Source organism: Petaurus breviceps, unplaced genomic scaffold (genome assembly GCF_028583685.1).
Source record: "Petaurus breviceps papuanus isolate PSGF00001 unplaced genomic scaffold, PetGlider_PUasm1.0 172, whole genome shotgun sequence".
In the NCBI taxonomy this organism is placed as follows: Eukaryota; Metazoa; Chordata; class Mammalia; order Diprotodontia; family Petauridae; genus Petaurus; species Petaurus breviceps.
The window spans coordinates 4,374,498-4,515,356 of record NW_027185755.1 but is presented as its reverse complement, the minus strand read 5'-3'; the positions used below and the strand labels follow the sequence as shown (position 1 = coordinate 4,515,356).

General features: G+C 47.5%; 4 protein-coding genes across 8 annotated transcripts; 1 reads left to right on the top strand and 3 right to left on the bottom strand.

Moving 5' to 3' along the window:
* Positions 1–13,874: 13,874 nt before the first annotated feature.
* On the bottom strand, positions 13,875–27,327 carry SPC24 (SPC24 component of NDC80 kinetochore complex). Its single transcript, XM_069083039.1, has 5 exons — positions 27,067–27,327; positions 16,077–16,221; positions 14,902–15,006; positions 14,305–14,381; positions 13,875–14,216 (listed from the first exon to the last, which is right to left on the bottom strand). The coding sequence occupies exons 1-5, from the start codon at positions 27,224–27,226 to the stop codon at positions 14,110–14,112; spliced, it is 594 nt and encodes a 197-aa protein (XP_068939140.1). The 5' UTR covers positions 27,227–27,327; the 3' UTR covers positions 13,875–14,109.
* A 10,172-nt stretch (positions 27,328–37,499) lies between these two features.
* On the bottom strand, positions 37,500–65,139 carry KANK2 (KN motif and ankyrin repeat domains 2). 5 transcript variants are annotated; one of them, XM_069083034.1, is made up of 13 exons: positions 64,989–65,139; positions 62,644–62,806; positions 60,136–60,246; positions 58,109–59,650; positions 52,478–52,648; positions 52,068–52,173; positions 49,836–50,072; positions 47,778–47,865; positions 46,435–46,654; positions 45,705–45,847; positions 41,715–41,915; positions 41,450–41,542; positions 37,500–39,900 (listed from the first exon to the last, which is right to left on the bottom strand). In XM_069083034.1, the coding sequence occupies exons 3-13, from the start codon at positions 60,170–60,172 to the stop codon at positions 39,841–39,843; spliced, it is 2,898 nt and encodes a 965-aa protein (XP_068939135.1). In that variant the 5' UTR covers positions 60,173–60,246; positions 62,644–62,806; positions 64,989–65,139; the 3' UTR covers positions 37,500–39,840. The 5 variants fall into 5 exon arrangements, with proteins under 5 accessions (XP_068939135.1, XP_068939139.1, XP_068939136.1 ...); XM_069083038.1 differs by having other exon boundaries at positions 52,068–52,170; XM_069083035.1 differs by having other exon boundaries at positions 64,940–65,137.
* A 784-nt stretch (positions 65,140–65,923) lies between these two features.
* On the bottom strand, positions 65,924–122,394 carry DOCK6 (dedicator of cytokinesis 6). Its single transcript, XM_069083031.1, has 50 exons — positions 122,230–122,394; positions 107,663–107,753; positions 105,407–105,582; positions 105,250–105,318; positions 104,458–104,587; positions 103,405–103,617; positions 103,020–103,105; positions 101,382–101,448; positions 100,148–100,297; positions 98,696–98,776; positions 98,222–98,378; positions 95,747–95,871; positions 95,376–95,469; positions 93,969–94,131; positions 88,138–88,255; positions 87,557–87,627; positions 87,141–87,279; positions 86,834–86,935; positions 86,369–86,455; positions 85,387–85,618; positions 85,069–85,230; positions 84,631–84,794; positions 83,820–83,924; positions 80,632–80,724; positions 80,053–80,148; positions 79,323–79,463; positions 78,352–78,465; positions 77,999–78,169; positions 77,714–77,853; positions 77,394–77,563; positions 76,446–76,600; positions 75,997–76,179; positions 74,208–74,334; positions 73,938–74,022; positions 73,541–73,637; positions 73,211–73,345; positions 72,741–72,893; positions 72,462–72,620; positions 72,267–72,367; positions 71,917–72,109; positions 71,665–71,808; positions 71,351–71,482; positions 70,965–70,979; positions 69,209–69,334; positions 68,479–68,568; positions 68,020–68,256; positions 67,735–67,878; positions 67,364–67,470; positions 67,056–67,223; positions 65,924–66,194 (listed from the first exon to the last, which is right to left on the bottom strand). Exons 1-50 carry the CDS (start codon positions 122,271–122,273, stop codon positions 66,152–66,154), a joined length of 6,345 nt encoding a protein of 2,114 aa, XP_068939132.1. The 5' UTR covers positions 122,274–122,394; the 3' UTR covers positions 65,924–66,151.
* ANGPTL8 (angiopoietin like 8) lies at positions 91,340–93,959 on the top strand. Its single transcript, XM_069083033.1, has 4 exons — positions 91,340–92,116; positions 92,322–92,483; positions 93,016–93,125; positions 93,246–93,959. Exons 1-4 carry the CDS (start codon positions 91,826–91,828, stop codon positions 93,271–93,273), a joined length of 591 nt encoding a protein of 196 aa, XP_068939134.1. The 5' UTR covers positions 91,340–91,825; the 3' UTR covers positions 93,274–93,959.
* Positions 122,395–140,859: the final 18,465 nt, after the last annotated feature.

Here is a 140,859-nt window from a genome sequence, read left to right as displayed (position 1 = left end):
AAAAAGGGGGTGGGGTAAAATATATCTTACCTAGCTCTAGAAGCTTCTTCCAAACCAACTTTGGGCATCAACTTGTTATTTCTCACTTAAGTGAGGCCTTTTGTCATTCTAGTCCTCTTGGGCTCCAGAGCTACTCACCTACCGTCCAGGTGTTTTCCCCACCACAGCCCTCAGCATTTGCATGATCTACATGATTATCAGCCTCTGGGGAAGTGCAAGATTATCTTGCTTAATAAAGAGTAGTATCTAAGAAAACTTGATTCTGGGTGCTGATAGAAACAGATCTGCCTCCAGTGGAGGAAGGAAGTGATGTCTGAGGCAGCTTGTTTGGGTTTTTGGCAGGAAGAACTGGGGGTGTAGACAGGCACTGATCTGACCTGTTGGGGTCCTACTGGGGCTTAGCTGTTCAACTTCTTGTGCCTTTTTCTGGTTGAGGGTGTGGGCCTGAATGGTTACTCAGTTCTTGGTCTCTCCTCATCTCAGATGGAAGAAGCCCAGATGAAAATCCAAGGAATGAAACTTGAAATGCAACTGGTTGCAGTGAAGGTGTTCAGATAAGGGATGATGTAAAGTTTCAAGAGGCCATGTAAGTGATTTTGAGTCTGAAGAATGACTTGGGAGTAGGGGGCCAAATGGGAGCCAGCTTCTACTTGTGCACCAGTTCTAAGCCGGGGCAGGACCTCCAGAAGTTAGAAGTGTTGGGAGCAGACTCCACCTCAGCCTCTTAGGCAGTAGGGGTCTCAGAAATGGAGGCCTAGGAAGAGTTATTGGGGGTGGGACTGCCTTACCTGCTTTGAAGCAGCTTTTATGTTTGGGAGGGGGCAAAGGGCATGAGAAGGTGGTAGACCCAAGTCCAGACAGCTGAAGATGAAACATATTACTTCCCTCTTGCCAGGGAAATGACTGACTGAAAATACAGAATGAGATCTATTTTTGGATGTGGCCTCTGAGGGAATTTGTTTTGCTAGATTTATGTGTATTTGTTTATGAGGATTTTTTTGTGGGGGGGCAGGGAAGGGACAGTAAGAGGAAGAGATAAAAAAAATTAAAAATATTTTTAAAATTATTACATTTTTAAAAGGTGGTAGATCTAAGAAAGGGATTGCCCATATGTCTGACACTGATTAGATGCACTTGAGTTTTCCCGAGCAGGTCCTCCAAAGACATTACCCTCTACCCTGGATTCTCTGTTCAAAGAACAGACTATATATAGGGGCAAACACATCCCCTCTAATCTCCCGAGCAATGTTGTCTCTTCTGTTGCTGTGCCCTGGGAATAGCAACAGAGAGCAGGCATTCTGGGGTGGGGCAAATCAGCCAAGGAAAGAGCACAGCATGGCTTTTGGCTCTAGCCCTAAACCCTCTCCACACTTCCTGGGGTCATTCATGTTAGTTTGCCAAGAGAGATGGAATGAATCGGGAGGTACTTCCCCCCGCCCCTTGCCAAATACCACTAACTCCACCACCACCACCACCACCACCCACCCAACCTCCCAGGGAGCCAGACATTCCTTCATGAGAGTCATTGCTTCTATTATTTTCTTAGTTGTAAATTTTTATTTTTTTGCTACTATGAACTTGATAAACATCAACAAATATGAATGGTTTCATATATGAAGAAGAGGAAAAAGAACCTTGTAAATGCAACTTTTAATCTCTACTTTGTAAAATCTGTTTTGTTTTCAAGTATAAAAGAAATTCAACATATTTGTTTCAAAGTTGGACTGCTCTACTGCTCCCTCCCTTCCTTTCTTATTCTCAGTGCCTTAAAAAACAAACCCACAAACTTTTCATGCAAAGATTTACATGGATGGGTCCAGAATCATGGGAAAAATACAACCTTTGACTTGAACAATACAAATAGAAAGAACAATCACAAAGCAAGCAAAAGCAAATGGGGCAAAATTGTAAAGAACAAGCCTGGCTTCAAAGAAGAGATATGAGGAGATAACCCCTTTGCAGAGGTAGGGAAGTCCATAGGTGTGGTACATTACACATATTTTCAGACATTTTCAAAGTATTATTAAGTTTCCTGATTTCTGTTCTCTTTTTCTTTTCCTTAAAAAATACAAGATGATTCTTTGGGGTGGGGTGGATGAGAGAAACTGGGGAAAATTTTAGTGATAAAAATAAAAGATATAAAAACTTAATTTTGACAATACTTAAATGACACTCCTTTTTTGGCATCACCATCACTAGTCTCCTTATGCTCTGCATCTTCCCTCTGAACAATTTTCTTTTCGTTTTTAAATTTAATTTTTTCCAATTACATGTAAAAATAAATTTTAACATTCGTTTTCTAAAATTATGGGTTCCAGATTCTCTTCCTCCCTCCTCTCCTCTTTGAGAAGACAAGTAATTTGACATAGATTATGAGTATAAAGTATTGCAAAACATATATACATATTAGCCATGTTGCAAAAGAAAATGCAGACCAACAAAAAGCCCCCAAAAGAAAAGTTTTTTAAAAAGTGTGCTTCAATCTACATTCAGACTTCATTGGGTCTTTCTCTGGAGGTGGATAGCATTTTGGATCATAAGTCCTTCAGAATTTTCTTGGATCATTGTATTGCTAAGAATAATTATATCATTTACAATTGATCACTGCACAATATTTCTGTTACTGTGTACAATGTTTTGGTTCTGCTCACTTCACTCAGCATCAGTTCATGTAAGTCTTTCCAGGTTTTTCTGAAATAATCCTGCTCATCATTTCTTTTTTTTTTTAATTAATCTTTTATTTATTTATTTTTAGTTTTCAACGTTCATTTCCACAAGATTTTGAGTTATAAATTTTCTCCTCTTTTTTCCCCTACCCCCATCCCAAGATAGTGAGCCTACTGAATCCCCTTTCCCTCAATCTGTTTCTCATATCCTCCCTATCCCCCCTATCCCCCCTAACTTTCTAGTAGGGCAAGATGGATTTTTCTATACCCCAGTGCCTATATATTTTATTTCCCAGTTGCATGTAAAAAACATTTTTTAACATTTGTGTTTAAAACATTGATTTCCAAATTCTTTCCCTTCTTCTCTCCTCACCCACCCCCACTGTGAAGACAAGCAGTTCAATATAGGTTGTACATGTGTAGTTATGCAAAACATTTCCATAGTAGTTATATTGTGAAAGACTAACTATATTTCCCTCCATCCTATCCTGCCCCCCCACTTATTCTATTTTCTCCTTTGACCCTGTCCCTTTCAAAATTATTTGCTTCTAACTACCCTCTCCCTCAGTCTGCCCTCCCTTCTGTCATACCCCCTCTTATCACCTTCCCCCCTACTTTCCTGTAGGGTAAGATACCCAATTGAGTTTGTACAATGACCCCTTCCCTTTCACCTTCCTGCTCTTCCCCTCCATTGTAACAGTTTTCTGTTACCTCTTTTATATGAGATAATTTACCCTATTCTATCCCTCCCTTTCTCCTCCCATTATATTCCTCTCACACCTCTTTATTTATTTATTTTGCCTTTTGGAGGGCAATTGGGGTTAAGTAACTTGCCCAAGGTTACATGGCTAGTTTTTTTTGTGTGTGGGTGTTAAGTGTCTGAGGCCACAACCAAACTAGGGTCCTCCTGACTCTGGGGCCAGTGCTTTACTCACTGAGCCACCTAGCCGCCCTCACCTCTTAATTTTATTTTTTAGATATCATCCCTTCCTATTCAACTGATAATGTCCCCTCTATATATACATGTACACATATACACATACTCACATATGTATTTACATACACATACACCCTCCCATACATACGTATATATGTATGTATACATATATACATATATTCCCTTCAACTATCCTCATACTGCTGCTCATCACTTCTTATAGCACAATAGTATTCCATTACATTCATATACGACAACTTGTTCAGCCATTCCCAAATCGATGGGCATCCCCTCAATGTCCAATTCTTTGCCACCACAAAAAGAGTTGCTATAAATATTTTTCTACACATAGATCCTTTTCCATTTAAAAAAAAAATCTCTGGGGTAGCCAGGTAGCACAGCGAGTAAGAGCACCGGCTCCAGTGTCGGGACGACCTGGGGATCGAATCCGGGCTCCAACACTTAGCACCCACCCAGAAACACCTGGCCATGTAACCTTGAGCAAGTTACTTAACCCCAATTGCTTTAAAAAAAAAAAATCTCTTTGGGATACAGACCTAGTAATGATACTGCTGGATCATAGGTTATATACAAAGTTTTATAGACATTTGAGGATAGTTCTAAATTGTTCTCCAGAAAGGTTGGATCAGTTCACAACTCTGCCAACAGTGCATTAGTGTCCCAATTTTTCCATATTCCCTTCAACATTTGTCATTTTCCTTTTCTGCAATATTAGCCACTCTGACAGGTGTGACATGGTACCTCAGAGTTATTTCAATTTGCATTTCTCTAAGCAGTTAGTGATTTAGAGCATTTTTTCATATGACTAGATAGATTTTTTTCTGAAAACTGTTCATATACTTTGGCCATTTATCAATTGGGAAATCATTCATATTCTTATAAATTTTACTGAATTCTCCACTTGAGAAATGAGGCCTTTATCAGAGAAACTTGCTACAAAATTTTTTCCTCAGTTTTTTTTTCTTCTGATCTTAGCCCTTTATTGAATGTAATTTTTATTGCATTATAGTCTGAAAAGGATGCATCTAATACTGGTTTTCCTGCATTTAGTTGTGAGGTATTTATGCCCTAATACAGTAATTTTTGGATAGGTACCATGTACCATTGAGAAAAAGATATATTTCTTTCTAGTCTCATTCAGTTTTCTCCAGAAGTCTATCATATCTAACTTTTCTAAAATTCTTTTCATATTCTTAACTTCTTTCTTGTTTATTTTTTTAAATTAGATTTACCTAGTTCTGAGAAGGGAAAGTTGAAGTCCCCCACTAGTACAGTTTTGTTATGTATTTCTTTTTTTTTCTCATTATTCGAGGTATCTTTTTTTAAAAAAAATTATTTACTTTTAGTTTACAACATTCAGTTCCACAATCCCTTGCATTCCAAATTTTCTCCCCCCTCTCTCCTTTCCCCTTTCTCCCCCCATGGTGGCCATGCAATCCGATATAGGTTCTAAAAATACCTTCACATTAAACATTAGGTTGTAAAGAAGAATTATAACCAATGGAATGAACAACAAGAAAGAAGGAACAAAACAAAACAAAAAAGAGAGAGAGCAAGTAGTTTGCTTCAAACTGCATTCAGACTCTAGTTCTTTCTCTGGATGTGGATAGCCCTTTCCATCATGAGTCTTTTGGAGTTGCCTTATAGCTTTGCATTGCTGAGAGGAGCCCAGTCTATCAGAGTTAGTCATTACAGATACAATGAGTCTGTAATTGTGTACAAAGTTCTCCTGGTTCTACTCCCCTCACTCAGCTTATATAAGTCTCTCCAGGTTATTATGAAGTCCATTTGCTCCTTATTTCTTTTTTGTTTTGTTTTGTTTTTTGAAGCAGTTAGGGTTAAGTAACTTGCCCAAGGTTACATGGACAGTTTTTTTGTGTGGGTGTTAAGTATCTGAGGCCGGAACTGATCCCGGTCCTCCTGACTCCGGGGCTAGCGCTCCACCTGGCTGCCTCTGCTCCTTATTTCTTATAGCACCATAGTATTCCATTCCATTCATATACCACAACTTGTTTAGCCATTACCCAATTGATGGGCAGCCCCTTGATTTCTAATTCTTTGCCACCACAAAAAGAGCTGCTATAAATATTTTTGTACATACAGGTCCTTTTCCTACTTGTATGATCTCTTTGGGATACAACCCTAGAAGTGGTATTGCTGAGTCAAAGGGTATATGTACATTTTTATAGCCCTTTGGGCATAGTTCCAAATTGCTCTCCAGAATGGTTGGATCACTTCACAACTCCACCAACAATGCATTAGTGTTCCAATTTTCTCACATCTTCTCCAGCATTTATCATTTTCCTGTTTTGTCATGTTAGCCAATCTGATAGGTATGATGTTACTTTGATAACCTCAGAGTTACTTTGATTTGCATTTCCCTAATCAATAGTGATCTAGAGCATTCTTTCATATGCTTATAGACATCTTTAATTTCTTCCTCTGAAAACTGCCTATTCATATCCTTTGACCATTTATCAATTAGGGATATTATCTATTTCTTCCTATAACTCATTTAATTTTTCCTTTAAGAATTTGGATGCTATATTGTTTGGTATTGATATTACTTCATTGTCTATGGTATTTTTTAGCAAAATTTAGTTTCTTTGCTTATGTCTTTTAGATTATTTTTGCTTTTGCTTTGTGGGAGATCATGATTGCTACACCTGCTTTTTTTTTTAACATCAGTTGATGATAATAGATTCTGTTCCAGCCCCTTACCCTTACACTGTGTGTCTCTCTACTTCAAGTGTGCTTCTTGTGAACAACATATTATCCGATTTTGTTTTTTAATCCACTTTGCTATCTGGCTCTATTTTATGAGTGAGTTCATCCCATTCACATTCATAGTTATGATTGCTAACTGTGTGTTTCTCTCCATTCTATTTCCCCCCATTTATTCTTTTCTTTCTCTCTCCTTTTACCCTATCCTTCCTCAAATGTCTGTTTTGCCTCTGATTCCTACCTCCCTCAATCCACTCTCCCTTTCCCCCCCCCTTCTCTTTTCCTTCTCCCCTCCTAATTCCCTGTAAGGCAAGATAGATTTCTATACCCAGCTGAGTATGTTATTCCTTTTTAAAGTCAGTTTTGATGAGAGTAAGGTTCTTCTCTTTCACTGTAAAAGTTTTTCCTTTTGTGTTTCTTTTACATGAGATAATTTACCCCATTCTCCCTTCTCCCATTGCATCTCTCTCATCCCTTAATTTTATTTTTTTTCTAGATAACATCCCATCCTATTCAACTCACACCCATGCCTTCTGTCTATACTCCTTCCAGCTGCCCTAATAATGATAAAGTTCTTAGGAGTTATAAGTATCATCTTCCTGTGTGGGCAACTAAACTTTAAGATTAACTTTATTGAATCATTTATTATTGTTATTTCCTGTTTACCTTTTTATTTTTTTCCTGAGTCTTGTATCTGAAAGTCAGATTTTCTAGTCAGCTCTGGTCTTTTCATCAGGAATGCTTGAAAGCCCTCTATTTCACTGAATATTCATTTTTCCCCCTAAAAGATTATACTCAGTTTTTTCTGGGTAGGTTATTCTAAGTTGTAATCCTAGTTCCTTTACTCTCTGGAATATCACATTCCAAGTCCTCCAATATTTTAATGTAAAAGCTACTAAATCTTGTTTTATCTTGATTGTAGCTCCCCAATATTTGAATTGTTTCTTTCTGGCTGCTTACAATATTTTTTCCTTGATCTGGGAGCTCTGGAATTTGATTAAAATATTCCTGGGAGTTTTCATTTTGGATCTCTTTCAGGAGATGATCAGTAGAGTCTTTCAATTTCTATTTTACCCTCTGGTTCAAGGATATCAGGGAAGTTTTCTATGATAACTTCTTAAAATATGATGTCTAAGCACTTGTTTTTTTGATTCTGGCTTCCAGGTAGCCCAATAATTCTTAAATTATCTTTCCTCAACCTATTTTCCAAGTTACTTGCTTTTTTCTAATGAGATTTTAAAATTTTTCTTCTATTTTTCATTCTTTTTTTTTTTTTTTTTGCTTTTCTTTTGGAGGGAGAAGGCAGGGCAATTGGGTTTAAATGACTTGCCCAAGGTCACATGGCTAGTAAGTGTTAAGTGTCTGAGGTCGGATTTGAACTCAGGTCCTCCTGAGTCCAGGGACGGTGTCCTATTCACTGTGCCACCTAGCCGACCTCTATTTTTCATTCTTTTGTCTTTTATTGTTTCTTGATATGTCATAGAGGCATTAACTTTATTTGCCCAATTCAAATTTTTGAGGAAATAATTCATTCATTAAGTTTTTGTATCTCCTTTTCCATTTGGCCAATTATACTTTTTAAGGAGTTCTTTTCTTTAGTGAATTTTTTTTTAAAAGCAATTGGGGTTAAGTAACTTGCTCAAGGTTACACGGCCAGTTATTTCTGGGTATGGTACTAAGTATCTGAGACCGGATTTGATCCCCAGGTCATCCTGACCCTGGAGCTGATGCTCTTACTTACTGAGCCACCTGGCCGCCCCTAAGCAATTGGGGTTAAGTAACTTGCTCAAGGTTACACAGCCAGGTGTTTCTGGGGTGGGTGCTAAGTGTCTGAGCCCGGATTCGATCCCCCAGGTCATCCAGACACTGGAGCTGGTGCTCTTACTCGCTGTGCTACCTGGCCGCCCCTGCATTGGGTTTTGTTGTGCTCATAATCCACATCAAAGAATCTCTTCAAAATTCCTGGCCGCCCCTCTTTAGTGAATTTTTGTGCCTCTTTTATCATTTAGCCAATTCTGTGTTAAGATGTTATTTTCTGCAGCATTTTTATTTCTGCAGGCACAGGGAAAGTAAATCCAGGACCTAAAGCAGCATGTGGAGAGCAGGATGTGATAGTAATGACAATTAAAGATTCCCCTGTATTGGCTTGGTTTTCAAATTGATTGTGTTAAAACCCAGAGCTTGTTAATCCCACCTGTGGGATGGACTTGTTGATGTGAAAAGAGAGTCCTGAACTGGGAGGAGCTGGTGACATAGATTTGCAGAGACACAAGAGAGAGGCAGAAGAACTTTTTGGAAGCAGCACCTTGTGGAGGCAGAGAGAGAATGAGAGAATTGCTGGGGGGGCCACTTTGAATTGCCCTGGACTTTTGAGACCTGCCCCCTGAGCTGCCAAGGACTGAGGAGACATGGCTGTTTTGCTGGTACTTTGTCTGTCTGTTTTGATGTTGTTTTGCCAGATTTGTCCACTGGTGAAAGACAGTCCTGTTGTTGAAGAAGTCCTGGAACCTGGCTTTTGGTTAAGAAGCCCTGAGACTGTCCTGCAGACAGAGAGTGAATACTGTCCACTGGTGAAGGACAGTGCTGTTGTTGCAGGGGTCTGGAGACTGTCCTGCAGACAGAGTGAATACTGTCCACTGGTGAAGGACAGTGCTGTTGTTGCAGGGGTCTGGGAAACTTTCTGTTGGTTCAGAAGCCCTGAAGAAGGATTTTCTTGTTGTATGTTTACAGAAATCCTGGGAGAGGGTTTTGCTAATGTTTTCAGGGGTTCTAGGACTGTTCTACAGACAGAGGATGAATTAATGAAGGGACTGGCAATGTATCTTGTGGCCTTGCTAAGCCTTGTCTCCCCAGGAACTAAGATTGTGAGAACTTGCCTCCTGTCAAGATGAAGAAAAGACCTCCATTTGGGTATTAAGTGCTGTGCTTAAACTTGATGTAACTCTGGGGTAGATTCAATTGTGATCCAGGGGTGGGGAACTTTTGACCTTTTTGTGCTTTGTGATGGACCAAATGAAGGTACAGCCTAGGTGTGGAGAAGTATTTAGAACAGAGACTTTGTAATTGATTGAATGAATGGAAGGTCCTGGGGTGGGGTTGTACTTGGAGATTATTTAATCACACTTAGTAAATGCTGTATTTGGAATGATGTCATGTTTTGATCTTCTCTGTTCTTGGTTGGTCACTGAATAAAATGGAGAGCACCTATGCTGGTATTCTGAACCTTGGGAAGTTGCCTTTCCTTGGTATTACATTACACAGGCCTAGATGGGTCATTCATAGGTAGTAGTAAGAGGGCTGCAGGGACTTGGAGGGAGGAAATTCCATGTACAGCAGGGCACCAGACAGCCCCCCTCAGTGTTGGAGAACACCTTGAGTCTCTGGCCTAATCCATCCTCACCCAATGGCAGGTTCTGAAGTACTTACCTCTTTGCAAGAGCAGCTTCTGTGAGCAGAGACTTTCTGATCATTAGCTATGTTGGCGACCCCAGGACAATGCTTTCTTGTGCTGAGCTCCAGATTCCTACTCTGCAGCCTTAATTCAGTAGCCTCCCTGTGACCTTGGAATGGGTTGGCAGGTGGAAAAGGAGGCAGCAAGACAGGAGGAGGGAAGAGGAAGCTATTAGCTACTTTCTTTCATCTCAGAACTCAGTGGTTCCAAGGCCCCCAGGAAGAAAAGGGCTCAGAATTTGCTTGTGACCTATTGTATCAGCAATGCCATATTCACAATGCCTATAGAGATTACAAATATGCTGATATAATTATCCATTACAAAATACGTCAGGTTTGCCATATGAGGAAATAAACTAGAAAATTTATTAAGATACCAAAAGACTGAGTCCCAAAACCAGAAAGTGAAAGCCATCAGAGTAGTTATGATATTGGCACAGGTAGATAAAGTAGAAAGCACCCACATTTTCAAGCCTTTAAAACAGAACAGGCTACCTCAGGCAAAGGTCCTCCTCTCCCCACACACAGCAACCACCCAGCGTCCTGGAAGCGCGCTCCCAGCAGCTCCGGCCCCTGGCAGTCCTCAGCAGGAGTCCTTAGCAGAAAGTCCTTAGCAGTCCTAACTCAAAAAGGGCTTCGCGCTGCCACTGCCTCTGCTGCTGCCGCCGTCACCACCACCGCCAGCCAACGCAGGAACGCTAGCTTGGCTTCCGCTTCCTCTTGCTCCGCCCCTTCCTGCTACATCAGCAAGTCCAACGGGGCATGGAAGATCTTTAAATCCCATAACCCTTACACCTATCAGTCTTTAAATGCTTTTTCTCTCCTTCTCTGAAACATCTTTTTGCCCTTGATCCTAATCATTTGTCTCTTCAGCCCAGGGTCTGTGCCCAGCCAGTCTCCCACCTTCATTAAAGCTTTGCCTTTCCATATTGCTGAGGCCATAGAAGGCCAAGTACCTAATGGGTGGCAGGAGAGGGTTTCATACCCCACCCTTCCTAGGGCTGGCCTAGGTAGGTCCTGGGTGGCACAAGGACCCCAGGTACTTTTCTTTTTTTGCTTTTTTTTTTGGAGGGAGGAGGGCAGGGCAATTGGGGTTGTGACTTGCCCAAGGTCACACAGCTAATGTGTTAAATGTCTGAGGACAGATTTGAACTCAGGTCCTCCTGACTCCGGGGCTGGTGCTCTATTCACTGTGCCACCTAGCCGCCTCAACACCAGGTACTTGAAGGGAGAAAATACCAGGCACCTTTCCTTCTCAGCTGGGCACAGTAGTGGCTGGTGCCACTGCTACCTAGGCCAAACTCCTATCTGGAGAGATGATATTATCAAGGTAGAGGGATGACCCCACTCATCCCCTCCAGTGGCCCCCTCTCCTGAGGGCCCGAGCAGGGTAGACAGATTTCAGATTGCACATTCCTGCTAGACTCTTCTCTTTCCCACCCACACTGGCAAAGTGAAGGGTTATCTCAGAGACGTCAGAGAGGCTGGCCCCTGGCCTGACACCAGGAGGTGATGGGAGGGACATCACCTCATTCTGAGGCGGGGCCCCTTAAGCTCCTGCTACACGCCCAAAAAGAGAGCTACCTCTGCCTTGACTCTGGCTCTAACCCTCAGTCTGGGGCAGCTCCCATCACAGCACCTTCCAAACACCTTAGCTAAGCCCCAGAGAAAAGGCCAACCGTGTCTTAGGAATGAGTGATGATCCAAAGACCAACCATCACCCACCCAGGCTGGGGGAGTGCAAGGTCAAAGGACCTGAGTTCAAAAACAGCTTTGTCAACTTCTTCTGTGGCTTGGGCCAAATCACTTTCCTCATCTGGCCCTGTTTCCTCACACACATGTAATCCACGCCCTCCATATAAAATGCAGGAATTGGATTGTACTGTTTCTAAGATCCCTTCCAGTCCTAAATCTGATTCTAAAAGCTTGAAGCCCCAGGGAAGCCAGCCCAGAACCCAGGAAGGGTGGGTTTAATGAAATATGTGGGTGGGGCCAGCCATTATCCCTGGGGGAAGAGGATGTGACTCATTCGTAATAAACATTAGTCATAGGTGGCTATTCAAAGCCGGGAACAGCTGGACAGGTTTAATTTGCATCCTAATACAGTGCCTCCCCAAGTAAGTTTACATCCCATTTCCATCTAGGAGGCTTTGGGGGTCTTTAACTATTAGACTCCTCAATTTCCTGAGGGAGGGTACAATAGCTTCCAGTCTCTCCCTTCCCTTAGAGTAGGCCCAGGTCCCAGGCTGTGGAGGAGGGGCAGGAGAAAGCCTTGTCTGGAGTGGTGGGGAGAGACAGGCTGGGCTGGGGTAACGAGACAGCCAGTACTAGCGTCCATAGCTCCCCTGTGAGTCAGACGCTGAGACATGCACATCTGTCCCTCCTCCCACCTAACCCTCAGTGAAGATATCCACCTCTCTTTTCACAATCGCCAACGCCAAGCAACTCCCAGAATGAGGCTGGGGGAATGACGCCCTTAGAGACCAAGCCTAGGTCACATTTCTCACCCATTTGTACATTCCTTGTCCCTCCCTGGCTTCTGCACGTCTGCAGAGTACTTGGACCCTGCCAGCCTCCTGCACATGTCCGATCACACTGACTTTAGTAAGGTGACATCTGAAGGGCATCCCGTTTCTCTTAGCTACTCTCCCACAGGAAAAAAAACTAGGCAGGTCCCTTTGGGAGAACAGAGGAGAGCAGGACCCAGCAGGGATATACAAGTTTGGAACTTCAGGTCTTTGGGTTCAGGTAATCCACAGTTATAATTTAATTAGGCTCCACAGGCCCATAATATTGAATATTTTTTTAAAACTCATTTCTTGGGAACCAGCCTAATGTCTCTTAGTTTGTATCCCCTACAGGACTCAGTCCCTTGGGTTAAATTTGATTCTTTGCATAATGTTACAGTGGAATAAAGAAACCAAATTTCATCCAGACAATTTATTTAGGAACATGTGCAGTTACAAAACAAATTGGGACCAAGGCTCTCTGTAGCCAATGGCCCTGAAGCTTGGTTTCTATACAGTTAATAAACAGTTTGGAGGGAGTGAAAAACAGGATTATAGGGATTGGGACATCTGGTTTCTCAGTGGTGGAGTGTTTTGGGAGACAGAGGTAAAAGGGTGAGGGGTAGTTTTGTGACATTCCTTAAGTTGGGTGAACTTTGGGAGGGGGAGTAATCTTGTGACTTCTCCAAAATTAGATGACTTATAAGTAGCAGAAACTTAGCCTCACAAAAAGGGAAAGGCAAAATGCTATTTTTAATATAACACCCAGTCCCCTGGGTTAGGCTTGAATTCTTTGCTTTCCCCTTAGGGTGAGAGCCATTTGGGAAATTAAATCATCACTATTCTCCCAGAACTCCAAGTCTCATGTTGTGGCTAGGAAATCCAATGGACTCCAGTGGTTTGCATGGCATCTGGCACATAGTTGGTGCTTAATAAGTGCTAGCTGACTGGTTTGCCTAAAGTCCCTGCAAAAACAAAGGGAGTGTGGGGCTCAGGGCCTTGTTCTTGGTGCCATCTCCTGGCAGCTATTAGATAGCAAGGCAGAAGCCAAGAGATGATTCTGCTCCTGCCCCTGCTCTTCGTCCTTCCTGACACTGGTGATGTATTTCTGACTGGGTGGTCAGTCCTCTCCTCGGGTAGTGAGCTATGTATGGCATTAGGAAAAATTATCAGGCACACATTTTTACTCTGCAGCCTAATCTCCCAGGGAGCTAATGGGCTGATTGATGGGTGTTATCTTGGATATAATGTGAAGGTGAAATCATGGATTCAAATCCTCCCTTAATCTCTCTGTGACACTGGTGAGGAGGGAAAGGGTAAAAGGAGAGAGGAAAGGATAAAAGGAAAAAAAAAACAGGATAGAGGGAAATATATGGTAATCATAACTATGAATGGGATGAATTCACCCATAAAATGAAAGCACATAGCAGAGAGGATTAAAAAATGTTGTTTATAAGAAACATACTTAAAGCAGAGAGAGAGACACATAGAGTAAAGGTAAGGGGCTAGAGCAGAATCTATCATGTTTTAGCTGAAGTAAAAAAAAAAGTAGGGGTAGCAATCATGATCTCAGACAAAGCAAAAGCAAAAACAGATTTAATGAAAAGACATAAGTAGGGAAAATACATTTTGCTAAAAGATACCAAAGACAATAAAATAATATCAATATTAAATACATATGCACCAAATTGTAGAGCATCCACATAAATGAACTTCCCTAAGATTACCCACCCTAAAGTAGCACCCCCTTCGGTTCAAACTTCACCCTACCCCCAAACATACACAAATGAGGCCAATGGACTGGTCACCACTGTGTGTCCACCAAGTTCCAGAGATAGTCACTGATAAACTTCTTAGAGTGCTGGGTACTGTCAAAATGGATAGGCTGGGCAATACTGGGACCATGATGAACTGAGGAGCCAAAGTAAAGGAAAACAAATTTCTATTTACAACCCCTTTTACTGGGACCCTTGCCCCCTTTACAGTCAGAGAAGGATACTGCCTTTGATCACAGTTGGTTCACATTCATAATCCCACTCAATTTTACTGACACGATGATAAAGTTGAGACATATATCTGCAAAAGAAAACACAAAAGGTCTAGTAATTGGAAGTATGTTAATATTCTAGTTGTCAATTATTATGAGTAGTATAGTTTCATCCACTGAAAGAAATTCTGATCCCTTTAACCTATTTGGGCCTCAGGTTTCCCATTTATAAAATGAGAGTGGCTGCACAGGATGATCTCTAAGGCTCCTTGCAGCTATAAATCCTGTGATACTTCCAAGTATTAATACAGTTTCCTGATTTGGGGTAGCCAGTCTTCTGGTGATTTCCGTACTGAATTTGGTTGCTCCTTGAATGATGATCAGTTGGGGGCCCAGCTTGGTATGACTTGATAGAGCTCATGCTTCACTGGCATAAATTTCAATAACCCACAGTCACTTCCATACCATGATGAGGCTTCAACACCAAAGAGGGACTTACTGGATGCTGTCAAGAATCTCTGCTGAAAACGGAGGCCATTTTACTAGGTCAAACACCTCACATCTAACATGAGCATGGCTTCCCGGTGATGTAAATTACGGGACACTTACACAGCTGAAGGGATCACAACAGTTGTATCTTCATCCACTTCTTCTTCTGTCTTTGTTAGGTCTCGCTCCATTTCCTGGAGTTCTTCCAGCTCTTTTGCCAACAGAGTACAATAGGAAGTTAAAGAGCCATTCATTTTTTAATATTCCCCTCTCAGTCCCATCAAAATCACAATATTGGTTTATTATATGAGAACCTTTCACCCAAACCCACACATTTATTCAACTCACAAGAAACTATAAGCACATTTCAAACGACAATTCTTTGCTGGAGGTTGGCTCTGAATTCAAGCTTGTAGAAAAGGATATTAGAAGCTATCCTAACAGATAAATGATTAGAGTTTGACTAGGTAGTTGTCAAAAGAAATATAAGCTATCAACAACTATATGAAAGAATCTTTCCAGTTACTAATTCTATTTCCAGTAATTCTATTTCAAGGAGGCCAAAGACAGAGGGAAAGGTCCCATTTATACAAAAATATTTTAGCAGGACTTTTTGAAGTATCAAAGAACTGGAAGGAAAGTAGATAACCATCATTTGGAGGCTGTTTGATGTTCCCATACTCCTGGGAAAACATGTATGAACTTAGGTAGAGCAAAGTAAGCATAATAAGAAGAGCCAACATGATGACCACAACCATGTAAAGGAAAATGGCACAGAAAATCTTAGAATTCTTGACTGATGCAGCAGCTAATCAAAACTTCTGAGGACTGATGATGAAAACTTTCTCTTGCCTCTCAGTAAAGAGGAAGCAGACTATATGTGTGGAATGAGGTAGATACTTTTAGACATGGTCAGTGGTTTGATTAGTTTCTCCATGACTGCATTTATGTGTAATGGATAAGAGTACTGGCCTTTGGGCCAGAAGACCTGGATCCTAGCCCTGCCTCTGACATGTATTGGCTATGTGATCCTGGACAGGTCACTTACCTCCCAGTACTATAGGCAGCTCTCCAAGACTAAAAGTTACAGAGAGGTGCTAACCTGCATTGGTAGAGGGAGTTTTCTCATTCAGGGGTTCCCTATATCAATAAAATTATAGGTCTGGTCCCTATCTCTACTTATTTGTTTTAACAAATAAAAAAGAAAGAATTCTCTAGATATGGGGGTAGTCATTGGAAAGCTATAGTGATATTAAAATCAATACAATATTTTAAAAGAAAAAAGACAAGGATATTGGAGATCAGCCTGTAGAGTGGCATCCTTCTCGCTGGTCTTCTGAAGCTCAGATTCAAATTTCTGTAACTTGGATTCAACATGTTGTGCTGTTTCTTTTTCATCAATTAGCTTCTGGGCCACGTCTTGCTCTATAGCAAGCATCTCTGCAGACAGACCAGAGAGGGTATATTCAACATTAGCTGCTTAGTTACGAAAAACAGTGAATAGTCAAGGTTCCCTTTCTTTCTGGGAAAACAAGCACCCAGCAAACTAGTTCGGGAAATGTACAGTACTAACAAGAGGCATTCTTCTTTTTTTTTAAAATTCAATTTTATTTTCAATTCCAAATTCTCTTCCTCCCCCATCCCCTCACTTAGAAGGCAAGATATGCAAAACCTATTATAAAATGAAGTCACACACAAAAAATTCTGCATTCACCACGTTCCAGGGAAAAAAAAGTGAGAAAAACACACTTCAATTTTCATTCTCAGTTATCAGTTCATTATTTCAAAGTGTATAGCATTTTATATCATGAATCCTCTGAAAATCTCTTGAATTACTGTACTGTTCAGAGGAGTTAAGTCTTTCAAAGTTACTTATCTTTACAATATTGCTGTTTCTGTACAATGTTCTCTTGGGTCTGCTCACTTCACTTGGCATCGTACAAGTCTTCCCAGGTTGTTCTGAAACCATCCCCTTCATTCTTTCTTTCTTTTTTTTTTTTGCTTTTTTGAAGGGCAATTGGGGTTAAGTGATTTGCCCAAAGTCACACGGCTAGTAAGTGTGTCAACTGAGGCTGGATTTGAACTCAGGTCCTCCTGACTCCAGGGCGGATGCTCTATTCACTGCACCACCTAGCTGCCCCTCCCCTTCATTTTTTCTTACAGCACAATGGTATTCCATCACAATCATATGCTACACCTTGTTCAGTCATTCCACAATTGATGAGTATCCCTTCTTTGCTTTTTTTTTTGGAGGGGGGAAGGCAGGGCAATTGGGGTTAAGTGACTTGCCCAAAGTCACACAGCTAGTAAGGTTAAGTGTCTAAGACTGGATTTGAACTCAGGTCCTCCTGACTCCAGGGCCACTGCTCTATTCACTGCACTGCCTAGCCACCCCAAGCATCCCTTCTTAGTCACCACAAAAAGATGTGCTATAAATATTTTTGTATATGTGAGTTGTTTTACTTTTTCTTTGGGGTTAGAGATGTAGTTATTTCTGGGTCAAAAGATATGCAAATTTTAGTAGTTTGTCTGGGCATAGTTCCAAATTACTTTCCAGAATGGTTACACTAGTTCATAGCTTCACCACAGTATATTAGCACACCTCTTTTCCCACATCCCTCTAGCATTTCTGACTTTCCTGTTCTGTCTTTTTAGCTAATCTGATGAGTATGATGTGGTACCTCAGTTGTTTTAATTTGCATTTCTCTAATTACTAGTGATTTAGAACATTTCTTTCATATGATTATTGGCAGCTTTGATTTTTCCTCTGAAAACTGCCTATTCATATCCTTTCACCATTTATCAATTGGAGAATGACTCTAATTCTTGTAAATTTGGCTCAGTCCCCTGTATATTTCAGAAATCAGACCTTTACCCAAGAAACTTGCTGCAAAGATTTTCCTCCCATTATCCTGCTCTTCTAATTTCATTTGCACTGGTTGTTAGTACAAATTTTTTTTTAAATTTTATGTAATCAAAATTATCTATTTTAACTCCTGTGAACTCTATCTCCTGTCTTGTCAGGCATTTTCAAATGCCTTTCCCCAAAGATATACTTTACCTTGCCTTTAAGAGACAGGCATGGTCTGGGGATATTCCTCTCTTGGTTGAGGGCCACAAATAGCCTGAACAGGTCTGGTACCAGGGACAAAGGAGTAGGGTAGGAGAAGGTGCAAGACTCAACACTCCTATCTACCCTCCCCACCCCAAAGGCAGTTAAAATGACTCATGGATGCCCCTCCTGTAAAGGCTCAGGAACAAGAAGATTAAGTTCAAGCCCTATACTCCCTACCTTGATAGTTGTCCATTTCCTACTCTCCCTTCAAGGTTCAGCTCAAGTACCACCTTCTTCATGAAGATTCTGATTATTTAAATCACAAATGATCCTCTCCTTTCTCTGAATTCTTGAAGTTTTCTTGTCCTATGTTTGCAATAGTCATTCATTTAAACGTTGAGTAAGCAGTAATATTTATTCCAATCCAAAATAAATTTATAAGTGCCTACTATGTGCCAGGCACTGTGCTAAGCGCTGGGAATACAATAAGTAAAAAGAAAGACAGTCCCTGCCCTCAAGGAGCTTACAATATATAGGGGGAGACAACACACAAAAGGAGACAGGAAAGTGTGGAAGGGAAGGTGGGGTTTAGGAGGAGAAGGACCGGGGGTCATTTTCTTCCATGGAGTTGAAACCAGGCAGAGCAGCAGAGGCAGAGTGGACAGCAGTGTGCCATGGTGCTAAGGGGAGTTATGGAGATAAATCAGACAGCCTTTGTTTTCATAGAGCTTAAAAACTAACAGGGAGATAGGAGAGAAGTGCTCCAGCCTTAGTACTTTGAGGGCCTCTGATCTCACTGGCTTGAGTGCTCCCTCCACTGTGCCAGACTTCAGGCTTCTATCTTTCAGGAGGTGATAGCCTGAGCTTCTGTAGCCAGAGGCAGGTTTAGACTCAACAAGCTTCTCTAAGATGAGATGCCCCTAGAGGCAATGAGATCCCCTACCTTGGAGGGCTTCAAGGAGAGACAACTGGTCTGGAATGCTGCAGAGGGAGCTCTTGGTTGCCTGTGGGTTGGGCTATATGGCTTCTCAAGACCCTTCCAACTCTTAGACTCTGGGATTCTGAAACAAATCATCTTGTGGCCAGCTTTCTAGTGAGAAGGATCTGTAAACCCTAGCTAGACTGGTCCTCAGGAGACATACATTGTCCACTAGAGCTCTACCTGAAGCTTTCTGCCATCTGGGTGGGACCTCTTACCCCAAGAGCTTTTAAGAACCCAGGGTCCCCTCCAGGCACAATAAGTGAGAACTAAATGCAGACATGAAGACAAGAGAGATCAATCTCATAAATGAATGAATGAAACATTTAATAAGCACTTACTATGTGCAAAGCATTGAGTTCAGTGCTAGGGATACAACTAGAAACATAGGACAATTTCTGCCCTCAAGGAGTTCACATTCTGAGGGGGAAGAGCACCCAGAGGGAAGGTTCCAGCTGTAAGTCAGTTGAAAAAGTTCCATGGTCCTGAGTAGAGCAGCAAAGCTGATGTTATTATTTAATGTCACTATTACCAGGGCTCTTTGGCTCAGGATCCTGGCTGTCTCCATCAGTGTCTGAGGGGAGATGGTGGACAAAGTGGTAGTGGTGGTGGTTTGAACTGCCTGGCACATGCTGTCTCTGGTCTAAGTAAGTCGGTGACACTGTGGACAGAGTGCTGGGCCTGGACTCAGAAAGACCTGAGTTCAAATCTAACCTTAGATATTTACTAGCTGTGTGACCCTTGGCAAGTAACTTAATCTCTGCCTCAGTTTTCTCAAGTGTAAAACAGGAATAATAATAGTATCTACCTCCCAGGGTTCTTGTGAGGATCAAATGAAATCATATTTGCAAACCTTAAAATGCTATAAAAAACTAAATATTAGTAAGAAATAACATTATACAACACTTAGTATAGTGCCTAGCTCATAGTAGGCACTTAATAAATGTATATTCTCATTCCTTCTTCCCTGACTTTCCCTTAGGGTGCCTTGCTGCTTTAGTGAGTTTGGCTTGCCTGCCTTTTGGGCAGAACTTGGTTGGCAGTATGCAAATTATGATATGGGTAAGCAGCATGTTATAGGAGAAAGAACATTGAGTTTGGAGTTAAAAGACCAGGATTTGAGACCATTTGGCTATGAGCAAGTGAATAGCTGTCTTCAAGTGTATGAAAGGCTAATGCTTGGGAGAGGAGTCGGACTACGTCTTGGCTGCTACTTGGAGAGCTGAACTAGTAACGATGACTGGAAACTGCAGAAACTTTGGCTGAAGAGAAGGAAAAATTTCCTAATTATTAGAGCTGTCCCAAAACAGGATAGGCTGCTTCATGAGAGAGCTGAGCTCTCCAACACTCAAGGTTTTCAAGAGGGAGGAGAATAGTAACAGCTGAGCTTGAACCACAGCTCTTAAGGTTTGCAAAATGTCTGTTAATTACCTGCTATTTCTTCTGTAGATAGCTTGCTTTGGATGTATGTGTTTGCATGTTGTTGTCTGCATTAGACTGTGAGCTCTCTGAGGACAGAGAGAATTTCTTGCCTCTTTTCCTATGTGTAGCACTTAGTGTAGTAAGGCACTTGATTTATTGATTAATATTACATAAATTTTCTTTCTTCAGCTTCCTAACAGTCCTGTGAAATTACTATACAAGGGTTATTATCTCCACTTTTAGAGAGAGGGAACCTGGGGGTTAAGTGACTTGGCTCTGGTCAATGGTAAGGAGCATCAGAACCAATAATTAAACCCAATTCTCTCCTAATTCCCAGTTTAGCACTCTGGCATCTCTCAGACCCCAACCCGATCCCCTCCTTCACCTATTCTGTGTTTCCTTCCCTTTAGTCATCTCTTATCTGTCAGATACTTCCATTTTCTAGGCTGTAATAATAATGTCATACTTCTATGGATCTTAGGAAGGAAGGAAAGAAAGGAAGGTGAATTGATAGCTAAGTGGCAGTTGGGCTGAGGCCCAACTTGCTTTACAGAATTGAATTATTTTATTGGATTCTTCTTATCTGGGTACTAGGCACTTTTGGGGAACACTCTGGAGATGGACCCATGTGCCAAAAACTTCTATATGGTGTACTAGAAAATGCTTTCTCTTTACTTCAAACTTCAGTCTCTTCCAATCTACTAGTTCCTTCCCTACAAATATACCCAGGTCTTCCTCCTACACTCTCTCTTCCCCCACCCCTTCTCATTATAGCCAAGCTCCTAGGGAAAAAAAGCCATACTGATTGCTTCTACTCACTTACCTTCCACTCAGTTCCCTGCATTTTGGCTTTCAACTGTACCAATTAACTGAAACTACTTTTCCCAAGTTTATCAGTGATTTCCTAATTGCTGGTTCCAGTGGCCTTTTTGTTCTAACTACCAAGTACCTCCTCCCCTGGACAATCTTTTCTGACTGAATTTTTCCTGTTTCTCCCCAAACTTCCTTCCCTGACAGCTCCTTCTCCTTTGTAGGATCACCATCCACATCCAACTTCCACTCTCTCTATTTGCATTTACTCAAGGGTTCTGTCTTACAGCCTCTTTAATTACCTTCTACACTCTCTTTCAACCAGCTCATCAGTTCCCAAATATTTAACTAGCATCTCTATGTGGATGGCAACCAAATCTACACCTCTCATCTCTCTCCTGAGTTCCAATTCCACATGGCAAATTGTCTACAGTACTTCTTTATCTAGATGACCCACAGGAATATCAAATGCAACCACTGAACTATTTTCTTTCTCTCTATGTATCTACTCCACTTCTTCACCTCCTCATTTCTACCAAAGGTACTATCCTTCCAGTCATTCAGATCTGCAATCCTTGAGACATCCTGGCCCCCTCACTACTCATATCTAATCAGCTGTCAAGTATTGGTGATTCTGCTTCCACAACACCTCTCAAATACATCCCAGTCTCTCAGGCTCTCATCACCTCTTTCCTGGACTACTGTAATAGCGGACAGCCTCCTAACACCAGTCAGGTATTCTCATTCCCAGTGTCTCTCCTCCCCAAACCATCCTATGCTCAGCGACCAAACTGATATTCCTTTATTTTTTTCCTTTTGTTATTCTGAATTTCAATCATTAACAAACATGAACGTTTCCATATACACAGAAAAATGGGAAAATAGGGTTCATTTCAAAGCTGCCCTTCTTGTCTGTCAAAGTGATGTTGCTAAAACACAGGCTTGACTATATTGAAGAAACTCCAGTGTGGGATGGAATAGAAAAGACAGCTACCTGAATAGAAACAGGCAGACAAGCTCTCACAGACCCATTCCAGCAAAACCTGAACAAAGCACTATGCCAAAAAATGATCAATAAATCTAATTAGGAGTTGCAATAAATTATTTTACCCACTCCAGAACTACACAAAAAGCCCGAAGCCTACAGGCAACAGAAAAGCCAGTGTCAGCAAAAAAGATGAAGTTTACACAGCACGACCAAAGATGGATTAGAGGGGCGGCCAGGTAGCACAGCAAGTAAGAGCACCGGCTCCAGTGTTGAGAAGACCTGGAGATCGAATCCTGGGCTCAGACACTTAGCACCCACCCAGAAACACCTGGCCGTGTAACCTTGAGCAAGTTACTTAACCCCAATTGCTTAGGGGCAGCCAGGTGGCTCTGCGAGTAAGAGCACCGGCTCCAGGGTTGGGACGACTTGGAGATCAAATCCCGGGCTCAGACACTCAGCACCACACCCAGAAATAACTGGCCGTGTAACCTTGAGCAAGTTACTTATCCCCGATTGCTTTAAAAAAAAAAAAAGATGGATTAGAGACACCTGTAGCCTGCACAGCTTTGTATTCTGACAATAAGAGCAAAGGCTTCCACAAGAAAGGTCCAGGATTATTGGAAATCTTCCTCAGTGTGGATCTTGGAAGACCACAGAGGTTTAACAGGGCTTGACAGGGCTTGACACTGACAAGATCCATAGTCCTCTGTCCTAAGAAACCAGAGTGCTCTGAAGATCTAGCCCTTTTTTAGCCCCAAAGACAGAGAAGTGTGTGTGGTGTATAGAGGGGCCCTAAAACCTACCAGTACTTTTACCCAGGGAGGTAGAGGTCAGTGCAGAAACACAAGTGACCCAGATTGAGACCAAGCAGGGTGGAACACCCCATTCAAAGCACAGTAGGGGCAAAATTTGGCCCTGGAACAATGTCCCAATTCAGGAAATAACACTAGATATATCACTAAATAGAAGACACCAACCACTACAAAGATTTATAGATCCAGAGATAACAAAAAATCCTAGAACCTAGAATAGAGTAACTCTATAACAACTGCAAGAAGAGACTCAAAAAGATGGATTATCTATAAGGACTGCATGAATACCTGGAAGAAATGAAAGAGATAAAAAATGAAATAAAAACCCTGCAGGAAAAAATTGGAATAAGTAGCTTAGAAAAGAAAGTGGTAAATCTTATTCAAGTAACAGATTCATTGAAAATTAGAACAAGCCAAACAGAAATCAGTGACTCTATAAGATGAGAAGTATTAGAACAAAAAGATTTTGAAAAAGCAAAATTAAAGCATCTAGCAGCAAAAACAACTACTCTGAGAAAAAGGTCAAGGAAAAATAACTTAAAAATCACTGAAGACCATGATTAAAAAACAACAACAAAACCCAAACCTGGGCACTGTTTCAAGAAATCATAAGCAAAAGCTGCTTAGACCTATTACAGCTAGGAGACAATGTAAAAATAGAAAGAGTCCACTGATCATCTCCTGAAAGAATGGTCCAAGAATGTCATAATCAAAATCCAGAGTTTCCAGGTCAAACAAAGATGACTACAACCAGTCTGAAAGAAAGAATTCAAGTACAATAGAACCAAAGTCAGGAACACACAAGTCCTTGCAGGTTCTACTCTAAATGAAAAATCTCAGAATGCAATATTCCAAAAAGCAAAAGAGGTAGGCTTGTAACTAAAACAAAATACCTTCCCTGAAAGTATGAATATAATGGCACAAGGGAAAAATGGATTTTTAATTGAATAGAGAACTTTCAAGCTTTCCTGATGAAAAGAAATTTCAGTGGCTCCCTAAAAGACCAACTCTCCACTTTAAAATCTTCAGTCTCACTACAACTCATCTTTGCAGTTTTTTTTTTAAGACATTACCTTCCTTCATATGCCTTTCTTTCCAGTTAAACTGTGTGCTACTTGTTATTTGATAAGCCAGGACATATTCAGCATTCATGCCTTTGAACAGGTTGCCTAGAGTTCTTTCTCTCCTCTCACTTTTGCCTCTTGGAATCTCAGAATCCCTCTGCGATAAGAGAATTTCTGTCCTGGGCCTCTTGCTATCACTGTGATAAGAGAAAGACAGGAGAAAGAAACTCTGATTCAGACTTGTCAACACTAAGATAAGAGGGTGCTGCCCCAGTCTCTATTTGCAGCTTCTAGACCTTGTTCCTGAAAGTTAGAAGGGCAGGAGACATGCACAATCAAACTGGGGAAACGAGCTATAGCTCCTATTTTGTGACCAGCTTCAGGTGTCCCTTTTTCCTCCCTTCTGTTACCTGTTATTCTTATCCCCCCCACCCCTGCTTTCTGTGAAATTCCATTTTTTTAATGTGCTTTTATCATCTCATTCTATATGAAGTTATTGAAGCAAATGCTCTGGGCTCACTGACTACTCAACTAAGCCTGCACACTGGCTGACAGAAGTGTTTAATCAATGGACCCTTCAGTAATTTTTATCTGACCTTCAAGGTTTAGCTCCAGTAACAACTTCTCCAGACTGCCCTTCCCTATATGGCTCCTAGTTATTGGTGATCTTCTCCCCAAATTACTTTATACATATTTATACTTACTTAACTGAATATACATATGTCACTCTGATCTGAAAGGGGTGGGGGGAGAGGGGAGGGCAAGAGAACCAAAGCTCCTTCGGGGAATGGATTGTTTCTGCTTTTGCTTCGGTATTTCCATTCCCTTGCACAGAGCAGGCACTTAAAACATCTTGCTGAATGAATGAGACACCTTGTTGAAGGACAGAGTTTAGGATGACATTTTGCCCCTCAACCCACCCTCCCACCCCCATCCCATGGAAGCTCCTTCAAGGAATGGATTGTCTCACTTTTGGTTTGGTACCCTCCCCCATTGCCTTGCATATAGTTGGCACCTCAAAACACTTGTTAAATGAATGAGACACCTTGTTGAAATAGAGCTTTTAGGATGGCATTTTGCTCTGCCAAACCAATATTTCATCAACAAACAAAAAGCACAGCAGAATTTGTATTTGTACAACCTTTAAATCAACTATGCAACTAAAGATCTAATCTGCTATAAACTATAATTTGCAAATTCAGCAAATATGCCCTTGATACATGTCTAGATTAGGCAGTTAGATAAATAGTGCAGAAGGTAAGAGCACTGGACTTGGGAGTCAAGAAGACCCAAGATCAAATGCCAACTAGGCATTTCCTAGCTGTGTGACTCTGGGCAAGACACTTAACCTGTCAGGTTCGGTTTCTCCATCTGTAAAATGGGGATGATAATATTAGCACCTGTCACAGGGTGAAATGAGATAACATATGTATGGCACTTTGCAAACCTTAAAATGATAGCTATTATTATTTTCAGATTTTGCAGAAATAGGAAAGCAGGTATTTGGATCATTTTTATGTGGTAGTAATAATATTGATGGGAAATAACTTCCCACAAGCCTTTGGAATTCTTCCCTCATAAAGTGTAAAAAGCCTTAGATTTGGAGTCAGAGCCTCCCAGCACAGCTCCTTATTGCCTGTGTGACCTTAATCAATTAACCTTCTGGGCCTCAGTATCCTCATTTGTAAAATAAGTTTGGACTAGAGGATTTAAAGTCTCATCTGGCTCTGAATACATAAGTCTATGATTCTCCCCAGCTCTGATACTTTATGACTCTATGGGAAAAAAACTTTTGTAATATGATAGGAAGAACCCTAGGATGAGAGTCAGGAGACCTAGGCACATATCCCAGTTTTACCAATAACTAACTGGCTTTGTGGTGACCATAAATAAGTCCCTTTTACAGATAACTTTCTCCCACTGTAAAGTCAGGGCTTTGAACTGAAAGGTACATAAAGGCAGCTGAGTGGTGTAGAGGGCCTGGAGTCTGGAGAAGCTGGGTTCAAATACAGTTTCATATGCGTATTACCCTGGGCAATCACTTAACCTGTTTACCCCAGTCTACCTAACTGTAAAATGAGAATAATAATGGCACCTAACTCACAAGGTTGTAGTGAAGATCCAATGAAACAATAAAGCATTTAGCACAGTGCCTAGTACTTAGCAGGTGCTAAACAAACGCTCATACCCTTCCCTTTCCCTGCCCCCAAGTTCTACAGCCTTATGACAAATCCAGCCCCAAAAGTATTTATCAACCAAATGTTCGGCACTTGGAGTACAGAGAAACACAAACAAACCAAACAACCATCCCAGCTCCTGCCCTCGAGGAGTTAATACTCTGCATGTAAACAGACAAGTGCGCCCAGAAGACAACGAGGACTAACACTTAATCCACAAGCATCTATTAAGCATTTGCTCTGTTTAACCAGAAGGGGGCGAGAGGGGCCTGGGGCTGCACAGAGGGGCAGGGGAAAGGAATATGCATTTGTATTGCACCTACTACCGGTATGTAGCAGGTGCTGTGCTCAGTTAGGTCGGGGAGAGAGGTTAGGGCCAGGATGTGTTTAAAAAAAAAAAGGTGTGGGGATCCTGAGGCCTAAAGCAATAGTCCAGGTAATAAGTGATATGGACGCGAACCAAGATGGTGGCATTTATTAGGCGCCTACTGTGTGCCAGGCATTGAGCAAAGCCCTCCACAAGTATTATCTCACATATCCCCATTTTACAGTTAAGTCAACTGAGGCAAACAGCGGTCAAGTGACTCGCCCAAGATCCGGGTTTCTTACACATTCACCGACACTGGCCATCCCCCTAACTTGGAATGAGCTCCCTCCTTAATTCTGCTTTAGAGAATCCTGCCTCTTCTTGAAGATGAAGCTCTGGGACCATCTTCTTCAGCATAAAGCCATTCCCACCTCCCACCACCACCACATGGCAAATCCTTCCGCCCAAATTAACCTTCTATTTAACTACTTTGCATATATTTGAATAGGGAAGGACAGGAGTGACTGGGTCAGGGCCCGCCCCCCCACGGGAGGGAGGGGGCCCTTGAGCCTGCGCCCTGCATCCTCCCTACTTCTCCCCACCCCCACTACCACCCCGGCTCCTCGCGCCTGCGTCCTCTGTACCCCGCCCCTCTGGCGCGGTTCCAGCACCTGAGAGGAGCCGATGAGTGTCCTTATTTGTGTTCAGCAGCCCCTCGATCATGCGCTCCTGCCGTCCCAGGAGCCGCCGCACCCGCGTCCCGGCTCGGTTGGGGTTGAGCAGACTAAGTAGTCCCTGGCTCACCTCCTCCATGTCCCGGAACACCGCCATGGCCAGGGCAGGAAAAATCGAAAGAACCCTGCGATTCCCAAGCCCGCCCAAACTCAAACGGCCGCCGACCCGGCCTCGTTTGTTTTCTTCGCTTTCTATTGGTTTCAGGTGCGACAGACGTACAAAATAGCCAATCATCGTTGAGGGGGAGGGGCTGTTCTAGATGCGCATGCGTGGTATGATCTCATCAGCTGAGATAGAATGGTAGCTGCCGCACTGCTTTAGTTCAAGGCACGTCCTTCTCCTTTGGCGTCCCTCCTGCACCCTGGGCCCCCCTGTGAGGGAAAATAAGCCTCTCTGCAGTTTGTCTCAATAAGTCTCTCTCGAGTTTGTCCAGAGCCAATGTAACCTAAACACTTGGCACATAGGTGCTTCACAAATGCTTGCTGATTGAAACCTTCCCATCCAACCTTAACCTACTGGTTTTTCACCTCTCCTCACTTCCCTTACAGAACTTCACCCTTCCTCTCTGCCCTGACCTCCTTGACCCCTCAGATCTCTCCCGGGTCGGCTCCCCGAACCAGCCATTCTTTTTTTTCCATCTTGACTTCTTGGTTAATCAATTCAATTCCACAGTTCCTAGCTCTCTCCCCACCCCCTTGTCTTAGCATGCATTATGCCCAGTCAACCCTCAGCCTTTGCTCCTACACATGTGCTGCTGAAGCAAGGTGGAGAAAATCATGCAACCATTCTGACTAGATCCATTACAAATATGTTACATAACCTCAGCTGGGTCCTCACTACTTCTAGGCAATCCTACTATGTATCTTCTTATCAACTCACTAGCCCACTCTCCATAGCAGCTCTTTAAAATCTTCTCATCCCTTTTCAAACTTAACATGGCTCAAATCTTGCCCTAACCTCTCTGCTGACCTCCAACTTTGCATCTCCAATTTCATTTCAGATATCTCCAACTGGATGTCCAGTAGACATCTTAAAATAAACATGTCCAAATAAAACTTCTTATTTTCCCCCCTAAACCTTATCTCCTAACTTCTCTATTATGACAGGAATTATTGAGTTAGGACTAAGATTTTTCTCCTTTCTATTTCTTCATTCAGAAATCAACCCCTGAAGAAGAGGGTTGATAATAAAGCTGGATTTAATATTCTCAATCTTGTTCAGATGCCACCCAACTTACTCAGGCTTGAGTGGGGGTTAGATCCTTTGTCTAGATTGCCCAGGTCTAGGGGTGGTCCGGGAGTAAGAGTTACATAATCAAAGTAATATTCTCCCCCACCCCCAGCCCTTCATTAGAATAGGTCCACCTCTCTTAATACTCATTCTTTTCATTAATTGTTAATCAGAGTTGATCATTCTCTGTTGGGAATACCCACTCTTCTAAGGACATGTAAGCATCAGTAGATCAGCATGATCTGTTTTTGGTTCATGAGAGAGAGACAAATGACCATCCTTTTATTATTTGCTATTCATAATTAATAAAATGATTCATTACCCAGAAATTATGTCTCTCAAACTTTTTATATGTCACAATTATAGAGGGCAACACCATCCTTCAGATTTTCAACCTAGGTGCCATCCTCACCCCTTTACTCTCTCTCACCCTATATGCAATCTGTTGCCAAGGTCTGTTAATTTCACCTTTGCAACATCTCTTGTATATGCTCCCTTCTCTTTTGACACTGCTACCCTTCTGATGTAGGTTCTTATCACCTCATGCCTTGGTTATTGCAATAGCTGCTGGTAGGTCTGCCTACCACAAGTCTCTCCCTGTTCTGATCATTCTCCATTCAACCACCAAAATGATTTTCCTAAAGTACAGGTGCTACTGTGTCACCCTCCTCCCTCCCCCACATCCCCTTCAGTAAACACCAGTGGCTCCCTGTCACCTCTAGGATCAAATACAAAATTCCTGTTTGGCATTCAAAACCTTTCTTAACCTTGCCTCCTCCTACCTTTCCAGTCTTCTTACACCATAGGCCCTGATGCTTTTTGATCTAGTGACACTTCCTGGAAGTTCCAAGAATTCCACTCCATCTTGTCTCTGAGCATTTTCTCATTGGCTCTGTCCCTTGCCTAGAATATTCTCCCTCTTCAACTCTGCCTATGGACTTCCCTATCTTCCTTTAAGTCCCAACTAAATTCCCATCTTTCACAGGAAGCCTTTCTCAACCTGTCTTAATTCTTGTGCCTTCCCTCAGTTAATTATTTCCTATTTATCCTATATATAAATTGTGTATTTCTTTGCATTTGATTGTAATTCTCCCCCATTTGATTGTAAGCTTCTTGAGGACAGGGACTGCCTTTTGTCTCTTTTTGTATCTCAGTACTTAATGCAAATGTGTTATATAGCCTCAACTGTGTCTGACACATAGTATGTGCTTATGTTTATCAAGTGACTGAATATTCTTTTTGGAGGGGGAAGGCAGGGCAATTGGGGGTAAGTGACTTGCCCAATGTCACACGGCTAGTAAGTGTTAAGTATCTGAGGCTGGATTTGAACTTAGGTCCTTCTGACTCCAGGGCCAGTGCTCTATTCACTGCGCTACCTAGCTACCCTGTGACTGAATATTCTTTTTTTTTTTTTTTAAAGCAATTGGGGTTAAGTAACTTGCTCAAGGTTACACGTTCAGGTGTTTCTGGATGGATGCTAAGTGTCTGAGCCCGGATTCGATCCCCAGGTCATCCCGACACTGGGGCCAGTGCTCTTACTCGATGTGCTACCTGGCTTCCCCCCCCCCCTTTATTTTTTAAGCAATCGGGGTTAAGTAACTTGCTCAAGGTTACACGGCCAGGTCTTTCTGGGTGGGTGCTAAGTATCTGAGCCCAGATTCGATCCCCAGGTCATCCTGACACTGGGGCTGATGCTCTTACTTGCTGTGCTACCTGGCTGCCCCAAGACTGAATATTCTTAAAGCACAAGTATGACTTAAATTGCTCTTTTCAAAATTATCAATGATATCTTTAATTGCCAAATCTAATGGCTCTTTTTTAGTCTTTATCCTTCTTGATTTCTCTTTAGCCTTTGACACTGTTGATTACTCTCTTCTCCTTGATGCTTTATTCTCTCTAGGTTTTCATGACATTGTTCTCTCCTGATTCTCTTCCCAACTCATTGCTCCTTCTTAGTCTCCTTTGCTGGATCTTCAGGTCGTGTCCATTAATCACTGGTATCTCCAAAGGCCCACTTCTCCTTCCACACTGTTTCATTTGGTAATCTCATCAGCTTCTGTGGATTCCATTATCATCTCTATATAGATGATTCTCAGACTTGTCCAGTCTAACCTCTCCAAACTTGCATGTAGGAGGTCTTGAACTTGGTTATTTGTTTATTGTTCTTCATAGTTGATTGGTTGTCCTTCATGCTCAAAGAATGATACCAAAATGATATCAATATGTTGGAGTCAAGGTACTGTATGTCTGACTGGCAGCTCAGAGGGCTGTACCAAGGTTGGGCACAAAAAGCCCACATGAACATTTGGAGTGGAAATGTCTCTAAATCTGCACATCTCATGTTTCTTTTGAGCTGCTACAATTCTACTTCTCTCTTAGAGCACAGTGCTTTCCTCAATGGACACACCACACTGGGTGGTCCTTTGCCAGTTGTCTCCAATGTCATTCAATCGATTTCAAAAGTTCTTCAGAGAGACCTTGACAGAGTCCTTGTCTTTATTCTTCTGACCTCCATGTGAGTGCTTGTGTTGCGCAAGTGCTCCATAAAATAGTCTCTTAGGTACATGTATGTCTGGCAGTCCAACAAAGTGGCCAGCCCATCAGAGTTGCCCTCTCTGCAGTAGAGTTTGGATATTTGGCAGTTCGGCTTGAGAAAGGACTTCAGTGTCTAGAACTTTATCTTGTCAGGTTATCTTCAGAATTTTCCTAAGACAATTCAATTGGAAGCAATTCAGTTTCCTGGCATGGCACTTGTTCAGGTTTCATAGGAATACAACAATGATGTCAGCACAGTGGCTCTGGAGACCTCCAGATTGGTAGACAGTCTAATACCTCTTCTCTCCCACACTTGCTTTCAGAGCCTCCAAAACACTGAGCTAGCTCAGGCAATGTGTGTATCAACCTCATTATCAATGTGCACATACTTGGAAAGTATACTGCCAAGGTAAATGAATTTATCCACAGCATTCACTATTTCTCCATTTGGTGTGTGTGGCATAAAGATCCCACAGACCCTTACCCAAATAAAACTCAGAGGTTTCTCCAGGTAGAAACAGAAGCTCTTTATTCTAAAGACAAGTCTTGCGAGAGTTGGGCATCACCTATTCCAGACAAACCTGGTACAGGGAGGCACCCAGCAAGAGTCAAGCAAGCATTTATATATACTCTTACACAAACAATTCTAGGAAATACTCTCAAAACCCCAAAATCCTCCTCCCACCACCCTCCCCTGCAGCTGGACCATCAATCCATTGGTGGGATTGTATGGCCTCACAGTCTATGTAAGAACCCAGAAAGTCCCTCTTACCCAATATTATATCCATATTCAGCAGCAAGGGGTTGTCATAAAAAGCACTGGGCAGGAAAAAGGGAGGGGGTGAAGGGGCATTAACCCATTGATTTACAAGAAAATGAAACTTAGGTCTAGGGAGATCGGGGAACTAGCTCGAGTTTGGTGACTGTCTCCTTCATTTTATGTGAATTCTTTAACTCATCTCACTCAGGTATAAATTGATGGTTCCATGTATGGATGGTATGGTGCTGACTAGCTGAGAACCTGTGTTTTTTTGGTGTTAACTATTAGGCCAAAATTAGTGCAAGAGTAGGGAATGAATTCATACTTTGTTGCATCTTGGCCTCAGAAGCTACATTGAGCGCACAATCATCTGCAAACAAAAAATCATGCACCAACTCTTCCCCCATTTTAGTCTTGGCTTGCCTTTTCAAGTTAAATAATTTACCATCAGTATGGTAGCTGACCTTGATGTCAGTTTTCATCCTTGTTGAAGGTGTCTGCCCTACTTTATTCCACTGGTGACTAGGAAAGCAGGAGACCATCATCCATTATCCAGAATCCATGCAAGCATGCCATTGCGAAACTGACATATAATACTGATGAACTTCTCTGGGCACCCAAATTTTGACATAATTTCTATAATTCCTCACAACTGACAGCCTCAAAGGCCCTGGTGAGATCAACAGATGTTCTGTACAGACCTCTATTCTGCTCCTGGCATTTCTCCTGGAGTTGTTGAACAGCAAATACCACGTCAATTGTTCCTTGGCCCATTCTGAAACCACATTGGCTCTTGGTTAGATGATCATCTTCCAGGTAAAGGATCAGCCCACTAAGGATTCTGGCAAGAATCTTGCCAGCAATGACTCAGAGAGAGATCCCCTTCTCCCCCCGCCACCCTGCATGATTGTCACAGGACAATCTACTTCTTTTACCTTATAGAGATGGACAATGGAGGCATCATTGAACTCCTGGGTGATAACTTCCTCTTGCCATATAACCTGGAAATTTTCAGTCAGCTTTTTATGAGCAGTGGACCCCCTGCCTTGTAAATGTCAGCTGTAATAGGATCAGCACCAGGCACTTTGCCACACCAGAGGAACCAAATGGCATTCAAAAACCTCTTCTTCAGTTGGAAGTTCAGCTAGAGAAGGACTGACTTCAACCTGAAGCATATGGTCAATGACTTCAGCATTGATTGATGACAGCCTCCATCAGTACTGAGTAGTTGAGATGCACCATTGTTCTTTGGCCCATAAATAGCCTCCAGGCCACCATAAAAACACTTTGGATTGTTACTATCAACATAAAACTGAATGTCATCTGCCTACTTAATGAACCAAGAATATTACATCTCTGTAAACTCTGCACTTAACTTTTGATGGAATTAAGTGCTCTTCTTAGAGCCAGATGAACTATCTTGTTGGTAAACCCAGTGGTGTTCTTGTTTTTGTTTAACAGTTTCTAAATTTCACCATCATTTCCACCAAACCAATCTTAATGTTCTGGTCCAGATGAGTAAATGCTGTATTGTACACCAAATCTCTGAAAGTTACCCACTCCTTTTCTGTTACATGGTTGCCAATCATATGTTGGCTCAGTTTCCCTTTCAAAGTTAGCAATAAACTGTTCCCACTGGGAGAGGTGCTCTAATCTAATCTAATCTGTTGGCATTAAGTCTTCTGGTAGTCATCTTGCCTTGGGACTGCTGCTTTTGTTGAATGTGAATGTTTAGCTTGGAGAGGATAAGTCTATGATCAGTACAGCACTTTGCAGCACACATTGTCTTAGTCATTCTTACATCTTATATGTCTCTTCTCCTTACGATGATATAGTCTATTAAATGCCAATATTTGTTGTGAGGGTGCATCCACAAAGTTTTATTACATTTAGATAAGTGAAAGATAATTGGTGATGAGAAGGCCATGAGATGTACAAGTCTTCAGTAGTAAGTGACCATTGCTGTTGCTCTTTCCGACTTCATTCCTCCCAAGGACTCCCTGCCATGTCTGGTAGTCTGTGTCTACTCTTGCATTAAAGTCACCCAGAATTATAAGCTTGTCCTCTTTTGGCACATGGATAATGAAGGTGTCTGGATCTTCGTAAAATTTTTCTTTGATTTCATCAGAGTTTGTCATGGTAGGAGTATGTGCATTGATGATGGTGGCATGGTGCTTTCCTACAAGTGGCAATCACATTGTTATGAGCCACTTGTTCACTTTTTGATGTCTGACCAAGTTCTAAATGCTACACAGCATCTGTTTCAGCTGCCTTCATGGCCTTGAGAACAAATTGTTCTCATCTGCCCATTTCATAGGGGAAATCTTCACATGCTTGGGGTAGACATCCCCCCTCCCTCCCTCCCATGGATCACTTGTTTGTTTACCCTCAACCTGGTTTAGCCTGTCTGCCCAAACAGTTTACCGGGGTGTGCCTGCTGCAGCTTCTTGGGGCCACAGTAAGAACTGGGTGAATCAGGTGTACACCAAAGGCTTGGCAGCCCTCAAACAAGAGGTACTAGTCTTCCTTGAACATATCCTTGAACTTGAAATTAAAAATTAATGTTGACAAATAGCAAAGGAGCTAGTGTGATACAGTGGAAATAAGGCTGATTTTTTGTCAGTACAGATTTGGGTTTACACATGTCTCTGTTACCCTGGAAAACTCACTTTATCCATTTTGAGCCTCAGTTTCCTCATCTGTAAAATGAGAATAATAATTATTATTATTATATAATACCTTTTTCACTGTTGTTGCAAGGATCAAAGGATATCCAAAGTACTTTGCAAAACTTTAAAGTCTCATTCAAAATGTCAGCAATTATTAATGTCATATTTGCACTTTTATCATGTGCACATTCTAATTCAGTGGTCAGAACAATGCATTCACTGATGTTTGTATCTCTTCTTAGATATGTTTCAGTTGGGTTTCCTGGGCCATACTGTTATTTATGAAATCAATATTCCAAAGGAAGGCATCACTAAGTTCATACTATGCATACTACTTGGGCCTCAGTTTTATTCTACATTTTTTTTTAACAATCTGGGAGGAAAGCATAATTTTTTTTCCTCATTGTGATACAAGAGCCTAAAATGGGGATGAAAGTATTGTTAATTTTCCCCATTTCTCTCTCTCTCAAAATTTTTAGGCAGAAGAGAATGGAAAAGACTGGGAACTGCCTTTGAGAAATATGATTAGGAGTCAACTATTATTGTTAATTTTTCAGTCTTGTCTGACTCTTTGTGATCCCATTTATGGTTTTCTTGGCAAAGACAGTGAAAGTGGCTTGCCATTTCCTTCTCTACCTTATTTTACAGATGAAAAAACTGAGGCAAAAAGAGTTAAGTGACTTGCCCAGCATCACACAATGGAACATTGCCACCCCCCCAGGCCCTCATGGCCTTACACCAATAGTCTGCTGGTTGATCTTTTTTTTGTGTGTGAAGAATTTAGATCACAGATTTTATTTAGACTACAGCAGAAAGAGAATTGAACTGTACAGCGGAGATATGTAACCTCACAGAGAATCAGACCAAAGAGTTCAAGGAGACCTTCCTGCTATTTAACCAAATGGGATGGGAAGATCTTAGACAACCAGTGTGGGAAGATGATGCATATCTGGGCCAGAACTCTACCAATGCAAGTACTCAGAGGCTTAGGGAACTCCAAAAGCAATCACAATTAAAGTGAAGGTGCTAGACTTGGAATGCTTTCTGCCAGTGCTGCAGGCAGTAGCCAAGATTAAGGACTAGGGCATATATGAAGACTTTGTAGAGGAAATTCTAAGTGTTTGATAAGGAAGAGAACAGCATAGCCATGGGGTCTGAAAAACATGTCCTCATCTCCCTGGGGGAGAAGATGACAGAGAAGAAGTGGAAGTGTTGGTGGCAGGGCATGAAGATAGCAACAGGTATATTGGCTGATGAAAAGCTAATCGGGATGGTGCTCAATGATAGAGAGCTCCCTTCACTTCTCATCTAGAAGCCCCTCCCTTCCTCAATACGAAAATCATCCTCTTGTCTCTTATGTGGCTACATTCTCAGTGGTACCAACATTATTCACACCATGTGTCTTCCTTGAACTCTTTGCTCCCAGTTTGCATTAAATAAAATTTCTTATCTGATTGCTGGACCTGCTGCTCCTCACTGGTCTGACATGGTGCATAGTTTCTTCAAGGCAGGCTGGTTTCCCACGGCTGTTACATTCTGACGCTTTCCAATCCCATGGTCATTGCTACTCATGGCCAGGTCTGGCAAGACACTGTGATTCTGGCTTCTAGTCTCAGCTAGAGTCCCCAGAGCCAGAGCACCCAGGCTATAAGGGAGAGGTCCAGGAGGAGCCGAGAGGGCTTCCAGATAACTGGATGTTTGTCATCACATAGACAAAAATTTCCCAATGGCTGGCTGAAAAGTGCCTTATAGAGACCATCCAGTCAGCCTGAGGATGCTGAGAAGGAGGATTTGCTGGTGGCCACACCAGGCACCAGGAAGTGAGCTCTGCTGGTTCATCTTGCTTCAGGTCTCTTACCCATTCCAATCCATCCTCCACTTAGAGTTGATCTTCCTCAAGTACAGGTCCAACCATTACTCCCCGTTTCAGTCAATTCCAACGTCTCCCTTTTACCTCCAGGATCAAGTATCAAATCTTCCACTTGACTTTGGAGGTCTTTCATGATCTGGCCCTTTCTGCTGCCCCAGTCTTCTTACACCTTATGACTGTCTTCCACATACGCTACACCCCAGCAACCTCCGCCTCCTGGTTGTTCTCCAGACTTGGTGCATTGTCATTGACTGTCCCTGTGCCTAGAATGAATGGTTTTCCTCTTCTTCTCTGTCTCTTTCCAGCTAAAATTCCACCTTCTACAAGAAACCTTTCCCATTTGCCCTTAATGCAAGTGCCTTCCCTCTAAGATCACCTACAAGCTACCCTGTAAAATTTTGTTTGTACATAGTTGTTCACATGTCTTCTCTCATTAGATGATAAGCTCCTTGAGGGCAGGGACTACTTTTGTCTGTTTTTTTTTTATCCCTTTAGACCCAGATAAGATACTCCCTTCTCATTTATCCTTATTAAAATCTCCACCTTCCTTCAAGGATCAGTTCAGTTGTCACCTTTTACAAGAGATCTTTCTTATTCCTCCAGTTTTAAAAGTCATTTCTCCCTCCCCAAATTGTCTTGCATTTATTAAACAAATCCACCCAGGAACCTCAGGACACAGGGACTTTCTTGGCTTTACATCTCATTCTTGTGCATAATAGACATTTATTGAATGAGTTGTTCGGTTCCTTCCTACTCTAAGATTCCAAGACCCTCATAGCTTGTGTATTTATTTACTAGTTACTTCCTTTCTTCCCTTGAGCAACTTTATCACCTCTCTGGGCCTTAATTTCTCCATGTCTAAAATGATTGACAAATTATCTTGCTACACCAAGAACTTGAAACAACATTGCAATTAAGTGACAGTAAACTCAAGGGAACAACGTCTTAGGGGTTCACCACATTCAGGCTCTTCCAGGGTAGAGGGTGAACCAAGCTAGAGGAGTGAGTGGTGTCCGGAAGCTGTATTTAGGGAACAAAATGCCCAAAGTGGTATACAACAAAGGATGCAGTTTCAGCCTTAATTAGTCTTCTGTGTTTGACCCTATGCAACAGGGAAGTGATTAAGTTGTTGGTCACCACACCCTGGATTTTGGAAAAAACCAGGAAAGGGAGGGTGGAGGCATTTAAAATAGCTCTGAAGTGTAAAACCCTAATTAACATCTCTACCTCACAGGCTCAGGCACTTTCAAAGCAGCTAAAAAAGTGCTTATGGATCAAGCTAAAAACACTGCATATACTCACATACACACAGAAACTTTAGATAGCTTTATTCATTTACTTTTTTAAGATTATAAAATGAATACTTTAAGTGTAATACTGTCTTATGGAAATACCAATGCAGGATAGTAAGAACAGACCCATGTATATAACTGAGTGCAGGAACAAAAAACCAAAATGCCAACCTCCACAGCATGCTGGGCCAAGCCAGTTTTATGGGACTGTACAAAACAGATAAATATGGACCTGTCCAGGGAATGGCACATGCCCCAAGGCAAGTGTCTGCCATCTCTAGGAGTTTGAAACAAACATGTGGGCACAAACACACACAAAGACACAAAAACACATGCATGCATTGACACGTACCATTTCTTAAGTGAGAACCAGGGTCCATCACCTTTGTTAGACATCCATCAAGGCATGACAACAGTAGGCCAGAGTCAGGTTCCCCACTACCCCACCCTTTCAGTTTTAATTCTAAAAGTCAAGCAAAGATCAAACCCTTTCCAAGCACCTCACACACAGAATTTATGTTACAGAGAATTTATGTTAACCTCTTACTTAACATGGTCAGTTTGAAATCCCAACAACCCAGGTTAAATCCAGCATAGAAACTCTGATCCTGGGAAAGGGGCCAACATCTCTAGGCAGTTTATTTTCTTTACTGTGCTGTATAAAAAAAAAAATCCAGACTGGCAGGATTTCTGTCTTCAGATCTCTCAATCCCAAGGCAGTGAAATGACTTAACACAAATTGGCTGTGGTGAATGGTAGGGCATATGCTTGGCTGGGGTTTCATCTGCTGTACACCAGGCACAATCATAGGTGAGGAATATGTTTCCTGGCTTAAGGCTTTTCTTCCTTGGGATCACCAAGGAAGAAAGGAAGGAGTAGCTTGTGGTTCCAGAGACAGGACAAGTGGTAGAGGAGCATGTACTTCTATAAACCTGATTTTCTCAAAGTTCTTTTACTCAAGTCACAAAGAATGGAGCAGGGGTATTAAAAAGCTAGCATCTTTTGTAAGCCTGTCTTTCCCAAAGGGCTAGCTGGTATGTAGGATTGCCAAACTGATGACCCTAGGAGCTTCCAAAACACTCTGCCACTGGGCCTTTGCACCTGAGAGAAGCCTGGGCTCACTGGTCACCCCCAAGCACTGACCAACAGACCTGAGTACAGCCTCTCTACCTTTAGGGCATCTACTATTATCTCACCTACTCTCATCTCTGCCTTTTCCATCAGGCAATGTGTCCAGTGAAGTATCTGTAACTTGGGCCTTGTCACTGGATCTAATTTCATCTTCCCATTTGTAAAACTTTCAGGTTGGACAAGCTGACCTTGAAGGTCCCTTGTCTAATGCTTTAAGGAAAAGAGTGCTGTGCTTAGATTCCCAGCTTGGTCAGTACCTTTCTCCTGCCTCTTTCTTGCTCCTCTGCTCAGCTGTGCCATATTGAGGTGGTCCTGAATGCAGAACTCCCTCTGTCCTAGTCTCTGGTGGGATCCTGGGCTTGTCTCCTGGGTCAGACAGGGAAAAGGCAGAAAGGACTGGGAGAAAAGGACTAAGTTCTCCTCCCAGTCTGATACAGACTGACTCCGCTATGCTTGGCATAAAAACATAGATACAAAAAAGAAGTTTGTAAAACACACTTCTGAAGACTGAGGAGAATGGTGTACAGGCCACAGGCATGCAGGCAGAGGGAATGCCAGCCAGATGTGCAAAATCCCATTCTAAACCATGCACAACTTCATAAAACCCTAATATAAAGCTCAAGCTTAATCCTTAATATAAAATTCAGGCTTTAACATAGTGCTTTTTTCTTATTTAAAAAACAAAAAAAAATCTTTCATAACTTCCTCAAAAATCTCACTATTTCAAGCTTATTTCTCTGAAAGAAGGCTCCCTCACAGTTTTCCATAAAACTCCAATGCCTCCTGTGCCCATGGGGCTGGTTGCTAGGCGTAACACCCTATGCCCAGGCACAGAGGGAGCAGAACTCAGTTTCCATCCACAGACATCTTTGCTTTGGCTTGGGTTTGCAAGTTTGGGGAAAAAAAGAAAAAAAGCATTAAGAAATTGCAAACCCTTCCACCTGACACCACGTTCTCCCTGGGTGGCTGAAGCAGGTCTCCAAAGAGTTCACCTGCCCTTTGGACATGGGGGTTATGGCATCAGGCCAAGGTGGCCAAGCAGTCAGGGACACGGGACAAGATAGGAAGATGTGGTATAGGGTTCTGTCACAGTGCTAGCTCTCCACCCTAAGGACAGATGAGCATTCCCAAGTACTTCCTCCTCCTCATCCCTTCTTTCCCTCTGATGGACAGGTGCTGTGGATGCTTTGTGTCCTCTGTCCTGCCAGCAGGTCCTATCACTTCTACTGAGCACTGCTGGATGAAATAGCTGCACTCTTGACTGTCGTTTGCTTTGGAGGACCCTGAAAGGAGAAGCCAGGGTTTGAGAGAGGTTTTTAACCTGTTCATTAGAAATCTTTTGGTTAAGCCTGGTAAGTATAAAGCAACAAAAGAATGATAGGAGCTTAGAGCTGGAAGGAATGACAGCAGCCTAATCTCAATATTGATTCACAAAAAAGCTTTAATCTATTCTATTTTTCCTGACCTCACTTGGATCATCCCTTCTTAGGCAGCTTAGTGGCTCTCCACTCCCAGGTACTCACCCTACTGGCATTGCATGCAGTACTGACACTTGATTGGTTTTAAGCTCTAATGCAGTTTAGCAGTCCTGAGTTTAAAGCATCCACGAGGCTCAGCATTCCAAGATGCTGAGATTATAGACATGCACCACACTATGCTTAGGTAACAACAGTTATCTTGTCTATTCTATATACCTGATCAGAAATTCCATCTAGAATATCCCTAAGCAATAGTCATCTAACCTTTCCTTGAAGACCTCTAATGATGATCTCAGTTACCCCCAAAGGTAGACTTTTATTTTATTTTTAAAGCAGTTGGGGTTAAGTAACTCACCCAAGGTTACATGGCCAGTTGGGTTTTTGTGTGTGTGTGTGGGTGTTAAGTATCTGAGGCCGAACTGATCCCAGGTCCTCCCGACTCTGGGGCCGGCGCTCTTACTCACTGCACCACCTAGCTGCCCCAAAGGTAGACTTTTAGACAGCTTGAATTATCAGGACTTCTTCTCTTACACTGCTTAAGTATGCCTCTTTGCAATTTCTTTCCTATGCTCCTGGTTCTGCCCTCTGGGGCCAAGTAGAAGTCTGGTCCCCTTTCTACAGGAAGACAGCTATCATGTCCTGCCCTTCCCTTTCACCCCCCACTAGCTTTTAAGAAGCTGAGAAATGTCATATATCTGAGTTACTTTCTAAAGACCTAAGCAATGCTATGTGGCACCTCATCAATACTGTATTCAGGCCTATACAGCCTCTGAAAGGGGTGTCAGGTCAGTCTGGGGGTGAATGTGGTTTCTGACCTCAACCCCATGACATAATTCTCATGGCTTTGGCATATATAAGCCTTACACTTCCCTTTAATTATTTACTTATCCATTAATTAATTGACATCCTTCTTAAACTGTCTCCTGTTTTTGCATGTTTCACTTTTTTGGGGGGGGAAGTGGGGTCTGGATCTGTTATTTCATCATTGTGGACAAACTCCATCCACCAATGCAGGCAATTCAAATGTAATTTATTGTCTTAGTTGCTTGAGAGCACTGAGAGTTAAGTGACTTGTCCAAGGTCACAAAGCCAGTATGTGTCAAGGACAGGACCTGAACCCAGGCCCTTCTCCTTTCAAGGCTGGCCTTCAATCCCTGATACCACACTGCCTTCTCCTACCATCTCCTAAGGCCATGTCTACTTCTCCTCCTTGATTTGTAAAGTATCTGACCTAAAGTCTAAATTCCAGGTTGTTTCAGGGTTTAGAATATCCATCCCTGACTAGACTTGAATCCATGGGCAGGAAAAGAAAAGTGAGGGAGAGGAAGACCAGGATCATGAACCTGGGACTTACCGAGGACTTGGCCAAGTTCATGTATGTGTATAGCATCTCAGCGATGTCATTTTGGCCATTGTCAAGGGCAATGGAGAGAGCTGTACTGCCATCCTGAAAGGCAAAAAGTTAAGCTGGGAGACTTGGCTGAGAAAGAAGCATGGCCTCACTCTCCTGCCTTGTGGCAGTCCTCTTAAGTTCACTCTCCATTACCCTAACCCCATGACCTTCCACCCCTCCCCTGGTGGTGTGGGCCCCCACCCCAACAATGTCTTCTCAAACTCACATGGTCCGTGAGTGCTATGTTACAGTCAGGGACAGCCAGAAGCAGGCGAGCAATTTCCACATGGCCATGCTCACAAGCACACATCAGGGCAGTAGAGCCATCATCATCTTGAAGGTTGATGTCAGCGGCACAGGCCAGCAGGGCTTTGACCATGTCAATCCGACCATGGCTGACAGCCAGCATTAGTGCTGTCTGCCCTGCCTGTAGGAGGGGCAGGGATAGAAGCTTTAGTCTCTGAGAAAGCCCTTTGATGATATATCTTTCTATAAAGGGCACAGATGATACATCTTTCTATAACCAACAGTGCCAGATAGAGTTAGGCATTTCCTGGCCCTCTCCCTAGGGAGATGGCTGGGTGAACAGGTGCCGGACTAAGAAAGGGTTTCTTAAGTAATGACATCATAGGATTGTGGAATTCAGAGCTGGAAGGAACCCAAGAAATCATCTAACTGTGGGATCATGGGATCGTCAATTTAGAATCGAGCATGTCTTACACATTACCTTGTCATCATGAGCCCAGGGAAGGGATGTGACTAGCTCCAGTTTATATAGGTAATTGGTGGCTGAGCTGGGATTCAAATCTGGGTCTTTGGACTCTATTTCCATTGTTTTTTCCACTATACCTCCTTGCATGCTCTCCTACCACAGTTAGTCAAACCCCATTCTAATAGGAGGGTACAGGAAAAGAACTCTTTGTCCTTCACGAGGCAGGAAGGATGAAGGGGAAGCAGTGTCTGCCCTGTATCCTGTTTGTCAGTACATTCCCTAGGAGGGTGAGGGTCTCTTTCTTGACCTGTTTGCTTTGCTTGCTCTACCTATTGTTAAAGAACCATAACTTAGAGGTCATCTAATCCATGGCACTCAGAGAAGTCAAGTAACTTGTCTAGGGTACAATACTATATGTTGTCTCTCAGGTGGACAACACTGAACCCTTCCCTGGAAGTAAGGTGAGGACTCAAGGTCAAAGAAGAGGGCTTTGGGGTACAGTCCCTCAGATGAATAAAAATGAGGTCAGTATATTCCTTATGTACATCCCTACCAAGTACTGCCTTAGGAAAATAAAACAAACCACAAAAAACTCCATGCTCTGAAGTTAAACCAATGAGATCAGGAGTACTTAACCTTTGAGTCACGGACCCTTTGGTGGTTGGCAGAAGCCTGTGGACCCCTTCTTAGAATAATGTTTCTAAATTCGTAAAATAAAGGATTACAAAGGAAGGCAGTTATATTGAAATAGTTATCAAAATATTAAAAAAAATTCAGTTTCCTTGAAATTTATCCAGATTCCTTCAGGATCTATGTACTCCAGGTTAAGAATCTCTGATTAGATGTCTTTGCATTTTGTCTGTTTCTACGTCTGAGTTTTCTGATAAAATTGCCAAGGCCAGATCACAAGAGACTCTCTGGCCACCCTTTCCAGTACTGGCTATACTTTCACTCATTTCCTTAAGTTTACTGATTGAGGGGAGTTGCTCCCCATTGCCACTTCCAGGTTCTCCTCCTACCTCCATTACTTAATAACTTCTCCTTGGAAGTATGTACAATCCACATTTTCCGCCCAATCAGAATCCTGGTAGTTGTCTACTGACCTTCAGGGCACTCCCCTGACCTCCTTAACAAGTTCAGTACCTGGCTCACAATCTTTCTCTCCTCCTCAACTCTTGATACTTCCTCAAATATCCTAATACCAGAGTTTCACAACGCATGACCTATGCTTCCACCCCACCTCGGCCACACACATCACTTCACAAATGTATCAGGTGCACATCAAGAATTTTGAAATTCCCTTATCTGACTGTAACCTATTGGCTTTTCAACCTTCCCTCTGCCTTCCCTTACAAAATTCTACCCTTTATCCCACTGTGACCTCCAATGCTTTGACCTCTCCATCCTAGGCCATCTCCCTATGCTAGCCACTCTCCTCTTTTCTCCATCTTGACTCCTTGATCACTCAATTAAACTCTATACCATCCTCCTGTCTTGTATCTTTAGCCTTATCATATCACCGATTATACCCAGCCAAGTCTCAGCCATGAATCACTTCCACCATTTGCCATCTTCCATCCTACTACACATGCTATTAAACAAAGATGGAGAAAATAATGAAGCCATTCTAACCGGATACACTACAAATTTATGTTATATAACCTCAAATGGGTCCTCATTGCTGCTAGGCAATCCTATTATGTCTCCCTTATCAACTCACTCTCCTACTTTCCACAGTGGCTCTTCCAAACTCTTTTCAAACTTCCCATGGCTCCTCCTTCATCCCCACTCTCTCAGCAGGCAATCTTGCCTTATACATAAATTTTTTTTGCTTTTTGGAGGGCATTTGGGGTTAAGTGACTTGCCCAAGGTCACACGACTAGTTTTTGTGTTAAGTGTCTGAGGTCATATTTGAACTCGGGTCCTCCAGACTCCAGGGCTGGTGCTCTATTTACTGCGCCACCTCGCCGCCCCTTGCTTTATAGTTTACAGAAAAAAACTGATGTAATTTGCTAAGACCTTCTTCTTCTCCTCCTCTCCTATCCCTCAGATGCCTTTTGTCACTATCTACTCCTTTACATTCATTTCACACAAAAAAGGTGGTCCTACTTCTTCTTGCCAAGGCAAACTCTTCTACCCACACAAGCCATCCCATTCAAATTGTCTCCTCCAGATTGCCCCCTTTCATCCCCATTCTCTTATCTTCAATCTCTGTCTACTGGTTCTTTCCTTATTGTACACACAAACATGCCCATATCTTAAAAAAAAAAACCTCACTTGATCCTTCTGTGCAACACCCCCCCCCCCATTATTCTATATCTTTTTTTTTGCCCCTTATGGCAAAATTCCTTGAGGAGGCCACCCACAATAGATGTGTCCACTTCCTCTCCTCTCATTCTCTTAAACCCTTTCAATCCTGCTCCCAAGCTTATCATTCCACTGAAGCTGCTCTCTCCAAAGTTAGCAGTGATCTCCTAATCGCCAAACCCAACGGCCTTTTCTTGTCCTCACTTTTCTCTGCAGCCCTTTTGACAATAACCAACCTTGTGTTTCAGCTGAACCAAAGCAAGAAAAGGGCATCAGGCTTGCCTGAACCTTGGTTGAGAGAACCAGAGAGAATGGGGACCCTGAAAGTTCTGGCCTAGGGGTCTGCAGGGGTATTTTCCTTAAAAGATTTGGGAAATGCTGAAAACTCAAGAGAGTGAAGGGCAGGTGGTAGTCACAGTGAAGGCTGATCTCTTTCTGCCTGGGGCGGGGGAAGAGGAGGGGGGGAATTTCCCCATGGGCCAGGCTAGAGAATATCAGCAGGCATTTACATAGCACCTTTAAGATTTGCAAAGTGCTTTAATGTGTTATTTCATTTGATGCTCACAACCACCACAAAGGTAGGTGTTATAGTTTTCCCTATTTTGCAGATGAGGAGACCTCTTGCTCAGGGTCCCATGGTTGGATTTGGACTCAGGTCTTCCTGAGTCCAAGTCTAGCACTCTATGCACTACCCCATCTAGATGAACCAGATGGGAGGGGTGGGGGGGTGGGGAAGTGGGAGTGGGGTGAGAAACAAATGGGAAATGAGAAGGACATGGATTTGAGTCCCAGCTGTGCCACTAACTCACTGTGAGGCTTCCCTTGCCTGGCCTCAGTTCCCTCTTTGTAAAATGAGGGACTTGAACAGGAGTGGGGAACCTGGGGCCTCAAGGCCATGTATGGTCTTCTAGGTCTTCAAGTGTGGCCCTTTGACAGAATCTAAACTTCACAGAACAAATCCCCTTAATAAAAGAATTTGTTCTGTCAAGTCTGGATTCAGTCAAAGAGCCACAGGTGGCCTCAAGGCCCCAGGTTCCCCACCCCTGGCCTTGGGTGGCTTCCAGCTCAGGCATTCTGTGATTTTGCCCAGCAGCCAGTCAGAGGGCCCAAAGGCTTCCATCTGGGTCCTGTCCACCCCCACCCACCCCCTGAAACCTCCCACCTCATCCTCTAGACTCCTGTAGGATGGCTGTGCACCTGGCTGGCTTTGAAGTTGACATTCCCAAGTCTGAGCAGCTGCAGGATGGTGTCCATGTCTCCCTCTGCCCGAAAAGCTGCCAGCGCAGTCAACATGATAGCCGTGTAGCCAGCTCGGTTCTGTTTGTCCACATTGCAGAGGCCTAGGGGGAGTAAAACATCAATGGACCTTGGGTCCTAGGCAGGCCACACAGATCCCCATCCCCTTCTCCAGGCCCCCAGGGCATCAGGGGCAGGCTTCCAGACCGGCCTGGCCTCCAAGAAACCCTTCTGTGTTTCATCTGCCTCATCCCAGGACTACAGAACAAAGAATGTAAAGTGTAAGCTCCCTTAGGGCAGAGGCCTTTCCTCACTAAATCTTAGCAGACTTAGCTTAATAAATTCTGGTTAAATTGTACTGAATGCACTCCCCTCTCCAGATGCCTTAGTAATCTGTAATGAACTATTTCTGAAGCATTTTCTACCTCCCATTTGTCTAGACCTTAGTGAACTGTGTCTCCCAAATACAAATAGCACCCACACTGAAGAGTTATTGTCAGGATCACATGAGATCCTATGTGTACAGTGCTTGGAGTTCGGAGCCTGGGCTGGGCTCTGTGGCTAATGACCACTTCTGAGTCTGTTTTTGAATCCCTCTCCTCCAACTGCCCCCCCCACCCCCACCCCAAAGGAAGCCTGGGACAAGACTGCTCAGAGCGTGCTCTTTCCTTCAGGGTGCTGATAGTCTCACCAGTGTCCAGCAGCTGCTTGACCACGGGGAAGTTGGAGTGGGACACGGTGTAATGCAGGGCAGTGTTGCCATTGCTGTCAGCCATGTTGACAATGAACTCCAGCAGCTGGGGCGACATGGCCCGGAAGGTCACCATGTGCCTGCGGACCACCTCTGGGTGTGCATCCTTATGGCAGGACAGCCTCAGCCACTCCTGAAGCACTGTGCCGTAGGCCACTTTCTGGGCATCATGGGGTGGGGGAGGGACAGAGGGTGGAATGTGACAGCATCAGACAAGGAACTCAGGCTCCCTCCCACCCCGCTTGGCTTGGGGCAGAGCTGTGCAGAGGAGCCAGGCCAGGGTAGGCTTTGCATGGGGGGAAAATCTCTTAAGGGCTCATGGGATTTAAAGGCAGGAGAGACCCTGGATGTCTTTTAGTTTATATTCTTCATATTTCACATGGTAAAACTGAGGCCCAGAAAATGGAGGGGACTTGACCAGGTAGTGAGTAGCAGGTGAGACCCAGTACTAGGCTAGGTCAGATTCCCTGGGTCCCTTCAACATTTAATAGTGCCATGCATGGTGCCTCCATGCCATGCCCCCCAGCATTTTCCCCTTCACAGGCCCAAGGAATATAGGATTCAGAGTTCTAGTCCACCCCTCTCATTTTATACATGAAGATAGAGGCCCATGGAGATAAGTGCGTGCCCAATGAAAAGAAACCACAAGACTTACGCCATCTTGGAGCCACCTTGACAGTTAGGACCACTGAATTAAAAGGAAGGGCCGCTAGGTGGCGCAGTGAATAGAGCACCGGCCCTGGAGTCAGGAGGACCCGAGTTCAAATATGGCCTTAGACACTTAACACAAAAACTAGTCATGTGACCTTGGACAAGGCACTTAAACCCAATTGCCCTCCGAAAAGCAAAATAAATAACTAAATCAAAAGGACACTCACAAGCAAAATTATTTTAGATATGTGCTTCTCACATAGTCCTAATTATCCAGGTTACTCCAAGATGAAGCCTTGTTCCTTGTTAACCATGCTCACACAGCTAGTAAACCTGACACCTGAGATGTAAGCCCAGGCCTCCTGATTTTAGGCCTAGGTCTCCTCCCACTGCACCACATGCCTCTCTCCTCAGCATCATAAAGCCTCGGAGCTGATAGGGATCTCAGAGGTTCCCAAGGCCAAATGCTTCATTCTACATAAGGTCAAACCAAGGCCCAGAGATAATGTGCCCAAGGTCACCCATCCTTGGCAGAGCCTTCACTGGGATCCAATCTCTACATCTGGGCATCTGTTCTCTGGTGCCACAGTCCCTTCCCCCACACCAACCCCTCTACATGTTGCCCTCCATACCATCTCTTTCTCGGTGAGGGCATCTGGACTCTCCAGGTATTTCTGTAGGGTCAGACAGGCAGAAATGAGATCTGCGCTAAGCTCCAATCTGGCAGGATTGAAAGATTGAGGCAGAGTCAGAGAAAGCCAGGACTATATTTCCCAGCTGGGCCTATCTAGGGACATCGTGACCCCTCCATCCCTTCAGAAGGAGAATTTAGGGGACAACTAGGTGGCAAAGTGAATAGAGCACTGGCCCTGGAGTCAGGAGGACCTGAGTTCAAATTTGGCCTCAGACACTTAACACTAGTTGTGTGACCTTGGGCAAGTCACTTAACCCCAACTGCCCTGCCCTCCCCCCTTCAAAAAGATGAGAAAAAAACCTGCAACAGAAAGAGAATCTAGGGATTTACATTTATATTGAGGGGTATGGGACTGAAAGAATGACAGTGGGATTGAGGGAAGGGGAAAAGATCACAAGGGACAGAAGAGCTCGGGAAATGGGATTTTGTTGTTGGGAAGTTGTTGTTTAGTTGTTTCAGTCACATCCAACTCTTAATGACCCCATTTGGGTTTTTTTGGCAGAAATAGTGGAGCAGTTTGCCATTTCTTTCTCAAGCTCATTCTTCTGATGAAGAAATTTAGGCCAACAGGGTTAAGTGACTTGTCCAGGGTCACACAGCTAGTAAGTATTAGAGGCCATATTTGAACTCAGGTCTTCCTGACTCTAGGCCTGGTACTCTATCCACTGTGTTACCTAGTTGTCCAAATGGGATCAGGAATTATAATAAACAAATAAATTTATTTATAGATACACACATGTAAATATATGTATATATGTACATATATGTTCACATGTAAATATATAGGTATATATAATATATTTAATATGTATATAATAAATTTCCATAGCACAACTATCCCATCAGGATGGTAGAACAGAACTAATTATCCTGTTTTGCAGAGAGGCTGCCCAGCCCCAGTCACACACAGCTAATAAGAGACAAAGCAGGTGTGGCCAGGTAGCACAGCGAGTAAGAGCACCGGCTCCAGTGTTGAGAAGACCTGGAGATCGAATCCTGGGCTCAGACACTTAGCACCTACCCAGAAACACCTGGCCGTGTAACCTTGAGCAAGTTACTTAACCCCAATTGCTTAGGGGCGGCCAGGTGGCTCAGCGAGTAAGAGCACCGGCTCCAGTGTCAGGATGGATGACCTGGATCAAATCCGGGCTCAGATACTCAGCACCATACCCAGAAATAACTGGCCGTGTAACCTTGAGCAAGTTACTTAACCCCGAAAAAAAAAAAAAGAGACAAAGCAGTCTTGAACTCAGGCCTTCTGCCAGCCAGATGACAAGCTGCCTATGGCTGACAGGAAACATCAGCTCCTGTACCTAAGCTCTGACTCCTACCCAGCCAAGGTGCCTTCTTAACGACCAGGAGGGACTGGCCTCCACAAGGTGGGAAAGTATGGGAAAGACTCCTGTAGGTCCTTGTCTCTCTCAGAATTGTCTCTGTCGGGGTGGCTAGGTGGTACAGTGAATAGAGCGCCAGCCCTGGAGTCAGAAGGACCTGAGTTCAAATCTAACCTCAGACACTTGACACATTTACTAGCTGTGTGACCTTGGGCAAGTCACTTAACCCCAACTGATCTGCCTGCCCCCTTCCAAAGAGACCAAAAAAAAAAAATTGTCTCTGTCCAGGGGTGAGGGGAGGGAAGGAGGGATTGAATTCAGAACTCAAAACTATAAAAAAAGAAAAAACCCCAAATGTTAAAAACTGTTTTTACATGTATTTGGGGGGAAAATAAAATATTATTTAAGTTTTAAAAAAAATTTATCTCTTCCAGAGACCAGGATCTGATCAACTAATTCCTGCTCAGGGGTAAGGCACTGGGCTTGGCTTGATGTTTACCTTCTGGAGTCTGAATTTTAAAAAACAAAGCTGCTTAGTGACTAACTCTTAGCTCCTGAATTTCCAATAGTGCTAACTGGGGCAGTTAAGTATGTCCATGGTGTGGTTATTATTTCCTGTACTCACCAGCCATGGCTGAACCCACTGGAGGTCCAGTACTTACCTAATTTCATCCTCTGCCTTTGGGCTGGGGGCAGCCTCAGCCACAGGCTCTTTCCTCTGTACAGTCCCAGCCTTGCCTCCCCATGTGGGTTCTGCCACTGAGCCCAGCCCTCTGGGCCGGCCTCCATCACTGGTCCCAGGCAGCCCCTCATTGGCCTCATGGTATTCACTCTCTGTACTCTCATTGTCTGAGAAATTCTCAGCCGTGCTGGAATCCTCAGATGATGTAGATTCATACCTGGAGAGAAGGGAACACAGGTCACGGTGGTCTGTGGAGAGATGGAATGAGAAGCCTCTGGCCCTGGGGCCGTTTGTCTTTGAAAGTTCCACTAGATCCTCTTGCATAGCTCTTGTTTCACCATCCCTCTGCTTCAAAATCTTCAAGGACTTACTACTGCCTGGTAATCACTCACTCACTCAATAAACATTTAGTAAGCACCTACTATGTGCTGAGCAACAGAAGTCAAATCCAGAGTCTTCCACCTGGCATTCTAAGCCCTCTAATCTGATGCCATGCTACCTATATGCCTGGCTTCCCCTCACGTTTCTCATCCCAATGCAGGTTATACCCCAGGCAAACTGGCCTATTCTGTCCTTAAAATGTGTGCCCAACTGGCTTACCTCAACCTTTTCCCTCCTTGTTCCTTATCCCTGGAATCCTTTTTTTTTTCTTTTTTGCTTTTTGGAGGGGGAAGGTAGGGCAATTGGGGTTAAGTGACTTGCCCAAGGTCACACAGCTAGTAAGTGTCAAGTGTCTTGAGTCCGGATTTGAACTCAGGTCTGCCTGACTCCAGGGCTGATGCTCTATTCACTGCACCACCTAGACTTCTCTTATCCCTGGAATCCTTTACCCACCCCATCTGAATACCTCCTGGTTCTTTAATACCGAATTTCTGGATAAGGAAGTCAATTGCTTTGTCCCTTACCAATGCAGCTCAGAAATTTCTGAGATTTTAAACTGAAATGAGTTGCTTAGGATAGAGGTGTCAAACCTATAGCCCACAGACTTTCAAGTATGGTCAGAACTAGATTAAAATGTAATTGGGAAATGTTTAACAAACTAAATAAAAATACAATACAACACAGATAATGTTAGTTGAGGCTTTCTAAGTCCAAAGAGACCAAGAGGGATCCATTTTCATTTGAATTTGACACCAATGGCCTAGGTTACTAAGAGATGAAGACAGTGAGAGATTTGCTACAGGTGGGACTCCAGCCCAGTGCTTCCTGGTTCTAGGGCTAACTCTATCCAGGCTAATTCTATCTGCCTCTCAATAACACTGGGGGTCAGAAATGCCCTGTGATTTTACTGGTACAGGAAGCCAACTCTTTCTACCAATTCAGGTCTGTACTTTCTCTGCCATTTATTGCCTTAGAGACTGCTTACTACCCTAAGAAATGAAATGATTTGCTGCCCAGGGTCTCAGGGCCAAAATCGGTTAGAGGTGAGGCTCGAAACTAGGCTTCCTGATTTCTAGGTAGGTTCTTTCTCAGCACTCCTGATAACTTTTTTCAAAGCCTGGCTCATATGCCACATCCTCCAGGAAGCCTTCCTTGGTCCCTCCTTAGCTTGGTAGTGACCTTCCCCCACCTGGGACCGTACCTCCCTAACATGCTTAAAATAGAATGTTATATATTACAGTGATCTGTGTTTGGGGCTTAATGTTTATTAGATCATAAGCTATATGAGGTCAGGGACTCTGTCTTACCTAAGTTTTATAGGTCTTACTTAAAAATTAGGTGTTTAATAAATGTTTAGTGCTTGAATGAAAAAATAAATGAAGCATCAAGCCAACTGAAGGTCATGGTCATCTCTGGGGACATTGTAGACAGTAAAAGACACTGCATAGGTTTTTCTTTGCTTAGTATGTGTGTCCAGGCAAACTACGGTAGAAATGTCTGCAAGGGGTAGCTTCAAAGAGGAAGGGAACTTCACAGATCAACAATGCTTAATATGGAGAATGTACCACACAGGAGAGACAGCCAGGGCATCACTATGGGCTGTCCATCTGCCTATAGGAGCACGAGGTCTTTGGGAACACCAGGTGTTCCCCTTTCCTTTCACCTGCTTGCTCCCCTCACACTGGTCACTTCTGTGCTCTAGTGATGACACTCCCAGGACAGCTTTGGTGGCGCCAGGACCAAGCCTCTGGAAGAAGGTGGTACTGCAGAGGTCAGGGAGGGAGCTGGGGGACCATCATCCTTAGCACTTAGAGCCCAGGGTCTTTCTTACCCGCCATTGACTCCTATGAACTGAAGGTTCTTCCTGTTGGATACAGGCTCTGTGCTCATCTCCTTCCTCTTCATGATGGACTTGATTCCTGCTTGCAGCAGGGCTGCTGGGGAGAGGGGAAGGGGGAAGGGTCAGAGTTGGATCCCTCCCTGCTCACACCCTGCCGTACTCTGTGCAATAGGGATGGGGATAGGAGGATGGAGAGTGTAGGGTGGGCCACAGTGAAGTCAGCTGGGAAGGGAGAAGGTATCATTCCCTCCACCTTCTGTCCCAAGATTCCTGGGGACCCCTACAATTCTACTTGGCAGGAATGGTGAGATTAAACAGGACAGAGAAACCTGGTACCTAAGCTTGGCCCTTCATCATGTCGGGGCCTCCCCCCTTCCCCAGGCCCTTCCTGTCCTCCTTACCTGAACCTTCCTCAGCTTCCTCCTTCCCACGCAGCACCACATTCCCACTCTGTTCCCTGGAGAAGCTGTGGTTGATGGATGTTCTTCTTGTCTCTCCCAGTGACTGAGTAGGAAGGGTGGCTGCTGGCCCTGGAGGCGCCTCTGAAGGCTTAGCAAGGACCCTAAAGGGGGCTGGAGAAGGGGGGGGGAGAGAGAAAGATAGTAAAGGAGGGTGTCAGGAAGGGTTAGAGATTGGGGCGGCCAGGTGGCTCAGCGAGTAAGAGCACTGGCTCCAGTGTTGGGATGACCTGGGGATCAAATCCAGGCTCAGATACTCAGCACTACACCCAGAAATAACTGGCCATGTAACCTTGAGCAAGTTACTTAACCCCGATTGCTTTAAAAAAAAAAAGAAGGGTTAAAGATTAAAGGAGGGTGGTATCCAAGCATCCAAGAAAAGCAAGGTCCTGTCCAGAGAAGAACCATCCAATTCTCTCTCAGATCTCCCTTTGAGAAGAAGCTAGTTTTCCCCTGGTCCTGAGACATCACTCTACAATGCTGCATCCTGGCTTCAAAACCTGCCTCTGATCAAATGAGATAATATTTGCAAAGTGCTTAGCATAGAGCTTGGCATACAGTAGGTGCTTAATAAATGCTTCCTTCCTTCTCCCTGATGTTTACTACTTGCATGACTGTGGACAAGTCACTTCATTTCTCTCATTCTCCATTTCCTCATCTATAAAATTAGGAGGCTGTTTCTCGAAATGTCATTTGTCGACCCCTGAAAGTCCCCAAGATTCTAGGGGCCAGAACAATTTTCAAAATAATACTAAGTCAAATATGTCTCCCTATTCCAACTGTATATCTGTGTGAGGCTGAATTTTCTTAATATATATCAAGCCAAACACCATGTCACAACAGACTGAATGACCAGCTGTTTTCTATTACGCCTTGCCATTAAAGATTTGCAAAAATATATACAACAATGCTATTCTCTTTTTTTTTTTGTTTTGGAAGATATAATTATTTTTCATAAAAATATCATTTATGTTAACATGTAATAGTTTGTTATTTTAAATGAATTAAGTTAATATGTAAAATATATAAAACATGGAGTTTTAATTTCTAACATGGTAAAATATTGACAGATATAATCCATGTGAACAAAAACTCTTTGGGGTCCTTGATCTTTTCTTTTCTTGGAGGGGGGAAGGTAGGGCAATTGGGGTTAAGTGACTTGCCCAAGGTCACACAGCTAGTACGTGTTAAATGTCTGAGGCTGGATTTGAACTTAGGTCCTCCTGACTCCAGGGCCAGTGCTCCATTCTTAGCTGCCCCATCCTTGATCATTTTTTAAGAATGGAGAAGAGTCCTCAATTTTTAAATGCATAAAGGGGTCATTAAGCCAGTAAGTTTGAGAATTAGGTGATTTCTAAGGGCCCTTTCAGTTACAGGTCTATGATCCTGTGCCTTTTCTCCTTTATAGAGGCAGCTGGTGGTGAAAGCTGGGCCTGAAGTCAGGAAGACCGGAGTTCAAATGTGACCTCAGACACTTACAAGCTGTGTGACCCTGGTCAAGTCACTTAACTTCTGTTTGCCTCAGTTTCTTTATCTGTGAAGTGAGGCCACTAATAGCACCTACCTCCCAGTCACTGTGAGGATAAAATTAAATAATACTACATGTAAAGTGCTTTGCAAACCTTAATACAGTATATAAATGTTAGCTAGTATTACTGCGTCTCCTGACATATACATTCCCTATACCACTAACTTCCTGTCCTGTCTGAACTTGGGGAAAATCCTTTCCCCCTTCTCTGGGCCTCAGACCAGTGGTCTCCAAGATCCCTCCCAGTTCTATGAAACTCTCTAATTATAGTGCAGTGGCTGGAGCATTGGGCTTGGAATCAGAAGGATCTGAATTCAAATGTGGTCTCAGAGTCTTACTAATGGTGTGACCCTGGACAAGTCACTTAACCCTGTTTGCCTCAGTTTCCTCATCTGTACAATGAGCTGGAGAAAGAATTGGCAAACCATTCCAATATCCTTATCAAGACAATCCCAAATGAGATCAGATGTGACTGAAAACATATGAACAGTAATACTTTTAAAACTTTAGTAACTGGTTATAAGTCATCTAGAAACAGTCTATAAGTCACATTTTAAAGAGAAGTCATTAAAGTTTCATAGCTATATTGCAAAACACAGTGAAAAGAACATTGGATTTAGAGTTTATTTCAAACCCTAGCCCTGCCACTTACTAACTACATGATGCTGGCTGCTAGTTCTATCTCTGTCCCCTAGCACTGGGGAGAGATCCTGGACAAGTCACCACCCCTCTTGGCCTTAGTTTCTTCCTCTGCAGAAGGAAGACTTTGGACTTTGTTGTTCAGTTGTGTCTGATTCTTCCTGACCTCATGTGGGATTTTCTTGGCAAAGATCCTGGAGTGGTTGGCCATTTCCTTCTCCAGCTCATTTTACAGATCAGGAAACTGAGGCAAACAGGGTTAAGTGACTTGCTCAGGGTCACATAGCTGGTAAGAGCCTGAAGCTAGATTTGAACTCAGGTCTTCCTGACTCTAGGCCTGGACACTGAGCTGCCCCTAAACAACTCTTGCTTATGACCCTAAATCATTTAACAAAGACCAAGTTTCCTCAGTCACAAAATGGGCAGAAGAGTATTTGTGTGGCCCCCCAGAACTGTTCTCAGGAAACAACTTAGAACACTGTAAAGTCATCTACAACAACAGAACCTAATTTTTTCTGATTACAGCTTGGGTGGGCTCCTCCTCCATACCCCCTGCCCCCAAATCCAGGCACATTAGCCACGAGAAAATTAATTTTGCCTTTAAATCTCTGCCATCTGCTGAGGGCAAGTGGCCTGGTGTTGTTTAGGCAATGAGATAATGAAATAAATCCTGAGTCTAGAGTTCAAGGACCAGAGTTCAAACCCTGACTTTTCGTGCCCCCTTCTCCTAGACTGCTAAATTTCCCTGTCTTCCTTTAAGACACAGCTTCAATCTCACCTGACATAGGCAGTCTTTCCTACACCTGCCCCAGTGGCTAGTGTCCTTCTGTCTCAGATTCACTTCCATCTATTCCACATATATTTTGTATGTCAATGTTGTATTTGCATGCATGTGGTTACATGTTGTCTCCCCTCATTAGAATGTCAACTCCTTATGGGCAGGGACCATGGGTACACTTGTGTTTGGGTCTTTCTTTGTATCCCCAGTGCTTAATCCCCACAGTGCCTGGCACATTTTTTGGGGGGGGAGGGGGAAGGCAGGGCAATTGGGGTTAAATGACTTGCCCAAAGTCACACAGCTAGTTAAGTGTCAAATATCTGAGGCCGAATTTGAACTCATGTCCTCCTGACTTCTGGGCCAATGCTCTGTTTAATAAGCCACCTAGCTACCCCAACCTGGCATATTCTAAATGATTAATGAATGTCTGTTGGTTGACTGACCCAGGGACTGTGGGAAAGTCTTCCATTTCCTCATCTGCAAAATGAGGGGGGTTAGATTTGTGAGGAAGCTTGAGAGCCAGAAACCCTGGCTTCAATTCTTGGGCTCTGTTACTCCCTGGGAGACCTGGGCTAAAGTTAGTGACCTCCTGGGCCCCCATCACTCCATCAGAAAAGGAAAGGTGGCTAACCAAAAGATGACCTCTGGGGTCTTTTCCAGGTGTGGCATTCAGAGGTTCTGGATTATTTCTGTTTTGTCCCTCTGCCCCATCGCATGCCTCTCCCCCTCATCTACCAGCAAAAATGAAGTGCTCACACTAGCAGGGTCCAAAGCACATTCACTAGGAGAGGGGACTGGTCCTCTCTGAACAAAAAGCTGGGCTCCGATTCTCCCTTCTGTCCAGCAGGAGGCAGAGGCCAGGGCTTAGGAGGGAGGGGACAGGGCTGGAACAGATCAGCCCTGGCCAGCTGCCTGCCTTTTCTGCCTGGCATTCTGGGAAAGCAGCCTAGTTTGGCCCAGCCCTCCCAGTGATGGTCCCCCCTTCTCCTCCTCCTCCTCCTCCTCCTCACCCTTCTTAGAGCCTAGCAAGGCTGCTGGCGCCAAGGAGACCCTGGGGAAAGCTGTAGCTCTTTGAGAACCCCCTGGCCCCCGACCTTCTACCCCCCACCCCTGGAAGCCTCAAGAACTCTGCACCCTTCCTCTATCCTCCAGACCACTGCCTGCTCCTATTAGTCATGGTGCATGAAGAAAGCAGTCAGGGGGAGGGTAAAATCACAAATTCATAGGAAGTTTGAGCCAAACCCAGCTGTTTGTGCTTGCCATCCCCTTTGGGCTCTGGGAGTGACCTTCCCTAATCCCTTTCCTCTAGGTAGTCAATCCTCTTGCCTCCCCCCAGGTTCCCGACCATTACTTCATTCTATCTTTACAGCCAGGACCCCTAATTTACAACCTTGGATCCTATCCAATGATGTCTGCCCTCTTCCTAACTGGGTCATCCCCTTTTGGGGGTATCCCCTCATCCTGCATGAAATGGGCTGAAGCTGAAATGGGATTCAAATTTCTTAGGAGGGGGACTTCCCCATTAGAGAGAAGCCTGGGCAGCTATCTCAGAATATGTTTCCATTTGCTTTCCTGCCTGGAAGCCAGGACAGGGACCGAATGACCTCTAGAAGCTGAGGGACAGAGTGTCCTTAATCCAAGGAACTGGTCAGCAGGAACTGTAACCTGAGATACCAGACTATGCTGGTCCTATTTGGGATGGACCTAGAACACAGCTGCCTGAGCCCTAGGTGGTGATCAGGAAAAATACTGGAATTGGGGGAGATGGGGATAAACACACATCTCTCCCTCCCAGAAGAAAGATAAATAAACACAGCTGTGGCTTCCTCCTCCCTCCTCCTCTTCCTCCCTATGCACTCCATCTTCAAAGTGTGGCTTGGTCCTTGCCTGAGACCTGGATCAGGGCAGGCAGGGGCCATGGCCCTTCCCATCCCAATGAGTATAAGATTCTGAGGATGGGATGGGAAGAATGAATGGAAGATGAGGGTCTGGGTGGGCTCCTTTTTCACTCTCCATAAATCCCCAACTATCCAAGGATGCCCCCTACACTCCTACCATCTACCAAGCCACTGCTGTCCTCCCTTTCAAAATGCAGGTCCATCACAGAAGTTCCAAGCTAAAATGGACCTCGGAGAACACCCGATCCAACCCATATCTGAAGGCACTCCCTAAGAAGTAATTGGCCAGCCTCTGCCTGAAGACCTCCAGAGATGGGCAGTTATTCCAGGCGACTTTTAGACAATTCTATGTTAAAAAAAAAAGGTTTTTTCTTATGCCAATTCTCAATGTGTCTCTGTGTACCTCTTAACACTTTTTTCCTAGTTCAAGCTTAGCAGAAGCTGTCCAGTACATGTGACATACAACAGCCCAAGATGTCAGCAATGCTTTTTTCCCTGCCCCATGGCCCCTGTACATCAATATCACCTACACCTACCCTTTCAGTATGGCATCTTGGGCTGACCCCAGGGGTACGTGTTTGGGCCAGGCAGACAGAAATCTGAGTCCATCCTGGTGGACCAAGCAGAGTTAGAAGTACTAAGGCAGTGCCAATCCAAGTGTTTTTTCCAGACTGACCACAGAAATATGACAGCTATGAAGGCTGCCCTTCCTCCACCTCCCCAGAGCTCACCTGCTAGTCCATTGCAGCCAGGACCCAGGCCAGGGCCAGTCTCCTGGTCCTTCTCCCCATCCCGGTAGGGCTCAGTGGTGATACTGATTTTCTTTACCACGTGGAAGGTGCTGGGTGGCAGGCTGGCAGGGACGACGGGAATGACGGGGCCTGGGAAGGTGGTCTCCACCACCTCCCGGGTGCAGTGCACAGCTGGGGAGGGTTGGTTCCAGGCATTCCCCTCAGGACTCCTGGTCACCAGAGCTCGAAGGCCTGCAGGGCCAGATGGCTCCAGGCTTTGGGCCCGTTGGGCTGGGGTCCCTGTGGCTGTGCTGGCAGCAATCTTAGGCTCCCCTTGCACCTGGACCACCTTCACCGTGTCTACTCTGATAGGCCCATCTGGTGGTGGCCAGATCCGGGAGTCACTAGGGGGATACTGGCTAGAGGGTGCTCCCATTGCCTCTGGAAGCTCAGAACCTTCCTGGATGACCCCTGACAGGCTCACTGAGGCAGGGGTGGGAGCAAGGGCTGGTGCTGATGCTGAAACTGACCGCTGCCCCTGGGCTGCCTGCAGTTCCTGCAGGGCTTTCTTCAGCTGTGTCTCCAGCACAGTGATCTTGGCAGTCAGGGCAGCCTGCCCCTCGGGAGCCCCCAGGTCCCTCTCCCGAACCCAAGTGCCTACACTTCTCTGGGTGCTGGCATCCTCTGGCCCCACGCCCACAGAGCGGCTTTCTTTCTTCTCCCTGTCTATGTCCAAATCTGAGAAGGACTCAGCAGCGTCGGACAGGTCCAGGTAGAGCTCACCTCGACCCCGGCTTCCGGCCCCAGCACGGGCGCCGGGGTGACCTAGGAACTTCTGGCTTTTAAGCTGGACGCTGAGCTGCCGCTTTTCCTCCTGCAGCACAGACACCTTGACTTGAAGTATGGGGATGAGTTTCACCTGTTCCTCCAGGTGCCTCAGCTTTCTCAGGGCAGCAGCCATCTGCTCTCGCACATGTTGCAGGTGGCCTGGCGTAGGTGACACGGGTGTGGACAGCCCTGAGGAGCTCAGTGGGGTGCCACCATTGTGGGTGGACAAGAGGCGTGGGGGGAGCCCGGCCCCAGCCAGGGAGCTCGTGGAGCCAGCTGCGCTGGGTGTCAGGCTGCCCAGCCCCCCAACCTGTGGCCGACCACACTCTCCACCTGCCTGGTCCTCCAGCTTTCGGCGGGCATCCAACAGGGTCCTCTCCACACGGGGGTTGAAGCCTCCTCGAGTCTCAAGGGCTCCATACTGTGGGTAAAAGCCTCTGCCGCAGTAGGAGTAGGCTGAGTGGCGACTGTCCACGCTGGCATTCGAACACAAGGACTCAGTCGAGGTCCACCAGGAGCCAGTCCCTCGGGGCAAAGAGCTGAGTCGGGGGCGCCGGTGCACAGCCACCCGTTTCATGGTGTGGCCCTTTTCGATGTCATCAACATATTTGAGAAAGTCCAGGTCTAGCCGGTAGCCATAGGGAGTCTCAACCGAGTAGGGGGGCTCGGGATCCTTCCCTGGGAAAACTGTAGGGGATGTGGGTCCATGCTTCCCTGAAGTGATACAAGATAAGGATACTGGGGTGTCATTTATTTCCTTTCCCTGGGGCTTAGAGATCCTAACATCTCAGATGTTCCACTCCCTCCTCTTCCCATTGAATCTTTCTCTCTTCTGAGAAGCCCTCCTTGGTCAGCCTCACTTAGTTCCAGAGCCCTCCTGGTGCTTATGGACATGGTTAGAACTAAATTCCTTTTCATGTGCTGGATAGGTGGCTTTGGGTCTCCTCCCTTGGACTTGGTCCCCTCCCTGGGACATGGGCTGTATTTCCTACTTAGAAGAGGTTTACTCTTGGTCAGTGTCTAGAGTTCTAAAGAGCTGATCCCAGGGAAAGTGGGGAAATAGCCACAGAGATAAAGGGACTGAGACATCCAGCTTAGGAACAAATGGTCTTCCCTTTCTTCTCTCCCCCTCACCCCAACCCTCTGCTTGAGTATACCAGAAAGTGAGAATGAGGGATGTGAGTGTGGTGGGTTCTGACCTGGGAAGGCAGATTCCATGTGCAGGATTTGGGCCATTTCCTCTCCTTCAGCCTCACTCTTCTTGGGATCACCAGGTTAATGTGGAGTTAGATTCTGGCACCAAGGGCCTCCTGGGGAAAGGAGAAACAGTAGGGAGTCAGAGACTATAAGTGTCCCTCAGGAACCCGGGCAGAGGACAGAAATTCAGGCTGGTAATACTCCCTCCTGCCGACAAGGGTCACTTGACATTCTTCCCATGCCTTTGATTCTCCTCTATCCTTTGAGGACAATCATGAGATGTGTGTGTGTGTGTGTGTGTGTGTGTGTGTGTGTGTGTGTGTTAAGGGGGATGGGCAGAGGGAAGATAGGGAGAATTGCTGGGTCCCTTTCTGGGCCTCTGCTCCTGGGGCTTAAGCAAGGCATCAGGGCACCTGGGCACACCCTGCCTCTAACCAGACCTGCTCAGTCCTGTGCCTGGTGCTGGGTGGGAGGAGGGAAGAAGCTCAGCATCATCCCCATTGGGCAGTAGGTCCATGTAGATATCCTGTATCTACATGTATGTATGTGGGGGGAAAAGCCTGGCAAGCGCTGATCCTGGGGCACCAAAGGCCGAAAATGGGAGCTTTTAGTGGTGTTCATGAAGACATGTCAAATGATCTGTGCCATGGGGGACAAGTGGTTTGAGCCATTTGTAGGGACAAAGAGAGGGGGAGGAGGGAGCCCTGGATAAAGCTGGGTGGTACAGTGGAGAGAGCAGAGGGCTTGGACTACAATTTAGCATTCCCTACTACTTGCTAGCTCTATGACTTTGGGCAAGTCACTTCCCTCCTCTGGGTCTCATTCCCTTTCAGTCAAAACGAGTAAGTTCAACCTGATCATTTCTAAAAATCCTCCCAAGGCCTAAATCCTATGATTTCAGGGGTTGTCTAGGAGTGTCTGGGTGGGGTGAGTGGGGGCTTGGCATGGAGGGGATACGAGTCCTCTGGGTATTGAAGGGTAGGGGGATGTCTCTGAGCCCATCTCTAGCCTGAGGAGGAACATTCCAACAGCTGGCCTGATAAGCTCTCCCAGTGGGGTTGGACCCAAAGCTTGTTTTCCATGGGACTCAGAATTAGTGTTTGTTCTGGCCCGAATGGGACAGATCAGGGTGGGCATGGGGAAATAAGAGGCAAACAAGAGGCGGGTGAATGACCAGATCTTGCTCCTTCCTCACTCTGAAACACACACACACATAGCCCATATTCCACAGGGATAGAAACGGGAACAAGAGGCCAGAAGGGGATGATAGGGCATCTTCCTAAGAAACATAAACTGCCCGGCTGGCCCGCTCTCCCTACTTCTACCTCCCTTAAATCTGTCCTGGACAGACTCCAGCTGCTCCCATAATGCCCATCCACCCCACTCTGTTCAGGCCCAGCCAACTCCCCCCTGCCCCCATTCCCCACGTAAGGGCCTCCTCCTCCTAGAGATGCCCATCTATGGGGAAGCACCTCACCCTGCCCTTCTCCCTGCCCAGCCCCACAAATACAACCCCTCACTTTGGTTGCTCTCACTCTGCCCCAACCTCCGCCATGCCCTGATCCTGCCCCTCCAGGGAAGGTTGAAGCCCCCAGCCTGTCCTTTGAGGGGGCCAGAAGACACCCTTGCTGCTTTCAGGGGACATCCTGGGAAGGAGGTGGTTGTGGAAGAGGGTGAATGGGCATCTGGATGGGGCATTTTTTATTCTTCCAGGAGGATGAGGAAAGACAGGAAGATAGAAAGAGAGGGTCGAGTTCACAGGGAGGCAAAGATACAGAAAGACATATCAGAGATGACAACCAGAGGCAGAAATGAAGAAGAGATGGTGGGTGAGGAGGACAGGCAGCATGCAGGGCCAGTGGGCAGGAGAGAAGTGAGGGAGTGAGGGTGAGAAGGAATGAAGCCTTTCCCCTATATGGAAACAATTTTCTCTAAAAATAAACAGTTTCGCTGCCTCGGCTACATGAGAACTTCCTGCCACCACAGAACAAATCTTGGCTCTGGGCTCAGCCACACCCACCCCAGGGGAAAGCAGGGACTGGGGGGCCTGGTGGGCGGGCAGCTGGGGCTGGGGGGGGGAGAGAAGAGACACAGATTGGGAGGAGGGGAGGAAAGGAAGGAGAAGGAAAAACTCCAGCCATGGGTGGGGAAGGGCCTTGTGAGGCTTTTCAGAAGCCTTTTCCTTGGCCCAAGACATTGTCCTTCCTGGCCAGTGGCAGTTCCTGGGACCCAAAGAAGTCCAAAGAAGCCCTGGAAGGTCACTGGGGGACCATCCCCTCCCAGCCCATGTGTGTGGGTCAGGCAGTCTGCTCAGTCCTGGCAGTGGGAGGCAGAGCTCCCTTGACCTTGCTCTGGGTTCTCGTGTCCCCTGCCTCAAGACTGATCTAAATGCCTGTGGCTGAGGGACAAGGCTCCAATGGACACCCCCCACCTCCCACCCCGCAAAGGTTTCCTCCAACTTTTTAATATCTAAGCCCCTCCTCCCCAGGTCTGCACATGCAGGCCCATACCTGGGACAGAAGGAAAAGGCAGATGGATGGGGCCTGGGCCGGGGCCGGGCGTCTTCTCTCCTTGGCCACACTTTCTGCAAGTCGATTTGTCTCTCCAGGTCTTTCTGTTGGTTTTTTTCTCTGACTCTTACTTTCTGTCTACATTCTCCAGTCCCTCTTGTTCCTGGAACATGGGGGAACAGACTGTTCCTGCTTCCACCAAATTTCCCACCATTTGGGGGCTAGAGAAGAATCGCTGGTCTGTGTCCCCAGCCTTACTACACTTCCTTCTCCCATCTCCTCAATGCCCACATGGGAAATCAGTCTGGGTTATGGGACAAGGGTAGAGAGGTACTCCAGGGTCCCAGTAACCAGACCAGGGGCCTCTGCAGCTTTCCCTTCCCCCACCTAGTGGCCAGTGACTCAGACCCCCAGATGTATGGTGTGATGGGAACAGAAACCAGATGTTGGAGGGGGAGGGGGCTTGTAGGAGCCAAAGGGAGGGGGCTTAAAGGCAAGGTCAGTCTTCTGATCTATAGGACCATGATTTCCTGCCCTGACTCAATGGGGTTTGGGAAGAAATTAAGCTGAGGGAAATGGGGAGAGGAGGGGGAGGGGAGTTGGAACTCTCCCAGAGTCCTCAGTCATTCTGGCACAGAGACATAGAGTGGCAAGGGGAGAAGAGAGACACTGGGGGAGAGAGACAAACAGAGAATTAAGGAAAGGAGGGACGGGGGCTAGGGGTTCAGGGGGAGGAAATTTCTTGCAGGGGCCTGAAAGCACCAATTGTCCAGTTCCTGGTCCTGCCCGCCCCCTCCCTCAATGGGGTCATTCAGTCTGAGCCGGACGGACACCCTGCCCCAGAACTGCTGGACACCCCCTGTCCAGGCTCTTTTTCCACTCCAATGTCCCTGCCAGGCCCCCACACTCCCCTTAACTGTGGCTCCCCCTCCCTAATACTGGATACTCCCTCTCTGGCCAGACACTTCTTCCTACTGGATGCCCCTTCCCTCATCAGAGCCCCTCCCTAGGAAATTGTTACTTTTCGATATTACCTGGACACCCCCTCTGAGCACCAAGATACTCCTTTCCCAGCTGGATACCCCTTCCCTGACCCCCACACTCTCCTCCTCCCTTTCCCAGACCCAAACACTACTCATTCAGCAGAATACCTCTTAGCCAAACACCCCATTCTTGGCCAGATGCCCCTGGTTACCTGGGCATGGATACCCTTTCCTGTTGGATAGCTTTTCCTTAGGTCTACATGTCACTTTCCCTCACTCTCAAACCCTCTCTTTGGCACAGATATTGGCTTTCCAGGTTTGATTCACCCTCCCAGGACATAGATATTCCGTCTTTGGCAAAACGTCCTCTCCCTAAGCCTGGACACCCCCCTCCCTCTGGCCTGAATCTTGCCCCATCCACCCTATACTAGAAATGGGTACAGGGACTCATTCTATCCCCCTACTTCCTGGCAGGATGCCATCTAAACTTTTCAGAGGGAGTGTCCTAGGTCCCCACCCTCTTGGTCTTCTGCTAAATTTGAGTGGAGAGATAAGGGGGAAAGGATAGATTGCAGGGTTGAAATTAGAATACTGCAGTTCAGTTCTCAGTCACGAGACAGTTTCTTCTTCCCTGTTTCCATTCCTTGGATGACAAGCCCGCTCTGGGTCTCAAGCTGGTTCTTTCTAGGGATCAGGCTGCTGAGGAGGGAGCCATGCATGTTCCTTCTTTGCCCTCTCAGCTCCCTGGGCCCTGGGGGACCCAACCTGACCAGGGACTAGAAATGGGACAGAAAGAAGGGAAGGGCTGGGCCTGACCCGTAGCATGAGGGGACTGGGCAGGGGGCAGATCAAGGTCTGAGTGGGGACAACCAGGGGGCTACCAGACAGGATGGGGTTTCAGGGCCTCCTAGCCAGCCTCAGCTAATAGCAAACAGCTGGATCTTACTCCCTCCCCAATTCCGGCCCCAGCCCAGGCCACAGGGAGGCCTCCGGCCTCATCATTGCCTCTTGGCCCCTCAATCGACCAATCTCTCTGCCCTGGACAGAGGGATTGGCCTTTGGAGCAACGTTCACATACCGAAGGTACTTAGAAACGGGGTGGAACAGAAAGTTGGAAAGGAGAGATGAACGGAGGCTTAGGGAGAAAAGACAGAGAAACAGGAGGGTCCTAGAGACGCTGAGGCCAAAGTGTGAGACGCACAATGCACGAGAAAGAGAAAGAAACTTAAGTAGCAGAGGAGAGAGGGAGAGCCAGGACAGAGAAGAAAGATGGAGAGAAGACAGTCGGACACACGAGATTTAGACGCTGGGACCTTGCTCTGAGCTCCAGATGTTTCCCGTTCCTTTCTCCCGCCCGGGTACCTGGCTCGGCCCCTCGCTTCCTTCTCCAGCCCCGACCCGTCCCGTCCCGTCCCGGCTCGTCTGCGCGGGCTTTGCTCTGCTCCCAGCCTCGGCAGCCACCTCCTCCTCCCCCTGCCCGGCTCCGGCCGCTGGAGGGGCGGTGCGAAGTCCACCCCCCTCCCGTCCCAGCCCGGCCCCGCCCCGCCTCCCGCTCCCCTCCCCATATAATACCGCCCTCCCAAAGCCCGAGTACGCTAACTTCGGCGTCCGAGGCTGGGGGAGTTGGAGGTGGCTTTGCCCAGGGGACAGGTGCGGACTCCACCTGCAGAACAGGTGTGTGTGGGAGGGGCTCCCTCAGCACCCTTCCGAAATGGAAAGGAACGACTCTGGGCTGGAGGGCTTCTCGGGTCCCTCCCGGCTCGGGGTGTCCCCCTGGAAGGAGTCAGCCCGACGGGGATAAAACTCGAGGGGCCTCCTCCACTTCTTGCGCCCCAGAAACCCTTCCTGGAGAAGGGGTGTGGGGCAAAATGTCGGGGCATCTTGGGGTTCTGCCAGAAGTTCCACCCTCTTCAAACTTCGATAAAACCCCCTGTACCAGGGTAGCTCCCTCCTTCCTTATCCACAGCAGGCCAGCTGTTGGGGGGGGGGGAGGGCGGTGTCGGCGACGAAGTTACCAAAACATCTCCAAACATCCCAACCCAAGCCGAGGGGGAGAGGGCGGGCCACGAGTGGGCGGAGTGCCCCCACTGTGCCCCCCTCTTCTTTTCCCCGGGTTAGGTCCAGCTGGCAGGAAGGGTTCACTGCCTCCCTAGCCACCCCAACCCAGTTTGGCCAAGCTCCCTGGCCGGGAGCATGTAGACGAGGTGTGACATACAAGTAGCCTCCCACAGAGAGACCGACCACAGGAAACCCGCCCCCAACCAGCCCCCTTCAAGGGAGAAATCATGCTCGGTGGGTGATTTTTTAAAAAGTCACTTTAAATTAAAAAAAGGAAAACGTAAACACAGGTGTAGACCCCTCCTCCCCCAAGTGGGCCCAGTGCCAGAGGGGGAAGGGGAAGCTGTAGAAGCCACAAAAGCACCAGAGCGGCCCAGTCCTGGCCGCCCCAGGCCAGGCCTCCATTGTGTGTGCAGGGGGGTTCCCAGCCCTCTGGGCTGGCCTCTGTCCTTTGGCATCCTTTTCAATCAGCCTTCAAATTTTCTGAAACTTGTTCTGTTCAAAGAGTTCCTGGGGTAGGGGGTGAAGGGAGAGGGAAGGAAGGACACATCAGAGTAACAGTTTATGTCCCCCCCATCCCCACCCCAAGGTTTCCTTTTAGAAAAACCTCTCCCTCCTCCAGAGAGCCCCCAACTATTATCCCCTTTCCACATCATTAGGGTTATTCCTTCACTGTCAGTCAGTCAATAAACATTTATTAAGCTCCTAACATTTACTTGCTGTGCTAAATTCTGGGCACACAAAGAAAAGCTAAAGACAGGCATCTAAGTAAGTGAATTTGCCCATTTAGCCTCCCTTCAGCCTCTATCTAAGCTTCATGTCCTCACACCAGGTTCCTCAAAGACCCCCAGACCATGTGTTGGAAGGCATCCTGGAAGATACTGGCCACTGTATCTGGTGGTCAGGATGATCTGGATTCAAATCCAATCTCAGGTACTTACCAGCTGTACAGCCCGAGGGAAGTAATGATAATAATAGCTAACAATTAAATAGGCTTTAAGGTTTGCAAAGCCCTTTATCTGTATCATTCCTCTTAATCCCTCATAAAAAGCTGGTGAGGTAGGTGTTATTATTCCTGTTTTACAAATGAGGAAAGTGGGGCTGCCCAGGCTCACACAGCTGATGAGGGCTGATGCCAATTCCAGCACTCTATGCACTATGATTGATACCTAGCTGCCTCTTATGGCCCTTAACCCTTCTGAGCTTCAGTCTCCTCATCTGTAATAATAGTGCCTAGGTTGTGGCCAGAATCAAATGAGCTAATGGACTCTAAGCACTTGTTAAACATTAAAACCCTATAGAAATGTGATGGAGCGTCACGATATCCAAAGATCATCATGTCTCCTTGGCTTGGGGACTCTGCTTCCTTACCTGGGGCTGGGACCTGAGGCAGCAGGGGCAAACAGCTGAGGGATGCGCTGAGTCAGCAGGGGCTGCAGCGCCTCCTTCAGGCGGCTGTAGTTCCGCTCCAGCTCTCGGTGATACTCCTTCTGGTCAGGGCCAATCAGGACCTTGTTCTTCCGCAGGGCATCCTCACACCTGGGGCCAGGAGAGGGGCTCAGGCTCTAGGAGGGGCTGGGGAGCTCATGAGATGGGGTGAGGTAGGAAGGCCCAGACGAGGGGTGGGGGGGCTGTGGGGCTGGAAGTCTGGGGAGGACGGGGGAGATAGGGAGACCTACTTCTTGCAAAAGTCCTTAAAGCAAAGACGAAGCTTGTTGTGGTGTCGGAAGAGCTTGGGGTCCTCAGGGATCTCAGCCAGAAACACTTGTGCCACTTCCAGGGGACCCTGTGTGTGGGTGATAAGAGAGTTCACATCTCCACTTTGAGCCTTGCCTGGGTAGCATTCCAGGCCTGCAATTACTACCCTGGAACATCAAACACCATGAAGCCTGGCCTTATTTCACTGTGGTGTCCTCCATCCTTGGCCTCCCACCTGGTTCACCCATCCTCCAGCTCATGCTTGGTTATCTGCCTTGGCCCAGCGATACCACCCATTTAGGTCGGTGTCTATGCCCAGCCAACCCAGGTTTCCACACTCTGAATGACGTGCCTGGTTCACTGTGGGCCCCACAGAGCCCTGGAGCACCATTTGGAGCATCTTGGCATCAGGAGGTTCCTGCTCTGTGGCAAAGGCGAGTTCCCGTGTTTTTTTCTGCATGTCCTCAATGGCTACCTCCACGGGTGTCAGCACAGTCTGGGGACACACAATTGGGATGGGTTTGGGAATGACAAGGGGGCCTGGGTGGGACTTAGGAAAGCTGGGGTATGTGGCCTCTGCCCTGCCCTGGCCGGGGGGGGGGTCCCATCTCAGCCCCTGGGATCGCAGCCCTGGCACCTCTTCCTTGTGGATGACATTGATTCGGGTCTTGATGTAGGGGAAGGCATGGGCTGTGCTCAGTATTGTCTTTCTCTTGTGCTGTTCCCGAAGCTCCCCATGGGCCCGGCCATCGGCCGTGAAGGGCGTACAGAACAGGAAAGTGCGGAGGTCATAGTTCTTGTCGAAGTATGTCACTCGGTCCTTCAGCTCATATGTGTCAAAGTAGGGCTCCACATAGGTGATCTGGATGTAGGCCTGGGAATGGCCCAGCAAGAAGGCTGTGAGGGCTCCTCAAATGCCCTAGGATTACCACCTCCCCCACATGACTCAATCATGTCAAGGCTCTCTCCCAAACATCCTCTAGATGCCTGCCAATCAGCCCCAGAGGCTACACCTTCTGGATGCCCCCTGCTTCATCCTTCAGAACTGCCGAAGGTGAAGGGATGCCAGGGACTATGTTTATGGGTCTCCTCTTACTTTGTGGGGCTCCAGCTTGGCTTTGTCCACAGGGTTAGAGTCTTTGATCATTTCAACCACATCATCCCCAAAGCGTTCCGAGTAGAATTCCTGAGGAGAGGAAGGTCAAGGGTTTGGGAGACACTTTGGGGAATGGGGCCAGATTGGGTCTCGGCAGGGCAGGGGGGTAAGGGGGACCCAGGATTTCTCCCCAACCCCTAATTTCCCCTTTCATGACTGGTCAGAAAGTTAATGAGCCCGGCTCCGGCCAGCCCAGCCGCAGCCCACAGCGTCCCCCCTACCCTGAGTCATTACACCAGCCCCCCTTTCCCTTACTCATCACGTGGGTAGCCCAGGCTTGCCTGGGTCCTGGAATCCACTGCTAAATTGATAACAAATGTCTAGGCTCTGCTCCCCCTCCATCCTCAGCTTTAGGAGTCTCCTCCTCCCAGCCATGAGCTGGCACCACCCCTTCCCTCTCCCCCTCCCTTTCTTGGGGAACAGAATACCAAGCTGTTGACTGGGGACCAGGGCCTGCCCAGGCCCTACCGGCCCCTGGATCTTATCACCAGCACCTTGTTAAGTCCCCTTACTAACGAGCAGGAGAGGATAGGGATAGGAGTGAGGGAAATTCAGAGAAGTAGGGCATGGAGAGAAACAGGGGCCTCTGGGATGGAGTCAGTCTGTCCATGCCCCTGCCTCTAGGAAGGGCAGGCCCTGGACATCGCCCCCCCCCCAAGCCCCAAGTCACCTCAAGCCGGTGGGAAATCTCAGCAAGTTTTGTGATTGATGGTTCCTTGTATACAAACTCCTGCTCATCCAAATCCCCAAAGCGGGAGCCATAGAATCCGACCCGGAAATATGTCCCAAACATGCGCTGGGGACCTGGGTTAGGGGTCAGGAGTTAGGCTCAGAAAAGCACACCTACCTTCAGGAAAGTCATTTCCTCCCGGTGTTTGGCTCAGGGCACTCTGGCCAGGGCCACCTTGGTCAGGTGGAAAAGGGGACCCGGGAATCCTCCCTTTCCCCAGGGTGCCAAGTTACATCAGGAGCCCTAGCTAAGGAGGCCCCCCTGGACTGGGATGGGGGAAACAACCCCCTAACTCCAGAGGAGATGGGAAAATTGCGGTTGATGGGATCTGAGGTGACCAGAAATTGAGACAGAGATGGGGAGACAGGGAGAAAGAGAAATGGATACAAAGAGAAATCCCTGAACTCCTTCCTTGTCCCATGGAGGCCTTCAAGGCTCCTCAAGACCATTCCCTGAAACCTAGCACCCGGGACTCCAGGTTCCTTGGCCTTCCCTCTCTCCAAGTCTGCACAACACATTCCCTAGCATAGAAGGGGGGAACAGAGGCACAGGAACAGAGAGGTAGCTGGTCTCTTTTTCTGGGAGGGGGCTGTTTAGGGTTGAAATTAATTCACTCACCAATGGCATGTCCAGACAGGGGATGAACCAGTCACAGGGAACATAGAGGAATGAGGAAGGAGAGAAAACACATTCACTTGTGACCTGAGGCATAGGTTCCTTTCCTTATGAACCTGGACTTAAATGCAGGGGACCCCAGAAGGTCAAGCAACCCCAAATCCAAGGGCCCTTGGAATCAACCCATTCCAACACATAACCTGAGGCAAGTAGCTCTGGGAAAGGAGAGGGTAGGGGAAGGCCTAGAGGTTCCAGGTGGCCCCCATGCCCAAACCACACCAAAACCATGTTAGGACTGAAACTCTCAGAACCCCAGAGGGGCCTAAAAATAGCCCTACCAAGGGGGTTGACAAGACTGGCTCTAATTAACAGAAGACACAGAGACAGGAGAAACAGCCTCAGGGCTGCTTGCTGGGTGGGGGGTTTCTGGGGGGCTGCTCAGAATTGGGTGGGGCAGGCTGGGTTCTGGGTTGGAGGTTGGGGAGGCTTTGGGGGGGGTTGTGCTGAATTGGGTGGGGGTTTCTACTCTGCGTTGGGGTTTCTGGAGGGCTGCTCTGGTTGGTGCCAGCAGCCTCAGCCCTGGTGAGGGAACTGCCAGGATGTTGGCATTGTCTTTTTTCACCCTCTCTGGACTATTCAACCACAGTTCCAGAACCAGGCCGGGAGTGGTATGTGTATGTGTGGGGGCATGACTGCCCACAGGAAGAGGGTGCCCAGGGAGGCCCTTCCCCTCCCCCTAGCACTCGGGGACTCCCCAGAGGCAGCAGCCACAGCTGGGTTGAGTCATCTGGGCTCAGGCGCTGCCCACGGGACTTGAGAGGGGAGGAGGGGGGATCATGACCCTGGCAATGGCCACCCCACAGCTGTGCCAGGCAGGGGGTGGAGACTGGACAGGGTTTAACACCTCCCCTCCCCCCTGCCAAGCCACAGCTGCTTCTGATCCTGGGGAATGGGGGTTGTGTGTGTGTGTGTGTGTGGGGGGCTGCTGAGTTCCTTGAGCTCCCCCTGGTGGTTGTAGGGCTATCCCAGCAGGCTCCATAGAGGGTGTCTAGCTCAGGCAGGAGACTGTAACTCAGCTTACCTCCCAACCAGAGCTCTGAAGGGAGAAACAAAGTGAGAGAGAAGGTGAAAGGTCCTGAGGTCCACTGCATTCCACCCCACCATCCACTGCCCACTCAAATCTCCCCCAAACCTCCCGGGGCTACTTTTCCACCTTCACCCTTTGTACTGACCCAGTCCCAGGATCCAGCCTGTATGTGGGGGTGGGGTGGAGGCAGAGAGTGGGGCTAGGGGTGTGTGTGGGAACCTAGTCTATCCAAGGGGCCAGTGTGGGGGAAGCCATTGGCCTGTGCAGAGGGGGCATGGTGACCTGGGGGACAAAATGTTGGCATGGACAGAGGGTCCTAGAGTCAGCTACTGATGTAGGGATGAAGGCTGGGGGTGAGAGGGCCAGGGCTTGGCTCTGACCTGATGGATAATCTTGGTAAAGGCCTCCTGCAGCTTCCCGTGAACGATGGCCAGCTTCTTATAGTCCCGATGGGCCTCCAAGATGGGGATGAGGATCTTGTAGACTTCATTCACAGCCTCGTACAGCCCACCCTGGAGCACAGGGAGTGGAACCACGGAGTTAAACTCATCCCTGGGTTTTCCTTGTTGGGTCTCTAGCCAGTCTAACCCCCTGGGCTTCCCTCTCCCTCTGACAGGGGCTCTTTGGGGGCCCCTCAATGATTTCTGCTCCCCTATTCCCTCCCATCAGCCCACTCCCCTGGACCCCAGCTGACCATGGTGAAGGAGGTGGCCGCCTGCTCCAGCAGCCCCACAAGTCCCAGTTCAGTGAAATGCTTGCCAGAGCAGATCCCCTCTTCATCAGGGGAAAGGATGTCATCTGAGATTGCCGACTCTTCTAGCACATTGGACGAGATGCTCTAGGCAAGAAGGCGACCCGGTGTCCATGGAGGGGTTCAGGCCGGGCACATCCTTCCTCACCATCCCCCCTGGTCATGACCCCTATACTCCCACTGCCTCCTGCCCACCTGGAAGGTGACACAGCCCACAGGCAGGTGGCGACTGTCCTCCAGCAGGGCAAGATACTCAGCCACCAAGGCTGCCGCATGGACAAAGCACTGGGCTGCCTCAGCATGGTTCCCCCGTTCTGCGTGCTTGCCGGCCATGTTCTGAAGCCATGTCAGCCGAAGGTCTGGGGAGCCCTGGTACCCACGGGCAATCCTAGTATCAAGCAGGAGGTTGATACATCCCCCTCATCTGACCATGCCCTCACCAGCCCCCTGCCTGCCCACCCGTCCCCCCCCCCCGCTCCAGCCTCCTGACCACCTGCCTGTCCCCCCCCCAGCCGCCCCCTGACTGCCTGCCCATCCCCCCTCACCTATACATTAGATCAATGAGCATCTCTGGGTCTTCCTGATGCTCTTTCATCTTCACTGTGTCTGTCAGGATCATGTGCAAGTTGAACATGAGATCTTGGACCTGGGGGGCAATTGCAGGCATTGGAGGGAGGCCAGGAGGGTGGCTGGAGGGGGAGGAGGCTGGGGGGGGGGGGGCCAGGCCAGGCCTCAGGCACCTGCTCAGCAAAGGTGCTGTCCCGTAGCTCCAGGTCCTCCTCGGCATAGGTCAGGATGGTCTTGAGTGAACGCCGCAGATGTTCCTCGTTGAAATTCTGTGTTGTCCCCACGAGAGACGACAGGGACATGGTCACCTGCATCTTCACCCGGGCAAAGTTCTGTGGGGGAGGAGCCCCATGAGAGCTGGGGAGGGCTGAGCCCCTCCTTCCTTCTTGCCTTCCTTTGCTCCTGCCCCCACCCTCTCTGAGCCCCTGCAGTCCCCACCCACCCCTACTCACATTTCCAATCTCATAGTTCTGGCGCATAAGGAGGTAGAGGGAGGCGCTGGCATGGGTGCGGATGGTGGTGACTCGACTGCTGCAGTGGCGAAGAAGCCTCAGGCAGAGGTCTGCACACAGCTCTGTGTCCTCTTCAAACAGAAGCTCAGGGAACTGCCGCCCCCACCCCCCAACACACGTTAGGCACACACGTACACATAGGCACTCGTGTGTGCATCCTCTCCCTGGGAGCTGACATAGCCTGGGCTCCTTTCCAGAACACAGCGGGTGTAGAGGGCCTCACCCCGTGATCTGGGAGTGTCCAGGGAGAAAGGCTGGGCACTGGACTCTGGGCAAATTCTGCAGCCCCTTTCCTATACCTAGTAAAAGGTCCTGGCTGGAGAGCAGGGGCAAAGACTCTGGTCTAGGGGTCACGGGGACACCAAGTTGGGGGACAGGAGATGTGTGACACCTGCCTGGGCCCCTCTCACCTTGGACACGAGGGCCCTCTGTGTGGCCAGGCCATGTTGCAGGAAGAGGGCGCTCTGGGTACAGCCCAGACTGTGCAGCAAAACCTTCAATACGGCCCCTAGAAGGCCCTCCTTAGCTTCTGACAGAATCACTGTCTGGGGAAAAAGATGGATGGAGGAGAAAAAAGTGGACAGACTGCATGCAGATTTATGGACGGGTGAATGAAGGAGGAAAGAAGGATGTATGGATGGAGAGGGGAGGCTGGGACAAGGGAATCTTGGTGTCAAGGGTCATCGTCAGCCCCAGGCCCAGAAGGCATATCCTTGGGGTCACTGCCCAAGGATCCCTACCTGCACAATGACCTCCAGCGTATCCAGTACTATGAGGTTGGCTTCTGTGGCCAGGTTCCCGTCCACGAGGGCTTCATGTTCCATCTCATCCTTGGTTCTGCAGAGAAGCGTGTGTATGTGTGTGTGTATGGCGGAGGGGGGCAGTGTTCGACCATGTGTGTGTATGGGGGGGGGGGGGGCAGTGTTGGACCATGTGTGTGTACAGCGAAAGGCATCAACCGGACCCACCTTGCCATGCTATGGCTGGTTCTGTCTCTGGTTCCTGGATGTGTTTGTGGAGGGATGCCTCAGGTCCAGTTTCTGAACTCCTAACTACCTCCACCCCTTGCCCAGTTGTTTCTTGTCCCCCTCCCCCCATCCCCCAAGCCCAGTCCAATTCTCTTTCTGCCCCACCCACTTGTCCACTCTGTCCGAGGTTTGCTTCCAGTGTGTGACATTCTTCCTCCATCTCACGTTCTCCTGGTTCCCAAATGGGCTTCTCTCTGAGACACAGAAGTACAAGCAATCACACTGTCAATGGGAAACCTCGCCATCTGAGTGCGCTAGTGTGCACAGGGCTCAGTGGTCCCTTCCATGTGGGGCACAGCTGCCACTGGAGAGAAGCTGAGGGAAAGGGAAGGGGTCTGGCCGGCCCAGGGGGTAGGAATCTTTGGCAGCCATCGCTTACCCCGGCTGCGCCGCACCATCTCTTGCCGGGCCCCGATGGTTCCCAGGATAGCCTCCTCCAGTCGGGCTTTCATATCCAGTGACTTCTTGAAAGTGAGGCTGTTGATGCGTTCAAAGGCCTTCTTCCCCTGGTGGTGGTGGAGGGAGGTGTTTTAAGGGGTGGGGGTTGTGTGAAAGGGGGGGGTCTGGTAGGCCCCTTCCAATCCCCATTGCTAAACTCTTCCTGCCTGAGCCCTCCTCCCACTCCAGATCTCTTGTGAAGGTGTCTACGAGACAGATGCAATGCAGAAGTGGAGGGTCTGGGGTAGGGGAAGGGGGCATTCAGTTCCAAAGGTGCCAAGAACCTCTGTGCGTCCTCCACACTGTTGATCACTGTCCTCTCCAGGTTTCTGTGACACTGCTCTCTCTGACTGCCTGCCACAAGTCTACCATGCATGTAACGGGATATTCCATCCTCTTAATATTTTCATTCTATTCCACTGGGGATCACTTGGTGGTCTCATCAGCTGGGGTGGTGGGGGTTCAATGATCATCTGATCATCTCTATGCAAATGACTCCCAGATCTCTACATCTGCCCCTAATGTCCTGAGATCTAGTCTTATATCACCAACTGCCAGTGTTTATCTTGAACCGACTGTCCCATGGATATCTCAAACTCAACACGATCAAATCAGAACTCCCTGACTTCCCCAAACCTCCCCCTTCCTAACTTCCTTATCACTGTCCAGGACGTGACCATCCAGCCTCCCAGCCCTCCAGGCTCACAAGTCAGACCATCCTCACCTGCACTCACCCCACAAATCTCATCGAGTCTAGTCATTTCTGCTTCCATGGCTATCACCCTAGTTCAGGAAATTATCAGCTCCTATGTGGCCTATTGCAATGGTCTTCCAATGAGTCTCCCTGCCTCACTCCAAGCTGCCTAGTGATTTTCAGGTTGACCATATTGCTCGCCTGCTAGATAAGTGCCAATGGCCCTCTATGACCTCCAGAGTCAAACAAAGCCCTTTTGTGGCATCTCAAGCTCTCCACCACTTGGTCCCTTCCTACCTTTCATCTTTATTCCTTTCCACATACTCAGTGATCCAGCTACACTGGCCTATTTGCTGTTTCTAGCACCGCTCTCATCTCTGTGCTTTTGCCCTGGCTGTTCCTCATGTCTGGAATGCCCTCCCTTCCTGACTTATCCTCTTGGCTTCTCTTGACTCCTCCAAAAATTCAAGTCAAACTCCACCTTCTGCCTTTCCTGGTCTCATCTTAACTACCTGGTGCCTTTTCTCTGAAACTACCTCTCGTTTACACTAAATTCATCATGTAGTTGTTTGCATGCTGTCTCCCCACTGGATTGTGAGCCCTCTGAGAGCAGGGGGCATTATTATAGTCTTTCTTTGTATCCCCAGCGCCTGGAACATAGCAGGCACTTAGTAAAAGCTTTGCTGACTGACAGGGAGAAGCCAGGGGGCAGTGGGTAGCAGTGTCCAGTCCCCGGGGAGAACAGGAGATAGTACCCAGGGAACTATCAGAGGCCTACAATGCCTCAGAGTGGCCCTTGTCACACTGGTGATGGCAGAACCTTGGGTCGGTGTGGGTCTAAACCAGGACAGATTTGTCCCACAACTTTCTGTGGGTCTGGCCCCTTACGGGACAAGAGATGGGATCACAAGATCTAGGGCTGGAGGGGAGGGGTTAGAAGTCATTTAGTGTAACCTCTTCATTTTTGGGGTACAGAAACTGAAGGCCAGAGGGGAACTAATTTGTTTGGGGTCACAGAGGGATGAAGTGGACAGACCTTGTATTCAAAGCAGGATGTGCAGAGATGCAGCAGGTCTAACAGGCGGGCAAGCTGCCCGGGGCCCAGGTCACTGGTCCAGTGCTGCAGGAGCCCAGGCTCTGCATTCTTCAGCACCCACAGTGCACAGATCAGCAGGGTCCGGCTTGTATCTGCTGCCAAGGGGCTAACTGTGCGGGGGGGCTGAGAGCGAGAGAAGGCTGACCTACATACAGGGCCTGGCTGTTCCTGCTCCATCTGAGACAACCAGGCCATGGACTCTGGGCCATTACTTTATCCTGTACCCTCCATCCACCAGTCCCACCCTGCCCCCCCATCTCTTCTGAAGCTGTCTGTGGGACCCCACCCTGGGGGAGTCCCCTTCTCCGTGTTCTGAAAGCTGGGGTCTTGTCTTTCCCTACCCCTATATACACACTGGCATTTCAGACCCCTCCGCCCGCAGTACTCACAGGTGGAGGCCCCTGGGGAATGCTGGGCCGTAGACCTGGGGGTAGGGGGCTCCCTGCGATGGCCATAGCCACAGATGGGCTAATGGTACTGCCCCCATCCATGTCTATATCCACATCTGGCATGGAGGCCAGTCGGGAGCGCTGACCACTGCTCTCTGCAGAGGGAAGGACAGATTTTCCTGGGAGTTGGGAAGGAGCCAGATATTCTTTCTTAGGTGGGTAAGGGGCATCCAGAACAAACTTCTGTCTCCCCTTGCTGGGGCCCCCAAGAGAATCCCCCAAGCTCTATGGGTCTGGCACCCATCTCCCCCTCCTCCACCTGTGCAGGCTGGGCACTGCCAGGATGCATGTGGAGAGAGAGCCCAGGCCCAGGAAGAGGAGAGAGGGGCTCCCCCAGCTGGTGCACAGAAAGTGCTTGATGTGTTAAATTCATTTGATATACCTCTGTGAGGCAGGTGCTATTATTATCATCCCTACTTTACAGATAAGGAAGGTGAGGCACAGAGGTTTAGTGACTTGCCCAGGGTCATACAACTAGTGAGTGTGAGGCAGGATTTGAACTGAACTCCTCCTGACTCCAAGTCAGCTAGGTGGTGCAGTGGACGGAGCACTGGGCCTGGAGTCAGGAGGACCTGAGTTCAAATCCTGCCTCAGACACTTACTGGCTGTGTGACCCTGAACAAGTTGCTTAACCTTTGTTTGCCTGTTTCTTCCGCTGTAAAATGAGGATAAATAACAGCCCCTACCTGGAAGGGTGGTTGTGAGTAGCCAATGAGAGAGCATTTGTAAAGTGCTTTGCAGTGCCTGGTATGCAGCAGGTGCTAAATAAATGCTCATTCCCTCTGCATCTCCTCCCTCCTTCGTGGCCATCACTATCTATCCACTGTGCCGCCTGGTTGGAGTCTCCCCCTCGGGATCCCCGCCCCCGCTGAGAGCAGGCTGGCTGACCTGAGAAGTCGTGCAGCTGGGGAAGGGTGTCCAGGACGAGGGTGAGCAGCGGCAGGTAGAGCTGGGCCACGCGGGCCTTGACCTCAGGCTCTGCGTAGCGGGCGTCAGCATCGTGACTGCACAGGAGGCCATGCACGGCGCTGATTGCTTTCTTGTGCAGGAAGAACACCCTGGGGAGGTCTGGGGGGTTAGCAGGTACACGGGCCACGCTCTCCCACCCTTTTTTCCCTCTTGGCCCAGAGCCTGGCGCCCAGAGGAGATCAAGGAGCTTCTGTGGGCTGGGCTGGTGGTTCAGGAGAGGGAAAGGCCCCCTCACTCACCCCTCGGCCTCGGGTTCTAGGATCAGGGCCAGTTCAGTCAGCAGAAGGCCAGCTAGGAAGTGCTGCTGCCGGAAGGAGCCCGAAAGTTCAAACATGCTGATCACCTTGGGGTCCTGGACGTGGCTGGAGAAGGCTGAACTCTAAGGAGGACGTTGCAAGTTCAGGGCCTGGCACCCAGGAGACCCTGGATGAATGTGGATGCTGAGGGTTGGGGTGCACTTTGGACAGGTGGAGGAGGCGGAGGAGAGGAGTCAGGGTCAAGGTCAAGGTCAAGACTGGCCTTACCTGGGAGGTGGCAGAGGAGACAGAAGGTGAAGGGGAGGCCGGGGGAGAGATGGGGCTGCAGGGCAAGTTCAAAGTCACATAGTGCTCATGGCTGCAGAGAATCCGGGTAAAGTCCATACGCAGAGTTATCAGCCCGTTGGGGTTGGGCGATGACTGCAGGCGAGTGGTCACCTATCCAAGGCTGCAGTCAGTGGGGCTGGCAGGGGAACGGTGGCCCCATGGCCATCTCCTCCTTTCCTTCCTCCCAAATATGCCTCCTCCTTGTCCACCTGCGTGCCATCATGGTCCCCTCCCAGCTTCCTCCAGCATCCTCCCAGGGACACCCTCCCAGCCCATGACCCTCTCTTTTCTACCTGCTTATAGTAGGCCCTGATGAGACTGAAGACAAAGCCTCGATCCACCAGGGACAAGAGGTCACTGAGGAAGAAGGCTAGGCTGGTGTTGAGCCGCTCGGCCAGCTCCGAATCCTGCAGTTATCAGAGGGCAGGATATCAGTTTCAAGCCCCAGCAGGGCTGTGCAGAGGTCATCTGTACTAGCCATCGGGCCAAATCTCTCCCCACCACCCTTATTTCTTCCTTGATGGTCCCTTTGACCCCTAGAAGTAGGGAAGACAACCTTCCATTCTTTCTTGGCATCCCCTTTTACAACTTTATTTCTTCCCCTGCGTTGGTGACCCCAAACTATTTCCTCCAATCCTAGACTTAACTTTCTAGGTCCTAATCCCCTTCTCCAACTTTCTGCTGGAAATCTGACCGTGAACATCCTGCTGACCCCTGGAATTCATTATGTCCAAATGAGAGAGCCATCTCCTTGCTTTCCCCCCAAGAAACAAAAGCCTAGCTCACCTTGCTGACCTCCCTATTGTGGTCAATGATTCCATCTCCATGTTGGCCTAATGCCTACTCCCATCCTGACAAAATTTATCTCATCCTTCCCTCTCCAGGAAGCCATCCAGTATTGTGATCTACACTGATTTCTCCTCTGAGCTGAATCCTGTACACTGACTCTGAGTCATACACAGGCCTGTATCGCCATGTGGTATTACTTCATATTGAGATGTCTGTGATGGCAGAGCCTGGGTCAGCTTCTCCTATCTCTCCTCACTACCAGAGCATGGAGGTAGGTATATGAGGGTGCCAATCAACAGCTAACTGATAGACAAGGTCCCATGCAAGATCAAAACATCGTGTTTGTTCCTATGCCTTCCAGCCCATCCTGCCCCCAATCACATCCCCTAAAGTCAATCCACAGCCCTGCGTTGGCCTGGCTCTCCTAGTCACCCCGAGGATAGGTCAGCATTGCTCCCTAATGGCCAGCCCCTACCTTGTGGCTGCGGGCGGTGACCTCCAGCCCCACAGAGTTGACCAGGGCTGAGATGTCATCCATGAAACGGCCTGGAAAGCGCAGCTTCCTGGGAGTGTCCAGACGTTCACTCAGCACCAAGTGTAAGGCCATGCTTTTCACCTGGGGAAGGGAGAAGGATGCTAAAGGCCAGAGGTTTGGGGTGGGGGTGGGGAACATGGATGACACACGTCTGTGTAAATGGTTCCTCTAGAAGAACCACAGAATTTTGGAGTAAGGAGGGACCTCAGTGACCATCCAGTCCAACCTGCATCTCACAAGGCACCTCCACTAGAACACAGCTGGTGGGTGGGCTATCAGCTAACCTCTGCCTTGAAAACTTGGGGCAGCTCAGTTTAGGTTTTCCAAACTTCATCAAGCCTCTTTAGCTTCTTTCTAACTGCCTCCCATCATTCCTAGTTCTAAGTTAGAGGGCCTGGGTTTGAATCCTGGCTAGGTCACCTACACTCCATGTAACCAGGGACAAGTAACTGTACTTCTCTGAAATGGAGGTGGTGTGGGGGGAAGACTAGATGACCACGAAAGTCTCATCCTGCTTGAAGTCTCTGATCTGACGTCTAACCCCTCTTCCAAATCTGCAAGCCACCTATCAGGGCCCACCTGAGTCTTCTCCTCTCCAGTAGGACCCACCCCTAATTCTTCCAAGACAGATATCCTGGGAAATAGCTTTTCCTCTGGGCTAGAGGCTTACCATGAGCTGGAAGAAGAACCAGGCATGTTGCAGAACGGCCTCCCGAACAGCACTGCCGCTCACCACCCACTGAAGGGCCAGCTCCTCATGTAATAACTTCAGGGAGGGGGGTACAGAGGAGGGGTCACAGACAGAACAGGCTGCCTCCCCACCCTCCCCATACCACGCAGGGAGCACAATTCTAACCAAAGCATCCACCTCTTTGATCTCTTCCTGGGGGTAGAAGGGGAGCCTCTAGCCTCCTATTCTACCACTAATCCCAGAAACACAAGCCCTCCCCTCTGTGCTTTGTGACTCCAGTCAGCTCCTTGCCCTCTCTGGGGTCCTCGCCTAGGACTTCCTCACCCCAACTGCTACGTCTGGCCCCTTGACAGGTGGTATGATGGATAATACAGGAGACTGAATTCAAACAAAAGGGCTCAGGGATAGAATAAAGGCTGGAGAGTGAGATGGGATGAGACAGGCCTTCTTTAACCCCAGCCTCCCCCTGTGCCAGACCAGGCTGGGCCCTGGAGAGGGGGGAAGCCCCAACAACAGGAAGATCATGAGGATACATCAGGGCCCCCTTCACCAAGCTACCTTCCTCCCAGTAGGTCTTGGCTGGGAGGTTGCTGGGAGAGATGAGGAGTCCTCGAGATAGGAGGAAGCTCGGTTAGGGCCTCGATCCATGGCCTGTGAATGGGGTGGGATGGAGAGGAAGAGGAAGAGATGATGGAGGAGAGGGTTAGTGTGGATAGAACAAAGGGAGAAGGAAGGAGGAGTAGCATTGAGGAGAGAAACTGGATGGCATGATCCAATGGGGGAAACAAACAGCCTTACCTGGGGTCCTCTCCCTTTGCCCTTATCCATTCTGTGTCTACATGGCTGCTCTGCCATCCCCAAACCCGGTAACCTTGCTCTAAATACTCTCATGATTTCCCATTTCCTACAATGCTCAATTCGAACCTCAATCTGGCATTCAGTGCCTCCCTGCAATTTCTACTTCATCCTTTCTGATCAACAAAATGACCACTGCTACCCTCATCCACCTTTCCAGTCCCAGAGCTCCCACCCTAAAGTCCAAAACCTTGAACCAGTCTAATCTACAATTCACACACACACACCACACACACTGACAGCCCCAGTGTCCCCCCCAACCCCGACTTATCTTAAAATTCTAATTATCCTTTAAGGCCCAGCCAGAGTCCTAGCTTTCCCATAAATCCCTCACTACCTCCTTGAGCCCATGCTGGTCTCCCCGCTCTGACCTTCTGTACCTTCTACTGATGGAACCATATTCTATAGCCCATGGCAACAGATGAGAAAGACCCCAGGTTCTTCCAAAGACTGTGCTGGGTCTCACTGCCCTGTCTATCTCTAATGCAGGGGCCACTAGGGTCACCAGCTCTTCCTCTGGGACCTCCAGACAAGGTCCTCCCCATCTTCCCAGTGAATATGGAGATACAGATCAGCTTCTAGGCTGTGACTGGGAGATTCCATCTCCAGAGGAGAAAAAAGGAAGACATTTTAGAGTGAGGAAGGAATATTTGGGGTAAGCAAGTCTGTTTTTTTTTCTTTTTGGAGGGCAATTGGGGTTAAGTAACTTGCCCAAGGTCACACGGCTAGTTTTTTTGTGTGTCTGTGTGTTAAGTGTCTGAGTCCAGATCTGAACTCAGGTCCTCCTTACTCCAGGGTCGGTGCTGTACTCACTGTGCCTACTAGCCGCCCCCTGGGGTAAGCAAGTCTGAGGCAGCTGGTGAGAGAAGGCAGGAAATGATGTTGATATTAAGTAGCATTTATATAACACTAAGGTTTACAGAGTACTTTACAAATGTTATGATACTTTATTTTACAGATGGAGATTGAGGCCCAGGTAAGTTCATGACTTGCCCAGGGTCACTCTGCTAGTAAGCATCTGAGGCTGGATTTGAACTGAGGTCTTCCTAACTCCAGGTTCAAAACTACCCTAGTTGGGAGAATTAATCAGTGAGTATTGAGAGTGCCTACTGTACCTCAGATACTAAAGACAAAGATCAAACAGTTTCTGCCTTCAAGGAACATGCATCCTTTGGGGAGTGCTATGCGGGCTCCCTGAGGGCAGGCCCCATAACCAGCCAGACCAACCCCAGTGAAGGAATAGGAAGGAGGTGGGGGCCTGGCCCTAGGCAGAGCCTCAGATGACCACTAGGTGTCACTGTTCTCCCCAAAATGGAAGATGGGGCAAAGAGAGGGTCCCTCTTCTGGTCCTTCAAAGGAGTCAATCCTGAGCTGGACTGTGGACGCCACTCCCTGCTCCGTGGGGGGAAAGCCAAGAGGATGAGACTTGGGTCATTCCCCAGGGAACCAGCTTTCTGCTTTCTCATCTGCAAAATGAGCAGTCTGGCCCACTGATCCCTAAGGTCCCTTCCAGGTGTAAATCTATGACCCATGATTTGTGGTTTCTACCTCTGCATCTTTACACACAGGCCTGCATCGCCTATTTCTTGGACTACAGTCTACATATCATTTGTCTTCTCATTCCAAACTAGCCTCTATACAGCTACCAAAAATGATTTTCCTACAGCATAGGTCTGACCTTGTCACTCACTTCCTCAATAAACTCCCATGGTTCCCTATCACCTCTAGAATTAAACATAAACTCCTCTGTATGGACCTTTTGCGACCCAGGCCCAATATGCACTCTATGGTTCAATCAAACTGGCCCGCTTTACTGTTCTTCATACAGGAGAAACTCCACTGGAAGCTAGGTGTTTCAGTGGATAGAATGTGGGACTTGCACTCAGGAGTTCAAATCCTGACTCCTTAATTGTATTACCCTGGGCAAGTCATTTGACTGCCTCAGTTTCCACACCTGCAAAATGAGGATAATAACAGCACCTGCCTCGGAGTTGTCTTAAAGCACTTTGCCAAGCTTAAGTACTGTATAAAACGCTAGTTATCATTATCATCTCCCTCCTCCGAGCTTTTGCACTGGCTGGCCCCCCTGCTTGGAATTAACTTCTCACCTCCGTCTCTCAGATTCCCTGGTTTCCTTCAACAATCAGCTTCCCCAACCCCTTCACTTGGCATTATTCTACATTTTCCTCTATATGTATATGTCTTTCCTGATCGAAATAATAATCTCCTTGAGGACAGGTGGTGTTTCACTCTTGTCTTTGTAATCCCAATACCAAGCACGTTGTCTGGCACACAGTAGTAGCTGATTGGAGAGACAGAGCATGACCAAGGCCAGAGTGACGTTCAGGTTGTGAAAGCCCAGAGGAAGTTGGGAAGGCTTCAGAGAGGATATGGGAGGTGGTCCAGGCCTTGAATTACAGATAAGATTACGCATCTGGGGTGGGGTGGTATATGGCATTCCAGGTAAGTGAAAATAGTAAGAAAGATACAAAGAATCCCTGGTCACTTGAATCTGCTTAGATGCCAGCCTAGACACCCCAGGCTTGGCCCTCGGGCCTCTTGTCTGTCCCTCTAGCTGTTGTCACTGACCATGACTCCAGAGAGCCTGGGGAGGGCCCAAGCAGAGGCAGAAGACTGGCTCAGACGATCTGCCTAGCCCTAGGTCCCAAATCTTACCCTCACCAGGTCAGACAGTTAAATGTTTGTTCTCCTTTATGGAGAATTGCGCTCCTTTCCCCACCCCAACAGAAATGACCTAGAAATATAGATTCCCTTCCTTGCCTGCATTAGGCAGACCCTCATGTTAACGGGTAGCAGAGTTCATGCCAAAGCAGGGGTGGGGGCATGCACTGGGGCCCTGGGGATGGCAAGCTGCACGCAGGGTGGGGCACCTGTTTGAGGTCAGCGCTGTAGTTGGGGTGAATCCGCCTCAGGACGGCCTTGCTGCCCCCTGGGGCATAAGCAGAATTCACCCAGGAGTGAGAGCGGTCCACACCCTAGAGCCGGTCGGTGGGTGAGTAGGTGCAGGGAGAGGGGTGTGGGGAGGGGGCACCAGAGACATGGAAAAGAGGAAAACCAGGGTGAAACCAAGCACAGGCTTCCACAGCATCTTGGCACACACAGACCCACACACAAAAATGTGTGTGCAAACATGCATGCACATTGAACCTACACACCGACCCCCAAAACCTGCTTAGCTCAGGGAAGGTCTTTAGCTTTGGCTAGGGTCTATGTTTGTGGGTGGGGGAATGGGAAAGGTAACAGATGGTTTCCAGAACAAGAAGGAGCTCAGAGTTCATTTGGTCCTGACCCCTCATGTTACAGAGGAGGAAACTGAGGTCCACATTGGGGAAGGGACCTGCCCAAGGTTAGCAACACGTCATCAACAGAGCCAGGATTAGGACCTGGGGACTGCTGAATTCCAATCACCAGGCATCTCAATGAATCCATCCCTTGTCAGGTCTATGGATGTGAGAGCACTTCACATCCTATCCCCCCTGTGTCTTCCCACCCTCAACAAAAAGATGCTGAGGACCCAGTTCTCTTTACCTTTCCCAAGCCCCATCTTGCCCTCCCAACCCCTTGCAGTCCAACAGAGATGCATGACCTCTCCCTCCCCACCCCTTTCCCCAGGCCCCAACCCACACCTTGCAGGCCAGGATGTGGGTGCCCCTCCCCCTTTTCCCTGGCCCCAGCCCACACCTTGCAGGCCAGGATGCGGGTGACCTCCTCATCTGGGGAGCAAGGAGAGGAGGCTAAATCAGGGTTGCTGCTGCTGATGCTCTTGGAACGAGACAGGTGGAGGCTGGAGGGTCGGCCAGGGGCACGGGACAGTGTGGCACATTGCACAGGGGGTGGAGGAGGCACTGGGGAAAGGACGGGGTATGTGAGGGTTACAGGGGCTCTCAGACACGCTCCTTACACCCTCTGCCCTCTCTCAAAGACCAGTCAGATCCCAAAGGGTTCCTGCTCACTGCCCTGGGCATCTCTAACTCCCAGCACAGGGCTAGGCTCCAGAACCCTGTTCTTTGACTATCCAGTCTGGGAAGGGAGTGGTTAGGGACTCAGTGCTGCCAGGCTGGGGTGGTTAGTGTTGGTATAGACTGTGTCCCCACTGGGAGTGGGCAGTAGTTCACTTACCACCTGTGGGGCCAGGCTCAGGGCCAGGCAGTCTGAAGGCATAGTGGATATAGGCAGCCAGCAGCTGGTTGTGACCCCTCTGGTCCTGGGCTCCGTCTAGACTCTTGTGAATAAGGCTGACCACCAAGGCAATGGCTTCAAAGGCCCCACGGCCCAGGTTCACTACAGGGCAAGGGAGGATCACCACGTCAGCTTCTGTTACCCTCCCTCCTTGCACTGACCTGGGCACTCATCTTCCAACCTGGTAAGTGGAGGCCCAGAGAAGTAGCAGAACCCCCACCCATCCATCCTGGCCAACCTGCCACCCCCGGCCCTCACCAATCTGGCCGCCAATGACAGGGGGCCTGACAATGAGGTGGATGAGTTTGTCCAGCACGTGGTGGGAGAAGGCGACAAGGGGCTCAGGGCTGGCCAGTCGCAAGGCCCCCACGCTGCTTTTGAGTTCTGTCTCCACATTGTTCTCACTCAGGATAACGTCCTTCAGGCGGAAGGGGAAGGAAGCCTCCTCTAAGACGTGAACCAGCATGAAGAATTTGTCCAGGTGGGGGTCCTGGAGGTGGGAGGGTCAAGTCAGACAGGTTCTAGGGGCCTGATGTGTACAAAGAAACCTCCCTCCCCCCCAAGCAGCTAATTCACAGGGTCAGGCCATGCTTCCCGCTGGTTCTCACACTCTGTACTGTCTACCTAAATATCCATCTCCTCCAGGAAGTCTCCTTCTGACCAACCCAGCCCAGCTCAGCCCATGAGGACTCTGTTTCTTCTGGACTCATCTATCTCTAAGAGACTGAGCTCTATAAGTTCTCTCTCTCTTACATATGTCATGGTAGTAGGGGAGTTAGTGGTGGTATAGGCTGGTAAGCCAGTACCATCTTACCCACTGAATAAACCAGCTCTCCATGAATGGCCTTCTCAACGCTCACCTTGCTTGAGCCAAGGTCTGAGTCAGCAGCTGAGCCAAAAATAGCTCCTGGGGGTGGGGGTGACCCCGGCCTTCCTTCTACCCCCTGTCACTCACACTCTGCCATGGATGCCAGCCAGGTGCATTGGCCAGTTCTCCAATGCTAGGTCTGAAAGCCATGGGCCTCTGGGCCACGTGAGAGCTCACAGAGCTTCCTAGGTGCTTAGGACCTTAGGGCTGCCTTGAGAGGCTTTTTTTGGAGGGGGGAGGGGATGGTCCCTGTGGTTACTCCCAGCAAGAGCAGAGGGGGCAGCCTCCTGGTCTCCTCTGTATGTTTGCCCTTCTCTTCGGCCCTACACCAGGGCAGATGGCCCCACTGCCTGCTCTCCGCCAGTCGGGTACCTGCGGGTGTACTGAAGACACAGCTGTGAGTTCCACACTGAACACACTCTTGTGACCATCTACCCATCGCATGCCAGGGAGTGGAACCTAGAGGAAGGGAGAGATGGGCAGCCCTAGACCTCAGGAATCCAGCCAGCCTGCCAACTAGGGGAGGTAGGGATGGGCAAGAAACTGTCTTCCCTAGAACATCTGCTGCCAGCTCCTTGGGGCCTGATCACGCTCTGGGCAACCCCACCCCACCCCCTCCCACTTGCTGATGTTGCGACATCAGATGGGTCCAGCCCCACCTGGCTGGAGTCAGGGCCACAGTGGGATGGGGGTAGGGAGAAGGATGGAAGCATTATATTTTAGGGAGCTCCTCCCCATGCTGAGGCAGCTTGGAAAACTCCAGGCTAGTCTGGGATAGGGGGTCTCAAGTGTGCCAGACACTACCAAGGAACCTTGGGCCAGGGGATGGCCACTCACATCAGGTGTGAGCACCGAGTAGCTGGGGGGTGGCCGGTCCACAGACACAGGCAGACAGAAGGGGCCCGTCCTCAAGCGGCTATGCTGCAGGAGAGGAATCCACTGTGGGAGGGAGGGACATGAGTGAGAGCTGGTAAGCCCACTGAGAATAGGCCATTTCCCACACAAACCTCTACCATCTTGGAAGCCCAAAGGAAGAGGGAGGGTTGGGAACAGACAGGCAGTCAGAGTGGGGAGCTCCAGAGGCATGCATGGAGCTGGGAGGGCCCAGATGGTGGTAAGCAGGAGAAGGGGTCCTGGTTCTCACAGTATAGCCAACAGGTGTTTCCAGAGGTGTGCTAGGCCGTGGCTGGCAGCTAATGTGATAGAATGTGAACAGCAGGTGGTGGTTCTCCGTCACGTTGGCTGGGAGCTGCACCTTGAACTCCTCATAGAACTCTGGGCACCTGGCAGGCAGGGAGAGGTAGGCTGGTGAGCCCTGGGGGGTTCCAGACCCTGCCCTCCACCTCCACAGAACATTCTTTAGGTCCAGGGGCCCACCAGAGGGCAGCGAGAGCCTGACTCTCCAACCAGTTCTGACTGATGCTCTTAACCACCCTCTGACTGCCCCAAGTCCCTTAAGACCAGCTCGATCCCTTTGTGCCCACATCAGCTTTTTCGGCTTCCCAGCCCCACCAAAACCTCCCCACCACCCTACAGGTTTGACTCTTTGGGCCCCCATACTTGCTATGATACACCACGGCTGTGTAGGCCTCTCGGGAAAATTCACTGCAACTGGACTTCCCAAATATCACCTTAGGGATGAGGAGAATCAGGGTTTAGAGCAGCAACACCTCCCTCACATACCGCTCCTTCCGCCTTGGGCTGAGGAGGACAGATAAGGTGCTTCTGCCCATAGCCAGAGGTCAGAGGCTAGACTGGGGGACATCTACAGAGAAGCCACCCCTACCCCTACTGAGGACCCAACCTGCGGTGACAGGGATAGAGCTCGGGGCTAGAAGGGCCCAGAAAAAAGGGGAGGCCCCCAAGCATTTCCTACCCCCAGATACCCAAGTAACTATCCTCTGGCCCTCCCAAATGTAGCTTCTAGATTGAGACATGATTCACAGGATTATAACATATCAAATTTGGGAAGGCCCTTAGAGAGCGGGTGCAAGAAAGGGAGAGGGATTTCTCAATCTTACCCAGACCTATCTACAAAGAGCAAGGGTAGGGCTGGAAACCAGCTGCCCTGACTTTAGGTAGAGAGCTCTTTTCATGACAATGCTGTGTCCCATGAGGTATACACACACACACACACTGACCGGCAAAGCCTGGCTGGGGTCTTCTCCCGCCATGTACTGCACTTTGATGGCGATGTTCCTCACCGAGCCCTGACGGCTGCTAAAGTTGAGGTTGTGGGGATAGATGTATAGTAGGTTTCTGGAGGGGGGAGAGGAGAATTTAGGTAAGGGGTCAAAGCCAATTCCTTTGGTTCTTCACACTGCAGGACTCAACCCCATGGAATCAGGCAATAACCAATGGACAAACATTCATACTGTGCCCTATGACTGCCAGGCACCCCAGATGCCACATCTCATCTGGGTCTCACAATCCTGTAAGACGGGTAATGACAGGTCTAGTTGTCCCCGTTTTACAGATAAGAAGACCAAGGCTCCTTGAGGTTAAAATTGACTTGCCTGTGATCACGAACCTTGTTAAGTGCTGGGGAGACAATCTGAACCCAGATCTTTCTAACCCCAATTCCAATACTCACTTCAGGATGAGGGATGAGAGAGGATCATTAGAACTGGAGGTATCTTAGAAATGAGCCAATCCAGCTTTCTCATTTCACCGGTTCTTTTTTCAGTAGAAACTAAGGCAAGAGACGGCCTGCCCAAAGTAACCCAGTTCAAAAGTGTCCGTAGACATTTAAACTCAGTTGTGGTCTAAGTCTCACAGACAGAAAAGTGCTTGACTAAGACAGGCTTGTGGAAGGAAGGATTGGGGTCATTAGGGAGGGCTTCATGGCGGAGGTAGGATTTGAACTAGGCTTTGAAGGATGGGCAGGAGTTAGAAATCTGAATTCAAAGGAATTCTTCAATTTAGGGCTGGGAGAGTCATAGACTCAAGCTGAAGAATGAGACATCCACTTTTGGACAAGGCCAATGTGAGAATTTGTTTTGTTTGACTAGACACATTTGTTAGAAGGGTTTTTGGTTTTTGATGGCAGGGTAGGGGGAAGTGAGCTGGAAAGAAAAAAAAATGCTTAATTGGAAAATTTAGATTAAATTGAAAAAAAAAATTATACTGGACCCAGAACTGACAGGCCTCGAATGACAGATAGTTTTCCCATCACTGAATCACAAAGTTGGAAGGGACTTCAGAGGCCAAATAATCCACCCTTTACCCAACAGAAATCCCCACTATGACCCCAATAAGTAGCCACAGAGTCTCTACCTAACGACCTCCAGGGAAGAAGAAAGCACTTGGGCAACCCCTGAAGTATTCCAAGTCAGAATGGGACGTGACCAGATATAAGCTTTAAGGTTAACTGGCAACCAGGTCAGGATGAAATCAGAGTGGACTGATGGGGGCAGGGAGAAGGCTGTTGCAACAGTCCAGGCAAGAGGGAAAGAGGCCCTGGACTGGGTGAGGGTTGTGAGGGGTGGCCCTGGCCTGTGCCCAGCACTCAAAGACACAAAAGCCAGCTGGGAGTAGCTTAATGGGGCAAGATTCACGTCAGCAGCTGCCTCCTCCCAAAGTGCTTAAGCGGGGCCTGGGGGTCCATACCACATCACTTTGGTGACCCAGGGGGAGGGTCTTCGGCCTCTCACTGAAACCAGACTTTACTGGAACCTTCCACCACCTGTCCTTAGCCCCTCAGAGTTTCAAGCCACTCCACTAAGAAGGCAGCCTGGGGACTAGTATCTGCATCAGATACATGGGAAAACTGAGGCCCAGACTGATGGAAAGTCCTAACTAGTTGGTTAAGAAAACAAAACCCAGTTCTAGAAGGAGTTACAGGGGAATTTTAGGGAACTTTTAAAGAACAATACCTAGACCATACAAATTCTCAAAAGCTGGGAAAGAAATACCATCGATATTATAGATATGTTTTGCATGACTACACACGTAAAATCTATACTGAATTACTTGCTTTCTCAATGGACGGGGTGGGGAGGGAGGAAGGGAGAGAATTTGGTACTCAAAATTTTAAAAACGAATGTTCAAAATTATTTTTACATGTAACCAGAGAAAAATAAAAATACCAAATAGGAATTACATCAAACTCCTTTTACGAGCCAAATATAGTCCTAACACTTGAGCCAGGTGAGGACAAAACAGAGTCCAAGATTAAGAAAACTTTATTCCTTAAGGAATAAAAAAATGATCAAGGAATAAATTATTTAGGAATAGGGATAGAGGTAGGGACCGGACCTGTGATTTGATCAGTATGATGAACTGCTGAATGAGAAAACTCTCTGTACTGGTATATATCTGGAACTTCTCTGTAACTCATGGGCTCAGAGAGCTGTCTAGACCACTGTGAGCTTAAGTGACTGGGCCAGGGTCACAGAGCTAGGATATGTCCGAAGTAGGTTTTGATTAACGGCAGCTAGGTGGAGTGCTAGGCTTGGGGTCAGGAACATCTGAATTTGAATCCAGACTCTGACACTTATTAGCTGTGTAACCCTGGGCAAACCCTTTAACTTCTCCCTCAGTTTCCATAGCTGTAAAATGGGGATTGTAATAGTATCTACCCTATAGGGTTGTTGTGGGGATCAAATTAAGACAAGATTTGCTAAACTGTCTGACACACAGTAGGGGTTTAATAAATGCTTATTCACTTTCTCCCTCATCACTGCCCCTGCTCCACATCCCCCTTCAACCCCAGCTCCTTGAGGGAAGGGATATGTTTCTGCCTTTTAAATTTTTAAATCCCCAGTGCTTAGCATAGTGCCCTGCACACAGCAAGTGCTCAATAAATGCTTGTTAACTATCTGTTATGTCATGCTGCCTCTCTTATTGATGACTATAGAAGCAAAATTTTTAAATGAAATTCTTCCCCCTCCCCCCAAGGCCAATAATCCCATGGCACACGGTGGACAGGGGTCAGCTCCCTCTCAGCTGCCAATTCTGGGCTCGTTCCCCTGTATCCCAGGGCCTCAAGACTAGGCAGAACTTGTTCTTTTCCAATACCACTGCCTCCCCCACCCCCCCCGACCTAGCCCAGGGGGTAGGGCAGGGTGAGAGGATCCTGAGGAGCCTTCATCAGCAACTAGTTTTTCAAGACAATGAAACCCTGTCTAGTCTCGCTGGGGGCCTTGAAGGACAGGACCAGCCACAGCTATTGCCTGGGTCATTGTACTATAAGAGATGGATGGAAATGGGTTAGGATCTCAGTTTCCAGGACAGGAACATAATGACAAGGGGTGGCCACTAGGTCAGCCCATTCATCCTTCTCATTCACCATATACCAGGGTCTCCAAGGGAAGGGGGAGAGCATGGGAGGGTATGGGGTTCCACTCCCTCAACCTGAGTCCCATTGGGCTATAGGAATAGGGAGGAGGAGGAGGAGAATAATGGATGTCAGGCTCCCCAGGGCCCTGAAGAGGGAACTGAGACAGCTCAGTCCATGTTCCCCTGGTGAGCGGCGTGACTCCAGCATGGCTTGTCACTGCCTGACCTCCACCCCAGACCAGCTGTTACAGAAGGGTCCAGCTGGCACAGATCTCATGGCCCCCGGCCCCTGATGCAATTCTCCTCACCCCATGTTGGCCTTGCACAATTCTGGGCTTGCTTGAGGGGAGGAGAAGGCTGAGGATGGATCCACCTCCTCCCTATGCTACAAGTTAACTATTGATCTCTGGGGAAGAGAGGAAGGGGGAGCTGAAGCTGGAGGCCAGCCAGTGGGCAGTGCCCAAGGCATAAAAGGGAAAGGCTGGAGGCCCTGAGACAGCAATCCCTGGATTCAGCCTTCAGCCTCTGCCTTCCTCTCCTGGTGCAACCATGTCCCTTCTCTTGTGCCTGCTCATGATGCCCAGTCTGGTACTGCCTATGCCCACGTCCCCCAAGCCAAGTCAGGAGTTGGCACTGCAAGACGAAGTCAACATCCTTCTCCACGGCATCCTGCAGTTTGGCCAGACACTCAACCGCATTTATAGAGCCACTGAAGCCCAACTTGATGAGGCCAGGCGCAGCCTGGGTCTTTACGAACAGACCGTGGTCATGCTACAGCAGGATCTGGGCAATACCCGGGCACGGACGCAAGAGCTGGAGAGGAGTCTAGGGGAGATCCAGGTAGCTGAGGGCAGGGGGAGGTGGGCACCCTGGGAGACAGGGAGGGGCGATGCTGGCTGGGGAGCGGAGCTAGGAATGGTAGAGCCCCTTGCACCTGCACCATTTAGGGTGACCTGCATCCTCTGGAACCCTTGTTCCATCAGGGGGGCATCTCCCTCAGTTCAGCCTCTCCGGTCCCTTCCCAACACCTGCTCTGCTCCCACAGGCAGAAGAGAAGAGCTTGGAGTTACAAGCTCAGGGAGCTGGGATTGCACTTAACAGAGTGATGGAGGGGCACCAGGCTCTGCAGCAGAGAGTGGAGAAGCTCCAGGGGGCCCTAGCTTCCGTGGTGCCTAGTCACACCCAGGAGGAGCTTGAAGAGCTAAAGGTAAAAGCCCCTAAGAGTGCACTGGGGAATGGGAGGGGAGGGGAGCAGATGCCAGCTCCAGAACCCCATCTCTGGGGTCTTAGAGAGCTCCCTTTCCCTTGGGGTCAAAGGCAAGCAGAGGAACAGAGATGCCCAGGGAAATTGGGCCAGGGTCATCCCTGATGGCTACAAAAATCCTGCGGGGCTGCAGCGAGGGTCCTGAGCTGAACCCCAGTAGAACTGAATTCCTGCCCAACTCGGGGCAAGTCCCATAAATGCTCTCAGTTTTCCCATCTGTCAAGGAGGAACCCTGCCCTCTGTCTCTCATTAGAAGAAAGTGCCCAAGCACCAGAAGACAGGAGAAGGAGAATGAATTTATCTTCTCCCTCCAGTTCGGGCTGACTTCAGAGAAGGGGAGGTAGAGGCAGGATCCCAGTTTCTGAGACGCATCAAAAGGCAGCTGCTGGTTGAGTTCAGTTCGGGGCTGGAGGCAGGGTAGGTAGGTGCCAGGATGGGGGTTGCTTGGAGCTAATACCCAACCCTGCTCTCATAGCTCTATGCGGACAAACAAAGCCAGATCATCTGGTCCTTGATGGGTCATGTCCAGCGGCAGCAGCGAGAGCTTGACCTGCAGCGGAAGCAGCTGTCTCACATTCGGGAGAGGTGAGGAAGGGGCCCGGGTTGGGGAGGAGCCAGGACAGCTTGGTGCCCTCTCAGCCTGAATCCTAGAGGGTTGTGTCCTGAGATATCCAAATGTGACTGACAGTTCCTTCTCCCCTCTAGGCTCCAAGCTGGAACGCTCCCATCCTGAGCTAGCTGGGAAGGAAGACTGAGTCCAAGTAAGATTGCCCCTGGGCTAAGGGCCTCAGCATGGGAGAAGACGGGTCGTTCTGATCGTTGCTGATTCTGAACAACTGGAGAATGTGCTCTGCACTCAGAGGACCTGAGTTCAAAGGCTGGATATCACTTACTATCTGTGTGACTTTGGCCAAGTCATAACCTCCCTGGACCTCAGTTTGTCCATATGTAGAATGAGGGGAGTGGACCAGATGGCCCAAGGTTCCTACCAGCTCCAGAGCTCTGACCATAACCCTTGATCCTCATGTCCCTCCCCAAGGGACCTCTATGGCAGTGGCCCTGCCTAAGAGTTTGCGTGGCTGAGGGAAGCTGGCCAAGAGAGTCTGAGCATGCGGGGAAGCTGGCTAGAGGAGAGGTAGCCAGGGGGGCTGGAGCCTTCAGGCAGGCTGAAAAACTGACATTAAACCATTGTTTTGCTAGTAGATGCCTGTACCTGTTTCTTGGGGAGGGGGAACTGTGCGATCCTAAGACTTTCACTGGGATGTCTTAGCCCAGGCATACCCAATGCCCCAAGCCTGTCTCTGAGTCCTGTCCAAGAAACAGGAAAGAAGAAAAACTGAGAGCACAGGCCAGACAGCAAGGGGCCTGGGACCTTGAAATTCTACCCAGAAGAAAGCACAGCCCTCAGAACCCACTACTGGGACCCACCTGTAGCTGGTAAAGGGGGCATAGACCTCTCGGGTTGGAAACTCCAGGATCTCCTTGGTAGGACGACCCCGGGGGTCAGGGTACGGCTTCACGTGCAGCAGTTCCGGGGACAGGCAGAAGTGGGGGTTCTCAGGGGCTGGAGAGATGTCAATCTTAAGCTGGGCTGCAGGTAACAAGGGAGAGGGAATGTTTGTTTAGGTGTTTGCTAATATTTGCACCTCCATCCTGGAAGGCCCTCTCAGTCCCACCTGTGCCTTTCCTGACCACCTTGGCCCACACAGGGCTTTCTTCTGTCTCTGAACCCTGAGTCTACTCTCAGCTCTACCCAAGCTGGCTCAGACTGGTTGTGCAGGGCTGGGGCTGAGCTTGGGAACAGGGGGTCTGGATGTACCAATCCCTGGAGCTGAGGGCTCGGGGACAGAGGTATCTGAGGAGGAGGGCATTCAGGTTACTACTCCACATCTGGCATCATGAAGGATCCAGACCCTGCAGGTTCTGGCTAATAGTCCTTTTACTATAGTCATAAACATTGGCTTATCCGAAGGGAAAATGCTAAAAATCAGTCCAGAAAGATAAAAGTAAACAAGCACTCAGCAAGGAGGTTAAAAGCTGTCAGTGGAGGGAGGGAGTGAATCTAGAAATCAAAATTTAAAAGGAAAAGAACGTTAAAAATAAACAAATGATAAATATTTTTTTAAATAAAATTAATAGAATGGGGGGAAGCAGTCAGCAGAGGGGTAGTCAGCAGTAGTTCTCAGGACAAAATCTTTTTTGTTTGTTTGCTTTTTTGCCTTTTTGGAGGGAGGAAGGCAGGGCAATTGGGGTTAAGTGACTTGCCCAAGGTCACACAGCTAGTAAGTGTTAAGTGTCTTAGACCGATTTTGAACTCAGGTCCTCCTGATTCCAGGGCCGGTGCTCTATTCACTATGCCACCTAGCTGTCCTGACAAAATCTTAAAAAGTGCTTTTATACCCTTCTGGCCCAAAGAGGATATAGCTAGGTCCCAGGGCAATCTACCCTAGAGGAGTGGGGGGAATCAGAGTTAACCAGATTGCCCTGTGCCTGCATCACAAACAGCTTCTTTGCTTGTTGGTGTCCAGCTGGTGTTGTGGGAATGTAAGAATGTGTGTGTGTGTGGGGGGGGGGGGGGGTCCACAATAAAGAGCTAGGGACAAAAGTCACTGGGAATGAAAGATTGGTGGGGACCAGGATGTTGAAGGATGGAGAGATGGAGAAAGAGGAGCCCGTGAATAGGGGATTCTTAGGAAGAAAGGTATCTAGCAATGGGAAGATAAGGACAAGGATGTCTGAAGATGGGAAATCATTAGGGACAAGGTGGCGAGTGGTCTAGAGACAGGGAAAAGAGGTGGCAGGGGATAGTAGGGGAAATAATGAGGCAGGCAGTACCGGTGACAGGCCGTAGCCTCCGTAGCACTGAGGATGGTCTCCTCATGTCCGCCAGGAACTTGTATAAATCTTCATCACTCAGCCGGTCGCCCTCCTACAACGTGGATCAAGAATGTGCTGTTTTAGCTTCTGCCCTGCCGTGAGATCTCAGCCCCATCACCCAGCATTTTCTGGACCTTAGAGACCACGTTCTAGCCCTCCCCACAATAGCCCTCCCTCACTCAAATCAAAGGCAACTACAAGTCATGTCATTTTCCTGACCATGAGGTCCTCTTCAAAACCAAGGCCAAACACAACAGCATCTTCCCTACTAACCCCAGCATTTCTTCAGGAGGCTCCAGGCTTCACTTTGGCCCAAGGACCACCCCTACCTGTTTGAAGAAGTTAGTAACGGTCAGTGTAGCTGGGCGAAAGTTAGAGAAGCTACAGGCATCATCCCCAATGCTGGCCCGCTCAAAGGCCTTCCTCTTCCTCTCGTTCCAAGTGGACTTCCGCTCTGAAATGGAGTGCAGTGGGAAGTCAGAGGCTGGAAGTGGGAAGAGAGATTCAGGGGACAGTGAGATGGGGAGAGAGATAAGAGAGAGATGAGACGAGGAAAATGAGAAGGGAAGGAGAAAAAGAGATGGAGGGGAAAGAAAGTGATGGAATAGGGAACAAGAGGAGGAAAGGAGAGAGATGAGAGAGAAAACAAGATATGGGGAGAAAAGGAGAGACGAGAAGAAAAGAAAGAGAAATGGGGAAAACAAATGGGAATGAAAGAAAGATGAGAAGGAAGGATAGAAGAGAGAAAAAAAGGTGGGGAGAAAAAAGAAATGAGAAGAGATGGGGAGAGAGAAAGAAATAAGAGGAAAAGGAAGAACTGGGAAGGAGAGGTAGGAGAGAACAAGAAATAGGGAGAGAGAGATGGGAGGGAGATGAGGGGAAAGATGTGGAAATAGACAAGAGATGGAAATAGAGACACACACACATATGAGGAAACAGAAACAGAAATAGATGTAGTAAGAAAGAGAATTATTTGGCCACAGGTGTGCTTGTGGGTGGGGATAGGGATGGGGAGGTGGGTCAGACTGAATATGCTACTCTTTATACTCTACCCCAGTCCTGACCACACACCCCCACACACACCCCAAACAAGTGATGGGGTTAGAAACATTTGTGGAAAAAGCATAGAAATCCTAGATAAAACATCAAAGCTAGAAAGCTACTTGAGATAGTTACTGTTCCATTCTTATGTGGATATTTTATTTACTGAAAGGGGCAGAAAAGGCACATTTTTGTGAGAAATGTAGAAAAAGTCACTTGAAGAGAAACATAAACCATTCTGAGAGAAACTGAAGCACCTCAGACAAAAGTTCTGAAAGGGGCCAAGTAAAAGCATGCCCTCAGAGGGAAAGGTCGCCACAGACAGTAGAGATGGCTGCAATGAATTGTTTCCCAGTAGCTAATCTGAATTTGATTACTTTAAGGATTTCGAAGTTTAATGCTAGGAACCTCTAAATCAAAGAGGTGTTTGGGGATTATGGGAAAATTGTACTATTAACTATTTGTGTCCTACCAGACAGAAAAAGAGGTGAGTCACTCTAGCTGCGGAAGTTCTGATTTCATAAGCAGGTGAGTCAATGAGAAGTCATAGAATAAGAACGCAACCAAAAACACCAAGAGAATCTCAGAGGTGACAGAAACTGATGGAGAGCTGAGAAAGTGATGAGAGCTGAGCACGGCTGACTGGAAACAAGAGGGCTCTGTGCCAGTTAGGAGCTGACATGATGAGGCAAAGGTCTGAAGTTGGGAGCTGACTAGAGAAAGCAGCAGCATTCTATGGTGATGGGGAGAGGCTGCATTGCTCTCTGGCTCCTTCTACTGCTTGAGAGTAGGAAACTTCTCAAGTACTTGCCTAGCCCTCTGACTATGTACCCTCAAAGTCTATAGTGATGAAGATCTGGATGAAAAGCTTTACACATCCAAGGATTAAAGAAGAAAAGATATTGAAGAAGGGGTCATGAAAGCATCCCTCAACTTCAGCACCTAGCCAAGGGAACAGACATATGCAGCCCTGCTGGCCCCTGGATTGAAGCTGCTATTAGAGAGCTTAGTATGGCTTCAAAGCCTGCGAATACCAGAAGTGTCTGGGGGAACAGCTGAGAGGCTCCAAAAAGAGGGAGGAGTTATGTGGTGCAGTCTCTTCCCTAAGAGGAATCACAGTCCTCTGTGCCCGGAGCACAGACTCCAGAGTCAGAAAGAGCTGAATTCAAATCCAGGCTCAGACCCATGTAGGAGCTGTGTGACCCTGGGCAAGTCATTTCACTTCTGTTTGTTATCAGTTTATTCAACTGTAAAATGGGGATCATAACAGCACTTACCTCCCACAGTGGTTGTGAGGATCAAATGAGAGAATATTTGTAAAGAACTTAGTACAGTGCCTGGCATACAGTAGGAGCTATACAAATGTAAGCTATTATTATTATGCTACACTGTCAGTTTCTATAAGTTTGTGCCTGTTCAGTTATTTCAGCTGTATCCAACTCTTCTTTCTTGGAAAAGGTACTGGAGTAGTTCGTCATTTCCTTCTCCAGCTCATTTTACAGATGAGGAAACTGAGGCAAACAGGGTTAAGTGACTTGTCCAGGGTCACACGTGTAGCCCTTTGACCGAATCCAAATTTTACAGAACTAACTAGATTCAGTCAAAAGGCCCCATTTAAGGACCCAGAAGGGCACATGTAGCCTTAAGGCTCCAGGTTCTCCACCCCTGCCCTGGAGCCCGGAAGGGTATTCATACCACAGCTAAGCCCTCTCTCCTTCCCCCACCAATCACACCTTGTGCCCCAGTGGTCTTCCTCTGCTCACCGCTCTCAGAATCAGAGGAGTCTCGGTCCACGGAGCCAGCGCTGCTGATAATGTTGGCCAGGTGCACAGCGGTCCAGGCAAACGGCATGCGGTAGCGGCCCAGACGGCTACAGAACTGTTCTGCGGCATGACGTAATTTCTCCAGCTTCTCCTTGTTCTGTGCCCCGCCAGAGACATGGTTTCCCTTATAGCCCTGACACTGGCCCCCTCCTTCTTCACCCTGATGTAGCCCAGTAGGGCTGGGAGTTAGAAAGCTGAGTTTTCAGCTCTAGCTCCACTGGGGACCGGCTATGAAACCTTGGGTGGGTCATTCCGGGCCATCTATAAAATGGGGACATCCATGGATATCCAAGGATAGAACGTTGGCTATGGATACTTCAGGGCTGGGATGTTCTGGGGCGGATGGGGAGAGACAGGAACCTACAGGGATCTTCCCTACCCCCCACCTCCAGGCTCCACCTGCCAGGTTCCCACCTTCACAGCATCCGACTCCTTCATGACCATGTAAGGCTCACAACATTCCCCAATGTCACCTTGCTGCAGAACTTTTTCCAGCTGGTGGGAGAAGGGAGGGTTGAGAACAGAAAGATGAATTAGCTCAAGGAGTAGGAAGGCAGACCAAGAGATGAGGCTTCTTTGGTTCAGAAAGACAAGTAGGGGGAAAAGAAGGGACAAAGTCGGACTTTGTATACCAGGGTCAGAGAATTGGATCTGTCATGGGCAAGATCTCTCCTGCCCCACCTGGTCACTGCCAGCTTCTACCCAGGAGAGAGTGGAACAGTCCCAAGACAAAACCCTCAGGCAGGTCAGTGAGAGGGAGCCTGGGGACGTCCCTCACCTGAGAGGACACTGTTGGGCAGGATAACCACAACTCCCTGGCCCACAGACACATAGTTTTTAGTCAGGTGGTAGGCTTCTGGAGTGGTAAGATTAGAAACCATGAAGAATCACAGAATTTAAAGCTGGAAGGGGCCTCAGACACAATGAAATCCAGCTCCTTCATTTTACCAAAAGGAAACCGAGGTCTAGACAGGCTAATGGCCTGCCAGATGTTAACACAGTTGTAAGCAGCAGAACTGAGATCTGACCCTGGATACTTTGACTAAAATGCCAGCGCTAAACCTCATCTCACATATCCAAACTTGTCATTTTTTTTTTTTGCTTTTTGGAGAGGGAAGGGCAGGGCAATTGGGGTTAAGTGACTTGCCCAAGGTCACACAGCTAGTAAGTGTTAAGTGTCTAAGGCTGGATTTGAACTCAGGTCCTCCTGACTCCAGGGCTGGTTCTCTATTCACTGCGCCACCTTGCCGCCGGAATCTTGTCATTTCTACCTTCACAGTCCCTCCCATCTATGTCCCCTCTCCACTCACCCTGCCCAGTGCTCAGTACAATGCCTGGTACGTGCATAGGATGAGCTTAATAAATGTCCACTGACTGAATGACAGCCTTTCTCCTATACTATACACTGCCTGAAGGCTCTAAACTCTGCCCTGGCATTCAAAACTCTTCATGGTCTGCCCTTACCCTCCCTTCTCAACTGAGCACACCTCCCAACATGAGCCCTCAGCTCCAACCAGGCCAGGATCCTCACCATTCCCAAATGCATGCATCTCCTTCCTTCCTCCATCCCATTGCCCTAGCCCAAAATGGCATCTCTACTGCTATCCACCTATCCAAGTCTTGGGCATTCCCTCAAGGGCCAGCTTAAGGTGCCCCTCTTCTGGGAACTATTCCTGGACTATCCCGAGCCAGAGTGACTGCCTCCTTCCTAGAGTCTGGGCTCCACAGCCTTACACTCAGTCATATACTGTCCTCTGCTTCTGTTCCATGAGTATCCCATGGCCTGAAGGGCCCGGGAGAAGGTACACCACATATCCCAAGGGCCCCTAACCCTCGAGAAGGGAAAAGGACCCAGTACTCATTCACCTTGATGACCAGGAAAATGTCTGGGGAGGGGTAGGTGATGGAGAAGATGGCAGAGCGTGCCAAGGTGGAAATAGCTGGATGTGTCACATGGGCCCGGAGTAGCCCCTTCATGTGGTCAGAGTTCAGGTCAAAGTAGAAATTTTCTGAGATCTGTAGGTGGGAGACATTATGGGAGAAGCAGTTGTAGTCACAGCTGCCAGGGAGCCCTCCAGGCCCTCACCAAGTCAATCCTAACAGCTAATAAATACCCTACTTATGAGCAAAGCTCTATGCTAGGTGCCAGAGGTGTGACCTTAGAAACAAAACAGCTCCCTGGCCTCAAGGAGATGAGATTTTAGAGCCCTGAGGAACCGGTGGTGGGTGGGGTATTTATTTAATATCATGAATTTTTGACCAGACCTACGATTTTGTTGGGATAAAGAGATCTTCTTCCAAGGCAGTTCATGCCAGAAGCAGGGCATGAATACACATATGCCCAGCTCCAAGGCCACCCCTCTGTCCACTGCGCTACATCGCCTCTAGCCAATGATAAAAATTACTAAGACAAAGTGCTTTCAGCTTTGCAAAGTGCTGTACGAACAACATGCAAACCTCACGTGAATCTCCGTGTCAATACACCTCATTCTAGGCAGCAGGTCATTTTCAAGATAAGAAAACTGACACTTCTCTAGGTTAAATGACTTGTCACACAGCTAGGAAACGTAAATCTAGGATTCCTGACTCCAGGCCCAATACTCTTTCCATTCTACCACAGGCACAGAAATGGGTAAATGCAAAGTATTCTGAGCTGGGGGCTGGTGGACCAGGAATCAGGGGAGGGTCCCATGCAAGGGGAGGCAGTGTGGCTGTTACTGACCCTTCCCCACACTATATAACATATGCCCAGGACTGAGCTGTGCCAGGACAACAGGGCCTCCTGGGGGGACCTGAAGGGGCATCGGGCCCAGGAGGAAGGACAGCCAGAGGCTAGGGGTCTGGGAGAAAGGACAGCTGGGGTCCGGGGGTCCGGGAGGAAAGACAGCTGGGGGCTGGAAGGACAGTTGGGGGCATCAGGCCCAAGAGGAAGGACAGCTAGAGGCTGGGGGTCTGGGAGGAAGGACAGCTGGGGGCTGGGGGTCCGGGAGAAAGGACAGCTGGGGGCTGGGGGGCTGGGAGGAAGGACAGCTGGGGGCATTAGGCCCAAGAGGAAGGACAGCTAGAGGCTGGGGGTCCAGGAGGAAGGATAGCTGCTTACCTTTTTCTTTTCTCTGATATCATACAGGGCAAGGATTCCAAAGATGGGCTCGATTTCTATCTCAAACCTGGATGGGGAGACACACATGGAGCAAGCCCGGGCCCTCTCTCCAGCCCTCCAGCCTCAGCCCCTTGGCACGTGAACACTGACAATAAGCCGGAAAGCCCAGCAGCCCTTCCTAAAGATTTCAAACGTGATTCCCTAAGAATAATGATGACCCATATTTACAGGGTGCTTTTTTTTTTTTTAGCAATCGGGGTTAAATAACTTGCTCAAGGTTACACAGCCAGTTATTTCTGGGTGTGGTGCTGAGTGTCTGAGTCCAGGATTCAATCTCTAGGTCATCCCAACACTGGAGCTGGTGCTCTTACTCACTGAGCCACCTGGCCGCCCCTATACAGGGTGCTTTTTTAAAAGCTTTACAAAGAGTTCTCCTCAAAACAGTCCTAAGAGCTAGAAAGCAAATGCCCATTTTATGGATGAGGAAAGTAAGGCCTGGATAAAAGTTGCTTGCCTGAGGCCCTTCCTCTTCTACTGTCACACTGATAAAGCTGATGCCTGGATCCTGAGTCTTTTTATTGTTGAGGCAATGGGGGTTAAGTGACTTGCCCAGGGTCACACAACTAGTAAGTATCTGATGTCACATTTGAACTCAGGTCCTCCTGATTCCGGGGCCAGTGCTCTATCCACTGTGCTATCTGGCTGCCCTGATCCTGAGTCCTCTTAGCACCGACATCCTTCTCCTTTGGATTTCTAATATCTTGGGTTTCTTGGTATGATTTAAAAACATGGGTTTCATCCTCACAGGTATTCCCATAGACCTGCCCAGAAGCACAGCCCTCCCTCTGCTCTAGTGGACGGCCCTGCATCGACGTCTGTGGCCAAAACACAATCATTCCACCTGGCTGCTGAGATGGTGTGAAGGATACTCCTGGATTTTCACCAGATCACCTGCACTTAGGGTGCAGCCTCAGGTTAGCCTCATTTTGCAGATGGGGAAACTGAGGCAGACAGCAGGTCAGTGACTTGCCCAGGGTCACACAGCCAGTAAGCACCTGAGGATTTGAACTCAGGTGTTCTTGCTTCTGGAGTCCAATGGTCTGTCTATCTACTGAGTCATGTAGTCTAATTACAACTTAGACACCACATGATACAGGTACAAAGTGCATGGGGGTGGTGGTGGGGAAAGGGGACAGGAGGGTGTGTTTACACTGATGGAATCAGAGCTTTTCTGAAGAGACCAAGAACCATCATTGTGACTGAGGACAATGGCACCCACCATATCACATTTGTGCAGACCTTTAATAACAGCACCAGGAGACGTGCCTCCTCTCATCTCCCCTCCCTGCTGAGTTGGCCTCTTCTGAGTTCCCCAGCTCTGTACACCTCTCCCAAGGCCCATTATGCCTTGCGTTTACATGCATATTACCCTCCTCTGCTCCCCTCTAGAGGCTCTGAGCCACCCAAGGCCTAGACGGAGTCCCTGCCATCTGTTTGCCCTCAGTGTCTGCCATGAGGGCCCCGCACACAGGAGACCCTCAGAGGCTGGCAATGGCTACTTGAGCATCCACCAAGGGTCCAGGGACCCCAGTGGGTGTGGGCAGGGGGAGGAGGCAGGTGAAGCCCACCCACACTCACTTGAGAGACAGACACTTGACGAGGATCCTTTGTCCAAAGTGTTCTTTGGGAGGCTCTGGAATGCTGCAGCGCTCAATGGCCTCGTCCTACAGAGAACACAGAGAAAGTAACCCTGGCCAACCCCAGAGGGACACAGATTGGCAGGGTCTGAAGAGGGACCTGGAACCAAGAGCCCTGAAAAGGGCATAAAGGCAGGAGTCTGTGGCCAGGCCTGTATCCCCAAAGGTTAGGCCATCCCACCAGAGATGGTGGCATCTTGTCCAAGGTCACAGAGCCAGTGAGCCAGGATTCACACCCAGGTCCTCCGATTCTTCCCCACTTTTCTCCAGCTGCCCTTGGGGCTGGAGCCTCAAGACTTTGCAAGCACCACTCCAGCGAGGCTCACCTCATCTGGGGCAGGGTACAGGGCCAGGAGGTCTCGAGGTCGGTTCTGCCTCCGCAGCTCCTCATTTCTGCGGTCAATCTCATCAGGGGCTGTGTGCTCTAGCAGTGATGGCAACAGTGAGTCAGCGGCAGAATTCTTCAGGTCAAAGATGTTGGAGGCCCAGCTTCCCCGGGGTGTGTCGTCCAGGGAGGCCGAGCAATGCTTTAGGTCATCCTGGGGGACAAGAAGGAAGCAGAGACAGGCTAAGGGAGTCACCCAGGCCTTCACTGGCCCTTCTCTGACCAGGAGATGCTTCATGTAATGATTAATAATAAGACAAGTTTACATGCCCAGAGAGCCTACTGGTTAGTTAAGGCCAGATGTGGCTGGCTGGGGATGCCAGGCCCTCACATTCAAACTGAATTCCCAAATTGGATAATCAGAGACGGATTGTAAACAGAATTCTGATCCCAGGATTAGCTGTACTGACCCTGTAGCATTACAGAAGGCAGGGTTGGGACAGGTAGGCAGGTCCCATTCTGCAGGATCAGAGTAAGCATGTTTCCCCCACACGGAAAAGGGTTAAATAATAATGATTAATAATGGCTAGTATTTATACAGTGCTTACAAATATTATCTTCACAACAACCCTGGGAATTCAGTATTAATATTAGCCACATTTTGGGGTGGCTAGGTGGCACAGTGAATAGAGCACTGGCCCTGGAGTCAGGAGGACCTGAGTTCAAATCTGGCCTCAGACACTTGAAACACTTACTAGCTGTGTGACTTTGGGCAAGTCACTTAACCCCAACTGCCTTCCAAAAAGCAAAAAAAAAGAATATTAGCCACATTTTACAGATGAGAAAACTGAGGCAAACAGAGGTTAAGGGACTTGCCAAGGGTCACACAGTTATTATCTGAGGCTAGATTTGAACTTAGGTCTTCCTAATTCATAATACTGTGCCACCTAGCAGCCTCTTAAACTAGGCATGCCCAGTCCTGTAGGGCCAGAGTAAGTATGTACAACTTAGAAAAGAGAGGGGTCAGAGTAAGGGTTTCCAGCCTGGGCCTCACCAAGTCCTCAGAACCCATCCTCTCCTCTGTGGCTGAATCCAGCTCAAAGACCTGCCGGGTCAGGCCCTTCTGCCGCTCTCGCTGCCTCTCGGAGGTATTGGGGCTGTAAGATGAACTCAGGGACTGGTACCTGGCAGAGGTGAGGGCAGGGACAGGAAATGGTTAGGGTCCCATGGCAGGGAGCTGACCCCTGAGGAGTTCTGGTCCCTCAGCCCTAGTTTTTCTCTGGGGCTTGCAGGACAGTCTACAAAGACCACATCATCTGGCTTGGAGGGTAGGGCCTGACCTCAGAACCCATGTGCTGGGTTCCCTCTCACACTCCTATCCGTTAGTCCACAACTGTGGAATCAGCTCAGGCCAGGGGCCTTGCGTGACCTGGGCCAGGCTGCCCATGCCCTGATACTTACTTTCCCTTACAGAGCTAATGGGAAGATCAACAGGACAGGAAGGAAGGTTCCAAGGGGCAGGAGAGGATAAGATGGGGGGTGGGGTCACAGCCACAGCAGTCATCAGGAACTCGCCAGAAGGGCAGTAGCTCTAAAAACAGGCTCAGCTGTGAGGGACTTCTCTCCTACTCCCCTGGAAAGGCCGAACCTGGCTGGGGGCCAGCTGAAATCTCCCAAATGTCTCTGCTTTCTTCCACCCACCCAGACGGGGCAGCTCCAGATAGGTAAACTGAGCTCCAGAGAGATTAGATGCCTTTTCAGTAGTAGGGCCAGGCCTCGTACTCAGATCTCCAGAGTCCAGGCCCAGGGCTCTGTTCACCAGACCCATTTCCAGCAGGTCACTTACTTTCTCCGGACGATGACCCAATCCTCCGTATAGATTTCAATTGCATCCCTCACCCGAGCATCTAGCTTCCTGTTGGAGGAGATATGAGAAGCAGGGCGTCAGTGGCCAAGAGCAGATACCCCAGATCCAGGGCCAGACAGTGGTGGGGGACACCCACCCTTCTTCAGGGATCCCTGGCTCTGTTGTCCGGCACTCTCGAGCCTCCAACACCAGCTCCAGGTCATCAGCTGGGAACTCCATGAGGTCACGGAGCAGGCCGGGTTCTGCATCCAAAGGGTGGTTCTGCAGGAAATCTTCCAGGTCCAGGGGCTCTACGACCTCTGTCAGCGGGACCTGGGGGCAGCAGCAGCAACCCCCCCCCCAAACTTAGGGTCAGCTCCTTCCTAGAGCAGGAAGAGGGCTGACCTAAGGGCAAAGACACAGAAGCTCTGAGCTCGAGGGGCCCTTAGAGTCCAGCTCATCCAGCCTGTCCCCGGGAAGGGATCGATCCCGGCTAGTCTGCAGCCAACAAGGGTTGTCCAGTCTCCCTAGCAGGACCTCCAGCCACAGGGAAGGGACTAACTGCCTTCCAAGGCACCTCGGGCTACTTCTGGCCACCACTGATGGCTCCCATGCTTTTTCCTTATGTCAAACAGAAATCTGCCTCTCTGTCACTTCCTTTATTGTTCCTAGTCATCCCCTCTGGGGGCAAAAGAGAACACATTTAAATTCTTCTTCCTCATGACAAATCCCAAGTCTGAAGCCAGTCTGGGCCACAAGGCCTTATGAATGAGAGGTATGTATTGGTAGACTTGAATTACTAGCTATGGGCCTGGGGCAAATCTCCTTCCCTCTCTGGGTCTCAGTTTCCCTAACTGTAAAATTAGGAGGTTGGACCTGAAGGTCTCTAAAGCTCTTTTTCAGCTGTCATTCTGTGGTTCTGTGTCCCCCTCATCACCCTCCCAAAACCAGGGCTGGGGCTTTCTTACCTTAGGGGGTCTATCCCTCATCACTTGTCAATCTTAACCCAAACAGCAGAGGGCAGTGCTGGTGACATAAGTGAAGAGGAGGAGGAAGGGAGGAATAAGAGGGGAAAGAGGGATGAGGGGAGAGAGAAGAAGGGGAAGAGAAGAGGAGAGAGAAGGGGAAAGAGGAGAAGGAAGAAAGGGAAGAGGAGGGTCTGGGAACTCAGGAAGGACAGAGGAAGAAATCTAGCCCTGGCTGAATGGGAAGAGGCCTTAAGACTGAAAGATGTTCCTTAGACCCTACAACTGGAACTAACATGTGTTTATTGGGAAAAGAGAACCCAGAGGCGGATGAGGAGCAGGGGGCCAAGGGAGCCAAGGCAATATCTTCCCAAAGTCAAAAGCCTGAGAACTGAATGGAATGAGCCTGCAGGCATGGAGCTCCAGGCTTCCCTTTCCCCACCCACAGGCAGATACCAAACCACCGGAGGAAGTATGGGTGGGGAGCCACAAGCACCGCAGGGGAAGGTGGAAGGAAGGAAGGAAGGGATCTTAGCTCCAGAACAGACCTGGCTGAGGCCTCAAATGTCAACACCAGTCTTCTTTGCCTTTTCTCTTCCTGGCCCTCTATTAGGGCTATGCCAGTCTCTAACCCTTCCAGACTGGCCCACAGCAGAGAAAAAGGGGTGCGTGTGTGTGCATGTGTGACAAGATGCTACCTTCCCCACACACAGAAACAAGCTGTCTATTCTGGGCCACTCCCCTCCACCTCAGGGTCAGTGGGACAGACTCTCTGGGATTGATGTTAGATCAGACATCTCCCAGCCTGGGCCCTTCCTCTTCTTCTAGGGCTCAAATATTGCCCCCAAACCCCATCTCTCCCAAGCTGAGACCAGGAGCCTATGCTCTCCAGAAAGACTCGGGCTGGATGTCAGAACTCCTAGGGCTTGGCCCCAGACAGCTGCCTCAGTCTCCCCATCTGTGATATGGGGAGGAGAGGTTTCTGTCCCCAGGGCCATGGTGACTCAGTAAGGAAGGACACAGGTTTGCAAGGAGCTTCTGATGCTGGCTGAGGTCTAAGCTGCTGTGTTCGGTGAATGGGAAGCCCAGCGGCACTGACTGTTGTCAGCAGTCAGGGCAGCTGTGGCTACATGTTGGTGGATGGCCATGATGGCCCATGTGAGCCCCAGAATGCAGGTGCATCCTCACGGGGCAGAGCCACACAAGCACCCACACATGCAGGCATGAGCATACCTGTGTGTATTATGAACAAACATGCCTGTGTGTCCCTCTCTCTGGCTGCTAAGAGACTAAATCAAGGCAGCAACAGGAGGGGCGGCCAGGCAAGCCTGCAGCAGTAACCAGATCTGCTCCACTTGGCCACAGGCTCCAGTTCCCCAGGCTAGGGTCTGTCACAGCAGCTGCTCTCCCTCCTCCCTCCCCCCGCCCCAGGCCCAGGCCCCACTCACAACCTGCTGGGAGCCGCTTCTTCTCTTGCAGAGCTGAGGGGAGCTGCCGTACTCTCGGGACACTTGCTTCCTGACTTCCGCTGCAACTGTCCTGCAGGGCACAAGCTGGGCTCAGAGGGACAGAGGGCTGGGTGGGCTATGGCACCTCCTTCCACACTGGGCCTCCCATAAGAGTCTCAGGACAGGGGCAGCTAGATGGTGCAGTGAATAGAGCACCGGCCCTGGAGTCAGGAGGACCTGAGTTCAAATCTGGTTTCAGACACTTAACACAAAAACTAGCTGTGTGACCTTGGGCAAGTCACTTAACCCCAATTGCCCTCCAAAAAGCAAAAAAAAAAAAAAAAGAGTCTCAGGACAACCCCAAGCTTCTGCTGGGGTGGGGGAGTCAAGAACAAAACTAGGGGCAGATGCCCTGAGACCTAAGAGGCCTGCACATACCCTATCAGTAACCAGAAGGGATGCCAGTTACCACGGCTTCCTTCCCAGGGATGGCCTGGAGAGTGGCATGAGGGGCAGGGAACACTGGAAGAAATGACCCGGCCTCTAGAGTCACACCGATTACTTATACTTAGAGGAAAAGGGGCAAGAGAAGACAAAGCACAGGAATTCTTAACCATCACCCTATGCCCTAACCCAAACAGGTATTAAATTTGAGACAACAACTTGTCAGGAGGCTATGGGCTGGAAAATCTGGGCTCTTGACTCCCTGAATTCTCAGTGAGGGCCTTAGTCAGTTCTCTGGCCTCTATTTCTTTCCTAGTTGAAACATTTATACATACCATGGGGAACATGGGATGGATGGTAGGCCGAAGTCCAGGGCTGGGAGCAGAAGACTGAGTTTTAGTCATGCCTTGGTAGTTCAATTCAATCATCCTATTTTTAAGCATTTACTATGTACCAGGTATAGGCAGGCAAATACAAAAGTGAGACAAGACAGTTCCTCCCCTCGAGAAGATTATATTCTACTGGACTGTGTGTGTGGCCAACAGTCATATCTTGCCCTCTGTGGGTCTCAGTCTTCCCAGTGGTAAAACACAGTCCTCCCCTCTTAGAGGCTGTGTAGAGCAGTACTGCCCAGAGCTCAACCTGGGGATAGGCTCAGGCCAGGATCTTGGCTCTCAGGGAGTCACTGGTCTCTCAGTACCCTGGGGTGACAGCTCTCCTCACCCTTGACCAGCTGCAAAGCTTTATGAACACACAGGCCTCCCCACAGCTGGGGGATAGAGTGAAAAAACAACAGTGACTATTTGCTTGGATATGTCACTGATAGCCTGTGGCCTGAGTCCTCATTGTTGGGTTATGGAGCAGGGCATTGGGGGTAGCTGTGCCCAGCTCACTCATGCTCTAGAACAATTCCCCTGGAGACATGAGGGAGAATTCTCTCCCAGGACCAGAGTGCTGGCCAGAGAGCTAACCAGGGTGCCCTCAGAATGATGACCTCAGAGGTGCATCCTGCAGACAGGGGGAGCTGGTGGTATTACCCCTATTTGATAGACTAGGAAACTGAAGGGGAAGAGACTTGTCCCAAGGCACACAGTAAGCTACCTGTAGACCAAGTACAGGTCTCCGACCCCTGGATTCTGTTCCCCACTTGCCTGACCAACCCCCTTCTTTAAATAGTATCACCTTGGCCCCAGCACCAGAGCAGGGATGGTGGTAAACCAATCAGAGCACGGCAGGCTGATCTGGGCAGGACAATAGCTGCCCAACCTTCTCCCTGGGGGGGTTTCCTGATGACACAGACATTGTTCCAGCCTGAGCTGAGCAAAGGACCTCATATCCTCAGCTCTATGCACATGCACAAATGTGTGTGTGTGTGTTTGCCTGTCTATATATACAAACAGGCATGCGTGTGGCCCTGTATTTGGGGCAGGGGGAGGAGATAGTGTTTCACACCATTTGGTCCTGGGGAGTTACTTCCCTGTGGCTTCAGAACAGAGGTGATGCGTTTGGAAAGGGTCAGCAGTCCCTGGAGGGACTGGATCTCTGGGCCAGGTCTGTCCTGCAGCCCCCTCAGGGCCTGCTCCCAATCTCAATAATGCCCCCCCCCCATCAGACTCAGATTGCCTCTGAAACTGAGAGCTGGGGCAATTTCAGAGGCCAGCTGGGCCACCCTCCTCATCTGATAGATGAGAAAACAGCCAGCCAGAGAGGGCACGTGATCTGCCCAAAGTTACATAGGTAGTTAAATAGCCATGCAAAGTTACTCAGTACATCAGCTAGACGATAGAGTACTGGCCTTCTCTGGCAGGCCTCAAAAGCAAAACAATGCTGACATTCTGGGACCTTCCTTCTCCTTCTCTGTCTCTGCTCTATCTCTCTCTCCTCTCTCTGTGTCTTTCTTCCCTCTCTCTTTCTGTTTGTCTCTCTGTGTCTGTTTCTCTCAACTAACCCAAAGTCTTGCAGGGAGTAGAAGAGGGAGGGGCAATTCAAGCCTGGGCCCTCTGATTTCAAAGCCAGGGTTCTTTCCCTGGCATGGCTGGGGAGCAGGGAGGCCATACCCCCTCACCAGCACAGCTGACTCTGGAAAGTCTTTCTCTCATTTTCCAGGCCCTCCCTTCCCAAATGAGGCTCTGTGCTCTCTTCTCTCTGCCTCCCCCATCATGCCCTGAACCTGCACCCTCAGGGCATCAGAAAACACACACCTAAGGGAACAAGGATGAAGTTACACCAAGCTCAGCTCCCTCCCGGGGTGCTGTTACCAAGATCCCTCAGGCATGCTAAGAGATTTCTAGGGATGTAGGAAGGAGACTGACAGGGGCTTTCAGGGCCCCAGCTGAATGGCTGAACCGAGGCCTTCCTGAGACAATGGGAACAGAGCATAGCTCCTCCTCCTTCCTCCCCCTGCCCCCCACCCCACCCCAGCAGCTGCCAGGCTGGGAAGGGAGGGGTCTGGCATTCCAGGCTCTGCTTCCCCAGGGGAGTCCCAGGGGGAAGGCAAAGGGCTGGGCCAGGGGGGCAGAGGAGGAGGGCCAAGTTGTCAGGAAGAGGTCCAAGGACAGGACCCTTCAGAAAACAACCAGTCCTGCTGGAAAGGAAGTCGGGCCAGCCCTCTCCCACGCTGTGGGCTTTGGGGTGCGCTCCAGGAAGGCCCTGCCTTGGTCCTCTGTACTTCAAAGATAGTCCCAAGCATCCTGGCTACAGGAGGGGAGAGCCACCAGCCCTTCAGACCACCCCATCTTGTACTCAATCAGCCCCAGTTGGGGGAAGGGCATACACAGTAACTGATCCTTCAGCTTGCTGGTTGAGTCCTTCACCCCTCAACCTGTGGGCCCAGTCAGCCTTGTGCTCAGCTAAACAGTGAGGGTAAGCCAGGGTCAAACAAGGCCCCTGCCCTCATGGGGCTTCCCCCCAGCTACAGGTCATAAATCAATAGCATATTCTCAAACAGGACAGAATCAGAAGGGAGGCTAAGAGTCTGGGATGTTGAAGGCTTATAGCAACTTAAAAAAAGCAGAAATTCCCCAGTGGTACAGTTAAAAAACAACAAAAAATGCACCAAAGCCAGGGTCAGATCATCTGGGTTCAAATTCCAGCTCTGCCTTTTACCAGGTGTGTGACCTCACGCAAATCTCTTCCCCTCTTTGCCTCAGTTTCCCCATATGTCAAATGAGAAAGTTAAACTACATGGCCCCCCAGGTCCCTTCCAGTTCTGAATGGATGGTCCTCTAATGGCCTGGGACTAGGGTCAGTCAAGGAATAATTCCTGGAGGAGGTGATATCTAGATGGAATTGGAAGAGCAGGTAGATTCAGAAAGGTGGAAGGGGGTGTGGGGATCCTCACAGCATGACTGAATAGAGGGGTACTCTCTCTGCCAGCCTGGACACAGAGCCCAAGCCTAGTTGGGCCTAGTGCCTATCTCTGTCACACCTGGGGAAAGAAAAAAGCTTTGGAGATCTTTGCTTCCTATATCCTTGGAAGATGGAGCCACATCTCTGTGGCAGAGGGTAGGTAGGGAAATTCAAGGGCAAATGAGGCTATTAGACAAGGAACCCTCAACACAGTTGCAGGTCAGCTAGAGACATTATATTTTAGTTGGTTGTTAAGTATGACAAAGAAGGAGCTAGGTGTCATAAGGAATGATAAGAGCAGTGGCCTGGAGTCAGGAAGAACTGAGGTCAAATCCAGCCTCAGACACGTCTTAGCTGTGTGACCCTGGGTAAGTCACTTAACCCTATTTACCTCAGTTCCTCATCTGTAAATTGAGCTGGAGAAGGAAATGGCAAACCTTTCCAGTATCTCTACCAAGAAAATCCCGAATGGGGTTCACAAAGAGTCAGACATGACTGCATAACAAGTCTGATATAAAGAGGAGGGGACAGGACTAGAGGGGTTAATGGCCTAAGTCATGGGTGGTCTCAGGCAAAACATCACCAATGCAGACAGCTATCCACCCCTCCCTTTGAAGCTCCAGCCAACATGGCCCCAATCCGGAGATCTCTGAGTCCTGCTCTGACCCCACACATGGGCTGAGATCAAACTGGACTCCAGCACAAGATGGGTGGCCAAGAGGCTGCCTTCCTGAGCCCATTCCCTCTGCCTCAGGAGCCTGGCTGTATGAGCTGGGTGACAAAGTCAGCTGTGCTGGGCTCCCCTCTCCCCAGCTGCTGCATGGGGCTAAGGACTCTGCCCATTCCCACAGTGGGTATGGAGAGCCCAGCTCTTCAATCTCAGCAACCTCTCAGGGACCCCACAGCTGATCCAGCAGTCCAGCCCATCACTTCCTGAACTAAAACATCCTCCAGGTCAAATTATTCCAGTTCAACAAAAGCATCCACAGAAGGACTATTATGTCAGGCACAGGACAAAGACCAATGCAAAATAGTCCCTGCCCTGAGGGAGATTACATTCACCTGGAATGCACTTTCTACCCATCCAGGCTTTAACCAACCTTTAAGACCCTGCCAAATTCTATCTGCGCTGGGCCTCATCAATCTTCCCTTCCTCGGATTTGCTTCCAGTTTGAACCCCAGGGTCTGGGGTCTGGTATATTATTCTACTGCATTATGGCATTCCCCAATGATCCATGGGGATCACTTTGAAAGTCTTGTCTCCCTAGGGACCTCCACTATGTCCTGAACCCATAAACCAAGGAAATAGGCCCTGTGTCTTCTTAGAATTCCTGGTTACAAGGTTAGGCCCTTATGGTGGGGGGAGAAAAGGGGAGGATTGGAGGACTTCCTTGTTACTAATTAGTGAATTAATCAAAGATGTAGTCTCTTGTCTACCCAGGGGATGAGGAGTAAATAGGAATTTGGAACATGCATGGTTTTTCCTACAAACACACACACACACACACACACACATACATGTTTTTATCCAAACACAGGACAGGATGGGGAGGGGTTTACAGAGATTCCATCACCAAAATGAAGCTTTCAGGGAACATCAGATTGCCCCGCCCTCCACTGGGGCCTGAGAATCTGGTTCTCTGGCCTAGTGACCTGAGAGGTCCTGCTGGTGGAACCCCCTCCCCACAGCCCACTTCTACCCCTCCATGCTCCAAGCTCCCTTTGATGGTCCCAGCTGTTCAAGTTCTTTTCTCATCAGCCCCAAGAGCTGGGCCAAATGAAGCAGCAAAGGCCCAGGACAGAAGCTGACACTTTCCACTTCGTTTTCTCCATTAGGGCTGGCCTCAGCACTTTTCCTCCCCTTTCCCTCAAGTGAAAACACAGTCTCAGATCACTGCTATCTGCTGACTGATAGGCAGACACACTGGCAAGGAGCTAGGGGGCTTCTCACTCACAGACAGACGAATGGCTCCTGGCCCCTCTACTGCTGGTTGAGAGATAGGCAATGGACTCTGGGGCCCATTGCTAGCAAGAGAATACACTGGGCTCTGCTTTACTGAAACTGGTCTCTCAAAGGTCACCAATGACCTCTTAACTGCTAAATCCAATGATGTTTTCCCAATCCTCAACCTTGTTGACCTTTCTGCAGTGTTTAGCCCTGCTGGCCGCCCTTTCCAGGAGACCCTCTCTTCCCTTGGTTTCTATGATGCTCTCTCAGAATTCTCTCCTCTTACCTAACTCCTCCTTCTTTCTCTTACTGGATCATCATCTTCTTCCCACTCCCTAACTACAGATTTCATAGTCACAGGATTGCAGAACTGAAAGGAAACTCAGTGACCATTTAGTGGCCCATCACTGAAAAACAATGTTTCCACCAATGTACCCCAGAAGCCTTTGCATGAAGACCTCCAAAAAAAGGGAGACTGCTACGGTCAGAGGCAGCCTGCTCCCTTTTAGGAAGACTCTCATCATTAAGAAGTTTTCTCTGATATCAAGCCAAATCAGCCCCTTTGTGGCTTTCCCTTCTGTTACTAGCTCCACCTTCTGGGGCCAAACAGACCAAAGCAATGATCTCCTCAACTTTTCAAATACTTTCAAATATACTCGAAGACTGCCATTCTATGGTCCCCCTGAATCTTCTCTTCTCCACACTAAACATTCCCAGGTCTTTCAACTGATCCCACTGAACTCAAGAGTCTTCACCATTGAGATTGCCTTCCTCGGGACATGCTCCAGAGGACCAATGACTTTCCTAACACATGGCACAAAGAACCAAACACAATATCTCAGACGTGGTCTGGGCAGGGCAGGATGGTCACCTCCATGTTCCAGAAAGCTCAGCCTCTCAATGTGTCCTAAGAGGGCATGAATTTGGAATTTTTAGCTATCCTATCATACTACAGACACTTTCAATGAGCTTCTAATCCACTAAAACCCCCAGATCTTCTTGCAGCATAGTCATACTTCACACATTGTGTACTTGTGGAATCTTTTTCTGAATCTCAGTATAAGATTTTACATTCGTCTCTACTGTACTTTCGCTTGGCCATGATCTTTTTAGATCCTGATTCTCATCCAATGTGGTAGTCATCACTCAGCTTTACATCACCTGCAAATCTGAACCTCGTGCCAGGTACACCTTTTTCCAAGTCACTGATTTTAAAAAGCAACAACCACATTAAAAAATCAGGGTCAAAAATTGATTCCTGGGGCACTCCCTGGAACACCACCTTCCAATTTGTCCTGGAACCATTACCAGCTACTTTGTGGGTCTGGCTGTACAGTCAGGTCCAATTCCTCAGCTGGATGCTATCTGTCCATCTTTTCCACAAGAACAGCATGGACCACTTTAACAAATATTAGGCTTAAGAAGCTAAGTAAACTGTATCTCTCCCCCCCTCTCATCTGTCAATTAAAACACCCAGCCCTTGGCCCTTTTTTTCTTATCCTTAATTCAATTCACCAAAGCAATTAAACATTCTATGAAGTGCCTACACTGTCCCAGACACTGAACTAGGAGTTAGGGGAACAATTACAAGGATACAAACAGCCACTGTCCTCAAGGAGTTTACCTCTAGCGGAAAGAGAAAACCTGTCAAGAAATCAGACTGATACAAGGAAAATGGAGGAGGCAAGTGGGAGTGTTAGTACCTGGGGGAAGCGGGGGATACAGACAGAAGACCAGGCCCCTGAATTCAGCCTTAGAGGCACACAAGACTTCTAGAGGTGGATATGAGCAGGGAGGACCTCCCATACAAATGCAGACGGAGCATCCATTTCAGGAAATGCAGAGCACTCCAATTGGACTGGAAGGACAAGTTCAAAAATTCAACAAAAATTTATTAAAGCACCCACTATGTGCCAGGCATGGTGATAGGGACAGGTCTTAGACCTGCAACTTCACTGAATTAGGAACTTCCCAAAAAAGAAACTCCCCCAACCAATGGAGGCATGCGTCTTCAAGGCATCTAGGTCTTAAGAGATGCTAGAACACCTAGGGGTCACTGATTTGCCCAGGGTCACACAAATAGCATGTGTCTGAGGCAGCATTTGAACTCAGGTCTTTCCAACTCCAAGGGTAGCTCTTGATTTATCCATTCTTCCACAAGGCCAAAATTGAAAACCGTAACCCCCCCCCCCCCAAGGAGTTCATATTCTTCATTTGATTTATATTTAATTTCTTAAAATCTAAACTCAGATACTCAATAAAATGGGCATTTCCACATGCACAGCAGAAGAGAAAAAGAGGATTGTAAGTGAAACGGTGACTCCCTGTTACTTACAGTCTGTTGGTGCTTATGATCTACTGGGGATACACCATGTACTTAAGGAAGTGGATACAAAGTAATTTACAAGGTAGTGGGGGGAGGGGGACTAGCTGTGCCGGGGAGAGACTGAGAAAAGGCATTGAGGCAGGCCTTTGTGATAGGGAATGGTGCCAAGTAAGGCTGGAAAGGTGGGTGTAAGCCAGGTCACGGAGGGCTCCAAATGGCACACTAAGCAGTTTGTATTTTATTCTTGAGCCAATGGGGAACCACTGGAAGTTTCTGAGAAGGAGAATTGGCATGGCAATGAGCCCGAGGAAGAGAATTCTGACAGCTGTGTGGAGGCTGGATCAGAGAGGGGACTGACTGGGAGCTGGGAGACTGAGCAGGAAGCTCTTAGAGGAGTCAAAGATGAGGAGCTGTGTATGTGGAAAGAAGGGGTGTAGTGGGTCATGGTAGAGATTGAAGGAAGGGAGGGAGGGAGGGAGGAAGGAGGAGAAAGAGGGAAAGAAAGGAAGGGAAGGAGGGAAGAAAGGGAAGGAAGAAAAAAGAGAAAGAAGGAAGAAAAGAAAGGAGGGAGGGAAGGAAAGGAGAAAGGAGGAGAGAGGGAAGAAAGAAAGAAAGGGAGAAAGGAGAGGAGGAAGAAAGAATGAAAAGAAGGAAGAAAAGGAAGAAATAAAAGAAAGGGAGGGAGGGAAGAAAGGAAGAGCATCAATTACATATTTAAAGATACATAAAAGAAACCAAAAGGGTCAGAAGGAGAACCAAACAGGGCAATTTTATTACTACCATGTAAAATTTCATATGTACTTTAAAAAAATGTATGTCACAGAGGTTCACAGGTTCAGAGACTACAATCTTCTTTTTTGTTCTTTGGAAATTTCATGGAGGGCCTGAAAATGCCAGACTAAGGAGTTTATATTTTATTCCTGAGCCAATAGGGAACCACTGGAAGTTTCTGTTTCATGTTTAATTGATGACTGAAATCAGAATAAAAAATGATTTTTTTTTTAAAGAAGGGGGCAAGGGGCGGCTTGGTGGCACAGTGAATAGAGCACTGGCCCTAGAGTCAGGAGGACCTGAGTTCAAATGTGGTCTCAGACACTTAACACAAAAAAACTAGCCATGTGACCTTGGGCAAGTCACTTAACCCTAACTGCCCTGCCTTCCTACCTCCAAAAAGCAAAAAAAAAAAAAAAACTGAGGGAAGGGGGCTGATTATAGAGAGAAGGGCAGCTAGCCCATAGCACACCCAGGCCTGGAGTCAAAGATTTAAGTTCATGATGCTGAATGAAATGAGCAGAACCAGGAGAACATCACACACAGTAATAGCCACATTATATGATGACTGACCCTGACAGACTTAGCTCTTGTCAGCAATGCAAGGATCTAAGACAACTCCAAAAGACTCGTGATGAAAAATGCTGTCCACATCCAGAAAAAGAACTGTGGAGTCTGAGTGCAGATTGAAGCAGACTATTTGCTCCTTTTTTCTTCTGTTGTTTTGTTTTGTTTCTTCTTTCTCCTGGCACCTCCCATTGGTTCTAATTCTTCTTTACATCATGACTAATGTGAAAATACATTTAATATGAATGTATATGTAGAGCCTATATCAGATTGCACACCATCTTGGGGAGGGGGGAGGAGAATGAGGGGATGAAAATTTAAAACTCAAAATTTTACGGAAGTGAACGCTGAAAACCAAAAATAAATAAATAATTAAATTTTTTGCCTTTTGGAGGGCAATTGGGGTTAAGTGACTTGCCCAAGGTCACACGGCGATTTTTTGTGTTAAGTGTCTGAGGCCAAATTTGAACGCAGGTCCTTGTGACTCCAGGGCTGGTGCTCTATTTACCGAGCCACCTAGCCGACCCAAATAAATTAATTATTTTTTTAAAAAAAGATCTAGTCTCAGTTTTACTAGCTATGTGATCCTGGCCAAGTCACTTAACCTCTCTCTGTCTCAGTTTCCACATCTGTAAAATAGGGATAATAATAACACCTACTTTCAGGGTTATTGTGAAGCTCAAAAGAGATAATATTTGTAAAGGACCTAGCACATGGTAAGTATTACATTTATATAGTGCTTAGTGTTTTTTTTTCTCTGAACTCCAACAGCTGCCAAGTGTCTAAGGCACAGTTTAGCATTCAGCAAGTCCACACTGTTTCCTGTGTGTGAATCTGATCTCCTCACTACCTGTGTAATTTGGGGCAGGTCAGTAAACTTGAGTTCCCTTATCTCTGATAATGTTTGTCCTTCCTTTTCAAAGAGGACCATAGCATCAGGGAAATGATTTGACCTGCAGTTGACTTCAATTTGATTTTAGGAGGGCTGTGCAAGGTCACCAGCCTCACTTTCTCCTCCAGAGCCAGTTGGATCCAGTGGCCAGATATTTATCAGGATGACTGGAGATGATCCAGGATGCAATGGGTGACCCTGGCCCTTTTAGGCTAAGGTCTTTAAAGGTACTCACTTAAGAGCAAGGCCATTGAGTGAATAGGCCTCTTCCCCCCCTCCCTTTGGAGGGCAATTGGGGTTAAGTGACTTGCCCAAGGTCACGTGGCTAGTTTTTGTGTTAAGTGTCTGAGGTCACATTTGAACTCAGGTCCTCCTGACTCCAGGGCTGGTGCTCTATTCACTGTGCCACCTAGCTGCCCAGTGAATAGGCCTCTTTAAGAAGTGACTGAAGAGAAGGCCTCTTTAATTAGAAAAAAGAAGAAAAGGTCTTTTCCAGTTATCTCTAAAATGAAGAGTGTTGGAGCAAAGCTTCTCCCTAAGGCTTAAAGTTGGAGACCTTGTGACCCCAGTTCCTCAGGGCAACCAGGGGCTGGCTCTTCCTAAAATTCAGCCTTTACTTGACCCTCCCATCCCTTCCCTCAAGCTATATCTCCTCCTTTTCACAGTAAAACTAGTGGGGGAAAAAAAAGAAACAACTGTCTAGACTCCTGGCCTCCATTTCTCTCACTCTGGCCCTTCCAAAGTTACTATTTAATTGAAGCTTCTCTCTCACTCTCCTAGGCCACCAATGACCTCTCATTTGCCAAATCCCAAGGCCTTATCTCAGTCTTCATCCTAGGCAGCTAGACAGTGAAGTGGATAGACTGGGAGTCAGGACTAAATCTTGCCTCAGACACTCCCTTGCTGTGTGATCCTGGCCAAGTCACCTAACCTGTTTGCCTCGGTTTCCCCATCTGTCAAAAGGGGGAAATAATAGCGCCTACCTCCCAAGGTTGTTGTGAGGATCATTGGGCTAACACATATAAATTGTTTCAGCAAACTTAAAGCCCCTAGCTGTTATTATGCCGTCTCTTCAGCATTCACCTCCCCCAGTGCTTTTTTTCCTCTCTGGGTTTTTTGTGACACTGCCCCTGATTGGTTTTCTTGCTGCATTGGTTCTCTAGTGAATCCCTGCCAATTCTCCTTTGCTAGATCATCATCCACAAGTCTCCCACCTCCCCCAAGCATGGGCTCTGTTCCCACTCTGACCTACCCCGAGGCTCTGTCCAGGGCCCAGCTCTCTTCTCTTTTCTGTTTCAGTGAAGCTCGTCAGCTCCCATCGGTTCAATAATCATCTCCCTGGGAGAACACTCCTAGGTCTATGGTTCTGACTCTACCTTCCAATCCAGTCCTTATCAGCTCTCCCCTGCACTTCAGTAACAGGTCTCCCTGCCTCCACTCTCTTGCCTTTGCAGTCCATCCCCAATCCAGCTGTCAAAGTGATTCTTTTTTTTTCTTTTTGGAGAGGGGAAGGTAGGGCAATTGGGGTTAAGTGACTTGCCCAAGGTCACATGGCTAGTTTTTTGTGTTAAATGTCTGAGGCCACATTTGAACTCAGGTCCTCCTGACTCCAGGGCCAATGCACCTAGCCACTCCCAAAGTGATTCTTCTTAAAACACATCCCTCCCCTGCTCAATAAACTACAGTGGCTCCCTATTATCCCCAGGATCACATTCAAAGTCTGCTGTTTGGCATTTAAAGTCCTTCACAACCTGGTTCCCAGTTTATCCCAGTTTAAACCTTTCCAAGTTTATTCCTGGTTAGTCCCCTTCACACACTCTGTTTCAGTCAAACTGGTCCTCCCATCGTGTCCTCATCCATGATATTCCACTCCAAGTTTCTGTCACTCTGACACAGTCAGTCCCCCATGCTGGCTATCAACCTTCTCCTCTCGGTCTTAGATTACCTAGCTTCCTGCCAAGCTCAGGTACCACTCCCTACACAAGCCCTTTCTTCATCACCAAGGCTGCTGGAGTTTTCTGCAGCCAAAGGATTTTAGATTTATTTTCTATTCAGATCCTACTTGCTTATATGTACACACTTTGTTTTCCCAGATAAAACATAAGCTCCTTACAGGCTGGGATGCCTTCATTTTTTCTTTGCACCCCCAGTGCCTGGCGTACAGGAGAGGTTTAATGTTTGCTGATTTTTCTCTTTTTCTGATCACTTTACCAGAGGCTGGGGGAACAGGGATCTGAATAAACACCTGTGGACTTCCACTACTTGCTAGCTGTGTGACTTCAGACAAGTCAATTGACTTCTCTGTACCCGCTTCCTCACCTGTAAAACACAGAGCTTAAACTACCCAGCCTTGAGCTCTAATCTAGGATGATCTGAAGGAAAACAGGTTTCTGAAGGCCTCAAGTGTGGAACAGGCCAATAGGTCAGAGAGGAGAGAGTCAATGGGGTCTGAATTTTCATGCTATGTGGCTTGCTATCTCATCTGACCCCAAGCTCTTTGTCAATCACCTTCACATCAGTATCTTTTATTAAACTTCAGGAGGGTAGGAAAGGTTTCCTTCTTATCCTAATTTGAGCTACAACTGTATATTCTTAGGAATGGGGCAGAGAGCACTTGAGTCCAATAGGGACAGAGAAAGAGTCAAAGAAAATGAAATACAACTCTCCATGTGTTCATACTAGCGTCTGTTTCCTGCCTCAGCCCCCAGGGATACTGGAGACATGAGACCCTGTATCCATGGGCACCCTGCACACTGCAGGTTTTTTGTACCCCCTGGTGCCTGGTGCCCAGAACCCCCTGGGAGGCAGCTGGTGACTGAAGCCTGTGCTTCTCCCCCTTCCCCCATTCCCCACCCCCCTGTTGGCCAGCTGGTCCTGACACGGCCTCCCTCCCCATCCCCCTCGCTGCCTGAGTCTCACTGGGATCACAGCATCCTGTCTCAGTGGCTGGCCTCTTCCTTCAGACTATGAGGAGGAGCTAGGTCTGTTCTTTCCCTGCTTACCCAAACTGCTTTTTCTGTCTCCCCCTGACTTGTGTGCTGCTCCCCAGGATACAGGTCAACTCTTGCTGGGGCTTTCCCAAGACTATGAGTTCTGTAAGATCAAGGGTCAGCTCCTTCTGTGTCCCCCAGACTGTGGAGTCAATCTCTAATGGGTGGGTCTGGCTCAGCTCTTTCTCTGCCCCATCATCCCCAGAACTGGGACACAGGAGCTGGGGGCCTTGGCTTATCACCCTTTCCATCAATACTAATAATGGTTGGAGGTGGAGGGAAGCCAAGTGATGCATCTCTGGAGGTGAAGGGTGTGGGGGAGCTCTCTGCAAAGTCCTGGCTCAGAGCCTCATTCTGGCCTCAGAAGTTTTGCCTATCTCATTCCTTCAAGGGGTTAGAGGTTAGCCCATCACTGATATCAAGGTCTCAGCAACTTTTGGAATCACAAGACTCCACCTTCCCCCTCCTCTGAACTAGGTCGGGCAACTTGAGACCGAAAGCAAAAGCCAGGATTCCAAGGAGGGAAAAGAAAGGGAGACCCACTGAGGGACAGATAAAGGGACAAGAAGGGGCCATGCCTGTTTACCTAGGGGCAGCCGCTTCCCAAACTGTCAATCTCTCCACTTTCTTCCAGCCTCCCCCAGGCCTCACAGACCCCAAGCCCCTCCCTAGCCTAGCTGGGGTGTGTGTGTACTCTGGGCTAAGTCGCCTCCAAGTCTTAGGGGAACAGCAGGGCTCATTCCTGACCCGAGGAGGACGCAGAGAGGGGCAAAGAAGGCACTGGAGACGCCTTCCCTTCCCCCCACTCCCAGCTGGTCCCCGGGCGGTGCAGAGGCTACCCTCCTCCGTCCCTCCCTCCAGGACAGGCTGGGGAGGAAAGGGAGCAGGAAATGGGAGCATGAGAGCGGGGGAGGCCGGACCAAGGGATGGACCACGGGGAGTGAACGCTGCTGGCCAACCTGTCGGACGGACAGAGGGAATGGCCGGTTTCCTCTGGCAACTCGGAGACAATTGGGGGCTCCGGGAGGCTGCGGCTGGGGGTGGGAGGCGGAGGATTCCTGGCCCCTGGAACCCGACGGCGTGGAGGAAGGGGTAGGGCACGATAGAACTGACCTCCCAGCTCCAGGAGCCCACACGCCGCCAGGGACCCAAGAAAGGACTGACGGCTGTGGACCCCCACGCGAGGGAGGCGGGGCTCCGGGCACGTGGCGGGGGCTCGGCCGCCGCCCCGCCCCCCGTCCAAAGGGGCCCCGGGGGACTGGGGGCCCCGCAGTTAGTTACCTGTTGATCTTGTGAGCGAAGGCGCGGCGCTCAGAGGCCGCCATGGGGGCGCCGTCCGTCTGTCCGTCAGTCCACCCGCAGCTCTACTCTCAGCCGCTCCAGCTGCTGCTGCTCAGCTCCCCGCGGCTGCCTGCCTCCCAGCCGGCCAGCCCGGGATGGACGGGGCGGGGCGGGGCGGGCCGGGGGCGGGGCCCTTCCGGGTGCCCGAGGCCGACTCCGTGCTGCCCCCTGCAGACCTGCGCTCCAGCCCCGACACCCCCCAAACCGGCGCCCCGAGCTCAGCCAGCTACTTGGACAACCCATGCATTCTACAGAGGAGGAAACTGAGGCCCAGGGAGGGGAACGGAAGTGATTTTCCCAAGGTCACAGTTGCTCCTGGACGAACCCCCCCAGCCCAATGGTCTTTCTAACTCACCATCCTGCCTACGATGGGCATTCATTCAGAAATTTTCATCCATCCATCCATCCTCCAATAACAAATGTTTGTTGACCTGACTCGATTCCAGTCCATTTTCCAGCCACCTGACAAATTGATACTTCTAAATCACACCTTCCGGGAGGAGGCCTTTCCTAGTCCTTCCCCTCCCCCCCCTCCACCCACCGCGATTTCCCAGATTCCCTGCCATTTACGCCAGCATCCTGCATCTCCCCCATTACACTGTGAGCTCCTTGGGGGCAAGACCATATTTTTACCTTCCTCTCTATCCGAAGCATAATCTCTTGATAAATGCTAATAGATTGGCTCCCAAAACACAGATCACCCGCTCCGCGCCCACCGCAAGACTCTCAAGTGGTTCTCCATTGCAAAGGCAAAGCTCTGCCCTGAAGAAAGGAAAAAAAAGCGCATTTATTAAACACCTCCAGTGTGCCATACATTGTGCTAAGCACATTACAAATATTATCTCTTTTAAGAGCCACAACAACCCTAGGAGATAGGTAGTATTTTTATCCCCTTTTTACAGTTGAAGAAACTGAGGCACACTGAGGTTAAATGACTTCTCCAGGGTCAAACAGCCTGTAAATGTCTGAAAGAGGATCCAAACCCTGGTTTTCTGACTCCACTCCCAGCTTTTTCTACCCACTGCTCCACTGAGCTGCATGCATTTTACTGACAGTAAACATATATACAGATCAAGAAATCCTGATCACTTTGGGGAACATCAGGTCAAGTCAAGCCAACAAGCATTTATTATATAGCAAGGCACTGTGCTAAGCCCTAGAGATACAAAGAAAGGCAAACAAACCACTAAGAATCAGGAAAGGACTTTTAGAACTAAACCTTAAAGGTACCTAGGGAAGGGAGGAGGGAATTTGTTATGGAATGGGTGACAGCATTTGGGAAGGCTGGAGGTGGGGAGTGGAAAGGCCCTGAGACAGAGAATGGGATGTCCAGTCCCAGAACTCAATGTCTAAGACTCAGAGTTACAGGAAATCAGCCTGGGAAAGTAGGCTCAGCCAGCCTGAGAAGGACTTTAAGTGCTGAAAAGAGGAATTTGGAGCGGGACTCAGGGTCATAGGAGACACCCACTTATGGGGGAGGTGACATGGTTAGATCAGGGAGTGCTTCCAGCCTCTCCGTCCTCTCCACTGTGGTTACAGTGACATCCTTCATGCACAGGTCTGACCATGCTGCTTCTCTGTGCTTCCTGGGTGCCTCAAGGGGTCTAGCCTGACTTGCCAAACTCATCATACTTTACTCCCCTTCACACACTCCAACCACACGGGTCTACTCCCTTGTTCCTCACATACAATGTCCCATCTTCAGTCTCTGTGCCTTGGCACAGGCTGTACCCATGCCTGGAATACACTCCCTCTTTACCACCTACTGTTCTTAGGGAACCATTAGATTCCTTCAGAACTGAGCAGAAATGAAGCCTTTCCTCATCTCCCACACTGCTAGTGCCTCCTTCACAGAAATAAATTGACCTTTACTCTGGATAGACTTGGTGTATACGTCTATGTGTACAAGTCATTTACCTGAGAGAAGGCCCTCTCTGAAGGCAGACATTGTTTCAATTTTGTCTTGTAAACCTAGTGCTTGGTAGAGTACCTGGCCCATAGTAGGTGCTTAATAAATGTTTACTGGTTGATTGATTTGTTGCAGGAGTGGACTGGAGCATTGCTCCTGCAGCCAAGTGTGTGCTCCCACCTATGAATGGGGGTCATGTCAAAGAGGATTAGCCACTGAGCATCATGGGGGATTGACCCCTGTGGAGAACCCTTCTATCATTTTGGGACTCTATTAGATCTCCCTTGGACTTCCATTAAAGGGAGTCAGAGAATTTCTCTCCATCTCCTGCTCCCAGCAGCAATGATGGCTGGCTACAAGCATAAGGCAAGAGAATATGGGCCTTCCCAAGTAAGTCTGAGACTGAAGTTTAAAGACATGTCAAATTTGACAACCCAAAGACATCTTAAACTCACCATGTCCAAAACTGACCTCATTATCATTCCCCTCAAACATTCTCCACTACTATCAAGGGCACCATCTTCCTCCCAGTTATCCAGGCTTGAAACCTAGGAGTCATCTTTGACAATCTCTCTCCCTGTCCCTGTCCCTGTCCCTCTCTCTTTCTCTCTCTCTCTCTCTCTCCCCCCCCCTCTCCATACCTCTCTCCAGCTCTCTCATCTCTTTCCCTCCCCTCCCTCCATCTCTGTCTCTCTCTTCGTCTCTGTCTGTCTCTCCTCTCTTAATCCAGTTCTCCAGCTCTTATTCTCTTTCCCTCCCCCTCTCTCCAGCTGTCTCATTCTCTCTCTCTCTCTCTCTTTCTCTCCACCCCCCCCCCAATCCAATCAGTTCTGTTGATTCTACCTTCACAGCATCTCTGTTATAAGCTCCCTTTTCTCCTCTGGCGCTGCCACCTTCACCTCCTGACCAGACCATTGCATTAACTGGCTGGTTGGTCTCCCTGCTCAAGTCTCTCCCTACTCCATTCCATCCTCCACTCAGATGTCAACCTGATCTTCCTAAAGTTCAGATCTGACCATGTCACCCCACCTCCCTTTCAATCTGCTCCAGTAACTTCGAATTACCCACAGGATCAAATATAAAGTCCTCAGTTTGGCTTAGAAAGCTCTTCATAACCATGCTCCTTTTTAGTCCTGCCCACCTCTCTGTGATCCCATTTGAGATTTTCCTGGCAAAGATACTGGAGTGTCTTGTCATTTTCTTCTCCAGCTCATTTGACAGACGAGGAACTGAGGCAAACAGGATGAAGTGACTTGCCGAGGGTCACATAACTAGTAAGTGTTTGAGGCTGTATTTGAACTCGTGAACGGGAGTCTTCTTGACTCCAGGCCCAGGTTTCTATGCACTGTGCCATCTAGCTGCCCCTTCTTATTTTTCCAACATTCTTATACTTTATTCCTAGTAACACTGGGCTCCTTGCCATTCCTTATATAAGATACTCCATCTCCCACCTCCAAGACTTTTCACTGACTGCCTCCATGGCTGGGACTCTCTTCCTCCTCATCTCTGCCTCCTGGCTTCTTTCAATCTTAGCTAAAGTCCCACTTACGGCAAGAAGCTGCTTCCTTTCCCGTTTTCATGTGCTGATTATTTCCAATTTCTCCTCCATATAGGTTGGTTGTAAATAATTGTTTGCTACTAGCTCCCTGTTAAGACTGTGGGCTCCTTGAGAGCAGGGTCTATCTTTTGCCTTTCTTTACATCCCCCGTGATTTGCACAGTGCCTAGCGCATAGTAGACTCTTAATGAGCGCCCTCAAGACCCTGGCTGTCTCTGCTGTTTTGTGTTGCTTTCTCTGAGGACAAGTTGCTGAACTGTAATACTGTACAGATTGGACACTTGCAGCCAGCCTTATGAGTTTGAGGGTTCCTGGGCTCCTGAGATGATCATTGAGATGCTTCCTGGAGTATATATATATATATATCACATCCTAATGTATGACCACTGATAGGACAATCCTAAGCCTGAAAGGACACAAAAAGTATCATGCCAGGCTGGCCAATGGAGGTAGATTATAATCAGTTGCTTGGACAGTGAAGGTCTGAGTGCAAGTTCCACAAAGTTGTCTTTTCCTTCTAGCAAAATATATGGTTATCCCTTCCACATAATGGAGTTTAGGGGTATGGTACCCCTGGGATTCGGAAAATCTGTTTGAAATTTTTAACCTTCCTTTTCATGCCGAAGAAGTCTGGATTTTTTCTTGTTCTTTTAGGGATGTTTACAGTATCTTATTGTAAAATTGTTAAATATTTGGCCATAGGTTCTGTGTGGTCTGCTGGCCTTTGTATGTCTTCTGCCACTACCACAAAACTCCCCCCAAATTCTTATTTCTTATACAAACCCAAGATATGTCAAAACTGTGGTGGGGAAAGTTGTGAAGGAAGTGGAAGGGATAACTGTAATAGGCTGATAAATTCCTTTTTTATATTTAAGTATCTGTTAATTTGCACTTCTGAATCTGGTATTTTAAGCATTTCTTATGTGATGAAAGGAAATACATAGCTATGCTTCACCTGGTATGCATTTTGTACATTGAGTACCATTTCTAGAAGGGATGCTATCCATCCCTTTTGGGGAGACCCTTGACAGGTTGTGTCCAACACTTTGTGACTCCATTTGAGGTTTTCTTGTCAAAGATACGGGAGTAGTTTGTCATTTTCTTCTCCAGCTCATTTTACAAATGAGGAAACTGAGGCAAACAGCGTGACTTGCCTAGAGTCACATAGCTAGTAAGTGTGTGAGGCCAGATTTGAACTCAGGTCTTCCTATCCATCACATCACCTAGCTGCCCCAATACATACAGGAGCACAGAAACCAATTTGGATTGTTGCCATTACCGTAATACTCCAAATATTAGTGAACACAAAGAGCATCATAGCTTTATAAGAAAAATTGTAAGAAATATGGGTATGTGTATGAATTAATATAGAGCAAAGAAAGCAGAAGTAGTGGGACTAAGTGAACAATGTGGATGGAAACAATGAAAGCTGAACTCAGATGAAAGTCAGTGACCAATTTTGGTTTCAAGAGATAGTTTATGAAACATACTTCCCTCATCTCCATCAACAACAAGAGAATGGGGGTGGGGGTGGGTAGAGTACTACAGATGAAGAATATTACATCTCATCACAAGTGAGGTTTTATGTAGAACATCAATACTTATCCTGGTGGTTAGAGCTGGGGGGTTGGTGCTCTGGGCTATGAGAGACCTGAATTGGCTGGGGTTACCCTAACATGATCAGTGGGTCTTGAAGAGGTGGGTGAGTCTTCTGGTATGTTTGGTAGGGTCCTGGGTTGTAGATGGTGAGCTCTGGTAGCTCATGACTAAGGGATCCTTAGGAAGGACCCAGACCTGAGGGTTATGTGCAACAGGTCCTTTGTTATCTGTGTTGGGGGGAGTTCTCAGGCATAGCCCAAAGGGGCCCTGAGTTGTGGTTGGTGCCATCTGGGTGTGTGAAGGACCTTGGGTCATGTAGCCCAGGAAATCTGGGGCAGAATATAAACTTCTTGAAGGCAGGCATTATTTTTCTTTTTCTGTTCTCAGAGCCTAGCCATTAATAGGTGCTCCTTGGATGGGAGTAATTGGTTTTGTTTAATTGTTTTGTCACAAAGAAGAGTTCATTGTGGATGTTAAGGTAGATCAGAAATTACCACAGTGTATCACATCACACCTATCAGATTGGATAACATGGCAAAACAGGAAAATAATAAATGTTGGAGAAGATGTGGGAAAGTCAGAACACTAATTCATTGTTGGTGGAGCTGTGAGCTGATCCAACCATTCTGGAGAACAATCTGGAACTATGCCCAAAGGCTATAAAAATGTACACTCTTTGACCCAGCAATACCACTTCTAGGGTTGTATCCAAAGAGATCATACAAGTGGGAAAAGGACCCACATGTACAAAAATATCTATAGAAGCTCTTTTTGTGGTGGCCAAGAACTGGATATTGAAGGGATGACCATCAATTGGGGAATGGCTGGACAAGCTGTGGTATATGAATGTCATGGATTACTATTGTGCTCTAAGAAATGATGAACAGGCAGACTTCAGAAAAACCTGGAGAGACTTATATGAACTGATGCTGAGTAAAGTGAGCAGAACCAGGAGAACATTGTGCATATTAATAGCCACAGTGTGTGATAACTGATTTTGATAGACTTAGTCCTTCCCAGCAATGCAAGGACCTAAGACAATTCCAAAGGACTAATGATGGAAAATTCCAGCTACATCTAGAGAAAGAACTATGAGCTTTGAATGCAGAGTGAAGAAGACTATTTTCTTTCTCATGGTTTCTCCCATTTATTATAATTCTTTTATGCAACATGACTAATGTGAAAATGTGTTTAATAGTAACGTATGTATAGAGCCTATATCAGATTTCATGCTGTCTTGGGGAAAGAGAGGAGAGGGAGGGGGAGAAAATTTAAAACTTATGGAAATGAATGTTGAAAACTAGAAATAAGTAAATTAACTAATAAAAATTACCACAGTGTAAAAGCCCCCACAAAAATAAAAAAAAATCAATTGTTTAAAAAGTAGAAGGAAATTGCAAGCTATATTAGTTGTTGAGGAAGAGAGTAGACCATTTAAAAGACCAAGATGCGGGCAGAAAAGACTCTAAAACTCTTAATAGTAGGGATTAAGTATTTCCTTCTCAAAGAACTTAAAATAAGGTAGGTGCCCTTTGGTTGGGAAATAACTAAGCAAATTCTGGCATCTGATTGTAATGGAATATTACTATACTTCAAGAGACAAATAATAAAAATGTGCCAAGTGTACCCTGGCTCAGCTCATGCCCCTACTAGCTGTGATCCCCCTACTTCTTAGGGACCAGTGGTTTGTACTCTAGTTCTATTTAACAACACCAGCTAGCTTCTACAAAGACAGATTTGCTTCAAATATGCAACAAGAACGAACCTACAGACATTTTCACCAGTACTTTTGGGCCTAGGAAAATAGTCTCAAAACTTAGTTTAGCCCCTACCTAACTTTGAGTCCCTTAAATCCATATCCAAAGTCTGAATCACTGCTGGATGAGTTCTTTGCTGGGCTGGGGTCCTGAAACACACTTCCAAAGACTGCTTTGGGGCCTTAATGCTGGACTGACTATAAAACCCAAACCAGATGACAACTTCTGGATTCTTGTGGAAAAAAACCCAAACAAACCAGGAAACTGTAATTTAATAACTAAGCTTATACCCTACAAAGAGAAGAGATTATATAGTTCCTTCTTTTGTGTTGGGGGCCTCTGGGTACAAAACATTGGTTGTTGTGTTGTTAGGTTCCCTGAATTACTTTGCTTTTTTTTCTCTTTTGTTTTACATATTAAGGGATGTTTTGTTTGTAAGGGGATGAGAAAGGGAGAAATTCAGAAATGAAAGTGATATAAAAACAAAAGATATCAGTAATTTTTTTTGCTTTTTTTTTTTGAGGGGAGAAGGCAGGGCAATTGGCATTAAGTGACTTGCCTAAAGTCACACAGCTAGTAAGTGTTAAGTGTCTGAGGATGGATTTGAACTCAAGTTCTCCTGACTCCAGGGCCAGTGCTCTGTTCACTGTGCCACCTAGCCACCCCTCGATAATTTTTTAAAGGCTGTTTCTACTGGAATGCTACTGTTCTAGGATACTTCAGTGAAGTATCCCAGAAATCACCAGATGATTTCTTCACTAGATGAAGACTTGTCTAGCCTGTGTGACTCTGGAGGAGGCTCCTATGACCCTCCTCTCAATTCAGACACACCTGAGAAAGGGTAGTAAGGACAAGGACTTGATGTCAACCAGGGACCACAAGGTCTGAAGTGAATCGACAAATCCAGAGCTTAAGAGAACCTGCTTGTACCGTCCTGGCTTCTCGCTTGGCTAACCCAGCAGGTCTGTTTACATTTGAGCTTGTAACATGTACACACGTGAGCCTAGACGCCCACATGCCCAGTGACACACCCCAGAGTGATCCAACCACTGGGACCTGGGCTGAGCTCTGATGGGCTTGCTCCAGACCCAAGCATTGTTACTTTCTACCCTCCTCCCAAAAGCCTCTTCCTCCTACCCCATTCCGATGTGCCTCTCTCTCTTCTGTGCCCCAAAGGTACAACTTTGTCCTCTAAATTTCCCTGCACTAGCCTCCCAGAATTCAATCCCATCACTAGGCCTGGTGTGAGGGGAAAGAACCCCGAGCTTCAAGTGCCAGCTGAAATGCCACCTTCTACAGGGAGCTTTTATCCCAGCGCCTCCTCATTCTAGTGCCTTCTCTGTTAATTGTTTTCTATTCATCTTGCATACAGCTGGTTTGTCTCTGTTTGCAGGTTGTCTCCCCCATTAGATTGTAAGCTCCTCGAGGACAGGGCTCATTGACTGGTAATCAGAAAGTTTGGGCTCTGGTTCTGGTGGAATAATGTCCTCTCTTTTCCGGCCTCAGTTTCCCCAAGTGTAAAATGGGAGAGGGCGTGGAAGAACAGAGTGGGGTTGTGCCTCCCATGGCTCGTCATAGAGCTGTGATTAGCGTCCTACCTACCAGGTTCGCTGAAATGGTTTCAGTTAGACAATAGTTGAGGTGTCACTATAGCAACCTCTGCGTTCCCGCCCCTTCCCATCCGAAAGGGGGCGTGGACAAGTCCCTTTGAACCGTCCAGTCTCTGCCTGCCTGGAGCCGCGGATATGGGACTTTAACTTCTGGTCTCTTTTCCCTTTACTCCTAGCTCCCTTGGAGGTAGAAAAGAAGGTCTCAGCTCTTCAAACGCTGCCCTTGAAATTTATTGGGGGGAGGAGGGGAAGAGGAGGAAAGGAATAAGCATTTATTGAGTACCTACTGTGTGCCGGATAGTGCTTTACAACGAAAAGAGCTCACAAAACTATCCCTCCATGTGCTTTCCAGGAGTGGAGTCCTTCCTAACTTGTGAAATAAACCACCGCAGAGATGTACTCCTCACTTCCCTTGGGAGCCGTAGAATTTCTTCCAGGAAGCTTGAGGGTGGGGCTTCATTTCCATGAGAGTAGTTTATTTGAAAAAGATCTGAAGGTTTCAGTGGACTACAAGTTCAATGTGGGTCAGCAGAGTGACTCAGCCAACAAAAAGCTGAAGTGATCTTTAATGGTATTAGGGAAGGGGCAGAAGGGATCAAGCATGTTTTCTTTAAGTGCCTACTATGTGCCAGTTAGAGTCCTAAATACAAAGAGCTTTACTGATATCTCAATTGGTCTTCACAACAGCCCTGGGAAGTAGATGCTATTATTATTATCCCCATTTTATAGTTGAGGAAACTGAGGCAAATAGAGGTTAAGAGACTTGCCCAAGGTCACACAGCTTTTCAGAGGCAGAATTTGAACTCCAGTCCTCTTGACTACTACTGTGCCACCTAGTTTCCTCAAATGCACTGAAGACCTTACTCTGGTTCTCTGATTAGTTCGTGCATACCAGAGCAACACGAAGGCTCCCCTTAATGCATGCCCTTGGATATCAGGATAGTTTCTGGGAACCTAGCTGCAGAATTCTCCAGATCACTATAGCGTTCAGACCGGGAGCCTAGAAGATCTAACAAAGTTCCAAAACTAAAAAGCTAAATTAAAAGCTTGCTTTAAGCGGGACAGAATTTTTGGACCTGTGAACTTGAACGTCCAAACCAAACGTCATTTAAACCACATACCTAAAGGCAAGAGCGTTTTCCGCGATGGGCGGTCTGTTCGCCTGGCTGTGGGGGAAGCCAGGTACGAAACCTTACGATATACAATGGGCAAATGCCCTCAGGAGCAGAATCCTGGGGGAAACTGGGGAACCTGGCGAGACCGGGTTGGGGCTGGCGCTGGGGGTGGACCTGCCAGAAGCAGAGCCTGTTTCCTTCCGTGCTTGGGCGTGGCCCGGAGTCGGCAGGTGTGGTTTGGGAAGAGCTTCCTCTGGCAGGGTTTGAAGTACAGAGAGCCAGGTGCTGGGGCAATAGGTGTGGCACCTGGACTTTGACAAAGCTTTGGGAGAGGTCTGGATTGCAGAGATTTACTTTGCCTTCTGCATCGCCCCCAACCCCTTTCTATTCTCCCTTTCCCTCCCACTCTCAGCCTGGCTTTCTCTCCCTCACCGTTTCCTCCCTGTCCTGCCTTTCCTGGCTTCCCTCCCATTCGTTTCTCTTTTTCCATCCCTCCCTCTTCTCAATCTGATCTCCCTCCCTTTCCTCCCCACCCTTTCCTCTTCTGTCTTCTTTCCCCACTTACCTTTTCCCATTCTTTCCTTTCCTTCCCTCCCCCTTCCCCTCCCTTTCTCTCAAGTTTTTTAGATAGTTATTTTTACTTTTGTAAAATAACTATAATTTTAGTTACTTTCATTATTTTGTAAATTTGAAATAAAAACCTGCTACTTGCTGGTAAATGTTTTAACAGCTAAGTCCCGGTAAAAGCACGACTAGCTCTTACATTTAAACTGCATTATAAACATATTCCCCCCCACTTTCTTAAGTTCAATCAACAAAACAACAAATCAAGCTATGACTTGCAGCATTTGACAGCTTCTATGGTGTAGATTCTCACATTGAAAATTTAACAATCGGCACAACCCAGCTCCTCCTCCTCCTCTCTCCTCTCAGATTCTCCATTCCCTTCCCCCTCCCGGTTCCCTTTCCTCTCCCGGTTCCCTTTCCCTCCTCCCTTCTCTCCTCCTTTCTGATTCCACCCTTCCCCCTCGGAGTTTAAAGAGCACTAACTGTTCTAGAAGGCAGGAGACCCGGGCTTTGGTCTGGGCTCTGTCAATAACTGGGCAGCTAGACGCAGCAGTGGGTAGAGCACCAACCCTGAAGTCAGGAGGACCTGACTTTAAATCCAGCCTCAGACACTTATTAGCTGTATGACCCTGGGCAAGTCACTTAACTCAGTTTCCTCATCTCTACAATGAGCTGGAGAAGAAAATGGCAAACCATGGAAGAAATTAATTAGCCCTGTGTTAAGGGCAATGAATGTCATCTTACAGGGCCTCAGTTTCCCTGTCCATATGTAGTGAGGTCATCTCTGGGCCTCTGAAGGCTGCAAGAGAGAAAACTTGGGTCTGTAAAACATTGAAAGGGATGGAGTGTAGGTTCAGGACTGGGATAAAGCTTTGGGAGAGGTCAGGAGACAGAGCTAGATTTTGTGTGCATTCGTGCCCCTCAGGTCTGCTGTCCTTTGGGGAGGGTAGGGTGTGTTGAGGGGTTCCCAGACTAGAGGGAGACTGCCAATCCACCCATTCCATTCTATTCCTGCCATGTGTCTAGGGGCAGAGAGACTGAGGTGGAGAGAGACAGAGCTGGCATAGGTCCTGGAGAGATAGGCTGGCTCACTCAGGGACCCTGGAGAGGTGCTGAGGCCAAGGCATGAGGGTGGTGAGACAGCCCTGGCCAGAGGCAGGCATGGAGTGGGGCCGGGCTAGCCGCCACTTGTGAAACCTTAGTTGGAGTCTAGGCTGGGCCAGGAGGCTCATCTCTCCTCCCCCACCCAGGGCTTCTCCTTAGCTTCCTCTGATTGTTCCTAGGGCTGATCCTGGAGGGTTCCAGACACAAAGTCCCTTCCCTGATTATTTCTCACAATTTGCCAGCTGGGAGGAAGTTGTGGGTAACGATTTCAGGGGAAGTTCCTTTACAATTTTAGTAAACTATGTCTAATAAAATATGTGCAGTTGCAGCGTGGATTGTTTGTGTAACAAATATACAGCATTGCTTGGAGGGAAGTAAATACCCTGGAGAACAGGGATGGGGGCTATACTTCATGAAATTCTACTTTTTTTTTTTTCCTTCTGAATCCTCTGAAGTCTGCTTCCCCCAGATCTAGGGTGAAAGTGAGATCAAGCCTGAATTTTCTCCTCTATCACAGACTCTAGGTCTCTTTCCACAAGGTTTCCATCATTTCTACTCCAACTGCTAAATCCTCCTTGTTAGTGAGGATGAGGTCCAGAATTAAATGTCCCCTTGTTATAGACACATATACACAGACATACATATGCATGCATGTGTATACACGCATGTACACACACCACACACATAAGCATATATACATACACACACATACAGATATCCCTTGCTGGTTAGTTAATTAACATAGTAACTACCTTTTTTTTCTAGAGGCTTTTAGAAAGCAGGGAATAAGTCTGATATGGGGTACTAATGGTCTGACAGCCTCTTAATGGCCACCTGGGACAACTCTTAAGCCCACAGGCAGGCCACATTCCCTGTCACTTATTGGATTAGATGGTCTCTGGGTTCCCTTTCTGCTGTAGGTTCAGCCCACATCAAGAAAAAGACACATAGAGATCTATCCATGTAACACATAAGTTAGGAAAATTCAAGAAAAGTCCAGCTTGGCAAACCATTCCTCCCCTCCCCCCCATTTTGACTGGATTGCTTCTTTATACACTAGCCTTATTTGCTTGTCAGTATTGTGCTCTCCTCTCCCATTAAGAGGAATGTCCTCCCCTTCCCCTTCCCCATTCTCTCTCGACATACAGATAGATCCTTGGTTGGGTCGGTCCTTTCAGGCCCCTGATCTCCAGCAGACCTGATGTCCCAGCATATTACTTCGACATCTGTTGTCCTCATTCCTCTTTTCCTTTGTCAACTTGTGACCTTGAGGTCAGAGGCTGTAGGAGGGGTTAAAACCATAGGGGAGAAGACAATGGACCAAGACTGAACCACCGGAAGAGATGTGTGATTGTGATGAGGAGGGGGATGTGTGTGTGTGTGTGTGTGTGTGTGTGTGTGCGCGTGTGTGCGCGCGCGCGCGCGAGTGCTCGAGCTTGCGCGCCTGCGCGTGTGTTAGGGGAAGGGAGTGTTTGTGTGTGATGGGGAGATGTGTGTGTGTGTGTGTGTGTGTGTGTGTAATGGGAAGGAAGTGTACCTTTTTGTGTGCGATAGAGAATGTCCTAGTAATATATGCCTGTGTGTGTACACACCATGGGGCAAGTCCCCATAGAGTGCCCCAACTGGATGACTGTTGGGCAATGTTGTGATCAAGGAAGACCGGACTATGTGTATTAGACTCTGAGAGGAAACCCTGTTTTCCAATGGAGTTGGGAAGCTATTACATGTAAGGGCATGGCTCCCTCTAGTGTCAGACCTGGAAATGGCTGATCCTGTCCTAAGGCTTTGGCCACAGGGTCCCCAAGTCCTGCTGAAGCCTCCCAGTGACTGAACATAGCTAGCCTGAGCTGGGGAAGTGGGAGAATCCTTTGTGTTCAGTCAGTGGGGCAGAGGGTCAGGGAAACTTATACGTTCACAGGAACTTGGACATCACCTCTTCAAAACCCCTCATTTTACAGAGGAGGAAACAGGCCTGGAGAGTGAAATGACGTGCCCATTACTCCTGGTTCTGCAGGGCCAAAGAGAGCAAATGGAATCCCTCTTCCACGTGACAGTCACTCTTCAAATAGCTGCCATGTTCCTGCTAAGCCTTCTGCTGTGCCTTCTCCCATCTCTGTGGCCTATTCTTCAAGCTTTCCCCACCTGGACCTTCTTCCTGTATGGGCTCCAGCTTGCCAATGTCTCAAAAGGGCCTCCCAGGGTCTCATGAATTCCAGGAGTTGTGCTCTGAGCATGATAGATGAAGTGCCAATTGTGAGATACAGAAAGGTTAAGGATTGTAGGATCTCAGATTAGGCCACAGGGGCCGGAGGAAGCTTCCATGGAGCTTGAGATAGACTTTGGGAGATGGGGGAGATTTGGATGGACAGTAGAGAGGAGGTACAGGGCAGGTGTGGGCAAAGATGCAGAAATGCTGGAGTGCCAGCATGTCACTTCTTACGCAGGGGAAAGCCTTGAACTGATTTTAGTGGGGCTTCAGTGCCTATAATAGACTTAAGATGGGCAGCTAGGTGGCACAGGGAATAGAGAGAGCACTGGCCCTGGAGTCAGGAGGACCTGAGTTCAAATCTGGCCTCAGACACTTAACATTTACTAGATGTGTGACCTTGGGCAAGTCACTTAACCCCAATTGCCCTGCCTTCCCCCTCCAAAAAAAAAAAAAGACTTGAGATGAATTAATTGTAGAAAGTGACTGGCCTTATCTCCTTTCTACAGTCAAGTGACATCAACTAGAGTTGCTGGATGCCCCAAAGCCGTAAACCCTCCTACTTTGTTAAAACAGCAGCTTCAGAAATTTAATTTAATAGACATTTCAAACACTTCTTATGTTGTAAGGCAGAAAGACAACAGGTAGCGTTTAGAATGTTGGAATGGGAGTCAGGAAGGATGTTGTAATAAGCGCCAATTAAGGGAGTTCTCATCTAGAGAAATTTCCAGTTTATTGGACTATATGTAGATTTGAGTTAGGAGGGGACCTAAGAGCTGGACCACTGTTTACTAAAATATCATCTTCTGTTTATTCATAACTTTGTGAGGACCTAAAATGTATTCCAAATTGAGCCAGTGAATTCTCAGTAGTATTTTAGATACTTTGAGATGTGTATTAACTCAATCAAAACAAGCAAAAAACATAAAAACCTTGCAAAGTCTTCTAAAGTGCCCACTACATAGGAACATGGGGTTTAGAATTTAGATGAGATCTAGAGAAAATAGAACCAGCCATTTTCTCCTCTATTGATAAGATTTATGATATTTATTTATAATAAGTCAAGGGTTCCAAGTTACATATATGGGCCCTGGAGTCAGGAGGACCTGAGTTCAAATCAAATCCAGCCTCAGACACTTGACACTAGCTGTGTGACCTTGGGCAAGTCACTTAACCGAAATTGCCCTGCCTTCCCCCTCCAAAAAAAAAAAAAGGACTTGAGATGAATTAATTGTAGAAAGTGACTGGCCTTATCTCCTTTCTACAGTCAAGTGACATCAACTAGAGTTGCCTTGTCTTTCCCTCTCAAAAAGGAAAAAAAAAATAAAGTTCGTAAGTTGGCCCCTTCCTATCTTTCCAAGCTTCTGTTCTTTATTAAAAATAAAAATAAAAAAATTTTAAAAGTGTGCCCCACCCATTTAGCACATCAATTAGTAAATGTGATTCTACGTTTAATAATTGTAAATAGAATTCTAAAGTGAGTAATAAATTCACTTCCAGGATGTTTATTTCTATTTAAAAAAAAAAGAAGAAAGTGGTGTTGGAGCTGACAAAACATACATTTATTTAGTATTTTAAGGCTTGCAGAGGAAGTGCTTTACATACCTCCCAGATATTATGTATACAAAGTCAAACACAAAAACAGGCTCTGCCCTCAAGAAACTTACATTCTATAGAGGGAAGGAGGATACTAGATAAGCAAGGTTGTTTGCTGCTATTTGTCCTGCCTCCTCAAAGAGGAGGATGGGAAGGTGATGCCATGACTTGCAAGTGAATTGGATTTAAGTGAGGGAGGGCTGTGCAAAGTTACTAGCCTCACTTTCTCCTCCTGAGCCATCTGAGTCCAGTGACCAGATAATAAATTAAAAATAAATAAGGACAAGGTCATTTGAGAAAGAAGAGATGACTAGTCAAAGAAAGCTTCATAAAAGATGTGGCCCTTGAGCTGATTCTAGAAGCAAACCAGGGTTTCAAGGGACATGGGGGAGGAGGGAGCATACTTTAGGCATGAGGGATAGAGATAAAAGAGGGAATGTTGAATTCTGGGAAGAACTCTTCTGAGGCTTAGAGTTAAAAGTGGCTAACATCCATAGAGGTCAAAAGTGTTAAAGATGAGATTCAAATCTAGGTGTCTTCTCATCATCATACCTGCTGCATGCAGAGCCCCAAGGGCTGGATTCTCTGGCCTACCAATGGTTTCTTAAAATTTAATTTTTAAAAATTAAATAATCTATTTTCTCTCCTTTCTGTTTCCTCTCTCTTCTCTCGAAAAGAAAAAGAAAACCCTTATAACAAATATGTACAGTAAAAGTACAAGAATGCAAATTACTGTATTAGCTCTGTTAAAAAAAAAAATCTGTCCCATGATGTACTCTGTGACCATAGCTTTTCTGTTAATAGGTCAGTGGCATGCTTCATTATGAGTACTTTGGAATTGTGATCATGTTGAGCAGAGTTCTTAAGTCTTTCAAAATTGTTTGTCTCTATGATGTTGTTGCTACTGTGCTTCTAGTTCTGATCACGTCACTTTATATCAGTTCATCCAAGTCTTCTTAGGTTCCTCTGAAACCACTGCTTTTTATCATTTCCTTTTTTAAAAAAAAATCATTTTAAATTTCAAGTTCCAAATTCTTTCCCTACATCTAGCTCCTCCCTCACTCAATTGAGAAAGCAAGAAATATGAAACCTAGTATACTTGTGAAGTTATGCATTATAAAACACATTTTCACATTAGCCCATGTTGAAAAAAAAAGCGCAAGAAAAATAAATTGAAAAAAACATGCTTCAATATGCCCTCAGAGTTTATCAGTTCTCTCTCTGGAAATGAACAACATTTTTCATCACGAATCCTTTGAAATTGTTGTGGATCATTGTATTAATGAGAGTAGCTATGTCTTTCACAGTTAATCATCCTTACAATATTGCTGTTACTATCTAAGTGTTCTCCTGGTTCTGCTCACTTCATTTTGCATCTGTTCATTTAAATTGTCTCAGATTTTTCTGAACCCACTCCTCTCATCATTTCTTATAGCACAATAGTATACTACTACAATCATATAGCACAACTTGTTCAGCCATTGGTCAACTGATGGGCATCTCAATTTCCAATTCTTTCCAATTTAAAGTTCCACAAAAAGAACTGCTATAAATATTTTTGTACATAAAGGTCCTTTTCCTTTTATCTATTTGGGATACAGACTTGGTAGTGGTATTGCTGGGTCAAATGGCAGGCAGTTTTATAGCCCTTTGGGCACAGTTCAAATTGGTCTTCAAAACAGTTGGATCAGTTCACAACTCCACCAACAGTTTCTTAGTGTACCTACTTTTTCACATCCCCTCCAGCTATTGTCATTTTTCTTTTCTATCAAGCTAGCTAATCTTATAGGTGTGAAGAGTTGTTTTAATTTTTATTTTTCTAATTATTAGTGATTTAGAGCATCTTTTTGTTTTGTTTTTTGCTTTTTGGAGAGCAATTGGGGTTAAGTGACTTGCCCAAGGTCATACAGCTAGTAAGTGTTAAGTGTCTGAGACTGGATTGAAACTCAGGTACTCCTGACTCCAGGGCCAGTGCTCTATTGACTGTGACACCTAGCTGCCCCTTTATAGCATCTTTTAAAATGACTATCGATAGCTTTGTTTTTTTTCTCTGAAAACTGTGTGTTCATATACTTTGACCATTTATCAGTTGGGGAATGGCTCATTTTTAAAAATTTGACTCAGTTTCCTATATATGTGAAAAATGAGGCCTTTATCCAAGAAATTTGCTGTAAAAAATTTTTTTTCTAGTGTCCTGTTTTCCTTCTAATTTTTTGGCTGCATTGTTTTTGTTTGTGAAAAAAACTTTAATTTCTTGCAGTTAAAATTATCCATTTTGAGGAGGGGATATCCTGTGGGACTGCTATTTTGGGGTGGTAGGTAGGGGAAAACAGAGAGAAAATTTGTAACTTAAAATCTGGCGGAAACGAATGATGTAAATCAGAAATTAATAAAGCATTAAATAAAAAAACCTATTCATTTTGTCTCCTGTGATCCTCTGTCTCTTGGTCTTAACATCCTCCCTTATCCATAGATCTGACTGGTAATTTTTTTTCCTTCTCCCCTAATTTGCTTATATCAACCTTTATGTCTTAATCATGTATCTATTTTGAGTTTATCTAGGTATATAATGTAAGATAATAGTTGTTGCCTAGTTTTTGCCAGACTGCTTTTTAGTTTTTCCAGCAGTTTTTGTTGAATAATGAGTTCTTGCCCCCAAAGCTTTGGGTTTATCAAACACTTTATTATGGTCATTTACTTTTGTGTATTGTGATCTATTCTACTAATCAACCACTTTATTTCTTAGCCAATACCAGATTGTTTTGATGATTACTGCTTTATAATATAGTTATAGGCTAAACTGCATTCCCTCACTTCTCCCCTCCCCATTGATTCTCTTGATATTCCTGACCGTATGTTCTTTCTTTTGTTTGGATTTTGTTATTATTTTTTCTAACTCTATAAAATAATTCTTCGATAACTTGATTAGTATGGCACTGAATAAGTAAATTAATTTAGGTACAATTGTCATTTTTGCCACATTGGCTTGACCTACTCATGAGCAATTAACATTTCTCCAGTTGTTTAGATTTGTCTTTATTTGTGTGAAAAGTGTTTTGTAATTGTCTTGGCAAATAGACGCCCAAGTATTTTATACTGTCTTCAATTATTTTAAATGGTATTTGTTTTTCCATCTCCTCCTACTTGGATTAATTTGTATTTTGTAGAAATGTTGATGATCTACATGGGTCTATTTTATATCCTGCAACTTTGCTAAGTTTGTTAATTGTTTTAATTAGTTTTTTTTAGCTGATTCTCTAGGGTTCTCTAAGTATACCATCATATTGTCTGCAAAGAAGGGCAGTTTTGTTTCCTCATTGTCTATTCTAATTCCTTCAATTTCTTTTTCTTGTCTTATTGCTTCAGGTAGCATTTTTAGTACAATATTGAATAATAATGGTAATAGTGGATATTTTTGCTTCACCTTTAATCTTATTGGGAAAACTTTTAGTTTATTCCCATTACAGATAATACCTGCTCTTGAATTTAGATAGATTCTACTTATTTTAAAGAAAGTTCCATTTGTTCCTATGCTTCCTTTTTTTTTTAA

Coding starts and splice junctions, on each gene's coding strand:
- ANGPTL8 (XM_069083033.1), top strand. CDS start 91,826: ATGTCCCTTCTCTTGTGCCTGCTCATGATGCCCAGTCTGGTACTGCCT. Junction 92,117..92,321: donor GGAGTCTAGGGGAGATCCAG/GTAGCTGAGGGC, acceptor CTGCTCCCACAG/GCAGAAGAGAAGAGCTTGGA. Junction 93,126..93,245: donor CTGTCTCACATTCGGGAGAG/GTGAGGAAGGGG, acceptor TCTCCCCTCTAG/GCTCCAAGCTGGAACGCTCC.
- SPC24 (XM_069083039.1), bottom strand. CDS start 27,226: ATGGCGGTGTTCCGGGACATGGAGGAGGTGAGCCAGGGACTACTTAGT. Junction 16,222..27,066: donor CACTCATCGGCTCCTCTCAG/GTGCTGGAACCG, acceptor GTCTGTCTGCAG/AGATGCTTGCTATAGAGCAA. Junction 15,007..16,076: donor ACTCTACAGGCTGATCTCCA/ATATCCTTGTCT, acceptor TTCCTATTGTAC/TCTGTTGGCAAAAGAGCTGG.
- KANK2 (XM_069083034.1), bottom strand. CDS start 60,172: ATGGCCCAAATCCTGCACATGGAATCTGCCTTCCCAG. Junction 45,848..46,434: donor CAAGCAGCTGCTGGACACTG/GTGAGACTATCA, acceptor TACTCCCCCTAG/GCCTCTGCAATGTGGACAAA. Junction 41,543..41,714: donor ACATAGCACTCACGGACCAT/GTGAGTTTGAGA, acceptor TTTGCCTTTCAG/GATGGCAGTACAGCTCTCTC.
- DOCK6 (XM_069083031.1), bottom strand. CDS start 122,273: ATGGCGGCCTCTGAGCGCCGCGCCTTCGCTCACAAGATCAACAG. Junction 105,583..107,662: donor GAAGCGGCTCCCAGCAGGTT/GTGAGTGGGGCC, acceptor TGCTGCCCCCAG/GTCCCGCTGACAGAGGTCGT. Junction 83,925..84,630: donor CCCGCATCCTGGCCTGCAAG/GTGTGGGCTGGG, acceptor GACCGGCTCTAG/GGTGTGGACCGCTCTCACTC.